General features: G+C 47.5%; 1 protein-coding gene and 2 pseudogenes across 3 annotated transcripts; 2 read left to right on the top strand and 1 right to left on the bottom strand.

The window, feature by feature from the left end:
• Positions 1 to 26888: 26888 nt before the first annotated feature.
• On the top strand, positions 26889 to 28130 carry LOC128930754 (microtubule-associated protein 4-like; the record flags this gene model as incomplete). Its single annotated transcript, XM_078364487.1, is given in 2 exon segments — positions 26889 to 27787; positions 27789 to 28130. Coding segments are annotated over 2 exon segments (1143 nt in total), but the record flags the coding sequence as incomplete, so codon positions are not given.
• A 3260-nt stretch (positions 28131 to 31390) lies between these two features.
• LOC118150875 (uncharacterized) lies at positions 31391 to 138490 on the top strand (annotated as a pseudogene). The gene is made up of 13 exons (XR_013531916.1): positions 31391 to 31436; positions 54378 to 54626; positions 73918 to 73988; positions 77298 to 77559; positions 105784 to 105816; positions 108703 to 108747; positions 110714 to 110756; positions 112336 to 112404; positions 114340 to 114387; positions 115089 to 115139; positions 118487 to 118600; positions 132263 to 132319; positions 135134 to 138490. The product of XR_013531916.1 is annotated as an uncharacterized LOC118150875 (transcript).
• On the bottom strand, positions 122442 to 123771 carry LOC144581311 (heterogeneous nuclear ribonucleoproteins C1/C2 pseudogene; annotated as a pseudogene). The gene has a single exon (XR_013531922.1). The product of XR_013531922.1 is annotated as a heterogeneous nuclear ribonucleoproteins C1/C2 pseudogene (transcript).
• Positions 138491 to 144179: the final 5689 nt, after the last annotated feature.

Below are 144179 nucleotides of genomic sequence, written 5' to 3'. Positions count from 1 at the left end.
CACCACAAACACAGCATACCACAAACATACACACCACAAACACACACACCACAAACACACCCACCACAAACACAAACACACCACAGACACACACACACCACAGACACACCATACCACAAACACACACACCACAAACACACCATACCACAAACACACCCACCACAAAAACACCCACCACAAGCACACACACACCACACACACACCACAGCACACACACCACAAACACACCATGCCACAAACACACCCACCACAAACACACTCACCACAAACACACCCACCACACACACACACCACAAACACACACACCACAAATACACCACACCACAAATGCACACACACCACAAACACACACCACACACACACACCACAAACACACACGCCACAAGCACACCATGCCAGAAACACACACACGCCACAAACACACACACACACACCACAGACACACATGTTTGCTACAGATTCATGAGTAAAAGCTTGGTGGCCGATGAGTTTTTTCTTTTATTCTTGGGGAAGTTACATCACGTTTTTTTTCCAGCCTTATTTTTCTGCTCTGTGTAATTGGGGTACTAATTATATTCCTCTTGCTGTCAGAGGGTAAAATACAATGTACATAATATTATTGTAACTTCACGTTGGTGCCGAGTCAAACACTCAGCAACTATTCGGTCTAATGGTTATTTGTAGGAAAGCACAGGTGTTTTGACAGTACTCTATCCACCCCTGCATCCGTGGGTTGTCCACAGAAAATTAAGATAATAGCTCAGAGGTTTCTGTCTTGTCGGACTCTTCCCGGCTTTATTGAGTGTCCTTCTGCTCAGTTAGGTTTTATGCTTCTAGGTTCCAGCAAAGCATCCTGAGTGGCCATGCGGCTGTTGTAAAACTCACACACTCTCTCTCTTCTTTAGGTGTGAAATATGCAAATGGACTGGGCCACATGGCTCACGCCTGTAATCCCAGCACTTTGGAAGGCTGAGGCAGGTGGATCACTAGGTCAGGAGTTCGAGACCAGCCTGGCCAACATGGTGAAACCCCGTATCTACTAAAAATACAAAACTTAGCCAGGCGTGGTGGCACGTGCCTATAATCCCAGGTCCTCGGGAGGCTGAGGCAGGAGAGTTGCTTGAACCTAGGAGGCAGAGGTTGCTGTGAGCTGAGATTGCACCAGTGCACTCCAGCCTGGGTAACACAGCAAAGAAAAGAAATACCAAAATGGTCACGATGATCTAAGGACTCCCTTGGTAAACGGATGGATCTCAGTGTGAACTGGTGGATATAAAAGAGGATCCCAGAGAAGAGCCACAAGGGGAGAAAGAAACCCAATCTCTAGCCAAAAGCTCCAAGTGTGAGTCTGTGTCACTTCCAGTGACAGCTCTGCACTGACCCGCTGGGTGACCTTGACTTCTACCTGCTTTGGTTTCTGTACCTGAAACAGGAGTGTTAGCGGCAACCTGGCATCTTCCCAGGCCGGTGGCGTAGATTCGGAGGAACGCCGCAGGGGAAGGTGTTTTGTACATCACGCAGGAGGCTGCACAGGCCCGAGGCCGTGTGATTTCCTTCTGTGTAAAGGCTTCCGGTTCTACCCTTGTGTACTTGGGGGAAGAAGAGTATCTGCCAGGGGTGTTAGTGTTCTTCTTCCACAAGAGTGTTAATTAGCTGTGCGCCTTGTGACTTGCTGCACGCCCTGCCCTTTGAATTCTGAAGCCCTGCGTTTTGTTCTGATGATATGACGAGGCTTTCAGCGGGCACGGTAGTGACTACTAAGTAGGAAATTTAGTGTACTCGTTCATAGAAAATCAATATGTAGATGGCTAGTTCCTAATTCATGACAGGACATTCTCTGGGAAACTGAATAAACATTGCTCTGTTGAAATTGAAATTTTATGTAAGAAGACTAATCCAAGACAGGCTGAGAATGTATACGCTCTAAGAAATCACCAGATGGGACTGGGACCCAGCTGTCATGTTTAGGGCGAGGATGATTAGTGGCTGAAATCTGGTTTCGGTGGTAACTGCGTTTTCATACCTTTCCTACACAAGCACCACTAATGATGGATGCCCACAGCCCTGTTTCCTCCCAGACCCTCACCTGAGAAACAGGCTTCTTGGGTTGAATCTTCCTTCTTCTATTGGAGTAGGCCCTTGGGTATGTGTTTGGCTTAATTTTGGATTCCCTGGGTGGGATGTCCTAGGTGAAGCTCAGTAGCCTTTTCCTCCATTGGGGAATAAATAATCTGCAAAGCATCCCATTTTCGATTTTCATAATCAAGCGTCTACCCTGTTTCTTTCCAGTTAATTTCATACCTGCGGCACAGGCAGTGCTTCAAACACACCAGTCTGTTCTGCTGTCAGAGAGTCTTTGTGAACTGAGCTGTAAAAATCATAGATTTGGGTAAGTGATCTGGGAGTGGGGGGTGGGGTGGGGACAAGTTGAGGACAGGCCTTTCTTGTCCGGAGGTGAACCTGACAGCTGCCCCCAACCGCGCTGTGCAGACGCCGGCTTCTGTGGCTCAGGTGCTGCAGAATCACTCACTGCCTCGGCTCCAATTTTAACTACAGAAAACAAACGCGCGCGCGTGCGCGCGCGCGCACACACACACACACACACACACACACCCTAACCATCCCAAATCACACATTTGCAGTCCCATTGAATTTCCAAAGACTCTCAGGACAAGCAATCTATACATTATCCTAGGATCAAAAGTCCCAGGATTTTTTTTGTCTCCTTAACCCTTAAGTGTCTGGAAATTGAATCACGGAGGAATCCACAAACCTAAACAACGCGCAGAAAAGCTCAGTAAGATCCGAGGTGAGCCCCCAAACAGCTGCTGTCTGCCCTGATTACCAGAGGGAGACATCCCAGCAGGTTGCCCGTGCATAAATTGGCACTCTGTTTAAATTGGGTGTTTTTCCTCACAGGGTTCCCCCCCGCCAGAGAAATATTCAAAGGGAGGCATTTTTCTGTCTCAGAAGGTGTTTATTTAGTCAAAGATTGCTTCACCTTCCCAAACTTGCCCGTCACAATTGGTGTGGGACAAAGCCTCATCATTGTCACGTCCGTCACTCTCCCTTCTGGAGCAGGGGCCAGAGGACTTTAAGGGACAGCTCCTACCCCCGCTGCACCCCAGGCTTCCCTGGGGGCACCTGGAGGTGTGGAAAAGGCAAAAAGGCTTCCGAACTGGTTTAAATTCTGTTTTCCATTCGTCCCTAGAGGTGTGCCTTGGCGGTGGATGACGCTCGCTCGGTTCCCAGCACTGCGCTCAGCGGGGTTTTTTTTTTTTTTTTTTTTTTTTTTTTTGTCAGTAGAGGTGACAGAGCACCTGAGTGCGGGGTCCCCACCGCTGGGGCAGAGGACTGGGGACCCGATAGCGCGTGGTGTGCAATAGCGCACGGACCCACCCGAGAGCCCGCGCGTCCTGCTCCCCGGGTGGCGGCCACAGGCGGGAGCGCGTCTGGTCCTCGGACCCAGGGCGCGCAGTGGGTGGGAAGGTGGGACGGACCTGGAGGAGCAGGACGGGCCGGCGCCCACCCCTCTGCACGGCCGCCTGCCGCTTCCCGTGTCCCCAGGGGAACCCCGGGCTCCGCGCATCCTCGGGTTCGGTCTCGCGTCCGGATCTGGCGCCCTCCCCGAAGTTGGGGCTCCCCCGCCCTGGCCCCATGAGCCGCCGCGCGACTGCACTCACCCGCTCTCCCCGGCGCGTCGCTGAAGGTCAAGGCCAGGAGGCGGTGCAGGGCCGGCGGCGGGGCCCGGGGCGGGGGTCTCCAGCGCCAAGCTGGGGGCACCGCGGGACCGCTCAGTCCCCAGGGCCCTCCCGCCGCGGACGCCCCCCGCGTGGCGGCCCGGGGGTCCGGCGGCGCTCAGATGCCGTGGTCGCAGTCCACATCGCGGCAGATGTACCAGAGAATCACGTAGAGGATGAGGAGGATGGCGAAGCTGAACAGGGCCACCAGGATCGCCTTGGTCACCGGCGACATGAGAGACTGCATGGCCCCGGCGGGGCGCGCGGGCCGGTGGGGGGCGTGCGGGGGCGCGGGGCGCGGCGCTCACGACCCCCGAGAGCGCCCGGAGCCCCGCGCCGGCCCCGCGCCGCATCCGCAATGCTCCTGCCCCGGACGGACGCTGCGTGGCTGCTCGGAAGCAGGAGCGCTCGGGTGCGGGCGGCTGCGCGCGGGGCTCCCACCCCCCGAGTCCCCGCTGCTGGCGTTCATCGGGCCCGGCGGCCGCAGGGCTGGGCGGGGGGCGCGGGGGGCCCGGGGAGCTGGCGGGAGGAGGGGGCGGCGGCCATGGGGAAGAGCCTGAGGCACACGACGCGCCAGGTAAGTTCCCTGAAAACTTGGGCGGCGGCGGCGGCGGCGCGGTGACAGGTGGAAACGCCAGCCCCCCGGGGCAGCAGCGCGCAGCGGTCCACGGGCGGAGGAGGCGGCGGGGGGCGCGGGGGCGGCCGGAGGAGCGGGGGCGCGGGAGGGAGGCGCGGGGGCGAGCGCGCGGGGACTGGCTGCGGCGCGGGGCAGGAGCCTCCCCTCGCGGATGCGGAGGTGCGGGGCGAGCACGCGTTTCCACCCGCCCCGCGCGCCTCTCCATCACCCTCCCACCGCCCTGCCTTCCCTCCACCACTCTGTCCCGCGCAGCGCTGAGTGGTGGATGTCGCCCTCCTCTTGGTCTTGCATGTCACCCCTTCTTTGGGAGTCCCCCTTTCTTCGTCTTTCCCCCACTCACACCCTGCACCCCGGTATTGGTGAGCAGGGATATTCCCGTAAAAGAAACAGGGTGCTAACGGAGAGACTCGGCTGACCCTTCTCTGTCCCTCTCTCTCTCTCTGTGTTGGACACGGAAGGGGCTTTCAAGTTGCGCCCAACTCATGGCTAACCCCAAGCATAACAGCCCAAGAAAGAAAAAAAAAAAAAAGGACAAACGCTTACCCCGAGGCACGGCTTACATAAGGGAAGGGAAGACGCTGGTTCTGTGATGGAGGGTGCTGCGGACGTCTCGGTGTGAGAGTCACAGCCCGTGATGAAGGCTGATGTCCGCACAGCCTTGGTGTAAGAATGCAGCTTCTGCCCTCGCATCACAGAAGGCCCTCTGTCCCACGTTTGTCTCTTACTCTTTGGGGTGTACCCCGGGGAATGGAAAGACAGGTACCCCGGTATGCACATTTTCCCTGATGGCTGAGCTATATTTAGGGCTGATCTCTGGTGGAGACTTGAGCAGGTCAGAGCAGAACACAGAAGGCCCAAGGAGCGCAGATTCTTGGGAAAGGACACAGTTCCTCCCGAGCTGCGCATCCCGAATCCACCCTTTTAGGGAGGGAGGAAGCTGGGGGTATTGGAATTGGACAGGGTCGCAGGGCTTGGACCGGGAATCCATGACGTGGAAGAACAGGGACCACCCAGTGCCCAGCAAAGACACAGTTCAGGCCAGTCGTGCCCTCATGTCTGTCTGCACTACCTGTGGCCCTGACACCGGTGAGCAGGAGCCGGTCGACTCCGCCTGGAAGCAGCCCTCACTTGCCTGCAGTGATGCACTGCTGAGGGCCGATGACACACCTGCCTGCAGTGACCCCAGCACAGACGCCCCACGCTTCTGGGAGACAGAAGGAGCTTCGGGATTGGAGAGCCTTTGTCTGAGATCCTGGCTTCCGAGGGTACAGGCATTCCTGACCTTCAGAAACAGGAACAAAGGAGAAGCTATGACCTGATCCAGGTAAAAATAGCATCCACTGCTGTGGTCTGGGATGGATCTGCAGCTGAGTGACGCCGCCAGGGAAATGGGTGCCACGATATTACAGGGCTGTGTGGGTCTGGTACAAAGGAATCGGTCAGGCACTGAAGTGGTGATGCGTCTCTACTCCGCACCCTTCTACCCAACGCTTCCATTCTAGAGGCCGCTCTTCCCCCAGGATGACACAGGTAGGAGGGGGAGACTCTCTTCTTGCGGAGGGCCAAGGGGGAGCCCACCTCAGCGGCTCCCACAGATATGGGGGTGGCTGGCGTGGCTGTTCCTTGAGTCTGCAGTCTGAGAAAGGTGTTTTGAGCAAAAGTGGGGAGGGAGGAGAGAGTTTTGTAGATGGCTTGACCCATTCGGGCAGGACTTGCAGCCGGAGGCCTGCTTCTCGCCACTGTAGAGAGGATGTCAAGTGTGTGCACATGCACGTGTGCGTGTGTGCGTGTGCGCACGCGTGCATGCATGTGCTCACATAGCAAACTGTCAATGTCCTGCCCAATGTTTTCATCCTAGAGGCAGCTCTTCCTCCAGGATGAAGCAGGTGGGAGGGAGGAGACCCTCTTCCTGCTGAGATCAAAGAGGGCAGTCCACATCAAGGGCTTCCATAGATATGGGGGTGACTGGCGTGGCTGTTCCTTGAATCTGCAGTCTGAGAAAGGTGTTTTGAGCAAAAGTCAGGAGGGAGGGGAGAGTTTTGTAGATGGCTTGACCCATTCAGGCAGAACTTGCAGCCGGGGGCCTGCTTCTCGCCACAGTAGAGAGGAAGTCAAGTGTGTGTGCGTGTGTGTGTGTGTGTGTGTATGTGCGCACATGTGCTCACACTGACCTGTCAGTGTCCTGCGTGAAGCCCCCCTCAGCAGCGATACTGTGCACATTTCCAGGGCTGCTGCTTCCAACTTTCAATTGAACCTGTATTTCCAGCGTCTAGCTGTTCATGAACTGAAAGAAGAGGGATAATTGAATTTCTAGACTTCCAATTCTCTGCACATGAAGAGCTGGTATTCCTCAGGGGAATTCCTCAGGGGAAGAAACACCAAAGTTTCAGACAGTTTGTTAAACTTCATTTTGTCTGTACAATTTGCTGCCCACCCACAGTGAAGCCAAGAGCGAAAAGAACATCCAGGTGGGAAGGTTGAAGGCGGGTGTCAGGCAATACACCGAGATTCCTTCTCACAAAGAGAATGTAAATTTTTTTTTTTTTTTTGAAATGCAGTCTCGCTGTCACCCAGGCTGCTGTGCAGTGCTGCGATCTCAGCTCACTGGAACCTCCACCTCCCAGGTTCAAGCAATTCTCCTGCCTCAGCCTCTCAAGTAGCTGGGATTACAGGTGCCCACCACCAGCCTAATTTATTGTGTTTCTATTACAGATGGGTTTTCAACATGTTGATCAGGCTGGTCTCGAACTCCTCAGGTGATCCACCCACCTTGGCTTCCCAGCGTGCTGAGATTACAGGTGTGAGGCACGGTGCCCACCCTAAAATGTGATTTTTTCATGTAGGAAGACAGAACAGAATAGACACTCCAGGAAAAAACTCGTGTATTTACACCCAACTGACTTTTGACAAAAGCACCAAGAACTAGCACAGGGGAAAGAACCCTTAGTTCACTAAATGGTGCTAGAAAAACAGGATAATGTGCTCAGAAGAATAAAACTAGCTCCCCTCACTCATCATATACAGTAACAAACTCAACACTAATTAGACACTTCAATACAGGACCCCAAGTGATGAAATCCCTAAAATAAACAGTAGAGGAAATGCTTCAGGACCTTTGTGTGGGCCAAGATTTTCTGGGCAACATCTCAAAAACAGATCAATGGGCCTACAGGAAACCAGAAAAGCTTCTGCACAGCAAAGAAAACAAGCGACCGAGTGAAGACACAACCTGGAGAATGGGAGAATATATCTACACATATTCGAGAGACAATATTTACTCATCTGACAGGGGACAGAGCTCTAAAAATACAAGGATCTCAAACAAACAACAGTAGAAAAACAATAATCCAATTAAAAATTACCAAAGGGGCCAGGTGCAGTGGCTCCTCCCTCTAATCCCAGCACTTTGGGAGGCCAAGGCAGGTGGATCACCTGAGGTCAGGAGTTCGAGACCAGCCTGGCCAACATGGTGAAACCTTGTCTCTACTAAAAATACAAAAAGTTAGCCAGGTATCTGGTGGCAGGTGCATGTCATCCCAGCTACTTGGTGGCTGAGGCAGGAGAATCGCTTGAACCCAGGAGGCGGAGGTTGCAGTGAGCTGAGATTGCACCACTGCACTCCATCCTGGGTGACAGAGCAAGATTTTGTCTCAAAAGAAAAAAAGATTATTAAAGGATCTGAAAGGATCTGTCTTTTCCCCAAAAAAGACAGACTCATGGCCAAGGAGAGGATGAAAAAAATGCCCAAGAACACTAATCATCAGGTAAATGCAAATCCAAACCACAAGGAGATGCTGTCTTAACTCAGTAGATTCGCTAGCATCAAAAAGACAGAAGGTAAAACATGCTGGTGAGGACTGGGACAGAAGGAAGGTCAGGGCCTGTTGGTGGGAATGTAAATTAGCACAGCTGTGATGGAAAACAGCATGGGACTTTCTCAGAAAACTAAAACTAGAATTGCCATGTGATTCCATAATCTTACTACCTTTTCTATGTAACACATGACTAGATTTTTAAAATGTGATATCTATACATCATGGAATACTATACAGCCATAAAAAAAATGAAATTCTGCCATTGACAACAACACAGATAAACTTGGGAGACATTATCCTCTGTGAGAAAAGTCAGGCATGAAAAGATCCATGCCCATGTTGATACGCTGAGCTCATAGAAGTAGAGAGTAGAATTGTTATCAGAAGCTAGTGGCTGTGCATGGTGGCTTGAGCCTGTAATCCCAGCACTTTGGGAGGCTGAGGCGGGTGAATCATTTCAGGTCAGGGTTTGAAACCAGCCTGGCCAACACCGTGAACCCAGGAGGTGGAGGTTGCAGTGAGCCAAGATCGTGCCACTGCTCTCCAGCCTGGGCTGCAGAGAAAGAGACTGTCTAAAAATAAAAATAAAATGCTGTTTCTGCTGCTTAACCCTGCAGCCAGGTACATGTACTTCATTTTCCTCATCCCCGAGTTACTTCTTGAACTAAATACAGTGGAGAGCCCATGTTTCAATGCAGCCACTCTCCCTAGAGCTAATTATTTTAGAATCAGTTAGTGTGTGAACTACTAAATGCCCTTTCCATATGTGGCTTGTAGTTATTTGGTCCCAAGATGCAGAGCTTCTAATGGGGACGGTAATTATTGATTTTCTTTGAGCAATTAGGGCTTCTCCTTTTTAATCCGTGTATCTGTTTGTGTTTTTGAGAAAGAGAGTCCCTCTGTCGCCCAGGTTGGAGTGCAGTGGCGTAATCTCAGGTCACTGCAACCTGTCTCCTGGGTTTAAGCCATTCTCCTGCCTCAGCCTCCCGAGTAGCTGGGACTACAGGCATGTACCATCACACTCAACTAATTTTTGTATTTTTAGTAGAGATGAGGTTTCTCCAGGTTGCCCAGGCTGGTCTCGAACTCTTGACCTCAAGTGATCTTCCTGCCTCGGCCTCCCAAAGTGCTGGGATAACAGGCTCGAGCCACCATACCTGGCAGTTCTGTTCTCATTTTAGTTCATACTTGCATGTAGAAACTCATGAACGAGAGGAGCCATGAGCCCTGGGACAGGCAGGTGAGGACAAGAAGAGTCACCTCTTGACCAACTCATTCCTGGGTGAAGATGGGAAGTATTAGAAGGATTTCCTCGTTTCTGATTGGCTCAGTATCTGTGTGAGCAGTTGCTGCTCGTGGGCTGGACAGAACGCGCCACAGGTGCACAGCAATCTCTAGGTCCGCTGGTTGAAGAAATGTGAGCACTTTCTGGAATGTGTAACAAGTCTTCAGGGCATCCCTGGAGAACACTGGGATAGGTCCAGTATTCTATGTAGAAAATGGAACATCTTCCCAAGAGTTTTTGGACAGCGTGTATCCCTGGCTTGACTCAATTGCCTAAAGTAATTGAATAATAAGTGCTTTTTGAAACTCCGTTTTACTTTGAATGTGAAACATGCATTTCGTTTTTCAACCCAAGGAAACTTGCCCAAACTCTTTACAACGCTGGGCTCCTTTGGAGAACTGAAAATCTTGGGTCCTGGCTCTGTCTCCAGGATCTTCACGTTGGGTCATCCGTTGTTAAAGTAATTCAAACTTGCGTGATCTCATGAACAATTTTCACAGTTTGCTATATGAAGCTGATTTGGCCTGGTGTGCTGTGTCACGCCTATGATCCCAGTGCTAAAGCAGGTGGATTGACTGAGGTCAGAAGTTTGAGACCAGCCTGGCCAACATGGTGAAACCCCGGCTCTACTAAAAAAAATACAGAAATTAGCTGGGTGTGGTGGCGTGTGCCTGTAGTCCCAGCTACTTGGGAGGCTGAGGCAGGAGAATTGCTTGAACCCGGGAGGCAGAGGTTGCAATGAGCTGAGATTGTGCCACTGCACTCCAGCCTGGTGCCTGGTGACAGAGTGAGACTCTGCCTCAAAAAAAAAAAATGGATTTGGTTTACAGATCAAGGTCAAAAAATCAAGATTTGGGGAAAACCTTGGTAAAAAATAAGATTTTGATTGCTGTATCTCCTTGCCCTTTGTCACATGTGAAACCTTCTCTCCCTCCAAAGGTCTTCCACTGTAAGCATTTCTCCTTCCCAAATCAGGGTCAAAATCAAGATTTAGGTTACAGCCAGGCTTGGTGGCTCAAACCTGTAATGCCAGCACTTTGGGAGGTTGAGGTGGGTGGATCGCCTTTGGTCAGGAGTTCAAGACCATCCTGGCCAACATGGTGAAACCCGGTCTCTACTAAAAATGCAAAAATTAGCCAGGCGTGGTGGAATGCACCTGTGGTCCCAGAGACTCTGGAGGCTGAGGCAGGAAAACTTCTTTAACCCGGAAGGCAGAGGTTGCAGTGAGCTGAGAGCACAGCACTACATTCCAGCCTGGGCAACAGATTGAGGCTTTGTCTCAAAAACAAAAAGATTTGGGTTACAAAATCAAGTGTGTGAACAAGACCAAGTTTGCCATATGAATTTGTGTCCCGTTTCTCTTTATGTGTGCCTTTGTGTTAGGGTGGAGGTGTGCACATGTGTCAAAATAACAGTTATCATTACTTCAGATAGTTTTTCCTAATGTGCTATTTTCAGTGAGCTTACGTCCGCAGGTGCATTGAGGCATAAACAAAAAATAAAAACTAGACTTGCTGATTTCGTAATTTAGGCAAAACACAAAGCCAGTGATAAAAACTGATAAAAATGGATGTTTCTGTAGTAGCAGGAGTCGCCAAGAGGTTCTCAAAGCATTTTACCTTCTTAGTTCATGGCGTCTGCTTTTCTTTCCTTTCCTTTTCTTTTTGAGATGGAGCCTTGCTCTGTCACCAGACTGGAGTGCAGTGGCATGATCCTGGCTCACTGCAACCTCCGACTTCTAGGTACAAGCAATTCCTGTGGCTCAGCCTCCCAAGTAGCTGGGACTACAGGTGCGCGCCACCACGCCTGGCTATTTTTTTATGTTTCAGTAGAGACGGGTTTCACCCATGTTGGCCAGGATGGTCTCGATCTCCTGACCTCATGATCCACCCAACTCAGCCTCCCAAAGGGCTGGGATTACAGGCTTGAGTCACCGCGCCCAGCACTCTGCTTTTCTCTCCTGTGCCAGTGTTGCATGTCTTTTTACTATTTGCTCAAATTGTTTCAAAGATGAGGTGGGGCAGTGTTGTGTAGAATGGCTAAGATTTTGTGTAGATGCTATTAATACATTTAAACTAACATTGTAGGTGTCCAACATTTTTTATTTATCCACAGAGGAGCCAACACTAGAAAGACTTCTCTACAGGCAAGCAAGGAGATGTAATCCACCTGCTTTTTAGAGTTGGGGAGGTTTAACAAGGAAACAGCTCTCAAGTTCCTGAGACAGCTGCTTTGTTCCAAAACACAGATTTGTTAAACTCAGTGTGTGTGAAAACTAGTAATAAGTTAGCAGAGCCGATGGGGACTTCAGACTTCAGTGTATGCTTTTTCTACCTCATTCCAGCAAAAATGGGCGAGTGACGAGACCATAGAGACTACAGGAGAAGGGACATTTTATTTTCAAAATAGCAGAGTGGGAGCCAGGCAACCATATATTCAGATGACGAAAACTCCCAGAGAAATATGCACACACTCCCATGCTGTTATTTCAACAGTGAGTAGATTTTCCCAGACGGTCTAAAAGAGTATACTTTTAACTGTAAGCTTTGCCTTCATTTTTTCTTGGTGTGTGGGAGAAAACATTATAACCGGAAAAGCTGGGGAAGATGAAGTTGGCCATGCATTCTAGTTAACTTTTTTTTTTTTTTGAGATGGAGTCTTACTTTGTTGCCCAGGCTGGAGTGCAGTGGCACAATCTTGGCTCACTGCAACCTCTGCCTCCCAGGTTCAAGGCATTCTCCCACCTCAGCCCCCTGAGTAGCTGGGATTACAGACGCTACCACGCCCAGGTAACGTTCGCATTTTTGGTGGAGAAGGAGTTCACCATATCGGCCAGGCTGGTCTCGAACTGCTGACCTCAGGTGATCTATCCGCCTCGGCCTCTCAACGTGCTGGGATGACAGGCCTGAGCCACCGTGCTCTGCAACGTTTAAAAACATTGAAATTAAGTTGAATCAAATTTAGTTTCTTTGTCAAGCAGCGGTTTCTCATTAAGGGCAGTAGCTGGCGTTTTGATGTAGCGGGCTCTTTAAACTGACAGCTCAAATAAGTTCAGATTCCTTCTTGCCTCCGTGTCTTGGGAGTGAAAGGCCTTTTCACTTGAAAAAGTTGAATTACTGTCACACACGTTGTTTGCCTGTGTTTTGAGATGGGGTCTCACTGTGTCACCTGCGCTGGAGTGTGTGTCACCGTCATGCTTTCTGGCAGACTTGACCTCACAGGATCAAGCCACGCTCTGACCTCAGCCTCCCAGGTAGCTGGCACTACAGGTGTGCAGCACTATGCCTGGCTATTTTTTGAATTTTTTGTAGAGATGGGGGTCTCGCTGCTTTGCAGCGCTGATCTGGAACTCCTGGGTTCAAGTGATTCTCCTGCGTTGCCCTCCCCGAATATTGGGATTAGTGGCATGAGCCACCAGGCCCGGTGACGAACCTCTTTATGCAGCATTTTGAAGCTGTAAAACGCTGAGTGCTGGTTGAGTTTATTGTCTGGATTTGAATTTTTTAATACATTATCTGTAATAATGACATTTTATTTCTCAGGCAGCTTTGTGCACAGTATGGGATTTGTTATGGGTTCAGGCAGATCTGTGGCTTCTCAATTAACATGAGAAATGATCCTTAATTGTGAGGTGTTGACAACCAACTTCTGTCTGTGTTTTGTACCTTTGCCCTTTCTGTAGATAGGAACCCTTCCTTCCCTCAGAGCAGCTCCCTGATAGAAACAGATGATCCACGTCCGAATCATGACAACGGGGTGACATCTCTAAGTCCAGGAGAGTTTACATTGCTTTCTCATTTTTTCTTTGTCCGTTCATTTGTTTTTTGAGACGGGGCTTCCCTCTTTTACCCAGGCTGGAATGCAATGGCACAGTCTCAGCTCACTGCAACCTCCAACCCCTGGGTTCAAGTGATCCTCTGGCTTCAGCCTCCCAAGTAGCTGGGATTACCAGCACCCACCACCACGCTCAGCTAATTTTTGTATTTTTAGTAGAGACGGGGTTTTGACACGTTGACCAGGCTGGTCTTGAACTCCTGACCTTGGGTGATCCACCCTCCTCGGCCTCCCAAAGTGCCAGGATTACAGGTGTGAGCCACCACGCCCAGCTAGTTTGTGTTACTTTCTATAATCATTATTCAGGATGGCCATCCAACATACTGAAAAGCAGAGAATATCCTGGGGGTGGGGGGCTTGGGGGAGCAGAGGCAGATTATTGTCACGTATTTGCCCTGAGACAGCTTGTATAAAAATGCTGAGTTGGAGAAGGAAAGTTCAGACAAACGTAACTCTTAGTGGCTCACACCTGTAATCCCAGTACTTTGGGAGGCTGACGTGGGTGGACAACAAGGTCAGGAGTTTAAGACCAGCCTGGCCAATATAGCAAAACCACGTCTCTACTAAAAATGCAAAAACTAACCAGGCGTGGTGGTGGGCACCACCTGTAGTCCCAGCTACTTGGGAGGCTGAGGCAGGAGAATGGCTTGAACCTGGGAGGCGGAGGTTGCAGTGAGCCGAGATTGCGCCATTGCACTCCAGCTTGGGTGACAGAGCGAGATTGTCTCAAAATTTAAAAACTCATACAATGTCCTTCCATCTCAACACCATGACTTCTCAAAAGACAGATATACCAAGAAGATCCCATGGTTTTATCAACTGGACATTTGACAACAATTTTTCTTTTTTTTTTTGAGATGGAGTCTTGCTGTGTCTCCCAGGCTGGAGTGCAGTGGCATGATCTCGGCTCACCGAAACCTCTGCCTCCTGGGTTCAAGTGATTCTTCTGACAGCCTCCCCAGTAGCTAGAATTACAGGCACCCACCACCATGCCCAGCTGATTTTTGTAGTTTTAATAGAGACAGTGTTTCACCACGTTGGCCGGGCTGGGCTCGAACTCCTGACCTCACAATCTGCCCATGTTAGCGTCTATTCTTATAACAATCATGTGCCTTGATTTAAGAATTCCCATGTGGTCAGCCTTCCTGACCATCAGAGCGATTATAAGATCAGGTAAGCAAGCACGGGACACCATGAGGTCTCACTGGGGCCAGGGGGGATGTTTGGGAAAAACCAAAATCAAAAATAGGCCTTGTGGGTTGGTCACCGACCCTTTCCTGGTATTTCCTGAGTGTTAGAATGTTTTGCACAGAGCCACTGTCTCTCAGCTAGGTATGACTATGTCCCATTTACAGATGAAACAGTGAGGCCAGGAAGGTCAAATCACCCGTGTGAGGGAGCAGTGTTGGCATAATTTAGTGTCAATAGAGGAAGGAACACGTTCTGTCTCTAGAAGGGTATAAAGATACTGGCCTGGCGCGGCAGCTCACGCCGGTAATCTCAGCACTTTTTGGGGCCGAGGCAGGTGGATCACCTGAGGCCAGGGATTCGAGACCAGCCTGGCCAACATGGTGAAAGCCCATCTCTACTAAAAATACAAAAATTAGCTGGGCACGGTGGCGGGGGCCTATAATCCCAGCTACTTGGGAGGCTGAGGCCGGAGAATCGCTAGAACCCAGGGGGTGGAGGTTGCAGTGAGCCGTGATTGCACCACAACACTCCAGCCTGGGGGACAGTGGGAGACTCTGTCTCAAGTATATATATATATATATATATGTATGTGTGTGTGTGTATATATATATATATATGTGTGTGTGTGTATATATGTATGTATATATGTACATATATGTATGTGTATATATATGTGTATATATGTATGCATCTGTGTATGTATGTGTATATGTGTATGTATATGTGTGTATATATGTATGCATATGTATATGTATGCATATGTGTGTATGTATATGTGTATATATGAATGTGTATATGTATAGGTATGTGTGTATATGTATGTATCTGTATGTGTGTATGTGTGTGAATGCATGTATGCATGTAAGTGTATGTATATGCATGTGTATACGTGTATGCATATGCGTGTATATGTATGTGTGTATATATGAATGTATATGTATGTGTATGTGTGTGCATATATGTATGCATGTAAGTGTATATATGCATGTATATGTATGTATATATGTGTATGTGTATGTGTATGTATGCATGCACACATGCATGTATATGTGTGTGCATATGTATGTATATGCATGTGTGTTTATGTGTGTATATACATGTGTATCTATGTATGTGTATTATATATGTATGTGTATCATATACGTATGTATATGTATTTGGGTCAGACATAAACGCGGTTTGTGATGTCCTCTTTCTTTAACACGAATCTTAATTTCTCAAGTGTAACTCCAGATGTTGATGCTCATTCGCAGTGTCCAAGCCCTCATTATTCCAAAGTGCTTCATAGTGCTGCCTGCAGAAATGTAAATATTTATTCTGTAATCATCCTTTAATTTTTTTCCTGCCTCACAGAGTTTTTGACTGGCTGTTTTGGAAGACTATGTCTTAGTGTCCCTTAACAGTGGGGGAACCTGTGTGTGTGTGTGCAGACCTGACAAAATTCTCAGGCTTGGGGTTATCTTCTAGGTGAAGCTACTGACGGGGAGAGGGAGCTTTGATTTAGTTAAGGCTTGTCTGACTGCGCCACCTACCGGCTATGAAGGCAATATGCTACCCGCCTTTGAGGTTTTCAGCGTGGCTGGCTGCAAACACCCAATAAAAATTGGGCATGGCGCATACCTGTCATAGGAGCACTTTGGGAGGCTGAGGCGGGCGGATCACCTGAGGTCAGGGGTTCGAGACCAGCCTGGCTTACATGGTGAAACTCAGTCTCTACTAAAAATACAAAAATTAGGTCTGGTGCGATGGCTCACGCCTGTAATCCCAACACTTTGGGAGGCCGAGGCTGGCAGATCACCTGAGGTCACGAGTTCGAGACCAACCTGGCCAACATGGTGAAACCCCGTCTCTGCGAAAAACGCAAAAATTAGCCGGGCGTAGTGGCGGGCACCTGTAATCCCACCTAAGTGGGGGGCTGAGGCAGGAGAATCGCTTGAACCCGGGAGGCTCAGGTTGCAGAGAGCCGAGATCATGCTGTTGCACTCTAGACTGGGCAACAATAGCGAAACGCCATCTCAAAGAACAAAAAAGTGTGTGTGCTCCTGGGTCCCTCTACATGGACGTTATGTGAGACGTGGGTTACCACCTGCCGAAGTCCGCCCTGCAGACCCCAAGTCAGCGACAGACCAACCAATGCACTCACATCATTCAGTGAATCAAGTGGGCTGGGGCTGGCCTTGGAGATCTCAGAGGCCAAATGCAGCCCATCCACCAAGACTCTCTGTGCATCCAGACTTTTATTCATACAGAGTTCTAAGTCAACACACTTGTGGATAATTAACATGGTGAAAAGAATGGTTCTCTAAATATTTTCCATAATAGTTTGCCAACCACCCCACATGAATTCCAAGAGCTATCCACCATGGACACTTGTCATAGTTTTCAAATCTTAGTAGAGTACCCCCCCTCCCTAAAAATGCTCTGTGTTCAGATGGATTTTAGAGTTTTCAAGCCGGCTTGCTGTGGGAGACTTTTCAGCATTCAAACTTTTATATTTAAGTACCTTTTTTTCTTTTTTCGGAAGGAATCTCACTCTGTCACCCAGGATGGAGTGCAGTGGCTCAATTTCAGCTCACTGCAACCTCCACCTCCCAGGTTCAAGCGATTCTCCTGCCTCAACCTCCCAGGTAGGTGGGACTATAGGTGTGCACCACCATGCCTGCTAATTTTTTGTATTCTTAGTAAAGATTTGGTTTCACCATGTTGGCCAGGCTGGTCTCAAACTCCTGACCTCATAATCTGCCCCACATCGGCGTCCGAAAGTGCTGGGATTACAGGGGTGAGCCGCCCTGCCCAGCCCTTTAGTACAATTTTTGATGATGTTATGTCTTTTTTTTTTTTTTTTTTAAGATGCTGGGTCTTGCCCTGTCACCCAGGCTAGAATGAAATGGTATTATCATGGATCACTGCAGCCTTGACTTTCTGGGTTCAAGCACTTCTCCTACCTCAGCCTCCAGATCAGCTCAAATCACAGGCCTGTGCCACCACACCCAGCTAATATTTTCATTTGTATGTTTTGTAGAGATGAGGTATCACTATGTTATCCAGGGTGGTCTTGAACTCTTGAACTCAAGAAATCCTTGGGCATTAGTCTCCCAAAGTGCTAACGCAGCATGTTACTGGGTGCAAGATGATATTTTACCTTAGAAGAGTAGGGAGGGGAGAGAAGAGTCAGGAAGGGGGAAATGGGGACACAAAGGAAAGGAATGCAGAGAGAAAGAGACAAAAGAGAAGAGAAGAGAACAGAGAGAGAGAGAGAGAGAGAGAGAGAGAGAGAGAGAGAGAGAGACAGAGAGAGACAGAGACCCCCATGCACACAGAAAGAAAGAGACTGATGGAAATTCTTTTTCCACCAGCCAAGAAGAGAACCAGCATCCCAGCAGAGGGGGTTGATGGAAGCCATTGACTGTATTACATCACTGGCTGTCACACATATGCCCTTAAATATCTGTGGCTTAACAATTAAATAATTATTTCCCAGTTATCCATTTGTCCAGTGCAGTATCCAGGGAATCCCGAGCAGACCACCAGCTCTCAGCACAGACAGCACAATACCAGGGACGGGTGGCAGACCTTTTGGTGCTTGACCAGCTGGTTTCCCTGCATCTGCTCAGGGATGCTGCTCTCCAGGCTACTGGTTTCCCAGCCTCAGCACAGATGCCTTCATCCCCAGAATTTTAAGGGAGGGGATGCTGGAAGCTGGGGCAGGAGATTGGGGTGAGAATGAAGGTTTTCAGAGCAGAGACCATGACGGACCAATTTTCAGACTGCCTGAAAATGCAGCGTAACCCAAATTCTTAGGAGACTCTAGGGAAGAGTCAGAACCATGGCAATAGCCGAGATTGCATTTCCCGGGGCAGGAGTCTAAGAGTCAGAGTTAGATCTGTTTAGACTGAAACTTGAAAAATACAGGGATGGGAAAGTCTGATCTTTCCTCAAAGGGTGAACCGAAGACCATATGTATTAGTCTGTTTTCACACTGCTGATAGAAACATATCCAAACGGGGCGAATTACAGAGGAAAGAGAGATTTAACAGACTCACAGTTCCACATGCCTGGGGAGGCCTCAGAATCATGGCAGAAGGCAGGAAGGTGCAAGTCACATCTTACATGGGTGGCAGCAGGCAAAGAGAGAGAGCCGTGCAGCGGAACTCTCCTTCTTTAAAAAGATTGTATTTATTCATTATTATACTTTAGGTTCTGGGCTATATATGCAGATTGTGCAGGATTGTTTCATAGGTCAATACATGCCATGGTGGTTTCCTGCATGCATCCCCCCATTGTCTACATTAGGTAATTATATACATAATATTATATCATAATGATTATATGTAATATATTATAATTATATATAATATTATATTATAATAATTATATTATATACTTCTATAACATTCATATATAATTATATAATACAAGTACCCTGTCCCTCAGGCTGGAATGCAGTGGTGTGATCCCAGCTCAGTGCAGCCTCCACTTCCCAGGTTCAAGCCATCCTCCTGGCTCAGCCTCCTGAGTAGCTGTGATTACAGGCTCCCGCCATGGCATGCAGCGAATCCTTGGATTTTTGTAGAGACAAGGATTTTCCAGGTTGGCCAGGCTGGTCTGGAATGTCTGACTCAAGGGATCCACCTGCCTCAGCCTCCCAAATATTTTTATATTTTTTAATTATGATTTTTTTTTATTTCCATAGGTTATTGGGAACAGGTGGTGTCTGGTTGAAGGAGCGAGCTCATTGGTGATGATTTGTGAGATTTTGGTGCACCCATCACCTTAGAAGTATACACTGCGCCCTGCTTGTAGTCTTTCATCCCTCAGCCACTCCCACCCTGTCTCTGCCATTCCCCAAGTCCATTGTGTCATCCTTATGCCTTTGTATCCTCATAGCTTAGCTCCCACTTGTAAGTGGGAACACACGATGTTTGTTTTTTTCATTTCTATTTACTTCTCTTAGCATAATAGTCTCCAATCCCATCCAGGTTGCTAAGAATGCCATTAATTCATTCCTTTTCATGGCTGAGTAGTATTCTTTCATATATATATATATACGTATATATATATCCACAGTTTCTTTTTCTTTCTTTCTTTTTTTTTTTTTTTTTTGAGACGGAGTTTCGCTCTTGTTACCCAGGCTGGAGCGCAATGGCGCGATCTCGGCTCACCACAATCTCCGCCTCCTGGGTTCAGGCAATTCTCCTGCCTCAGCCTCCTGAGTAGCTGGGATTAAAGGCACGTGCCACCGTGCCCAGCTAATTTTTTGTAATTTTTAGTAGAGACAGGGTTTCACCATGTTGACCAGGACGGTCTCGATCTGTTGACCTCGTGATCCACCCACCTCAGCCACCCAAAGTGCTAGGATTACAGGCTTGAGGAACCGCGCCCAGCCTCTTTCTTTTTTTTAAGACAGTCATGCTCTGTCACCCAGGCTGGAGTGCAGTTACATGATCCTGGCTCACTGCACCCTCTGCCCACTGGGTTCAAGTGATTCTCCTGCTTCAGCCTCCAGACTAGCTGGGATTACAGGTGCTCACCACCATGCCTGGCTATTTTTTGTATTTTTTAGTAGAGACGGGGTTTCACCATGTTGGTCAGGCTGGTCTCAAACTCTTGACCTTGTGATCCGCTGCTGTCGGCCTCCCAAAGTGCTGGGAAGTCATGAGGTTGTTAAGTGGAATTCATGCCTCCTGCAGGAAGGGGTTCCTAGCTATTGTGGGAGTGTGGCCTCCTTATTTCTCTTGGGCATGTACCTTCTCACCTCTTGCACTTTCTCTCCATGATATGAACTACACTGAGGCCCTCACCAGATCAGCTGGGCATCTTGGGCTTCCCAGCCTCCACAACTGCAAGGTAAAAATACTCTCTTTCAATTTTTATTTATTTATTTAGAGATAGAATCTGGCCCTGTTGCCCATGCTGGATTTCAGTGGCGTGATCTCGGCTCACTGCAACCTCTTCCTCCTGGGTTCAAGCAATTCTCTGCCTCAGCCTCCTGAGTAGCTGGAATTACAGGTGCTTCCCACCATGCCAGGCTAATTTTTGTGTGTGTGTTTTTAGTAGAGATGGGGGTTTCACCATCTTGCCAGGCTGGTCTTGAACTCGTGACCTTGCGATCCACCCACCTTGGCCTACCAAAGTGCTGGGATTACAAGCATAAGCCACCACACCCAGCCATCAACCTAAATTTTTTTTTTTAATTTTTAAATCTAAAGACAGAGTTTCACCATGAGGGCCAGGCTGGTCTTGAACTCATTACCTCAGGTGATCCTCCCACCTCGGCCTCCGAAAGTGCTAGGCTTACAAGTGTGAGCCACCGCACCCGGCCTTCAACCTCTGTTTTTAATAAGTGACTCAGTGTGTGGTATTCTGTATTAGCAACAGAAAACAGACTAAAACACACCCTTTCTGTTCCCGGTGCTAACCTACACTGTCCCCTTCTCACAAAGGCCTCATCTAATGCCCTCAGGAAGGGAGTGGTCTCCTCTTTGTTAAAAATGGTTTTGATCAGGCCAGACGCTGAGACTCATGTCTGTAATCCCAGCACTTTAGGAGGCCAAAGCAGGTGGATCACTTGAGACCAGAGATCAAGACCAGCCTGGCCAACATGGTGAAACCTCGTCTCCACTAAAAGTACAGAAATTAGATGGGCATGGTGGTGCATGCCTATAATCCCAGCTACTCAGAAGGTGGAGGCAGGAGAATAGTTTGAATCCGAGAGGTGGAGGTTGCAGTGAGCCTAGATCGCACCACTGCACTGCAGCCTGGCAACAGCAAGACTCTGTCAAAAGAAAGAAAAATAAAAAAGACAGAACTGATAGTAGAACTGCCATTTGATCCAGCAATCCCACTACTGGGTGTTTTCTCTTTTCTTCCTAAGTGTTTTTCCTTCTTGCCAGCAGGCCGCCACTGCGGACAGCATGTCTGTAGGGTTTGATCAGCTGCATTTGCTCCCAAGGCACCTGATGAAAGGGTTTTTCCTCATGTCTCTTCTAATACATTTCTTCATCCTTCACGCATTCCTTCCATCCTTTGCACCTACTGTGTTCTTGGGGTCAGGGAAGTATGTGCAAGGGAGTCCTGGTGGCCGAAGCATTCCGGTTCCTGGAGAAGAGAGGCATCGAAACAGGCAGACAGCATGAAAGGCACCGCCATGCTTGCATCAGGAGAGACGGTTTGCAGGAGTGCTGGTTTCTATGGCACCCCTCAGATTTCTTTCATTGAAGCCTCCTTGTTCGGCCTTTCCAATTGAAAAGTGCCTCAAATGTAGCTGGGGTTTGAAAAGCTTGAAACCAGAAGGCACCTCTGACATAATGGTGAATCGTCAGGTCAGTGTATGGGGCATATGTGGGCTAGGAAAGCCACGCCTTAGACACCCTCTAGCCCACATCTGCTCACAGTAATCTGTTTGCACATCTTAGGGTCTCCCTCACAACAGCTGTTGGGAACATAGGAGGAGAGGATGGTGGGTGAGGGTTCGGCAGGAGACACTTGCCAGCAGGTAGAGCTGGCATTCCAGCCTGGGACTGGTGGCACCATTGATTTGTAAATTATTTTTTTCCTGTCTCTCTCCTTGCTCTCTGTACCCCCCTTCCATCTCTGTCCTCTCTCTCTATCTCCTCTCTTTCTCTCCTTTCTCTCCTTCTCAGTCTCCTCTCTCTCTCTCTCCTGTCTCTATCTCTCTCCTCTCTCTGTCCCTCTCTCTTTCTCTGTCTCTCTTACCCCTGCAACATGTTCATCTTTTACAGTTGTCACCCGAGGGAAGAGTGATGTGAAACTAGGAATTCACTTTTTCTGGGGAATTTAGGAATGTGGGGCCGTGGGGTTTTCTCCACCTGTTTTGGGTCATTGCTTCCTGATTTTTCAGAGCTTTGCTATTAACAGCTCATTTCCCTCCCTTAGGGGCTGACTTTGACTTTTCTGGTGGAGAAAACAGTGAGTAACTTTTCAAAGTCTCCTGTGTTGCTGACCTGGTTATTGTCATCGAATTCTTATCATTTCTGAGACATCTCTTTGGCATGGTAAGCGGATTGAGTTTGGACAGTGGGAACATAGGAAGTATAGGTATTGTTTATTTTTGTTATTGTTCAACTTTTGACTTTTTCTTTGAGACCGAGTTTCACTCTTGTTGCCCAGGCTGGAGTGCAGTGGTGCCATCTCAGCTCACTGCAACCTCCAGCTCCAGGATTCAAGTAATTCTCCTGCCTCAGCCTCCTGAGTAGCTGGGATTACAGGCATGCACCCGCACGTCTAGCTAATTTTTGTATTTTTAATAGAGACGGGGTTTCTCGATGTTGGTCAGGCTGGTATTGAACTCCTGACTTTGTGATCTGCCTGCCTCGGCCTCCCATGGGGGACATTGTAGTATTTCCTGGTCATACGTATAATAGTAGCACTTCCTGGTTCACAGGGACTTTGCAACACTTCCTGGTTCATTCGGATAATTATAGGACTTTTTCGTTTGCAGGGACATTGTCATATTTTCCAGTTCATATGGATAATTATAGAACTTCCTGGTTCATAAAGATATTTGCAACCCTCTGATTCATAGTGGTAATTGTAGCACTTCCTGTTTCATAAGGATATGGTAGTACTTCCTGGTTCATAGAGACATTGTGGTACTTCCTGGTTCATACAGATAATGGTAGTACTTCCTGGTTCATATGGACATTGTAATACTTCCTGGTTCAGAGGGACATTATAGTACTTCCTGGTTCATATGGATACTTGCTGCACTTCCTGGTTCATCTGGACATGGTAATACTTCTTGGTTCAGAGGGACATTTCAGTACTTCCTGGTTCATACGGATAATGGTAGTACTTCCCGGTTCACAGGGACATTGCAACAATTTCTAGTTCATTCAGTTACTTATAAACTTCCTGGTTCGCAGGGATATTGTCACACTTTCTGGTTCATATTGATAATTGTAGAACTTCCCGGTTCATAAAGACATTTGCAACCCTCGGTTTACTAGGGATAATTGTAGCACTTCCTGTTTCCTAGGGACATTGTAATACTTCCTGGTTCATATGGATAATTGTAGCACTTCCTGGTTCATAAAGACATTTGCAACCCTCGGTTTCCTAGGGATAATTGTAGCACTTCCTGTTTCCTAGGGACATTGTAATACTTCCTGGTTCATATGGATAATTGTAGCACTTCCTGGTTCATACGAATAATAGTAGCACTTCGTGGTTCCCAGGGACATTGCATCACTTCTGGTTCATACAGATAATTGTAGCACTTCCTGCTTTGCAGGGACATGGCAGTACTTTTTGGTTCATAGGAAATATTGTGACAGTTCCTGTTTCTTATGGATACTGTAATACTTCCTGCTTCATAGAGACATTGTAGTACTTCCTGGTTCATACAGATAATGGTAGTACTTCCTGGTTCATACGGACATTGTAATACTTTCTGGTTCAGAGGGACATTTCAGTACTTCCTGATTCATACGGATAACGGTAGTACTTCCTGGTTCACAGGGACATTGCAACAGTTCCTACTTCATTCAGATAATTGTAGACTTCCTGGTTTGCAGGAATATTGTCACACTTTCTGGTTCATAAAGACATTTGTAACCCTCTGGCTCCTGGGGGCAATTGTAACACTTCCTGTTTTCTAGGGACATTGTAGTACTTCCTGGTTCATATGGATAATAATAGCACTTCGCGGTTCCCAGGGACATTGCAATGCTTCCGGTTCATACAGATAATTGTAGCACTTCCTGGTTTGCAGGGACATGGCAATACTTTTTGGTTCATAGGGAATATTGTAACACTTCCTGTTTCTTATGGATACTGTAATACTTCCTGGTTCATAGAGGCATTGTAGTACTTCCTGGTTCATACAGACATTGTAATACTTCCTGGTTCAGAGGGACATTGTAGTACTTCCTGGTTCATACAGATACTTGTTGCACTTCCTGGATCATATGGACATGATAATACTTCCTGGTTCATAGGGACATTTCAGTACTTCCTGGTTCATATGGATAATGGTAGTACTTCCTGGTTCATAGGGACATTGTAGTACTTCCTAGTTCATACAGATACTTCTTGTACTTCCTCGTTCATATGGACATGGTAATACTTCTTGGTTCATACAGATAACGGTAGTACTTCCTGGTTCATATGGATAATGGTAGTACTTTCTGGTTCACAGGGACATTGCAACAATTCCTAGTTCATTCAGATAATTGTAGAACTTCCTGGTTTGCAGGGATATTGTCACACTTTCTGGTTCATGTCGATAATTGTAGAACTTTCTGGTTCATAAAGACATTTGTAACTCTCTGGTTCCTGGGGGTAATTGTAACACTTCCTGTTTCCTAGGGACATTGTAATACTTCCTGGTTCATACAGATAATTGTAGCACTACCTGGTTCATGTGGATAATAGTAGCACTTTGTGGTTCCCAGGGACATTGCAACACTTACAGTTCATACCGATTATTGTAGCAGTTCCTGCTTTGCAGGGACATGGCAATACTTTTTGGTTCATAGGAAATATTGTAACACTTCCTGTTTTATACGGATACTGTAATACTTCCTGATTCTTAGGGACATTGTAGTACTTCCTGGTTCATACAGATAATGGTAGTACTTCCTGGTTCACAGGGACATTGCAACAATTCCTAGTTCATTCAGATAATTGTAGATTTCCTGGTTTGCAGGGATATTGTCACACTTTCTGGTTCATAAAGACATTTGCAATCCTCTGGTTCCTGTGGGTAATTGTAGCACTTCATGTTTCATAGGGACATTGTAATACTTCCTGGTTCATATGGATAATTGTAGCACTTCCTGGTTCACATGGATAATTATAGCACTTCCTTGTTCACAGGGACATTGCAACACCTCCTGGTTCCTATGGATAACTGTAGAATGTTTGGTTCATAGGAATAATTGTAGCACTTCCTGGCACATAGGGGAATTGCGACACTTACTGGTTCATAGTGACAGTGCAACACTTCCTGGTTTATATGGATAATTGTGTCACTTCCTGGTTCATGAGGACATTGCAACACTTCTTGGTTCATCCTGATAATGGTAGCACCTTCATGTTTCATAGGGATATTGCAACACTTTCTGGTTCACGTGGATAATAGTAGTCCTCTTTGTTTCATAGGAACATTGCAACACTTCCTGTTTCATCATCCCCTATTCTGCCATTTGCCTCAGACCTAGGAAGTTACTCACAAATCTACTTCCTATCCCATGGATTTGACTATTAGGGGCACTTCAAAGAAATGGTATCCCACACCATGCAGTTTTGTGCTTGGCTTCTCTCACTCAGCATCACATTTTTGAGGTCCGTCGATGTACTATGCATCTGAATTCCATTCCTTTTGATGGCTGAATGACATTCCATTGTATGAGGAGACCACATTTTGTTTATCTGCACCTGTTGATGGGCAGTGAGTTCTTTCCACTGTGCAACTACCATAAATAATGTTTAGCACTTAGTGTACAGTTAGGACGTCTATGTATGTACTTGTTGGAGTACATGTCTTCAATTTTTTGAGTAAATACCCAGCAGGGGAATGGCTGGGTCGTAAGAAAACTCTGTGTTTAACCACTGAAGGATCCACCAGGCTGCTTTTCAAAGCAGCTGCACCATTGCACCATCCCACAAACAATACGACAGAGTTCCAGTTTCTGCACATCTGAGCCCACAGTTGTCCCTGTCCATCTTTGTCATTAGAGCCATCCTAGTGTGTAAAACGGGCTATCTCATTGTGGTTTCGATGTGCATTTCCCTGATGACCAAATAGGTTGGTTTTCAAGTTTTCTTGGTCTTTCTTTTTCTTTATCAAGGAGATGACTAATGAGTAATACATAAATAAATGTTTCTTACCCACTGTTTTGATGAATTTTATTCATTGTCGTATTAATGCTTGACCTTATTTGCTTCTCTGTCAGCTATGGGTATCTAAATGTTAGTTTTAGGAATGAACTGTGCTTTTTCTAACCCCACAATCCCCAGATCTATCCAGGACACTGCCTAAAACACAGAAAGCATTAAACAAATACAGATTAAATATAATAGCAAACGCATGTTTTATTTTAAAATATCAACAGTTGCTCCATTTGCAGTGGCTCACACCTGTAATTCCAGCACCTTAGGAGGCTGAGGTGTGCAGATCACCTGAGGTCAGGAGTGTAAGACCAGCCTGGCCAACCTGGAGGAGCCCCATCAGTACTAAATATACAAAAATTAGCCTAGTGTCGTGGCAGGCACCTGTAGTCCTAGCTGTGCAGAAAGCTGAGGCAGGAGAATTGCTTGAACTCTGGAGGCAGAGGTTGCAGTGAGCTGAGATCCCACCATTGCACTCCAGCCTGGGTGACAGAGTGAGACTCTGTCTCAAAAAAAAAACACACACACACACAAAAACAAAGCCCATTGCAGAAGCAAAGGCTCCTGAGAAGTGGGCCTCAGCATCCCAGCCAGCTTCTGCCCCAGCCTCCAGATCTGGAGCCAAGAGCACTTAAACTGTTCCAAAAGCCACAACAGCTGCCGCTGTTGCCTTAACTGGGCCAAGTAGTAGGAGCCCCTCCACGCTAGTACCCAAGAAGCCCACTACCATTAAGACTGAGGGAAAACCTGCAGAAGTCAAGAAGATGACTGCAAAGTCTCTTCCAGCTGACTTGAGTTGCCCCAAGAGCACCTCCACCAGTTCCATGCAGAAAACCACCACTCTTGGTGGGACAGCCCCTGCTGCAGAGGTGGCTCCCACCCAAGTAAAGCCCACACCTATGCCATCTCGGCCCTCCACCACTCCTTCCATAGACAAGAAGCTCACCTCGACCAAGCCCAGCTCCACCACCCTGAGACTCAGCCGCCTGGCCACCAATGCTTCTGCTCCTGATCTGAAGAATGTCCGCTCCAAGGCTGGCTCCACGGAAAACATCAAGCATCAGCCTGGAGGAGGCCGGGCCAAAGTAGAGAAAAAAACAGAGGCAGCTGATACAACTTGAAAGCCTGAATCTAATGCAGTCACTAAAACAGCCAGCCCAATTGCAAGTGCACAGAAACCACCTGCGGGGAAAGTCCAGATGGTCTCCAAAAAAGTGAGCTACAGCCATATTCAGTCCAAGTGTGGTTCCAAGGACAATATTAAGCATGTCCCTGGAGGTGGTAATGTTCAGATTCTGAACAAGAAAGTGGACATCTCTAAGTTCTCCTCCAAGTGTGGGTCTAAGGCTAACATCAAGCACAAGCCTGGTGGAGGAGATGTCAAGATTGAAAGTCAGAAATTGAACTTCAAGGAGAAGGCCCAGGCCAAGGTGATCCCTCAATAATGTGGGCCACCTACCTGCCGGAGGTACCGTGAAGACTGAGGGTGGTGGCAGCGAGGCTCTTCTGTGTCTGGGCCCCCCCACTGGGGAGGAGCCAGCCATCTCTGGGGCAGCACCTGAAACTGGCGCCCCCACTTCAGCCAGTGGCCCCAGTGGCCACCCCAACCTGTCAGGAGGTGGTGACCAAAGGGAGGCCCAGACCTTGGACAGCCAGATCCAGGAGACAAGCATCTAATGATGACATTCTGGTCTCGTGTTCTGTTTCCCCCATTCCCCTCTTGTCTCCCTCGTTCCCCTCTCCCTTCCCTCCTCCCATGTCACTGCAGATTGAGACCTACAGGCTGTGTTCCGGGCAAATGCCAGGGCCTGCACTGACCATGGCACCAACATTGTCTCCCGCCCCCCACACTTCCCTGGTGGCCCCAACTCAGGCTCTCGGGTCCTTGGCCCCCCTTCTCAGGCTGTCCACTAGACCAGTGAGCGCTTAGGCGCCGGCAGCCTGCTAGGCTCGCCTTCCCTCCTGCTTCTCGCCCTGGGGCAGCAGCAGCCCCACCCACACCTCTCACTCCTGGCTGGGCCCAGCTTCCTGCTTTGGTCCTGACCCATCACTGCGCCACTACTCCGTGGAGAGGTTGGGAGGGGATTGGAGTGGCTGAGGCTAAATTGGGATCTAGGAGGGCAGAACAAGATTCTGCCCTCATCTTTGGTTCTTTTGGTCCAAACCCAAAAGAAACACGCCCTCCCTCCCTGGATGTACCTGGAGGGAAGAGTGGAGGTGAATTCCAAGTGGTGACAGGACGCTGACCCAGGACAGGACTGCCTCTCCCTTTGGCCTCACAAAGGTGCCCCCCCCACAGGTGGCATCAGGTGCTTTTTGCTGCCCTGCCCCAAGTTAGGGGCCAGTGCTGTCCCCATGCTTAACATACCCGCCTAGCTGCTGTCACATTTTTTCTTGTTTTGTCCTTTTATTTTTTTTCTAATAACCTAAAAACTGGCAAAATAGTTCTGCAGGTTGAAGCCATCTCTACATGAAAATCCTCAGTTACTCTTCAAGGATGAAAAGGTGTAGAGGACACTGGGCTACAGATAAGGCACTCATTTAAATGATTTAAAAGTTCCCATTTGGCTGGACACAGTGGCTCACCCCCTGTCATCCCAGCACTGTGGAGGCAGACCCGGGATGATCACTTGAGGTCAGGAGTTCAAGACCAGCCTGACCACCATGGTGAAACTCCATCTTGCCTAAAAATACAAAAATTATTTTTATATTTTTGAATATAAAAATATTTATATTAAATTTCAAGGTGTAAGTAGCAGGGATTTCAGGCATGGTGGTGAGCCACCCATCATCCCCGCTACTTGGGAGGCTGAGGTAGGAGCATCACTTGAATCCGGGAGGCAGAGTTTACAGTGAGCCAAGATCATGCCTCTTCACCACAGCCTGGATCACACAGTGAGACTCCATCTCAAAAAAAAAAAAAAAAAGAAAGACAGAAAGGTAAAAAAAAAAAGGAAGGAAGGAAGGATGGAAGGAAGGAAGGAAGGAAGGAAGGAAGGAAGGAAGGAAGGAAGGGAAGGACGGAAGGAAGGAAGGAAGGAAGGAAGGAAGGAAGGAAGGAAGGAAAAGAAAGAAAAGTTTCCATCTTAGCGAGCTCTGCTGGTTCTCCCCACCTGTGACCTTAGCCTCCGAAGTCAGCCTGGTTTCGCCCCTTGGTGCTGCTTTGCAGCCCTACTGTTGGGTAAACGTCTCTATGAGACCCGTGGCGAGTCACTACTAAATCAGAGTCTGCGAGGTGGTTCACACCTGTCACCCGAGCACTTTGGGAGGCTGAGGCCAGCAGATCACGAGGTCAAGAGATCAAGACCAGTCTGGCCAACATAGTGAAACCCTGGATGTTGTTACTGGTCAGGGACGGCTTTTTCATGAGTCAGGTTCATGAGTCAGGACCTGTCAAGCCCTTTACTGCCCGGGTCCAGGAGAGGGACCGAATGTCTCTGTCCCGGCATCCTCTAATTTACTTGACATGTATGCACTTTCTCCAGTGTCAGGGTTATTATTTTTTGTTTTTTGGGGGGTTTTCATTGTTGTTTGGTATTTTATTTTATTTTATTTTTTTGAGATGGAGTCTCACTCTGAAGCCCAGGCTGGGGTGCAGTGGCACGATCTCAGCTCACTGCAACCTCCTTCTCCTGGGTTCAAGTGACTCTCCTGCCTCAGCTTCCCAAGTACCTGGGATTACAGGCGTTCACCATCATGACTGGCTAATTTTTGTATTTTTGTAGAGATGGGGTTTCACCATGTTGGCCAGGCTGGTCTTGAACTCCCGACCTCAGGTGATCTGCCTGCCTCAGCCTCTCAAATTGCTGGGATTACAAGCATGAGCCACCATGCCCAGCCAGGTATATATTTTTTTTCTCAGCTCAAGAATGAACTTTTTCTTAGAATCCTAAAGCTAAAATGGTGTTTCTCCACTTTTATTTATTAAAAATACCTAATTCTAGTGATCACACTTTTGGGCTCAAACATCCTAGTTATGGAAAGAGGAGATGCCACAATGGATGCCACGCTAAAAAGGTGCCCTGGAGAGTTTCACAAGGGAAGAAAGTGTCATCTCAGGGAGGGCAAACTAGACATGCTTTTCACACACTGGTCATTCATGGCTATGATTAGAAGAAATTCCACACGGTGAATTAATGTGCCTTTCCCTGATGATTCATGATGTTCACACACACATAAAAGAGGAAGTCCCACACAGACCTCAGAATAGACCCAGATGGGGTCACTCGAATACTCTAATGCCAGTATTAGACTCTAATACTCTAATGCCATCTGACGTAAGAATTTATCACATTACCCTAAGAATTTTACACATTACAAAGGAAATTTGTGTTGTCACAGTTCCAGACCCCAGAAGTCTGAGATCTAACTGAGCAGGACCGTGCTCCCTCACGAGGGTCCTTCCTGCCTCTCTCAGCTCCTGGGGACTCCAGGTGTCCTGGGCTTGTAGCCACATCACTCCATTCCCTGCCTCATCTCCACAAGACCTTCTCCTCTGTGCCTACAAATCTCTCTCTCCTTATAAGGACACTAGTTATTGGATTTAGAGCCCCCCTCCACCTCTAAGATGATCTCATCTCAAGAACCTTCACTTAAATATGTCTGCCAGGACCCTTCTTCTAAATAAGATCCTTTTGCTAGATTTTCAGGGTGAGGGCATGCACATCGCTTTTTATGACTCACAAAGATATGCAGCCCTGTCATGCAGTCATGCAAGTGGAATACTTAGGCGGACTCTCCAGGCCTGCGTGGGAAGGGAGTGTGTGGTGGGGGGATCATACCACAGCAAAGAGGAGAAAGGAAAACCCCTGTCCTCCTCCAGCTTTTTGAGGTCCCAGGAAAGAGCAAACCCAGCAATTCAAGGGCAATGGTCAAAGTTTGTAGGTATAGACCATGAGAAGCCATGAGCACAGAAGCTGGTGCTGAAGGGGGGCACAGACGTGGTAACGGACACTGGGGATATTAGGGAATCGCCTGAGGTGGGGCCGACCATCATGGGGGGAATGGTAGAAAGTAAAGGTGATTGAAAGGGAGGATGGTCACCTGTAACATCAGCTCCAAGAGCTCAGAAAAGTCGAGACGTGGGTCCCAGCACCTGAGGAAGTCTGCCCTGCAGACCCTGAGTCAAGGACATGATTGAACACATTCTCACACCGTTACAGTGATACAAGTGAGCTGGGGATGGCCAATGGCTGCTTTCAGAGGGCAAAATGCAACCATAGACCCAGACCCTCTGTCCATCCACACGTTTATTTATAACAGAGGCTCTAAGTCAATACACTTGTGGATAATTCACGTGGTTAAAAGAGTGAGTTTTTTTAAATTGCATTTTAGGTTTTGGGATACATGTGAAGAACATGCAAGATAGTTGCATAGGTACACACGCGGCAGTGTGATTTGCTGCCTTCCTCCCCTTCACCTATATCTGGCATTTCTCCCCATGCTATCTCTCCCCTGCTCCCCACCCCGCACTGTCCGTCCCCCATTTCCCCCCAACAGACCGCAGTGTGTAGTGCTCCCCTCCCTGTGTCCATGTGTTCTCATTATTCAACACCCGTCTATGACTGAGAACATGCGGTGTTTGATTTTCTGCTCTTGTGTCAGTTTGCTGAGAATGATGGTTTCCAGGTTCATCCATGTCCCTACAAAGGACATGAACTCATTGTTTTTCATGTCTGCATAATATTCCATGGTGTATATGTGCCACATTTTCCCTGTCCAGTCTATCATCGATGGGCATTTGGGTTTGTTCCAGGTCTTTGCTATTGTAAACAGTGCTGCAATGAACATTCGTGTGCATGTGTCCTTAGAGTAGAACAATTTGTAATCCTTTGGATATATACCCAGCTCATCATTTTTGATGGCTGCATAGTATTCCATGGTGTATATGTGTCACATTTTCCCTGTCCAGTCTATCATCGATGGGCATTTGGGTTGGTTTCAGGTCTTTGCTATTGTAAACAGTGCTGCAATGAACATTTGTGTGCATGTGTCCTTAGAGTAGAACGATTTATAATCCTTTGGATATATACCCAGCACATCATTTTTGATGGCTGCATAGTATTCCATGGTGGATATGTGTCACATTTTCCCTGTCCAGTCTATCATCGACGGGCATTTGGGTTGGTTCCAGGTCTTTGCTATTGTAAACAATGCTGCAATGAACATTCATGTGCATGTGTCCTTATAGTAAGTAGAATGATTTATAAGCCTTTGGATATATACCCAGTAATGATTTTACAAGCAATAGAAGCTTTAGGTTCTGGGGCTCAGAGTAAACACTATTAACAGGTAATTCCCCTTTGACCTTCCCCAGAGGGGAGCACCCAGAACAAAATTCACATGAGTGACCAGTGAGAGTGGAGAGAAATGCGTGTTGGGTGAGGTCTTTGATCGGCTCTCCCTTTTTCCTATGCTAATGTTAATGAGCAGCTGCCTTCAGCCTGCCCCAATAAAACCTTCTCGGCCTTCCAACATGTTTGAGACTATCATCTATAACTTTCCCTAAATATTTTCTGTGACATGCTTGCCCATCCCCCCACCCCGAATGCATAACAACAGAAAGTGTAGATGGGAGCTCCGTTTCCATCCAAGACTGAGCCTCATTCACACTTTGGTGCATGGATGCTGACACTCTCATAGAAAGGGTGAAGCATGGCGGGGGGGTGGAAAAAAAGGAGGAGGAGGAGGAGGATAGAGGCTGTGGGGAAAGGAGTGAGCAGAATCACAGAAACAGACCAATAACTTACTTCTAGGAAGTATTCAAAGGCCAGGTGCAGTGGCTCATGTATGGAACCCCAGCTACTCAAGGGGCTGAGAGAGGAGGATCGCTTGGGACCAGGACTTTGACATTAGCCTGAGCTAACATGGTGAAACCCTGTCTCTACTGAAAATACAAAAATTGGCCGGGTGTGCTGGCGGGCACTTATAATCCAGCTACTTGGGAGGCCGAGGCAGGAAAATTGCTTGAACTCAGAAGGCGGAGGTTGCAGTGAGCTGAAATCATGGCATCGCACTCCAGCCTGGGCGACAGAGTGAGACTGTCTCATAAAAAAAAAAAAAAAAAGACACAGGTTGTCAAAGAAAGAAAAAAAGATATAAAGCGGGGACACTTGCTCATGCCTGTAATTCTAGCACTTTGGGAGGTTAAGGCAGGAGGATTGCTTGAGACCAGGAATTCAAAGCAAGACGGGGCAACATAGTGAGACCCCATCTCTAAAAACAACAGCAACAACAAAAAACCAGAAATATACATGGTGACACCTGTATTCATGCTCGTCACATACTGCAGATACATGCTGTTTAGAAGGGAGGGAGCCTCGTTCCTGAGTGGGCTGTGAGGATGTGTGTGTTGTTGTGGCAACAAATCGCCAACACTGAAAACAACACGTTTATTTTCTTACCTGTATTTCTGTAGGTCAGGAGTCTGAAATGGACTGCACTGTTTTCATAACAAGGTGTTGGGAGGATTGCAGTGTCTGCAAAATCTCTAGCAGAGCATTCATCCTTGCTTTTGAGGTTTTAGAAGGCACCTGCTGTTTTTATCTCATTGGCTGTGACCCCACCATTAAGGCATATCACTCTGAGCTCTGCTTCCAGCCTCACATTCCCTATTTCTGTGGTCAAATATCTCCCTTCTTCTCTTAAAAGCCTGGTGACCCCATTGTGATTCCGTGGAGAATTCAAACAATGTCATTAAGATCCATACCTGGATCCCATCTGCAAGTTGCTCTTTGTCCTAAGAATTAGAACATCTCCAGGGATCAGGATCGTACCTGCCGCATAGGGTTTGGACACTTGATGGGATCAGGGAGCCTGATGAGGGAGGGTGTCATCTCTGAGGGTCTGGGTCAAAGTGAGCCAAGTAGCTGGAACAGGTGGACACAGGACACCATTTTGGCAGAAGTAAGGGAGGCAGCTGGGGACATCTCTACCTCTAGGGTCATAGATTGGGACACAGGCACTGAGAACCTCCCACCAGGAGAGGGAAACATCTACATATAAAGAGAAAGACAGGCAGAGTCCAAGGGGAGCACTTTGGGAGACTGGGGTGGGCAGGTCACATGAGGTCATGAGTTCAAGACCAGCCCGGCCAAACCAGCTTAGAGATGATGAAACCCCATCTCTACTAAGAATAGAAAAATTAGCCAGGCGTGGTGGCACATGCCTATAATCCCAGGTGCTCACGAGGCTGAGGCACGAGAATTGCTTGAAGCTGTAAGGCAGAGGTTGTAGTCAGCTGAGGTTGTGCCATTGCACTTCAACCTGGGCAATAAAGCAAGACTCAGTCTTAAAAATAAAGATACAAAAACTAGCTGGGCATGGTAGCACATGCTTGTGATCCCAGCTACTTGGGAGGCTGAGGCAGGAGAATTGCTTGTACCCAGGAGGTGGAGGAGGTTGCAGTGAGCCGAGATCGCATCGCTACACTCCAGCCTGGATGACAGAGCAAGGCTCGGTCTTAAAAAAAAAATACAAAAATTAGCCGGGAGTGGTGGCACACACCTGTAATCCCAGCTACTTGGGAGGCTGAGGCATGAGGTCAGGAGTTTGAGACCAGTCTGGCCAACACAGGGAAAACCCATTTTCACTAAAAATACAAAAATTAGCTGGGCGTGGTGGTGTGCACCTGTAATCCCAGCTATGCAGGAGGCTGAGGCAGGAGAATCATTTGAACCTGGGAGGTGGAGGTTGTAGTGAGCCGACATTACACCATTGCACTCCCGCCTGGGCGATAAAGTGAGACTCAGTCTTAAAAAAATTTAGCCAAGTGTGGTAGCACATGCCTGTAATCCCAGCTACTTGGGAGGCTGAGGCACAGAATTGCTTGAACTCGGGAGGCAGAAGTTGCAGTGAGTTGAGATGGAGCCACTGCACTGCAGCCTGGATGACGGAAGGAGACTCCATCTCAAAAAAAGAAAAAGAAAAGAGAAAGATACACATTGTGTATGCAGCAGGACCATGCCTACAAGCAGCTAAGACTAACAGAGAAGCTATCCAACCTCAGAGAGGTGGACCCAGGTCGTGTCACTGGATTCTTTTCAAGGAAAGATTTGGTTTTTAGTTCCTTTAGCTACCCTCTTTGGGGCAACCCAGCAGACTCTTATGAGCTCAGATGGAATGAACGTTGCAATTAATCACTCCGAGAAACAATTCCATTAGCAATGGGTATGTAAGTGGAAGCAACAGCACTGTGGGATCAGAGCCAGGATCTGTGAGATGCAGAGCAAGCAGAGGCACCCAGTACAATGCACATGGCAAGCAAGGCTGGCTCCTGGGGATGGTCAAAGGGACCTTTTCTTTTCTTTTTTGAGACGGAGTTTCGCTCTCGTTACCCAGGCTGGAGTGCTATGGCGCGATCTCGGCTCACCGCCACCTCCGCCTCCCGGGTTCAGGCAATTCTTTTGCCTCAGCCTCCTGAGTAGCTGGGATTACAGGCACGTGCCACCGTGCCCAGCTAATTTTTTGCATTTTTAGTACAGATGGGGTTCCACCATGTTGACCAAGATGGTCTCGATCTCTTGACCTCATGATCCACCCACCTCAGCCTCCCAAAGTGCTGGGATTACAGGTGTGAGCCACCAAAAGGGCCCTTTTCAAGGTTGAGGATTGACTGTTTCCTCACTTCATTCCCCTCCATGCCACACTGGGCCTGATTTTCTCTTTCCCTCCTCACTGGGCCCTCTGGGATGCTCAGTTCCATTGACCACAGGCCCTTTGCATGTGCCACACTTGCCACACAAACCTCCTTCTGCCTGCACTTTGTGCTGCTGTCATTATTCTTCAGCTGCCAGCTCACCTGTCACTTCACCTTAAGGATTCACATCTGTGTCCCTGCCTGATGCAAGCTGATCACATTCTAAGCCTCTAGAAGCCTTACCTGCTCACCACTGCTCTGACCACAGCACTGCTTTTAGGTCACAGTTTTGTTTAAATTTCTGCTTTCCCTGTTAGATGCTAAGTAACATGAGAGTGAGTGTCTGGCCATGGTTTGCCCATCTGTGCATCTCCAGGACTGGATGGGTTCCAGGACATGCAATAGTGTTCAAAGCTGGGTGACCTGGCTTTGAAGAAGGAGAGCTTCACACATATGGGTGAATGTGTGCTTATTCTCACCACTACACTGCTTAGCTTTCTTTTATTTATTTATTTATTTAGACAATCTCACTCTGTCCCCCAGGCTGGAGTGCAATGGTGTGATCTTGGCTCACCTCAACCTCACCTCCTGAGTTAAGCAATTTTCCTGCTTCCGCTTCCCGAGTAGCTGAGATTACAGGCACATGCCACCATGCCTGGCTAATTTTTGTATTTTCAGTAGAGATGGGGTTTCACCATGTTGTTCAGGCTGGTGTAGAACTATTGGCCTTGTGATCCATCTGCCTCAGTCTGCCAAAGCGCTGGGATGACAGGCATAAGCCACCACAGTTGGCCTTGTTTCCTTCCTCTCACCTGGAATGCTTACTGTGTACTTCTCTGCAGTGCTTACCGTGTTCTTCTCTGCAGTGCTTACCGTGTGCTTCTCTGCAGTGCTAACCATGTGCTTCTCTGCAGTGCTTACCGTGTTCTTCTCTGCAGTGCTTACCGTGTGCTTCTCTGCAGTGCTTACCATGTTCTTCTCTGCAGTGTTTGCTGAGTACTTCTCTGCAGTGCTTACTGAGTACTTCTCTGCAGTGCCAGCACCATCATTCACCACCTGTTCAGCTCCAAGGCATCCTGGAAACGTTTCCCACCCACAGGAACAGTTTTGCTGTGTGGGCACTCTCACTTGCTACCATGACTTTGCCATTAGGATATTGAAAAAAGACAGCCCAGTGCAGTGGCTCACACCTGTCATCCCAGCACTTTGGGAGTCTGAGGCGGTTTAGCTCACCTGAGGTCAGGAGTTCAAGACCAGCCTGATCAACATGGAGAAACCCCGTCTCTACTAAAAACACAAAGTTGGCCCAGCATGGTGGCCCACACCTGTAATGCCAGCTACTCAGGAGGCTGAGGCAGGAGAATCGCTTGAACCCAGAATGCGGAGGTTGCGGTGAGCCGAGATCGCACCATTGCACTCCAGCATGGGCAACAAGAGCGAAACTCCATCTCAAAAAAAGCAACAAAAAAAGATATTGAAAAAGACATGAAAACACCCACAGCTTCCTATCATTCAATTATTCAGTTGCAGGCACATCACCCGATGCTAAGAATGTGCTGTGTTTTAAATCAACACCTGCTGACTCTTCAGCCTCTGGGCAGGGTTTCTTACGTTCCCTTTCAGCTCTGAATCATGTTCCTCCTAATCTTGGTAACTCTTGTGCCTTTTGCACCAGCCAAAATCAGGTCCTGGGTCTTGAGCAAAACCAAGAGCACGGGAAAAAAATCCCCCATGAGAATCTGAGACATCACTCAGTAATGGGATCGCTGGGTCAAATGGAATTTCTATTTCTAGGGACCTTGAGGAATCACCACACTGTCTTCCACAATGGCTGAACTAATTTACACTCCCACCAGCAGTGTCAAATTGTTGCTGTTTCTCCACATCCTCTCCAGCATCTGTTGTCTCTAGACCTTTTTTTTTTTTTTAATTCTTGCATAGGTTCAGAATTTAGTTCCAGGTACATGAGAGGTCTTTGTAGATCTTTTTCCTGGTGAGTCAGCTGGCTTAGTAGACCTCATCTGGCTTCTCTGGCTTTATCTCCCCAACAGCTCAGCACCTTGGTGCAGTGCAGGGTCCCAGTGGCGGGTCTTATTTCCCACCACTTACTGGACATTGGCAGGCTCAGTGCACCAGTCAGGGAATGGGGTGTCTTGCCAAGAATTCCCTCTTTAGGGGCAGGAATGAAATTTACATTTGTGGAGCCCTTTCCACGTGGAAGGTGCTTTGCAGGCACTTTAAAAAAATCTGCGCCAGCCAGCCGCAGTGACTCACGCCTGTAATCTCAGGACTTTGGGAGGCCAAGGAAGGCGGATCGCCTGAGATCAGGAGTAGAAGACCAGCCTGGCCAACATGGCGAAATCTGTCTCTACTGAAAATACAAAAATAAGCCAGGCGTGGTGGTGGGTGGCTACTATTATCCCAGCTACGCAGGAGGCTGAGGCAGGAGAATTAATTGCTTGAACACAGGAGGCAGAGGTTTCAGGGACTGAGATCAAGCCTCTGTGCTCCAGCCAGGAAGAAAGAGACAGAGCAAGACTGTCTCAAAACCAAATCTGTCCCCAACCTCATAGTAAGAATGAGTGCTGTCATTGTACAAGAAACTGTCAATCAGATTGGTGACATGTTCACCAATGCACTGCTAATAAACAGCAGAAGTAAAATTCAGATATCAAGACATTCATCCTCAAAGTCTATGCTTGCAACTAGATTACGGCCCTGATATTCTAGGGATGAATCAGCTTCGGTTTCCCCTCCTGGACCCCCAGCAAGTAGCACATTGGAATTATTCTAGTCTGGCATAGTGGGGAGCAGTGTGAATAGATAAGGTCTGGGGTCCCGGTTTGGGCACATAAATCTGCATCATTATCTGGCTTCTTCAAGCAGACCTCAGACTTGGTCTTGCTTTCTAGATTTTATTCTGCCCAATGGAAAATAGTGTTTGTATCTTTAGAAAACATAATGTGCAATTTTCACCTCTCAATATGTTGCAGAGCAGAGATATTGCTTTGATCTATTTTCACATAATAGTTATTATTTAAGGTCTCAATTAAGACCAGTGTCTTAATCTGTGTGTGGCTCTGAGTTAAAGGCTTTCCACAGACTCACTGCTGAAGTTTATCCTAACTCCCTTGAGCAGAGGCCAGCATCAGAGAGACTTGATAAATAATGCAGGTGCTGCAATCCCTGAGTCCTCTAAGAAATGAAACACAAAGGAAGGACTCCAGGGACATTCCCACAAATGTGCCCAATTCCAGTGGGTCTAGGTTTCCCACCCTGCTGTAGGTACTCTGCCACCCATTCATGATTATCTGGCTACAAAACAGCAAGCTGTGCATGACTGATATGGGCTCATGGCCCCACGGACGTCTAGAGATGGCTAGGTGTCCATCTGCAGGAACTGAGGGAAAGTGAGAAGGAGGGAGGGAGGGGCGGGTGAATAGATGGATAGATAAATGGATGGAAAAATGGACAAATGGATAGATGCATGGATGGATGGTGAATTGGTAGATGAAAGGGAGGGATAGATGGGTGTTTGGATGGATATTTGCGTGGATTGGTAGATGGATAGATGGATGGATAGGTGGATGCGTGGATGGATGGATGAGTGAATGGCTGAGTAGATGGGTACTCAGGTGCATGGATGGAGAGATGGATGAGTAGATGCATACATGGATGCACAGGTGTTTGGGTGGATGTATAGGTGGAAAGGTAGATAGATAGACAGATTGATGGATAGATAGGGAGATGGACAGATGAACCAGTGAATAGATGTGTTGATGAATAGGTGGGTGGATAGATGGAAGGATGGATGAGTGGCTTGGTGGATGAGTAGATGAATGGATGAATGGAGGGATGAGTGGGTGTTTGAATGGGTATGTGGATGGTTAGCTGGATGGGTAGGTGGGTGGATGGAAGGATCAGTGAATAGATGTGTTGATGAATAGCTGGGTATGTAGATGGGAGGGTGGATGAATGGTTTGGTGGATGAGTGAATGGATGGCTGGATAGATGGATGGATGGATGGATGGATGGATGGATGGATGGATGGATGGATGGATGATGGAATGAATGGATGGCTGGATGGGTGGATGAATTGTTTGGTGGATGAGTGAATGGATGGCCAGATAGATGGATGGATAGATGCTTGAATAGATGGATGGATGGTTACGTGGATAAGTATGTGAGTAGGTGGATGGATGGATTGATGGATGGATAGATGGAGGGATAAGTGGATGATTGAATGGCTGGCTGACTGGCTGGCTGGATGGATGGATGGATGGATGGATGCTTGAATAGATGGATGGATGGTTATGTGGATGAGTACATGAGTAGGTGGATGGATGGATTGATGAATGGATAGATGGATGGTTAAGTAGATGATTGAATGGATGGATGGAAGAATGCTTGAATGGATGAATGGAAGAATCCTTGAAGGGTTGGATCGATGGTTAGGTAGATGAGTAGGTGAGTAGGTGGATGGATGGATAGATGGATAAGTGGATAAGTGGATACTTGAATTGATGGATGCATGCATGCATAAATACCTTCATGGATGGGTGGATAAGTGCATAGATGGATAGATGGGTGGATGGATGTGGTTAGATATATAGATAAATGCAAAGGTGAATGCAAAGAGAAGTGTAGATATATGAAACCCTGCCTGCTTCCTGTCCTGTGTGACCACCAAATCTGCAACCTTGTTTTTCAAACTGTGGCTTCAAGGCTTTTCCTTGTCTCTGTGTGTGTTTCTCTGTCATCCACCAAGCCTCCCAGGGAACCTCTTCCTGCCTCCCCTCTGCCCCTTTGACCTGCACTCCAGACCCAAGATTGGCCTCAGGGTTCATCTGTGGAAGTCATTTATGGGAGCCCACACTGGAAATGCCTTCACTCTTTATTCCACCCTCTCATCTCTGCCAAGTGAGCTGCCCCTGCCGGCGGCAGTGACCTCCTGACATGGGGATGGCTGTTCTGGGCATACTGAGTACGCACTGTCTCCTGAGTGGGAATCGGCTTTGCAGAGGTGACCGCATGCCATTTTTTCAAAAGTCATTCAAATTCTTTGTCTTTTACATCCTGTCTACAAACACATTTATACATTCCCTCCTCCTGCCACCTCCTGCCACTGGGCAGGCTCTTACCCTTGTCCTGCAGTTCTGGTGCTAGGAGCTGTCTGTGCTGTCCACTGGGTGGACTGAAATGTCTCCCCCATGAAAAGGGGAATCCGGGTCTTCATAGATCTCTGAGGAGCCAGGCATTTGGCACTGGGGATCATGACCAGCTGATTTCCGAAGGGTTCCCAGGAGAAGCTAAGTTGGTTACTGATAAGAAGATGGTCTGGGATAAGAAGAATTGGGATAGTGAGGCATCATTTTCCTTGCCCAGAAGATCCAACCCCTGGATCTCCTGAGGCCCTGGGGCCTCTTTTTCCTCTTTCTTATTTATTATTTATTTATTTATTTATTTATTTATTTATTTATTTATTTGAGACAGAGTCTTTTTTTTTTTTTTTGAGACGGAGTTTCGCTCTTGTTACCCAGGCTAAAGTGCAATGGCGCGATCTTGGCTCACCGCAACCTCCGCCTCCCGAGTTCAGGCAATTCTCCTGCCTCAGCCTCCCGAGTAGCTGGGATTACAGACACGCGCTACCATGCCCAGCTAATTTTTTGTATCTTCAGTAGAGACGGGGTTTCACCATGTTGACCTGCATGGTCTCCATCTCTTAACCTTGTGATCCACCCGCCTCGGCCTCCCAAAGTGCTGGGATTACAGGTTTTAGCCACCGGGCCCGGCCCCTTTTTTCTTTATATATTATCCACTCCTAGTTATTTCTTTATAGCAATGTAAGAACTAACTAGTGATACTGGTTTCCTCAAGGAAACCCCCACTCCCATCTCCCCACCGCCCCCCTCTTTCTCTCTCTCTCATCTTTTTGAGACAGAGTCTTGCTCTGTCACCCAGGCTGGAGTGTGGTGGCACGATCTTGGCTCACTGCAATCTCCACCTCCAGGGTTCAAGCGATTCTCCTGCCTCAGTCTCCTGAGTAACTGGGATTTCAGGCACTTGTCACTATCTCAGGTTATTTGCCTGCCTTGACATCCCAAAGTGCTGGGATTATAGGAATGAGCCACCACACCTGGCTTTTATCTCTGGTGGACAACAAAGTGTATTTTCCTTTTGCTGGTCCATGGGGATGTCATTTAACTATGCACAGAGAGTGTAATGGCACGATCTCAGCTGACTACAACCTCTGCCTCCCAGGTTCAAGCAATTCTCCTGCCTCAGCCTCCCGAGTAGCTGGGATTATAGGTGCCTGCCACCAAACCCAGCCAAGTTTTGTATTTTTGGTCAAGAAGGGCTTTCACCATGTTGGCCAGGCTAGTCTTGAACTCCTGACCTCAAGAGATCCACCTGCCTTGACTTCCCAAAGTGCTGGGATTATAGGCACGAGCCACCGCACCTGACTGGGGATTCTTTTTTTATCTCTGGTGGACAATGAGGTGTTTTTTCCTCTTGCCAGTTCAGGAAAATGCCACTCAAGTGCGATAGGGCAGCAGATGGACAAGGAGACTCAAGTGCTTGGGGGACTTCATGTGTTTTCTTCCCCACCCGCCATGGTGCCTGCTGTGGGAGCTCACATAATACAGATGGATAATGATGGCACAGAGCACATCCTGGCTGGTGGACTCTCCTACTTCATACTTCAGTAGTGATGGATGCACTGCCCATTAAAATGATTATAACAGGCTCTGGCTGGGCACGGTGGCTCACGTTTGTAATCCAGCACTTTGGGAGGCTGAGGCGGGCTGATCATGAGGTCAGGAGTTCGAGACCAGCCTGACCAACATGGTGAAACCCCGTCTCTACTAAAAATACCAAAATATGCCAGGCGTGGTGGCACATACCCGTAATCCCAGCTACTGAGGAAGCTGAGGCAGGAGAAACGCTTGAACCTGGGAGGCAGAGGTTGCGGTGAACCAGATCGCACCACTGCACTCCAGCCTGAGTGACACAGCGAGACTCGGTCTCAAAACAAATGAACAACCAAAAAACGATGAGTATGTAGCTAATATGTTACTTGTAGTTAGCCATCCCACAATGGCTACATATTTCAAACGTGATGTATTGACGAAAAGAAAAGCTTCGTCAACACTGACTGGCTTAGGCTACACACAGATACACTAAACACACACACAGCCTACTTTTATTTCTGCAGTTACTCTTTTGTGCTATGTCTTAAAATGATCCATTGCAATGGCATGTAACTTTGAAGATACAAACTCGCCAGCTGATCTAAGAATTTCCAGCTCTGGAAGAATCGCAGATGTAAAGAGAGAGAGAGAGAGGGAAAGAGAGAGAAAGAGAGAGAGAGAGAGAGAGAGAGAGAGAGAGAGAGAGAGAGAGAGAGAGAGAGAGACAGAGGGAGAGAGAGAGAGAGAGTTGATCATGTTTGCTTGCTTTTGCATATTATGTCTGGTCATCACAATAAGTGAATAAAGTCTGAAATGGCCCTCCGATTTTGCAAGTGTTTTCTTCCAAGGATAGTTTTTAAAACAGCCACAAGACAACAGCCTCAACTTCACTCCCTCATCCTTGGTCTAAGGCAAGTTTAGAGAACAGCAGAAGGAAACATCAGCCAAGAAGCCAAAAACAAAAGCAACTGGCAAATGCAAAAACCCACTGGAAAATGCCTGAACCCAGTGACCTGCAGAGTCAGCTCTGCTCCCAAAGCAGGCAGTTGGAAGGGGACAGGGCTGGGAGACAGCGTGGGTGTGTTTTATCTGCTTCTTTTGTAAATTCACTGCAGGATGTGTTTGCTTCTTAGAGGTCCCAAAGCAAAGAAACAAAGTCCCACAGAGTTCACCCAGGAGGAGAGCCTTCATTGGGTCAGGCTGTAAGACAAGGATTCTCCCCTGAGAAAGATAAATACATATTTCAGCGCCCATGTTTAGAGAAGAAGGAAGAACTAAGCCTTTCCTGTAGAAACACTTACTTATTTCATGATTTGAAAATGGACTTTTATGTCTTAGGAATTATGTGGATGGGATGTTTTCTTGGGTGATAGGATTTGAAAAAACAGAAAGGACCAGGTGCCCTGTGCTGGCAATAGTTTTCTTTTTTTCTTCCTTCCTCTCTGCCTTCTCTCTCTTTCTTTCTCTCTCTCTTTCTTTCTTTCTTTCTTTCTTTCTTTCTTTCTTTCTTTCTTTCTTTCTTCTTTCCTTCCTTCTTTCTCATTCTTTCATTTCCTTCCTTCTTTTTTTCTTCCTTATTCTTCCTTCCTTTCTTTTTTCTTTCTTTCTCTCTTTTTTCTCTCTCTCTCTTTCTACTTTGCTAACTTGTGTGTATTTTGTTTGCTTTCTTGTGTGAGAGGAAAGAGGAGGAGAAACACAGTTTTAGGTTTTTTTTGTGCCTTTATTATAAGGAGAGAGTGAGAATATCGTGATAGGCAGATGCAGGGTTCTGAGCAGACAGCCGCACCCTGCTTAGTTCTAAAGGCATCTAGACTTTATCCTGAGCATCTAGATTTTATCCTGAAAGCCACAGAGATGCCCACATCTTGAAATAGCCTCTCAGAAGAGGATAGAATGGGTTGCCACTGTAGGAGGGAGAGACATCTAACTTAGCTGACTCCATCTTGCTTCTGACTCCTCAAGCTAACTGCCCTCAGGCACTTCTGTACACCCTCCACGTTAGTCATGGAAAGAACTTAGATTTCAGTTTAACTGGAAAGCAAGGATGATAGTTCCTTTCCTAAACTAACCCCCGAGGCAATAAGAAGGGTCCGCACACAACTAACAGTGTTATGTTGAAGATTGGTAGAGCACTGTGACCTGACCAAGGACAGAGAAGTTTTGCAATCTCCTTGGGCCCCTGCTGATACCCGAGTGTCTGCGGTCACCAGTCATCCCTCCCCTCATTCTCCTCCCTCGTACCCCTTCTCAATGTTAAAAACAAAAGCTTGAGATTCCTGACTTTAAAGATGGTTCCTTAGCACATGGGCCTGCTATCTTCTTGGCTTGCTGGCTCTCCAAGTAAACATGTTTTTCTTTTCTTTTCTTTTTTTCTTTTTGACACAGCCTCTCACTCTGTCACCTCAGGTTGGAGTGCAGTGGCATGATCTGTGCTCATTGCAACCTCTGTCCCCTGGGTTCAAGCGATTCTCCTGCCTCAGTCTCCCGAGTAGCTGGGATTACAGGCACCTGCCACTATGCCCAGCTAATTTTGTATTTTTAGTAGAGATGGGGTTTCTCCATGTTAGCCAGGCTGGTCTCAAACTCCTGACCTCAGATGATCCACCTGCCTCGGCCTCCCAGAGTGGTGGAATTACAGGCGTGAGCCACTGCACCCGGCCATAAAGATGCTTTTCTTGGTCCAACTTCTTGTCTCTTGAGTGATTGGCTGTTACTCAGTGAGCGTCAGGAACTTTGGACTCCACAGCAGCAGGATGACTCTCAGGATTCCTAGTCTATTCTGGGTGCAGGAATCACTGGGGAATCTGGCTGAAATACAGACTCTGATGGAATAGGCCTGGGGCACGCAGCCTGAGATTCTGCGTCTCCAGTCAGCACCCAGAGGTGCTGATGCTGCTGATCAAGAATGCATACCTTGGAGAGCAGTGCTGAGAAGATGGTGGAAGAGCCCAGGCTGATGAGGATCTGAATAGGGTCCATAGCAGGGAGGTTAGGAAAATGAGATAAAATATTAAAAATGGCAGAGCCGGCTGGGCACAGTGGATCACGCCTGTGATCCCAGCACTTTGGGAGGCCAAGGAGGGAGGATCACCTGAGATCAGGAGTTCAAGACCAGCCTGGCCAATGTGGAGAAACCCTGTCTCTACTAAAAATACAAAAAAAATTAGTTATACATGGTGGCAGGCACCTGCAATCCCAGCTACTCAGGAGGCTGAGGCAGGAGAATCGCTTGAACCTGGGAGGCAGAGTTTGCGGTGAGCTGAGATTCCACCATTTCACTGCAGCCTGGGCAACAAGAGCGGAACTCCGTCTCAAAAAAAAAAAAAAACATACATAAATAAAATAAAATGGCAGAGTTACCTTCCTTGGGGACAAACAAATGGCTTTTCCATTCCTTGTTACTCTCATTTCCTTGGGCGCTACCCCCGGTGTTCTCCTTTCTGTTATATGTTCTCTACCTGCGGTTTCCATGTTCTCATGAAGGAAGAATTTCAAATATCAAAAAACAGAGAGAGAGGAAGAGAAATTTGAGCATGTTTCATTGCTTTTGCTCATGTTCGTTCATCACAAGAAGTAAATAAAATCTGAAATTTCCCCCGACTTTGCAAGTGTTTTCTTCCAAGGAGAGCAATAGGCAGACATGTGCCCACTTTGCGGGATTTCTTTGGTTCCCAAATGCCTCCCATGAGGTATGAAGGACACATGATGTATTATGTAATGGATGAGAACCAAAGTCTTCCAGATGTTGGGTGTCTCATCCCAGTGTGAGCAGTGTGAGGATATGCTTTTAAAACTTAATGTCCCTTTAGAAAAGAGAAGTTAACATACATGTTAGATATTTTAATTCACCTTGAGTAAAAGTTATCTTTTCTAATATGAATTTATAAAGTTATTAATTGGTTCAAACATTTTTGTGTGATACACCTCTAAATGTTTTCAGCAGAGGGGGAAGCAAGAAAGAAAAGGCCATTTTAAAGGCAAATGAGAGAGATGACTTGAGTCACGGTATTTATTCTCCATGCATGGTTATTAACCAATGTTTCCTGACTTCTTACCTGTCAAAACACTGGAAAGGAAGAATGTGTGGTCCCAGGAGGTGACAAAATTCCTATTTTACTTTTTTCCCCTTTCTAATCATACTTTAAGTTCTGGGGTATGGGTGCAGGACGTGCAGGTGTGTTACATAGGTATACACATGCCATGGTGGTTGCTGCACCCATCAACCCATCAGCCACATTAGGTATAATCCTATTGGTGGGGGATTCCTCCCCTATCCCGCCACCAAAACCCCCGACAGGCCCCAGTGTGATGTTCCCTCCCTATGTCCATGTGTTTTCATTGTTCAACACCCACTTATGACTGAAAACATGCAAATCTCTTTCTTATTTTAAAGGAAATATTAGAAAACAGGTTACATGCCCAGGTCAAAGGGCTGACAAAGAATTTCATAGGAGTTCAGCGATCTTTTTCTTCCCTCAAATATAGTGATTGTAAGGCTTTTACGAAGTAGCATGTAAAGTCCACTGAGCTCTCAATGTTTGTATCTCCCAAAAATTTCTGTTTTGATGTCCTCACCTCCCAGGTGATGGTGTTCAGAGGTGGGAGCTGTGGGAGGTGATGAGGTCACAAGTGTGGGGCCTCACGAATGAGATTAGTGCCCTTATAAAAGGGGCCCCAGAGAGCTCCCGCACCCCTTCCACCATGTGAAGTCACAGCCAGAAGGAATTGTGTATGAACCAGGAGGTGGGTCTCCACCAGACACTGTCTTGAGCTTCCAGCCTCCAGGACCATGAGCAATAAATCCCCAATGTTGTTAAAGGGCTTTCTCCTTGATCACAATAAGCCGAGTGTTTGTTTCCCCTAAATTTCTGTGTGGAAACCCTAACCTGCAAAGTGAGGGTGCTAGGAGGTGGGGCCTTTGGAAGGTGCGTGATCATGAGGGTGGAGCCTCATGAATGGGATCAGTGCTCTTCTCAAAGGGGCCCCAGCAAGCTAGTCCCTCACCCCTTCCTCCTCATAAGGACTCAGCCAGAAGGCACCATTTACGCAGCAGGAAATCCTCAGCAGACACTGAATCCACCACACCTTGACCTTGAACGTGAGAAACACATTTCTGCTGTACGCAGGGTGCACTTTTCATAGTGTTTTGCTACGGCAGTTTGAATGGACTTACAAAGCCACCCTCTCAGGTTGAGTTACAGAGGATCTGAACAATCTTTCCCTGTAGGGGACATCCTATGCTCTAGAGACCCAGGTGCAGAAACAACATCATGTATTTGAGAGTCAGATTCCCTAGTAGCCAGGGGGAAGCCCAGACATCAGACATTGGTACCCAGATGTTCTTCCCCCAGGCTTTCCATGGGGAGGTCAGGCCATAGTTGAGTAGTGACTGGGAGAAGTCTCTCTGGAGACGGAGGCAGCACAGTAGCACTGAGTTCCTGGGGTACTAAGTAGTGACTGGGAGAAGTCTCTCTGGAGGTGGAGATGGTGCAACACTGAGTTCCTGGGGTACAGAGTAGTGATGACTGGGAGAAGTCTCTCTGTAGGTGGAGATGTCACAGCAGCGCTGAGTTCCCAGGGTACTGAGTAGTGACTGGGAGAAGTCTCTCTGGAGATGGAGACAGCACAGCAGCACTGAGTTCCCAGGGTACTGAGTGGAGCTGGTGTGTGAGGAACACATGATCGTGCTTAGCAGTCACCAGACAGGTGTTCTTGCAGATGATTCTTATTATTCTCTAAAATCAGGTTTGATTTTAGAGCTTGGCCACAAAATCCCAAGCCTGGTCCTTCAGCTGTGTTATTTTTCTGTTGATGCGTAGTGCATTGCAACAAACATAGCATCTTGAAAATGTTGTGCATTGACTGACTGATGGATTGACTGATGGATTGCTGTCTCTGTGGGCCAACAGCCCAAGCATGGCTTATCTGGGTGCTCTGTGTCAGGGTCTCAGTTGCAATCTCATCAGAGGCTCAACTCGGGTGAGACCCATTTCCAAACTTCTTGAGGTTGTTGAAGGAAATTTTGTATTTTTAGTTGTGTGTGTGTGTTTTGTTTTGTTTGTTTGTTTTTTGCAACTTCAGGAGTGAGGCTTTAGGGTTTTTTTCCAGATGAGGTGTGAGGCTTTAGGGTTTTTTTTTTGCAGATGGAGGAGTGAGGCTTTAGGGTTTTTTTTCCAGATGAGGAGTGAGGCTTTAGGGGTTTTTTTTTTGCAGATGCAGGAGTGAGGCTTTAGGGTTTTTTTGCAGATGCAGGAGTGAGGCTTCAGTGTTTTTTGCAGATGAGGAGTGAGGCTTTAGGGTTTTTTTGCAGATGCAGGAGTGAGGCTTTAGGGTTTTTTCCAGATGAGGAGTAAGGCTTTAGGGCTTTTTTGCAGATGCAGGAGTAAGGCTTTAGGGTTTTTTTGCAGATGCAGGAGTGAGGCTTCAGTGTTTTTTGCAGATGAGGAGTGAGGCTTTAGGGTTTTTTTGCAGATGCAGGAGTGAGGCTTTAGGGTTTTTTCCAGATGAGGAGTAAGGATTTAGGGCTTTTTTGCAGATGCAGGAGTAAGGCTTTAGGGTTTTTCTGCAGATGCAGGAGTGAGCCTTTAGGGTTTTTTTGCAAATGAAGAGTGAGGCTTTAGGGTTTTTTGCAAATGCAGGAGTGAGGCTTTAGGGTTTTTTTGCAGATGCAGGAGTGAGCCTTTAGGGTTTTTTTAGCAGATGAGGTGTGAGGCTTTAGGGTTTTTTGCAGATGCAGGAGTGAGGCTTTAGTGTTTTTTGCAGATGCAGGAGTGAGGCTTTAGGGTTTGTTGCAGATGAGGAGTGAGGCTTCAGGGTTTTTAGCAGATGCAGGAGTGAGGCTTTAGTTTCTTGCTGGAGACAGTCCTCAGCTTCAGAGTTTTTGTGTGAACTTCTACAAGCTGATCACTTATTCATGGAAGGTTGTTTCTTCAGTGCTAGCAAGAGAGAGGGGAGCAGGGTGGAAGAGAAAGAGACTAGGGTGTTTTTGCTAACAAAACTATGTTTTCTCAAATCAGTTCAGGCTGCTATAGCAGAACGCCATAGTCTTGGAAGCTTATAAAAAGCAGACACTTACTCCTCACAGTGCAAGAGGCTGGAAGTTCAAGGTCAAGGTGGGGCAGATTTGGTGTCTGGTGAGGGCTTCCTGGTTTGTAGTCAGTGCCTTCTGCCTGTGTCCTCACTTGGTTGAAGGGGAGAGGGAGCTCTCTGGGGTCCCTATTATGATGGCACTGATCCCATTCATGAGGCTTCACCTCACGACCTCATCTCTTCCCAAAAACTCCACCTCCTGACACCATCACTTTGGGAGTGATAGATAATTCCTCTCTCTCTGTCAGATAAATCATTCCTATGTATGCAAATAGCAGTTTTGAGGGTACACATTCATTGATGGTGCATCATATTACATCATGTTCTGTAATCACAGGCGTGATAGCCATTCTCCTTTTCTGTAGCCTCAGGGCTAGAAACAAGTCACTCCGAAGAGAGGGTATAAATGACTCAGGGTCTGTGCTCCAGACCAGCAGTCCTAGAAATCCTGCCTGTGCCCAAATGTCCTTTCAATAAATTCTCCTTCTTTTTTTCATTTAAAATTATTTAGAACCATATTGTGCTGCTTACACTTAGGAAATGTGATTAAGAAAGAGGGCAGTTCCACCCTGAGCTGGAAACCATCATTCTCAGCAAACTAACACAAGAACAGAAAACTTGCAAGTGTGAGTTGAACAATGAGAACACATGGACACAGGAAGGGGAACATCACACACTGCAGCCTGTTGTGGAGTGGGGGATTGGGGAGGGAGAGAAGGGGGTGGAGGATTGGGGAGGGATAGCAGAGGGTGGGGGATTGGGAGGGAGAGTGGGGTGGTGGGGGATTGGGATGAAGAGCAGGGGGTGGGGGATTGGGAGGGAGAGCAGGGGGTGAGGGATTGGAGAGGGAGAGCAGGGGGTAGGGGATTGGGGAGGGAGAACAGGGCGTGGGGATTGGGGAGGGAGAGCAGGGGGTGGGGATTGGGAAGGGAGAGCAAGGGGTGGGGGATTGGGGAGTGAGAGCGGGGGGTGGGGAATTGAGGAGGGATAATAGGGCATTGGGGGATGGGGAGGGAGAGAAGGGGGTGGGGATTGGGGATGGAGAGTAGGGGGTGGGGATTGGGGAGGGAGAGAAGGGGGTGGAAGATTGGGGAGGGAGAGCAGAGGGTGGGAAATTGGGATGGAGAGCAGGGGTTGGAGGATTGGGATGGAGAGCAGGGGATGGGGGATTGGGATGGAGAGCAGGGGGTGGGGGATTGGGAGGGAAAGCAGGGGGTGAGGGATTGGGGAGGGAGAGCAGGGGGTGGGGGATTGGGGAGAGAGAGCCAGGGGTTAAGGATTAGAGAGGGAGAGCATGGGGTGGGGCATTGGGGAGGGAGAGCAGAGGGTGGGGGATTGGGGACAGAGCAGGGGGTGGGGATTGGGGAGGGATAGCAGGGGGTGGGAATTGGGGAGGAATAGCAGGGGTTAGGGGATTGAGAAGTGAGAACAGGGGATGTGGGATTGGAGATAGATAGCAGGAGGTAGGGGATTGGGGAGGGAGAGCAGGGGGTGGGGGATTGGGGAGGGAGAGTAGGCGGTGGGGGATTGGGGAGGGATAATAGGGCATTGGGGGATTGTGGAGGGAGAGCATGGGGAGAAATACCTTACATAAATGATGGAGGATGTGTGCAGCAAACCACCACCCTGGTGCATGTATTCCTATGTAACACACCTGCACAAGCCACACATGTACCCTAGAACTTAAAAGTATAATAATAATGATAATAATAATAATAATAAGAAGAAGAAGAAGAAGAAGAAGAAGAAGAAGAAGAAGAAGAAGAAGAAGGTGGCTGCAGGCAGCACGTCATCAAGAACAGCACTCAGACTGGCTTTGCTGGAAAGCACATTCGAACGAGTTGCACCCGCCTGTCTCTGTTTCCTGGGGATGCTGTAGGTGGCTTAAAAGTGGGATTCCTGCTGTGGCAGTTTTGGAAGCAGAAGTCTGAGATCAAGGTGTGGGCAGGGTGGGCTCCTCCTAGAGGCTCTAGTGGCGGATCTGTTACTGACTGCAGCCCTGAGCATATTCCCATGGCCTCAAAGGCCTCCCAGGCAGTGCCCAGGATGGCCTCACCTCAGAGAATGATTCAGACTCAAATGTCCACAAGGCCGAGGCCACGAAATCCTGTCTTAGCTTCAAACACGCACACCCTCTCTCTGTCTTTGTGTCACCCCCACCCCCTCACTGGCTTTCTGTCCCATCTTTTTTTTTCTCTTTTTTTTAGACAGACTCTCTCTCTGTTGCCAGGCACCAGGCTGGAGTCTCTCACGGCAGCCTCCACCTCCCAGGTTCAAGCTATTCTCCTGCCTCAGCCTCCCGAATAGTAGTGACCATAGGTGTACACCACCATGTCCTGTTGGTTTTTAAATTTTTTGTAGAGATAGGATCTTGCTATGTTGCCCAGGCTAGTTTCAAATTCCTGGGCTCAAGCAATTCATTTGCCTTGGCCTCCCAATATGCTGGGATTACAGGACTGAGCCATAGCACTTGTATTGCCATGTACTTGTGTCTCTGTCTGATCTCTGTATCTATCTACTCACCCATCTATTTTATTTATCTATATCTATATCTGTAATCCAACCACCTACCTATCCATTTGTCTACTCTCTCTCTCTCAATCTATGTACCTTTCTGTGTATCTGTCGGTCTATCTCCATCCATCCATCTACCGACCTACCTATCTGTCTGCCTATTCATCCATGTATCTACCTCTATCCATGATTTATTTAGCAATGAATCCACTTCTATCTATGTATCTATATTTCTATCTATATATTGATACATGTATCTATATCTATTTATGTATAAACCATATACCCATGTATCTACTTGGATCTCTTTATCACTCCATTTATCTATATTATGTGTCTATGCATTCATGTACCTATGTCTATATCCACTTATTCGTGTATCTAGCTCTATGTGTCTCTGCATTTAACATGAATGTGCACTTCTTATATATGCTATGTCTCAAACATGTGCACACTCACACATGCAGTCTGGATGTATACACATACACACATATATATAGTCATGGTATATACACATATATATTTAGCGATGCAATGCACTGCACACACATGCAATCTGGATGCATACATACACACTTGTATATATAGTGATGGCATACGCACACATATATTTAGTGATGTATATACACAGACACACATATGTAATCTGGCTGTATACACATGTGTATATATATAGTGATGGTATACACACATATATTTAGTGATGTATATACACTGCACACACATGCAATCTGGATGCATACATACACACTTGTATATATAGTGATGGTATACACACATATATTTAGTGATGTATATACACTGCACACACATGCAATCTGGATGCATACATACACACTTGTATATATAGTGATGGCATACACACATATATTTAGTGATGTATATACACTGCACACACATACAATCTGGATGCATACATACACACTTGTATATATAGTGATGGTATACACACATATATTTAGTGGTGTATATACACAGACACACACATATGTAATCTGGATGTATACACATGTGTAAATATATAGTGATGGTATACACACATATATTTAGTGGTGATATACACTGCGCACACATGTAATCTGGATGTATACACACAGGTATATATAGTGATGGTATACACACATATATTTAGTGGTGATATACACTGCGCACACATGTAATCTAGATGTATACACACAGGTATATATAGTGATGGTAAACACACATATATTTAGTGATGTATATACACTGCACACACATATGCAATCTGGATGTATACACACAGACACGTATATATAGTGATGGTATACATACACACACACATATATATACTGATGATATACACACACATATTTAGTGATGTATATAGACACACACTCATACAGTCCCGATATATACTCACACACAGGTATATATAGTGATGGTAGACACACATATATTTAGTGATGTATATACACAGACACACACATATGTAATCTGGATGTATACACTCGTGTATATATATAGTGATGGTATACACACATATATTTAGTGGTGTATATACACTGTGCACACATGTAATCTGGATGTATACACACACAGGTATATATAGTGATGGTATACACACATATATTTAGTGGTGTATATACACTGTGCACACATGTAATCTGGATGTATACACACACAGGTATATATAGTGATGGTATACACACATATATTTAGTGGTGTATATACACTGCACACACATGTAATCTGGATGTATACACATGTGTATATATATAGTGATGGTATACACACATATATTTAGTGGTGTATATACACTGTGCACACATGTAATCTGGATGTATACACACACAGGTGTATATAGTGATGGTATACACACATATATTTAGTGGTGTATATACACTGTGCACACATGTAATCTGGATGTATACACACACAGGTATATATAGTGATGGTACACACATATATTTAGTGATGTATATACACAGATACACACATGCAGTCTGGATGTACACACACAGGTATATATAGTGATGGTAAACACACACACATATATTTAGTGATGTACACACACACACACGCACACACTTCGTGAAGGGGCATCCTGACTTGATTCGTACATATCTCAGCGCTGACACTCATCAGCAAGAAGCGTCCCCGAACCCGGGCTGACCGCGTGCTTCCCAGGCCCCAGCCCGAGTCCCAGCCATTGCTGCGGAGGCTCACAGAGGAGTCGGCCCAGCCAAGGCCGCCCCCAAGACTCTCCTCACTGAAGGCGCCTCCTTCCTTTGGCTTCCGTTTCTGTCCAAACGTCACAGTAAACAACCACACTCCTGACGTGGCCTCGGAACATAAAATCAACCACGGCGGCTGGCCCTGTGGGTACCACGAGAAATGAGGCAGTTTCTACTTCCCGTCATTTCCACGCAGTGGCATCTGAAATGGAAATGGTTTCCATCGCTAAACATTTTCTGTGACTTTTGGCTGCAATATCTTGCTTCTTACGCTCTTTTTCCCCCTCATATTTCTCCTCCCCTGCTTACATTTCTTTACACTAAAATTTTTCTGTACATTAAAAGTGTCCTTTATATGCCAAGTATAAAGAATATTTCAAACACCCTTCTATAAATTAAACAAAAAATAAGCTGAATTTTCCAATAGAAACCTGCACTACAACAGCATCACCGCAGACAGACGAGAAAAAAGTTATTTCTCCCGACAGAAAATGCCGACGGTAAGAAAGTACGCCCGTGTTTTTATGTGAAAACTCCCAGTTCAAAACCGCACACATGAAACCTCGTGTGAGGAGAACTGTCCACCAAGTTCATCTCTCTATTGTATTTGCCCTTCTGGAGGATAATGTGGAATACAATCTGCCCTCTGCCAGGATAATGTTTTATTTATTTCTGTATTTATCTATTCTCACTCTATTTATTCCAAAGCATGTGAGAAGCCTTCAGATGAGACGGCTTTAATTTGACCTTTAAAGCAGAAGAGCAACATTCTAGGATTCAGGGCCAAAAATCAGTGCCTTTTATAGCTATCTGTTTTCAAGGGTTGAATTTTCCCGGCCCAACACGTCTGGAGGATAGAACCCCCAATGAAGGGGCTTTTCATTCTTAGTCCCGTGACCTTCAAGCAGGGACAGCCCTTGCCATGTGGCCTGGCATATTTAATTTTTGTGCTGAATCTGCATCCCTGGATGGTGGTTCTGTTTTCACCCTTCCACGTCCTCTTTCCACCCTGGGAGTTGATTTTTTGAGACTGTTTTCGAGGGGCTCATGCCTGCGAGTTTCTAAGCAATGTTGGCCAATCCGGGGGACTGAAGTTTGACAGTAAAACCTGAGATGGAGCGAGACTCCATCTCGAAACAACAACAACAACAACAAGAATGGTGCATAGGGTGAAACCTACATTCAGTGACAGGTGCCTTCTTAGGAGACAGAAGAAGACACACAGGTGCAGAGAAGAAAGCCACATGGAGTTGGTGGCAGAGGCTGGAGTGATGCAGCCGCAAGCCATGGGATGCTGGAGCCCCCAGCAGCTGGGAGAGGCAAAAAGAAACCAGCCTGGCCAACATGGTGAAACCCAGTCTCTGCTAAAAATACAAAAATGAGTCAGGTGTGGTGGCAGTCACCTGTAGTCCCAGCTACTTGGGAGGCTAAAGTAGGAGAATTGCTTGAACCCAGAGGTGGAGGTTGCTTTGAGGTGAGATCGTGTCACTGAACTTCAGCCTGGGCAACAGAGCAAGACTCCATCTTAATGCAGGTGAAGAGGGGATGGATGTGGCAAACTACCTTGGCATGTGTATACCCATGTAAAAGTCCTGCACGATCTGCACATGTGCCCCAGAACTTACGGCATAAAAAAAAAATCAAGATGGAATCATAATGGCATAACCCAAACTCTACATTCAATGACAGGTATCTTTCTAAGAGACACAGATGCAGAGGAGAAGCCCATGTGCAGACAAAGGCAGAGACTGCAGGGATGCAGCCACACGCCCAGGGATGCCGGAGCCCCCAGGAGCTGGGAAGGGCAGAGGGAGTTTCCCCGGAGGGAGCTCCAGTCTGCGTCTCAATGTCTTCTTCTGAAAAGGACACTAATCATATCAGATTAGGGTGCACCGTAATGACCTCATTTTACATGAATCACCTCTTTAAAGATCTTATCTCCAATGGCACCTATACACCATGGAATACTATGCAGCCATGAAAAACGATGAGTTCATGTCCTTTGTAGGGATATGGATGAACCTGGAAACCATCATTCTCAGCAAGTGACTCTAGAACAGAAAATCAAACACCACATGTTCTCACTCATTGGTGGGTGTTGAAAAATGAGAACACATGGATACAGGGAGGGGAGCATCACACGCTGAGGTCCGAGAGTGGGAACTAGGGGAGGGACAGTGCGGGGTGGGGAGAGAGAACATGGGGAGAAATGCCAGATATAGGTGATTGGGAGGAAGGCAGCAAACCACATTGCCATGTAGGTACCTATGCAGCAATACTGCATGTTCTTCACATGTATCCCAAAACCTAAAATGCAATTATATATATATATATATTTGTAAAATATATATATAAAATAAAAAAGATTTTATCTCCAAACACATTCATACCCTGAAGTCCTGGGAGTTAGGGCTTCAACTGATAAGAGTTGGATAGAATTCGGCTCACAGGTCTTTGCAGTTGAGGTCACTAAGGTGGGTCCTGATTTAGTGACTCCTGTATTTATAACAAGAGGAGATGAAGACACAGACACAGAAGAGAAGGTCAGGTGGAGATGGAGGCAGACATTGGAGTAATGGGGCCACAAGCCCAGGGATACTGGAGCCCCCAGGAGCTGGGAGGAGCAGGAAGGGTCCTCCTCTAGACCCTCCTGAGGGAGCACAGCCCTGCTCACATCTTGATCTCAGCCTGCTGCTCTCCAGAAGTGGGACAGAATAAATTTCTGGTTTTGTTTTGTTGAGACAGAGTCTTGCTCTGTCACTCAGGCTGGCGTACAGTGGCACAGTATCAGCTCACAGCAACCTCTGCCTCCTGGATTCAAGTGATTCTGCTGCCTCAGTCTCCCAAGTAGCTGGGATTACAAAAGTGCACCACCCCAGGTTAATTTTTGTATTTTTAGTAGAGACGGGTTTCATCGTGTTGGCCAGGGTGGTCTCGAACTCCTGACCTCGTGATCCACCCACCTCAGCCTCCCAAAGTACTGGGATTACTAGAGTGAGACACTGTGCCCAGCCCCCAAATTCCATAATATTATCCTTATGCCTTTGCATTCTCATAGCACAGGTTCCTACTTAGAGATGAGAAAATACTGTATTTGGCTCTCCATCCCCCGAGTTACTTCACTTTGAATAATGGCCTCCAGCACCATCCAACTAGCCGCAAAAGACACTGCTTCATTTCTCTCTATGGCTGAACAGTATTCCATGGTGTATATGCCGCATTTGTTTATACACTTATTGGTTGCTGGTCACTTAGACTGGTTTCTTATCATTGCAGTTGTGAATTGTGCTGCTATAAATGTGTGCACAAAAGGTGTCTTCTTCCTAAAGTGACTTTTTTGTTTTATTTTGAGGTGGAGTTTTGCTCTTGTCACCCAGGCTGGAGTGCAGTGGTGTGATCTCAGCTCACTGCAACCTCCGCCTCCTGGGTTCAAGTGATTGTCCTGCCTCAGCCTCCTGAGTAGGTGGGATTACAGGCATGTGCCACCACTCCCGGCTAATTTTGAATTTTTTAGTAGAGACTAGATTTTATCATGTTGGCTAGGCTGGTCTCAAACTCTTGGCCTCAGGTGATCCACCGCCTCAGCCTTCCAAAGTGCTGGGATTACAGGTGTGAGCTGCTGTGCCCAGCCCCAGCACAGCTTTTTAATATTACTCATGCATGGAGCAACAAGACTCTTCAGCATTGGCCTACAAAAACTCCTTCGGCCCTCAAGATGGAAGACGTTGCAACACGACCCTATAAAACAATTTCTGGGTATGTCAGAACCCAATAGAGCACTGGCCGGTCCATAAATAGTTCTGGGTTGGTTGATAAATAATCCTCTGTAATGCTTTGTGTATACTGGAGTTGATGAAGATGTGTTGATTTAAAGCAGATTACACTTGTGACAACTGATGGATGTCCGTAGCCTTGTTATCAGAAATGCACCTGTGTTTTTTTCTTGTAAATCTGCTTTAGTTCTTTGTAGATTCTGGATAGTAACCCTTTGTCAGATGGGTGAAGGATATGAACAGACACTTTTCAAAAGAAGACATTTATGTGGCCAAAAAACATATGAAAAAATACTCATCATCACTGGTCATTAGAGAAATGCAAATCAAGTCCACATTGAGATACCATCTCATGGCAGTAAGAATGGTGAGCATTAAAAAATCTGGAGACAACAGATGCTGGAGAGGATGTGGAGACATAGGAACAGTTTTACGCTGCTGGTGGGAGTGTAAATTAGTTCAACCATTGTGGAAGACAGTGTGGCCATTCCTCAAGGACCTAGAAATAGAAATTCCATTTGACCCAGCAATCCCATTACTGGGTATATATCCAAAGGACTATAAATCGTTCTACTATAAGGACACATGCACACGAATGCTCATTGCAGCACTGTTTACAATAGCAAAGACCTGGAACCAACCCAAATGCCCATCCATGATAGACTGGACAAGGAAAACGTGGCACATATACACTATGAAATACTATACAGTCATAAAAACAAGAAGTTTGTTTCCTTTGTAGGGACATGGATGCATCTGGAAACCATCATTCTCAGCAAACTGACACAAGAGCATAAAACCAAACACCGCATGTTCTGACTCATAGGTGGGTATTGAACAATGAGAACACATGGACACAGGGAGGGGAGCATCACATACTGGGGTAGGTTGAGGGTTGTGGGAGCTAGGGGAGGGACATTGCAGGGGCAGGGAGGCTGGGAAGGGAAAACGCTGGGAGCAATGCCTGATGTAGGCGACAGCGGGACGTAGACTACAAACCACCATGGCATGTGTGTACCTGAGTAACAACCCTGTGGAATGTGCACGTGTACCCCAGGGCTTAAAGTACGGTAAAAATGAAATAAGCACGTGCACCTGCGTCGGTGATCTGGCTTGGACATTGCACTCCAGGCATGATAGAACATGAAGTTGGGTTAAGGGCAAATGAAACTCTCATGAAGTTGGGTTAAGGGCAAACGAAACTCTGCGTGTGGGTCCTATGTCCTTAGACTCTTAGCATCTTCCTTAGACTCTTTAATCATTTCAAAAGGAAATTTAAAAAAATATATAAAATTATAATTTATAGAAATTATACAGAAAACTAATTTGGAAAAGTGGTACATTTGACCATTTCTTGTTATATTTCAAAATCTAAATTTCCTTGGGTGTCATGAAATTATCCTGTCTGGAACCAAAAGCTTTCCCACCTTTATTATTTATTTATTTATTTTTGTGATGTAGTCCCATTCTATCGGCTGAGATGGAGTGCAGTGGTGCTATCTCTGCTCACTGCAACCTCTGCCTCCCGGGGTAAAGCGATTCTCCTGCCTCAACCTCTCAAATAACTGGTATGACAGGCACCTGCCACCACGTCCATCTAATTTTTGTGTTTTTAGTACAGATGGGGGTTTTACCATGTTGACCAAGCTGGTCTTGAACTCGTGACCTCAAATGATCCACCTGTCTGTTTCTGCCTCCCAAAGTCCTGGGATTATAGGCGTGAGCCACCACGCCCAGCCCCATTTTTACCTTTGAAGTTGACTTAACATTTCCTGTGAGAAGAGGTAGTTTTTTTTTTTTACATTGAGTAACAAATCCGTTAACTTTTTTGAAATCAGGGTTCAGTATTACCTAGAACCCATGACCGAGTTAAAGTGCTGGATGCATAAACACACACACACATACAGACATGCGTGTACACCTGCAGCCACACACGTCAACTGAAACTCCATTTATTTATTTGCTGATGAAGAGAACCTGCAAATAGAATGTGCAGGTGTCCTTATCTGACCCTGGAAGGGAGAAAAACGTTCAAAGATGAGCTCTTTTAATTTCAAGTTATGTGTCAACTGCCTTGGATTCACTTTCTTGCTTTTTCTTTCTTTCTTTTTTTTTAAGTATTAAGGCTGTCAGTGACTTCCTCGTAAGTTGGTGAGCAGAGGTAGATGGTTTGAAGTGTATTGTCAGTGTGGTATTAAAATGTGTATTATACATTTGAACTCCTGGGCTCAAACGATCATCCCGCCTCATTCTCCCAGGCAGCTGAGACTACAGGCGTGCACCCCTACGTCCTGCTATTTTTGAAAATAGAAATACAGTGTATTTCTTACTGCTCATTTAAGGTTCTAGGGAAACAGAAATAAACAATACATGGCTTATAATTCAAGCAGCTGTACGTGTGATCCTGTTGGGTGTCTGCCTGCACATACATGGCCAACCAGGACTGAATAAGATGTTCCTATAATGTTGGGAGAATCTGCGGACCACAGCCAGTTTGGCCTTAGGCTCCAGAAGATGATTAAACATGGAAATGAAAGCCAGATAAACAGTTGATGATAATGAAGTGAACATGTGTGTGTGTACCTCCTTTTCTCCAACCCCCCAAAAGACTGTAAAGCCCTTGAGGATGCTTTATTTTGTGTCCCCCAAGGTGCCTTGAAGAGTGTTGAAAATTTGGCAAATTCTCAATAACGTCTGGAATGGGGAAGCAGGGGCCTTGGGAAAGTCATTAGATACACAGCGATTAGCTTTTGCAGCTAATCCACCCCAAAACGTGGTGGTTTAAAACAAAACACAGAGCTGGGCATGGTGCCTCATGACTATTATCCCAGCGCTTTGGGAGGCCAAGGTGTGTGGATCACCTGAGGTCGGGACTTCGAGACCAACCTCACCAACATGGAGAAACCCAGTCTCTACTAAAAATACAAAATTAGCCAGGCATGGTGGCCCATGCCTGTAGTCCCAGCTACTCGGGATGCTGAGGCAGGGGCATTGCTTGAACCCACTAGGAGGAGGTTGCACTGAGCAGAGACCGCTCCATTGCACTCCAGTCTGGACAACAAGAGCGAAACTCTGTCTAAAAAAAAAATACCCATTTCATTAATCACGAGTCTGTGCCTCCGCTATTTGGGTTTGGCTCAGTGAGGCAGCTCTGGTGTCAGCTGGATTTACTTGTGAGTCCGTGCTCAGCTGCCAGGAGGCCAGGAGTGGACTGCTTTGGATGACTCAGCTGGGGTGGCTCGGTATAGCTCCAAATGGTCTCTCAGCCTTTATGGAGGCAGCTCAGGCTTATGCATATGCAGCCAGGAAGGTTTCCAAGCCACAGAGCTAAGGGGTGAACAGCCTCTAAAAGCTCCAGTGCAGAATTAAAAATATATATATGTGGGCTAGGCCCAATGGCTCATGCCTGTAATATCAGCACTTTGGGAGACCAAGGTGGGAGAATCATGAGGTCTGAAGTTCAAGATCCATCCTGGACAACATGGTGAAACCCTGTCTCTACTAAAAATACCAAAAATTAGACAGCCGTGCTGGCAGGTTTCTGTAATCCAGGCTTTTTGAGCGTCTGAGGCAAGGAATTGCTTGAACCCGGGAGGCGGAGGTTGCAGTGAGCCGAGATTGCGCCACTGCACTTCAGCCTGGGTGACTGAGAGGGACTCTGTCTCAAAAAAAAAAAAAAAAAAACTCATTTGTTTTTAGCAACAAGATCTCACTCTGTCACCCAGGCTGGAGTGCAGTGACACAATCACAGCTCACTGGAACTTTGAACTCCTGGACTGAAGTGATCTTTTCACGTCAGCCTCCCAAGTAGCAGAGACTACAGTGTGCACCACTATGTCCTGCTAATTTTTTTTTTTTTTTTGAAATGGAGTCTTGCTCTGTTGCCCAGGCTGGAGTGCAATGGCATGATCTGAGATCACCACATCCTCTACCTCCCCGGTTTTAAGCAATTCTCTGCCTCAGCCTCCCGAGTAGCTCAGATTACAGGTGCCCGCCACCACGCCTGGCTAATTTTTGTATTATTACTAATGACGGGGTTTCACCAACTTGGCCAGGCTGGTCTTGAACTCCTGACCTCATGATCCACCCACGTCGGCCTCCCAAAGTGTTGGGATGACAGGCATGAGCCACTGCACCCAGCCTGTCCAGCTAATTTTTAAAAAATAGACATAGGGTGTCATGTTGCCCAGGGTGGTCTCAAACTTCTGGCCACAAGAGATCCTCCCCCTTAGACTTCACAAGTGCTGGATTTATAGGAGTGAACCACGGAAAGCACAATCATGTTGACCTATTTTCACTGCATTCCTCTGGCCAGAGCAAGAGGTGACATCAGTGCAGATACAAGGGTCCCACATATGGCTGAACCTCTTCAGCAGAGCTGATTCACAGAAAGAACTAACAGTCTTCATAACACCCAAGAGAGCTGCAGAGCACCCTGTGCTTCTGAAGGGCAGACCTGGTTGATGGCATTCAACCTCGGTTAGAGCTCAAGTTTCTGCAATGACATTAGCCTTATCTAGGGCAAACTTTACCTTTATGAGTGTAGGAGTTTGGGAGAATGAGGCAGGTGGATCACCTGAGGTTGGGAGTTCAAGATCAGCCTGACCAACATGGAGAAACCCTGTCTCTGCTAAAATACAAAATCAGCAGGGCGTGGTGGTGCAGGCCTGTATTCCCATCTTCTCAGGAGGCTGGGGCAGGAGAATCGCTTGAACCTGGGACGCAGAGGTTGTGGTGAGCTGAGCTCATGCCACTGCACTCCAGCCTGGGCAACAAGAGTGAAACTCCATCTCAAAAGGAAAAGAAAAGAAAAGAGTATCGGAGTGGGATGGAGTGTGACAGTTTAATCAACAAATCCTCCTGAGTTGACTCTCCACTATAATGAATTTGGTCTTGCTTCAAGCTCCTCTGGTGAGGTCTGGCAGACGTGAATGAGAAGGGGCTGCAAAGGTATCCAGGGTCCTTGGTTCTGGTGATGCGGCTGCAAGCACAGATGCTGCAGAGAGGGGCTGTCAAATCCCTGAACTAGGAGGCTCTCTGAAGGGGGCCGTTACAGGGGTGGGAGCTGTCTTTCCTGAGGACTCCTGCAAAAATCTTTCAGGTCACAAGGCACATCCCATGGAACCACCCACCTTTGAAAATGGCTTATGGCCACCGTCTTGGGTAGAGCTATTCTCTCTGCAGCACCATTCTCCCAGCTCTCACCAGCCGGTATTCCAAGTGGGGCATAGTCAGGAATAGGCTCACTACTCTGGCAAGTTCCGGAAAACCCAGAAGAACTGGCAGGACCAAGTGGGAATTTCACTTTCTGCAGAAAGAAGAAAAAGTTCTACAAAGTCAAAGAGACAGAGAAAAGACCTCCTGGCTTGTTAGGGTGTCTGCTTTGTCCATAAACAACTAGGATCCGAATAATCATGATAATAATAATAGTACATCGTCTTCTTCCAGAAGTCCCTGGCATTGGTCTTCTCCTGCTCCTGACCCCTACACCTTTGCCTAACACTCAGAGAATCTCTCTCCGGATAGAAACAGGGACAGACACTTCCTAGATTTTCCCCTTTCCTCTTTCCCTCCATAAAGCCACGGATATTACTTAGGACTTTCTGGAGAAAGAGAACCAGTAAACTTTGGGACAGCTAGTTATACAGAATAACTCAAACAATCGGGCATTTTAGAACACATATGTAAAAGCTAACTTTTGCTGTGTAGCATTTTCACTCATATCCCTGTAAAATGTGTGTGTTTGTGGTGTGTGTGTGTATTTGTGTTTGTGTGTTTGTGTTTGTGTGTGTGTGTTTGTGGTGTGTGTGTATTTGTATTTCTGTGTTTGTGTGTGTGTATTTGTGTTTCTGTTTGTGTGTGTTTGTGTGTATTTGTTTCTTTGTGTGTGTTTGTGTTTGTGTGTGTATTTGTGTTTCTGTGTTTGTGTGTGTTTGTGGTGTGTGTATTTATGTTTCTGTGTTTGTGTCTGTGTGTGTGTGTGTGTTTTTTTTTTGTGTGTGTGTGTGTGTGCGCGCACACAGGCAAAAGAAAAGAGAGGAGCTTCCTTACTGCATAGTCTTTTGTGGTCAGCTCACTTTTGCGTTGCCGGCACTCGGCAGAGGAATTAAGCACTTAAAGTTCCCAGACTGTACATGGGGCTGTCTGCCAGGTACCACGTTAAAACGCAAAGCTGAGCCTACTCCAAGCTTGTTGCAAAGCTCAGATAAACACAAATAAACAGCCGCAAATTCGGACAGCTCTCCTGTCACAGTCTGTGTTTAGGGACACCCTAGGATGCCTTTCCCAGATTCAGCACTATGACCCACACAGTCATCGTTCGTCATAATCAAGACTCAACCTCGGGTCTTGGATATGGTCCTAAGGTGCCACTGGTTCTAACTCAAAAGGTTGATTATCTATCTAAGCAGACTTAGGGGTAAGCAGGATTCCTGTTTCAAATACAGGATTCTGGGAAGTTGATGCTTTCTTGACTCGGAGCCAAACTAAACGCCAGCATAGGCTTCATCACCAGAGCAGCTGTTTGTATATTATGCAATTTCCTTAATGCCTTTTAATTCCTGCTGGAGACTCAACCAATGCTACAGATAAGAAAAGTTAAAAGACACACAGACATAGCATCACACATCGAGATTTTGCCAAATTAAATTACTGTTTTAAAAATGATTTTCACCACTGATGGGCGCAAACCATAAAATTTCCAGTATATGAACTCGGGGCTACAAGACACTGTTTATCTTTGGCTGCTGTGAACACTGAGGGAAATTCCAGTGGTTTGGAAGCAGTCACAAGGCAATGTTCTGCAAATGGCCTGGACTCAGAGTCAAAGGGCTCTTGCTTTTAATCCCAGCCCTCTGCCAACCAGCTCAGTGGCCCCAGGATGGTTCTTCATCTGCAGAGGTGGGTTAATGAATCCAGAATCCCTGTTTCACAGTTGTACCTCCATAAATGAACACCTAGAAAGTTATACAACAATACAAAAATATCAGGTAAAAATTTACTTGTTTGTAAATCTATCAGTCCATCCAACCACTCACCCATCGATCTGTTCATCCATCTATTTTCCTAGCCACCCATCCATGTATCCATGCACCTATTTATCCATCCATCCAATTATCCATTCATCTATCCACATATCCATCCACTCACCCACCACCCATCTACCCATCCATCCATTCATCGATACATTCATTCATCCACACATCCACCCACCAATTCACCAAACTCTTCATCCATCCATCCATCCATCTCTGAATATGTCCACTCACTTGTCCATGCATTCACCCACCCATCTACCCATCTGTCCATCCATCCATCCATCCATCCAGCCATCCATCCATCCATCCACACATCCATCTGTCCATCTACCCACCCACCTATTGCCCCATTCATCCATCCATTTATTCATCCATCCACACATTCAGGCACCCATTTACCAAAGCACTTAACTATCCATCCATCCATCCATCCATCCATCCCTTTATACACCCACCCACTCATCCATCCATGCAGCCACCTACCCATGTTTTTATCCATCCATTCGTCCATCCATCCACACATCCACCCACCCATTCATCCAAGCCTCCATCTGTCCACTCCTCCATCCACCCACCCATCCCTCAATTCATCCACCCACACATCTACCCATCTACCCATCCATTCATCATCCATCTATCCACTTACCCACCCATTTGTCCGCACATTCATTCATCCAGCCATTTATTCATTCATCTACCCATTTATATCTCAATCAATCCATGCGTCGAGCTGTCTGTCCATTTATTTATATATCCACAACCCCCAAGCATCCACCCATCTGTACATCCATCCTCCCACTGACTCAGGAAACTAAACTTGAGCATCTGTATGGCAGACATCGAATGTGGCTCAGACACCTCTTAACTGCCTTGGCTGCCTACAGGAGCTCACAGGAGGTCTCTACTGTACACTGAGCTCAGCCCCTGGCAATGGAGACCAGAAATGAAAAGTGATTAAAGTGAAACTGAAACAAACCTGACTTTTTAAACCGTAAGATTAAACACGTACTCCTCTGTCCTGTAGTGAGATCAGGAGTGTTGGTCTGGGCCTGGCATGGCTGTCTTGCAGTGTCACCAGTCACCCTGGCACCTTTGCTCCATATATTCTTAGAGTAGGATTTCTACCCTCTAGAGGACTTCCTGTTCTAAGCTAGCTGCTGGTGCTCCAGACATCATGTCATTATTCCAGGCAGGCCCAGTATGATGCAGAGAAAGCGAAAAGTGGGCTTGGTCATCATCAGTCCCCCTCTTAAGGGACTCCTCAAAAGTTTCGCCCAATAACTTTGGTTCACATTGATTTTATTTATTTACTTATATTTATTTATTTTTTTTTGAGATGAAGTCTCACTCTTGTTGCCCAGGTTGGAGTGCAATGGTGCAACCTCGGCTCATTACAACCTCTGCCTCCCAGGTTCAACAGATTCTCCTGCCTCAGCCTCCCAAGCAGCTGGGACTACAGTCACCCACCACCAGGCCCAGCTAATTTTGTAACTTTAGTAGAGATGGGGTTCCTCCATGTTGGTCTGGCTTGTCTCAAACTGTCAGGTGATCCGCCCACCTCAGCCTCCCAAAGTGCTGGGATTACAGGTGTGGGCCACTGTGCCTGGTCCACACTGATTCTATTAGCCAGAACATAGATTTTTGTTACCCCTGACTGCAAAGGAGAATGAGGACATCGCATTTCAGCTGTCACATGGCCTACCTGAGTAACTTCAAGGTTCCTTGATATAAAGGAAGAAGGAAAAGATACAGGATAGGCAGCTGTAGTCTCACAGGTGCATGAGAAATGGATGGATGGGCAGATGGTGGACAGGGGTGTGTATGTAAATACTGTATTATTCTTCCCAGGCTGCCATAATAAAGTAGCATAGACTGGTGCTTAACACAGATTTATTTTCTCACAGTTCTGGAGACTGGCACGTCCAATATCAAGGGGCTGGCTGGTTCAGTTGCTGGTGAGGGCTCTCTTCTGGGTTTGCTGTGTTCTCACATTGGGGAAAGAGCAAGCAAACTCTCTGGCATCTCTTCCTATAAAGGCACTAACTTGGCTGGGTGCGGTGGCTTACGTCTGTAATCCCAGCACTTTGGGAGGCTGATGAGGGCGGATCATCAGAGGTTGGGAGTTCGAGACCAGCCTGACCAACATGGTGAAACCTCGTCTCTACTAAAAATACAAAATTAGCTGGGCATGGTGGTGTGTATGTGTAATCCCAGCTACTTGGGAGTGTGAGGCAGGAGAATCCCTTGAATCTAGGAGGCAGAAGTTGCGGTGAGCCGAGATCGTGTCATTGCACACCAGCATGGGCAAGAAGAGCGAAATTCCACCCCCCCCAAAAAAATGGCACTAACTTTATTGCATAGGTCCTAACTTTATGATTTCATTTAACCTTAATTATTTTCTTGCTGCAAATACAGACACATGGCAGGCAGAGCTTCAACACAGCTCTGCCTGTGTTGGGGAGGAGACACAACTCTGCTCACAGCACACATGCATGCATGCTACATGGATGTGTGTGCACGCATGCTACATGGATGTGTGTGCTTTCTGTGAATGTGAACGCAGGAACGCATGCTACATGTATGTGTGTGATTTCTGTGAATGTGAACACAGGAACGCATGCACGTATGCTACATGGATGTGTGTGCTCTCTGTGAATGTGAAGACAGAAACGAATGCACGCATGCTCCATGGATGTGTGTGCTTTCTGTGAATGTGAACGCAGGAACGCATGCACACATGCTACATGGATGTGTGTGCTTTCTGTGAATGTGAACGCGGGAACCCATGCACGCATGCTACATGGATGTGTGTGCTTTCTGTGAATGTGAACGCGGGAACCCATGCACGCATGCTACATGGATGTGTGTGCTTCCCGTGAATGTGAAGATAGGAAGGCTCATTAATAGCACATATACACACACATACTATAAGTGTGTGTGCCTGTGTGTATGGGAAGAGAGGAAGCCTATTATCTAAATGCCTGGCCTTTGGGGTGAGCTAATTTTGTTGTGTATGCATTCAATTGAGCAATAAGCTTCTCAAAGGCTGCGTTTCTTTGTTGAGCTTTTTGCCAGGTGCCAAGGTACAAACAGAGATGCCACTGCTCTACAACTTCTTAGGAGGCTCAGATAAACAGGAGTAAGTCTAAATAAATACACATAAATTAAGGGCTATTATAATAAACACTTTCTGCTCTCAGAAGCAGAGCCACGGCTGTTTGATTTCACTGCCATATCTCACAGAGCAGATGCTCAAAGAGCTTTGCTGTAGCCGGGCATGGGGGCATATCCCCATGATCCTAGGATTTGGGGAGGACTGAGACTAGAGAATCACTTGAAGCCACGGGTTTGAGACCAGCCTGGGCAACATAGTGAGGCCCCATCTCTAAAATTATAAAATAAGCTGAACATGGTGGTGCAGCCCTCTGGTCCCAGCTACTAGAGAGGCTGAGGTCAGAGGATCACTTGAAACCAGGAGTTTGAGACCAGCCTGGGCAACATAGAGAGACCCATGTCCAAAATTGTAAAATAAGCTGGACATGGTGGCACATTCCTGTGGTCCCAGCTACTCGGGAGCCTGAGATGGTAGCATCTCCTGAGTCCAGAAGTTTGAGACCAGCCTGAGCAACATAGAGAGAGCTCGTCTCTACAAAAAAATTAAAATAAGCAAAAATAAAATGTTAAAAACATGAAAAAGCTTTGTTGAATAACTGGACATGTTGAGAAATCACCAAGAATGGAGCACCGTAGTAATCTGGGAATAAAAAACGGAGTTGGCTGTGTAGAAGCCAAGCAGCTGGGGGCATGTGGAAGAAAGTCTGTGGTGAGCTGTGCCCTGAAGAACGCACCTGCACAAAAGATCTCATGCTACTCATTCTGAAGGTCACACACACACACACACATATATATATATATATATATCATACTACAAAGGTAACAGTTTTCAATCTGTCTCTCTAAGAATAATGCAGACATCGGGGGAACATCTGCTGCTCACAATTTGGGAGAATGGGAAGATAAGAACATCCAGCCAGCCATCCATGTATTCATCCATCTATCAATCCAAGCACCCACCCATCCATCCATCCATCCATCTGCATCCATCCATCCATCCATCCATCCAACCATCCATCCATCCATCCATGCATACATACATACATCCACCCACTCATTTATCCAACCCTCCATCTATCCACCCATTCATTCATCCATTCATCCACCCACAATCCACTCCTCCATCCACCCACCCATCCCTCAATCCATCCTCCCACACATTCACCCACTCATGTACCCATCCATCCATCCATCCATCCACCCACCCATGCACCCATCCATCCACTCACCCACCCATGCATCCATCCATCCACTCACCCACCCATTCACCCACGCATTCTATCTGAATTGTGTCTGTGAGATTCCTCCGTGGTGAAATTACTCTTTTCCTAACGTTTCCAGGTTGTACACTTTGGAAGAAGTGGGGATCTGTGTTCCCCTCCTTGATGGTTAGAGCAGCAGTCCCCAACCTTTCTGGTACCAGGGACCGGTTTCATGGAAGAAAATTTTTCCATGGAGCCGAGGATGGGAGGGATGGTTTCAGGATGATTCAAACTTTATTTTTATTGTGATTGCATTGTAATGTATAACGAAATAATTCTACAACTCACCATAATGTAGAATCAATGGGAGCCTGTATTAGCCCATTTGCACACCGCTATAAAGAACTAAGACTGGGTAATTTATGAAGGAAAGAGATTTAATTGACACATGACTCCAGAGGCCATATAGAAAGCTGGGAGGCCTCAGGAAACTTACAATCACAGCTGAAGGTGGAGAATAAGGAGGCACGTCTCACATGGCTGTAGTAGGAGAGAGATGCTGAAGGGGGGAGGTGATACACACTTTTAAACAACCAGATCTCTTGACAACTCACTATCATGAGAACAGCAAGGGGGAAGACCATCCCCATGATCCAATCATGTCTCACCAGGCCCGTCCTCTGACACTAGGGATTAGAATTTGCACAGGAGATTCAGGGGGGATAAAAATCCAAACCATATCAGAGCCCTGAGCTTGTTTTCCCGCAACTAGACAGTCTCATCTGGGGGTGTTGGGAGACAGGGACAGATCATCAGACTTTGGATTCTCATAAGGAGCGCACAACCTAGATCCCTGGCATGTGCAGTTCACAGTAGGGTTTGTGCTCCTGTGAGAATCTAATGCTGCTGCTGATCTGACAGGAGGCAGAGCTCAGGCATTCACGCAAGTGATGGGGAGCAGGTGTCAACACAGATGAAGCTTCTCTCACTTGCCCACTGCTCACCTCCAGCTGTGTGCCCTGCTTTCTCTAGGGCCATCGACAAATACTGGTCCATGGCCAGGGGTCTGGGGACCTCTGGGTTCGAGTGGTTCATCAATTATTTGGGATCATTCTTCACGGCGGGGAGGTTGTCTCTTCTTATTTACGTATCTATTCAAACAATGCTCTTGATGTGTGGAAGTTGTCGGGCAGTCAGATCCCCAATCCCTTATTGAAGAGCTGTCCACCTGCAGCCCTTGTTTGCAGAAGCTGGGTTTCATCTCTGTCCACACTTTGTGCCCTTGTCATCTGCGTGTTTTTCTAGAATATACAGACAGCATATCCTGGAATGCCAGTGGCTCCAAGGATGCATCTCCTGTGGATGGTCATTCTCAGATTCCTTGTCCTGTATATATAGAAACAGATATACACACACGTATATATGTATATATACAAACATTATATTTAACATATTGTTATACTTAATAAATCAAACAAACATATTTAATTTAGTAAATATCAACACATTAAATATAATAAATATATTTATTAAATATAATAAATTATAGTTATATAATTTAATATTGTGTGTGTGTGTGTATATATGTATATTTGAACGTTATTGGATTCTTTCTCACCTTCTCCATTCAAGATCATGTGAAATTCTTTCTTCCTGCCTCAGAGCTGTCTCTGGGCTTGACGTGGTTGAATGGATGAACTTGATAATAACCATGGCATCTCTTTATTTACTGAGGGTGTTTGGTATGCTTGCCTTGAGATTAAAATATGAAATTATTTTGGTGGGAAAGTTATCTTTGAGAAATGAAAATTTACGTTACTTGTACTATCAGGACTCGAATTAAGACAATTATTGGATAAACATTAATAGGAATCCTTGAATTGACATATTAGAATCTGCTTAAATAGGCTGGGTGCGGTGGCTCACACTTGGAATCCCAACATTTTGGGAGGCCAAGGTGGGTGGTTCACCTGAGGTCAGGACTTCGAGACCACCCTCGCCAACATTGTGAAATGCTGTCTCTACTAAAAACACAAAAATTAGCTGGGTGTGGTGGTGTGTGCCTGTAATCCCAGCTGTTTGGGAGGCAGAGGCAAGAGAATCGCTTGAACCCGGAAGGCAGAGGTTGCAGTGAGCCAAGATTGTACCATGGCACTCCAGCCTGAGTGACAGAGCAAGACTCTGTCAAAAAAAAAAAAAAAAAAAAAAGAAGAATCTGCTTAAATGAAAGGAAACCTGATCGTGTGCTTTCTGGGAAGTGTGAAATCTGCAGAGGCATTTGATGAATGAAATACTCCTGTGCCCATCGGCCAGCTTCCCACCTGCAGAGGAGGGTGTGTTCACATTCAAACTTTGCCGGGCACGCGTAGACATCTTATAACTCCAGCTGCAGACCTAACCCCTGTGTCTTGCGGGGTTCCTCAACTCAAAATTCCCAGGTGACAGTTCCAACTCCCAGGACCTCAGAATAAGACTGTATTTGGAGATGGGGGTCTTTAAAGAGGGGACCAGGGTAAAATGAAGTCACTAGGGTGGGTCCTGATCTAATAGGACTGGTGTCCTATAAGAATAGGAGATGAGGACACAGACACACACAGAGGGAGGACCCTGTGAGGACACAGGGAGAAGACAGTATCTGTGAGCCCAGGAGAGAGGCCTCAGGAGGAGCCAGCCCTGCCCACACCTGGATCTTGGACCTCCAGCCTCCAGGATCGTGATGGGATAAATGTCGGCTGTTTTAGCGGCCCCGAGCCTGGGATTTGGTTTAGGCAGTCTGATCAGGTGATCGCACTGTGAAATCTATGATGACAGGAAATGATGGCTGTCCCGGCCTGTCCGAAGCTGACCACTGGCCAGGGGTCTTTGGGAGGTATCGGCAACCTGGGCAGAGACTCGGTGCCAACCGCAAGCTGTTGTTCTCCAGACGCCCTCCCTTCCGTCACACCAACCTCTTCTTTTGACTTCTGAAGACAAGTCTGCCTTTGTTGTAGATGAAGTCTCCCCAGTACTCCCCAGAAAGTCTCCCTGGCTCCCCCAAACTGAAGAGAACAGTAGGGTTCCAGGTGCACAGAAGAAAGTAATGTCAAAACTCACCAAAGGTAACCCAGAGGGAAAACTAGTATTTCATCGCTGATGGAACCAGAACACAACCGCACCCGCCTCCTGCAAATCTTGAGAAGAACAGCAACAGGAAATATGGACAATCTGAACCAAAAACAAGAGGAAGCTGAGGGAAGACCCTCCTCCTGGGACCCGGAAACGATTTCTCAAAAATCATTATTCAGAAAGAAAGAAAGGGGTGGGTGCAGTGGCTCACATTTGCGATCCCAGGCAGGTGGATTACTAGGTCAGGAGTTTGAGGCCAGCCTGACCAACATGGAGAAACCCCATCTCTACTATAAATACAAAAATCAGTGGGGTGTGGTGGCAGGTGCCTGTAATCCCAGCTACTCAGGAGGCTGAGACACGAGAATTGCTTGAGCTGAGGTGGAGGTTGTAGTGAGCCGAGATCTTGCTGTCACACTCCAGCCTCAGCAACAGAGCAAGACTGTCTCGAAAATAAAAATGGGCCAGGTGCAGTGGCTCACATCTATAATCCCAGCACTTTGGAAGGCCAAGGCGGGTGGATCACGAGGTCAAGAGATCGAGACCATCCTGGTCAACATGGTGAAACCCCGTCTCTACTAAAAATACAAAAATTAGCTGGGCATGAGGCAGGAGAATTGCCTGAACCCAGGAGGCGGAGGTTGCGGTGAGCCAAGATTGTGCCACTGCACTCCAGCCTGGGTAACAAGAGTGAAACTCCGTCTAAAAAAAAAGTGCGCAAAGTGGCCACTTGGGTCCCTTGGAAATGGTCAGAACTTCTTTATTTCCTGAGCTTCCCCTGGTGAAAAAAACAGAACACATGGAGGCTGCCCCCGCAGGGAGCTCCCCATCACTCGCCTAGCCTGGCTCGGGCCTTCAAGAGATGCTTCTCATGGCGTCTGGATACATTCAGAATTCAGAAGCCCTTTTCAATTAATTTAATTCTTCCGGATACAATTCAGAAGGCCTTTTCACTTAACTTAATTTTCATTCTGCAGGTGAGAGTCTCTTGGGGCCAGCTGCAGAGTGTCTGCAGAATATTACGGAAATTCGCATTTTGAGCCAAGGAAAGGTAGCATTAAAAACAAGACAGAAAGCACAGAAGGCCAAAGGCATCTGACTAAATGAATCACAAACAGACGCGTCCCTGTGCTTATCTGTGTGACCATAAATACAAAGCCTCAAAGCCTGGCCTTCAGAAGCCTCTGTTGTGTCTTTATTATAGCGGATGACAGCGACCTGTGGCCCTCCCTGAAAGGCAGCCAGATTTCAGGCTCTGCTGGAACAGGACAGACGGTCAGAGAGAGGCTTCTGCTGCAGAGCCATCCAAATATCAGAGGCTGGAGGCGGTCCAGGCTAGGGCGTTTCTTTTGGAGGTGACTAGGGAGAAAGAAGCAGCAAGCTCTTGGTGGGGGGGCGGTGTTTGGCGTTTGAGACAGCACGGAGACCCGGGTTTCTCTTGCTTCATGATGCCAAAATCCCTAGCGAGCTGAAGCATCCCCCTGCTTCTCTGAGAGAGCCCCAAGGTCCTCCTGCTTGCCTTGACCTAGGGTCCATTCCCTCCCTCGACCCCAGCCCAGGACTACAGCCATGGAAAAAGAAAGTGCTGACTGGGAGACAGTCAGTGGCACATGGGGGTTGGGGGACAGGTGTGGGAGAAAGTGTCAGGGAAGGGTCCCTGGGTGGGTAGTTCATGCAGAGGCATGAACTTTGAAGCTCATATGAAGTGTTGCAGAGGCAACACTTTGAAGGTGATGCTTCCATGGAGAATGGTTGCATTTTTCCTCATGCTTCTACAGTGCAATTACATCGCTGGGGTTTTGCTGGCTGAAAAGAAAACAAAAAAGAAAAAATTTATCCTCCTTATATGCAGGTGTGCAAGGTCAGACTGTCAGTTTTGAAGACACGCATCACTCACACAGCTGAGCCGGTCCCTGGGGTGCAGGTTTCTGACCTAGGGGCAAAGGTGGCCTAGGAAGGGGTGGGCATGGCGGCAGGCAGGGGACAGCTCAGAGCCCCAGGCTCAGCTGGCTGCACAGCAGGTGTGCCGGGCCAGGAATGGGCCAGTAGATGGCACAGGGTTTTGTAAACCAAAAATATAAGTTTTCGGGAGGCCGGGATGGACGGATCACTTGAGGTTAGGAGTTCAAGACCAGACTGGCCAACATGATGAAACCCCATCTCAACTAAAAATACAAAAATTTGCCAGGCTTGGTGGCGGCACCTGTAGTCTTGGCTACTCAGGAGGGTGAGGCAGGAGGATCCCTTGAACCCGGGAGGTGGAGGTAGCAGTGAGCTGCGATCATGCCCCTACACTCCAGCCTGGGTGATAGAGTAAGACTCCACCTCAATAATTAAGTAAACAAATAATAAAATTCTAAGCCCACCCTCCCCGTCAGTCCCACCTTCAAAACCATCTGAGTGGACTTTCTCCTCAGCCACACAGCTTTTAAAGTTTAACCAGAGAGACCGTTTGAGGCGGTGATAGGAAGTGAGGTGGAACATGCCTCATGACACCTCTGTGGTGAAAGAAACCGCTTTACAGCCTCTTCTCTCTGACGCCTGGCAGCTGAAGGCTGCCTGCTGGAATAAGAACTTGGGTCTCCACAATCGTTTCCCTTCACTCATTCCTTTCCATTGATCCCAGGTCTTCAGAGAAACGCGAGCAATTGTCAATCAGAAAGTTCTACAGTCTATCTACAAGCCAGAAGCCCCGCTGCTTCCAGTCGCCCTGCTTTTCTGGATAAACCAACATGCATGTTAAATGTATTCGATTGCTGTCCCATGCCTCCCTAAAATGTGTAAAACCAAGCTGCGACCCGACCACCTTGGCACATGTTCTCAGGACCTCCTGAGGGCTGTGTCACAGGTCGTGGTCACTCCTATTTGGCTCAGAATAGATCTTTTCAAATATTTTATTTTGAGATGGAGTCTCACTCTGACACCCAGGCTGGGTGCAATGGCCTGATCTCTGCTCACTGCAACCTCCACCTCCCCGGTTCAAGCTTTTCTCCTGCCTCGACTTCCTGAGTAGCTAGGACTACCGGTGCAAGCCACCACACGCAAGATGGGGTTTCACCACGTTGGCCAGGCTGGTCTCGAACTCCTGACCTCAGGTGATCCGCCTGCCTTGGTCTCCCAAAGTGCTGGGATTACAGGCCTGAGCCACTGCGCCGGGCCTAGCTGGACTCCTTTCGCGGGCAGTTTGAAGGGTGGAATGCAAGGGAGGGATGCTTCTCAGTCTGCAAAGTTGTTCCGCTGCCCCTCAGGAAAATGGCTAGCATTGTATAGGCTTAGGTGTTCACAGAAAGCAGATTGTTAGTGTGGGGAGGCCTGCAGTGCAGCTGTGGCCGGCGGCGCGACTGGGGATCTCCAGACTCAAAGGCCATTGGAAGGCGAGTCGCCAACGCCCAGGGCTAGGGCCCAGGTGCCCCAGAGACTGAGACGGCCGATGGAGTTCCCTGTTGTACCCCACTAATCCCCATGACCAGGAGTCCTCACTCCCAACTTTGTCCTGGGTTTTTTTTGGGGGGGTGGTTAAACTGCCTGAGCGCAGAGGCACCTCCAAGGATCCTGTTGGTCTTGTGCAAAGGGGGTGTCCGCCCCCGCCCCCGCCAACCCTCCTGGGTTCCGCCCCAGCTCGGATGCGCCAGAAAGTACATGGGGTGGGAGTTGCCTGTGGAGGCAGCGGGGGCCCACGCCTTCCTGAGCAGGGAGGGAATTGCTCTTTGCTCCTCTTGGGGACCCCACCCATCCTCCCGAGCAGCTGGGAGGGGACCCCATACTTTTCCCAGCAGGGGAGCCTGGAGAGTGTCCTTTGCAGAGCAGGGGAAGGTCTCTGTTAGGGGCGGAGAAGGGGCTGCAGGGGCGAGTGTGGAGGGCCAAGTGTTTCCAAGAAGCGCTGTAGTTTCGCTTCGCTGCAGTTAGAGGCGTGCATTTTAGGGGGTGTAGACAGGGAGGGACCCGCACTTTCCCAAGCTGGGGGCAAAGTTTCTTTTGCTGCCACTAGAGACAAGGGTGTGGGGGTGCGAGTGTGGGGTTGGGATGGGGGTAGGTGAGGGGTCCTTGTGAAAGGGGCGGAGAAGGGGCTGCAGGGGCAAGTAGGGGGAGTTACAGGTTTTCAAGAAGGGCGGCAGTTTTGTGTTGCTCTAGTTAGAAGCGTGCATTGAGGGAGTGTAGGGAGGGAGGGGCCCGCACTTTGCTGAGCAGGAGACTTGGGAGCTTCTTTTGCCCCCACCACTGACCAGGGGGCGAGGGAGTCCTCGTGCAAGGGGCGGAGAATAAGCTGCAGGGGCGAGTCGGGAGGGGATTTGGGGGCTACAGGTTTTCAAGAAGCGCGGCAGTTTTGTGCCACTATAGTTAGGGGCCTCCCTGGGGCGTGCAATTTACGGGGATGCAGACAGGTGGGGGACCCTCACTTTCCTGAGAATGTTAGATTTCTCTTTGCTCCGGGTCGGCGCCCCCTGAGGGTCCTGGAGACTGGCTCGCGGATGTGTGGACTCCACGGTTTGCTGGGAAGGGAGCGGGGTGTCCCGTGCTCCCCTCGGCCCCGCCCGCCTCCTTCTCGGTCCCCTCCCCCGGCCCGGCGTTCCGGCCCCTCCTAAGCGCGCCGAGGCCGGGGTGGGGCGGGGCCGGGCGGGCGCGGCCCGGGCTGAGCCTGCGGGGCGGCTCCCCTCACCCGCCCCCTTCGGGTCCTTCCGAGCTCCGCCCTACACGGCCCAGGGGTGCCAGTCTCGCTGCCGCCGCTACCGCCCGCGCGCTGCACTCGGGAGCGTCCCTGCGCGCACTGGGCGCACCATGGCCCGCGGGTCCGCGCTGGCGCTGCTGCTGCTCCTCGGCCTGCTCGGCGCTTTGGTGGCCGCCCCGGGTGAGCCAGCGGCGGGATTCGGGTGCGGGGGGGACTCGTGGGGCGCGGGCCGGGCCTGGGGATCCGCTTGCGGGTGCGGAATTGCTAACCGCGGCGGGACGCGCTGTGGCCAGCGGGGCCCAGGCATGGAGGGGGCGCCCACTTTCTCCCCAGTTCTCTCCTGGGGCCGGGTGGGAGTCGCATTCCAGAGGGAGAAGGTCAGCGTTTGTTGTCGGAGGCGCAAACTCTTAATTTTGGGGGTGACCTTGGGAGAGGTGGCATTTCATTCTTCCTAATCCCGGCGACTTTCTAACGGATCTCTCTGCCCGTTGGCATCAGCCCCTGACCCCACCCCGCTCTCTCCCCTCGGGGTCTGGGACTTGCGTCTTTAGGCCGCGCGCGGAGGCCGCCCCGGACTCGCCTCTCGCAGCCACGCCCTGCGTCCCGGGCCTAAATTTGGAATCGGTGGGAGCCCGGAGGATGCGGGGGAGGGGAAGGAACAGTTGGAAACAAACTTTGAGCCCTGAAACCGTTCAAAACTCCGGTGTGGATGCAGGCCCCGGGAATTTCTGAAAGAAACGCGTGGTTACCAGATTGTCCATGTGTAGCGCTGGAGAGTTGGGAAAACAGAAAAAGTATCCAGAGACGGGGGAGCCACGGTCACCCTCCCGCGCCCTAAACCGGGCCTCGTTCTGGTTATTATTTTCTGGTGTTTTTCTGTTTCCCTCGCGTCGAAAGGAAAACGGGGACCCCGCTGGGTGTGATGTGCTATCAATTCCACTAGACGGTGCGTTTCTGCCCCTTCCTGTGGGCAGGCTTTTAAGAAGAGCGGCTTGCAGGCAGTGTAGACTTGACCAGCCTTATCAGGGCTGGACAAACTGAGGAATGAGAGGCGGGAACGCCCAGCTCTGGGAGGGCAGAGGAGGCCCGGTTTGTGCCGCGAAATTTCCTGCTGGTGTTCATAGGGTCGAGCTCAGCCCGGAGCTGCGGTGAAGAGGCCTGGTCTCTGTTTGTAGGGAGGAGCTGCTAAGGGGTTTACACGCTCTTTATTTTATTGTATGTTTTTTGAGACGGAGTTTCGCTCTTGTTACCCATGCTGGAGTGCAATGGCGCGATCTCGGCTCACCGCAACCTCCGCCTCCCGGGTTCAGGCAATTCTCCTTCCTCAGCCTCCCGAGTAGCTGGGACTACAGGCACGCACCACCATGCCCAGCTAATTTTTGTATTTTTAGTAGAGACGGGGTTTCACCATGTTGACCAGGATGGTCTCGATCTCTTGACCTCGTGATCCACCCGCCTCGGCCTCCCAAAGTGCTGGGATTACAGGCTTGAGCCACCGCGCCCGGCCCGCGCGTCCCGGGTATCCTGGAAATTGCGCTTTCCCTTGGTAGAGCTGACAGTGTGGCTGGCTCCGTTTTGTAAAACTTGGAGGCGTGTACAGCCCGCAGGGAGGTTCCAAACGCGGCTTCCTGTTTCTCTTTTTTCCTTAGCAGGGAGGGCTCTGCAGGGTTTGATCAGCTGCATCTGCTCCCAAGGCACCTGCAGAAGGGCGTTTTCACTTGTCTCGCTAACGCATGTCCTTCATGCATTCATTCATTCCCTCCTTTGCAGCTGCCGTGTGCTTGGGGCAGGAAAATATATCCCAAAGAGTTCTGGTGTCTGAAGAATTTAGTTTCCAGGAGAAGAGAGGCATCCAAACAGGCGGACAGGACACACAGGGCGACAAGGACCGCTATGGTTCCATCACTAAATAACTCAGGCGTTCCAAGTGGTGGAGCTTGATGAGGGGCTTGGCTGGGTTTTGGAGACCTGGGGACAGAATTGCCAGCTGGTCCGGCTTTACAGGTCAATGGAGGAGAGAGGGGGCAAAAGCCTTATCTTCTCTGAGCTCACAACAAGGCGTTGCACACTTTTTAATCCCGCAGTAGTGTTCATCTGGAGCTCCCTAGTTTTGGAAGCAGACTGGGCTTAGGAGCCCTGAGACGGCGGAGACTTCGCGTCCAGGGAAGGGTGGCTGCACAGGGGTTGGGTGGGTGGTGAGGGCGGCAGACAGGCAGATAGCAGGGGCCAGTCTGTCCTTCCAATCGCAGAGGAAAGCCGGGCCCTCAGCACTGCTGGGTGTCCTTGGGGGACCCTTGTCACCCCCGCTTTCCAGTGCCACCCTACTAGAGATGGAGATGGAAACCCCCTGTCCCGGTCATATTAATACACGTGTTGTTTCATCAGGAAACTTCAACTTTGAGTTGGTGATGCTCAGAACGCACTTTTCCTGCAGCAGTATGCATCGGGCTGCAAAACCCCACGGAGCCTAGGGGGAGGGTCTCTCACAGAGGCCGACAGCCCTGCCTGATCTCAGCGTTTCGGGGAACCAGGCCCGTGTTCCTTGGTGTCTTCATAAATACTCAGGGGCATAGATGGGATGGATGGAGCTGGGGGAAGGCTGCAGAGGAAACAAGGAGGCACCAGCTTTGTAGAGAGCAGGACTTCCCAGGGTGACGTTGGCCCTCAGGAGACCCTTTGCCAAGGTTGCAGACAGTTTTTGGTGGCCACCCTGGGGTGGGACCTGCCACCATCCTGCTGTGGAAAAGGCTGCTCAGGGAAGCCTCTCAGAATCCTTTGAGGCCCAGGACAGGCCCCAGCACAAGGAACTCATCTGGTGCCAAGTGCCAATTGTGTTGAGGGAAGAAAACCGGGAGGAGGGCTTGGGAGTTATGCCTAGGCACAGATTTAGGGCTGGCTCTGCGGTTGGGAGTGTCCCATCCCTGACAGTAGCGTAGAACACACCCGATGCATCCCTGCTTTCCAGAAAAGGCTGTTTTGACCCCAGCAGGCACAGCGGCCTGGGCAGTTTGAAAAATTCCAAACCCCTACATGGGCCCACATCTGTGGAACAATACCAGGTCTCTTCGGGATTCCCTCACCGCAGCAGAGGAAGCCTGCGCTTCGCTTTCTCAGCCTCTCCGGAGCTCTGTCTCCTGCCCCTGGGTGTGTATGCAGAAGTTATTAGGGGAACGTTGCTGTCTTCTGGGCAGAGGAAGTGGGTTTTATCCTTCAGCGAGTTTGCCTTGATTTTCTGCCAGCTTTTGGCTGTGGTAAAAGTTGATTGTTTTGTATTTAACCTCCTGCTTTAGGTCGGGTGAGGTGGCTCACGCCTGTAATCCCAGCACTTTGGGAGGCCAGGGCCAGTGGGATCACACGAGGCCAAGAGTTCAAGACCGGCCCGGCCAACGTGGGAAACCCAGAGTCTACTAAAATGACAAAAATTAGCCGGGCGTGGCGGTGCACGCCTATAATCCCAGTTACTTGGGAGGCTGAGTCACGAGACTTGCCTGAGCTCGGGAAGCAGAGGTTGCAGTCAGCCGAGATCGTGTCCCTGAACTCCAGCCTGGGCGACACGGAGAGACTCAGTCTCAAAAACAAACAAACAAAAAACCTCCCTGCATTCACTCTTTCTCCTTTCTCTGTCTGTGAGACACAGTTTTCATGTGAGGACAAATACGTGCCTTTACACTTTGGAGGTATTCAAGAACGTGATTTTACATTTGTTTGTTTGTAAGTCACTTTTCTTCTGGAAGGCCCTACGCTGGTTACATGCTGTCATTTAGAAAGAAATGCAGCTCATACGACACTTTCACCAATTGGGCACTTAGGAAGATCCTGGCAGGATTTCATGGATACGGTCTGGAATGCTTTCTAACTTAGGTGTCTTTTCCCCAAGGGAGGTGGACTTCTCACTAGCTACATGGAGCTTGTGGTGCTTTTCAGTCGGGCTGAACGTTTTCAGATCACTCTCCTTACTTTAGGGGAAAAGAATCGTGTCCTTTGTGATTCACAGACATGGTAAGAAATAAGACCTACGTGTCTTTAGGGGTGCAAAGGAAGAAAAGTTCTGTTTTGTTTTTTTATAGACGGAATCTCTGTTGCCCAGGCTGTAGTGCAGTGGCACCATCTCGGCTCACAGTTCAAGCAGTTCTCCTGCCTCAGCCTCCTGGTTAGCTGGGATTACAGGCATGCAATGCCATGTCTGGCTATTTTTTGTATATTTAGTAGAGATGAGGTTTCGCTGTGTTGGCCAGGCTGAAAAGTAATTTTGTGAGGTGGAGGTCTCGCTCTGTTGCTCAGACTGGAGAGCAGGGGTTTGACCAGAGCTCACTGCAGCCTCCACCTCCTGGGCTCAAACAGTCCTCCCACCTCAGCTTTTGCAGTAGCTGGGACTACAGACACACACCACCATGCCTGGCCAGTTTTACATTTCTTTGTAGAGACAGGGTCTTGCTATGTTGCCCAGACTGGAAAAAACAATGTTTTTTGGAGACAAGAGCCTGGCTGTGTCACCCAGGCTGGCGTGCAATGAATGGCAGGATCTCCGCTCACTGCAACATCTGCCTCCTGGATTCAGGTGGCTCTCCTGCCTCAGCCAGCCAAATAGCTGGGATTTCAGGTGTGCATCAGCACACCTGGCTAATTTTTGTATTTTTAGTAGAGACGGAGTTTCACCCTGTTGGCCAGCCTGGCCACGAGTTCCTGGCCTCAAGTGATCTGCCCACCTCAGCCTCCCAAAGTTCTGGGATTACACGTGTGAGCCACCTGAAAAATCATTTTTAAAATCAACTGTCCTACATTCTTACTGGGAAGGGACTCCTGTAACCAAAGACAGCTTAACAAGGGGAAAACAAAGCAAACTGTATTGTCATGCGCTTTTCACTGATACATGGCAGGGACCCAGGCATGGGTGGTTTTCAAGGAGGGGGGTTGGAATTCTAGCTGCTCTAGCGTCCTCAGCAAAGAACAGTCCGTTTTTAGAGCATTGGCAAGAGAAAGACAAAGGACTTTTGAGTCTTCGCGGGAGAGAATGAGATGGCAGGGAAGCTTCTTCATTCCGAGTCCTGAGGTTCAGCATCCAGGCTCGTGAGGTTTTATTTTCACCTGTCGTCAGTGGTTCCCCTGCGTTCTCCCTGCTGGAAACGTGGGGTGGGGATTGCTTGTGAACGTGGTCTCCTGGTGCTGCTGTAGCTGCAGGCTGCACACTGTCCAGGGCTTGAGGCTTTGCTGCTGCTGTTTTTTGATTGAATCCTGTCTCTTGGCTGAAACACAGTTATCCACCACCATTTCTAGATACTGTTTGTCCAACAGGTATCTTTCACATCTCTAGAGACCAGAAGGACTTCCTCTTCTTGCATTTTCTGTTGGGTATTCTTTCTTGGTGTGGTTCCTTGGCGAGTTTTGGGGAGATGGCCATGGGCGTGTTTTCGGGTTTGTTTTTAGAATGACTCAGGGTTGCCACCACACCTCGCCTCATACGGTCTCCTAGTCATCACAAGAACATTTCCCCCAGCAGGAAGCCAGAAACTTTCTTTCTTCTCCCCGGCGAGTCAGATTCAGACCAGCACTTTTCAAGTGGGCTGTGAAAGGACCATGCAGCCACCCGGCTTTGCAAAGAAAGTTCATCCGAGGAGAGGAGAAAATCCGCGTGGGCTGCGTGGAAAGCCTTGCTGAAGAAGCAGGATGGGCAAAGCTTGCTTTCGCGCTCTCTGTCTGGGTGGGCTGGGCTGAGATCGAAACCCTGTTTGTCGCCACAGGCGGCAGCTGGATGAGTTTGAAAGCGGTCGCACACCCCTTTAAAGCACTTTGCTTTCTCAACTTTTAGAGGTGTTCTAGGCTGGGGCGGGTCCTCTGCTTTTGAGAAGCACCTGTAGGAGTGCTGTGCTGCCGCTTCTCAGGGAGCCAAGCAAAGCGTTTCTCCGAGGGCGCTGTTTAAAAGCTGTTAACAATGTAACTAGGGCCAGGCGAGGTGGCTCACGCCTGTCATCCCAGCACCTTGTGAGGCCGAGGCAGGCAGAGGACGAGGTAAAGGGATCGAGACCAGCCTGGCCAACATGGTGAAACCCCATCTCTACTAAAAATACAAAAATTAGCCAGACATGGTGGCAGGTGCCTGTACTTCCAGCTACTCTGAAGGCTGAGGCAGGAGAATCACTTGAACCCGGGAGGCAGAGGTTGCAGTGAGCCAAGATGGCGCCACTGCACTCCAGCCTGGTGACAGAGTGAGCCTCCGTCTCAATAATGATAATAATAATAATAATGTAATTGGTTATTACACCGCCTTCCTGAGGAGGTGGCAGACCAGCCAGAGCCGTTACATTGCAGAGACTCTGCAGACATTACTCATGGGACACAGGGCAGCCAGACAAGCCTCTTGTTTGTGTCTGCTTTGCCTGACCCTGCAAAATTATTGTCTAAATACGCCTTGGCAAGCATTGATCCACGAGGGGATGCTGACCAGAAGGAGCCTTCGTATCTGCAGGAAGACGATGGACGGGAATGCTGACAAGAATAAACAGACTGCATTGTCCTTAAGGGCCAAGGGACTTGTGGAGGCATAGAGATTTTGTAACTACTGCTGGGTCTCAAAGATTGCCAGTCCGCCTCTCCTGCGGCGGCTGCTAGTTTTCTTTTTCTGCGGGGAGCAGGTTTGCTTCTAAATGTGAATTAACACGGGACTGTCTTCGATGAATTCAGCACAAAACGTTCTCAGCAGTTGAAGGGACACACACAGAGAGGAAAGTGTCAGGCATTTTATGCAGAGATTCATACCTAGAATAGCAGGACGGGGAAGTTTTGGATGTGGCAAGCAGGAGACAGATATGAACACGTGACTTCTGTGGACCCTGCAGAGACCATCATGAAGGTAGCGGCCCCACCCTGTGTTGAGGTCTTTACTCAAGAGGCTGTGGTTGTGGTCTAACACAGCATCCAGCAGACACACAACACGGACAGCCACAGCTGTCCACAAGCTCCTTACACACTCTTCATATCATGAATGTATTACTTGGTGGTGGCTTGTAATCTTTTTTTAAATTTTATTTTAAACGTTCCCAGGCTGGAGTGCAGTGGCATGATGGTAGCTCACTGCAAACTTGACCTCCTGGGCTCAGGGGTATCTCTCACCTCAGCCTTTTGAGGAGCTGGGACCACAGGCATGTGCCACACTCAGCTAATTTTTTAAATCTTTTTGTAGAATAGGGGTCTCACTATGTAGTCCAAGCTGGTCTCGAACCCCTGGGCTCAAGCAAATCTCCCACCTCCACCTCCCAAAATGCTGGGGTTGCAGGCGTGAGCCACCATGCTCAGACCACAAAATTATTATTATTTTTTGAGCCAGGATCTTACTCTGTTGCCCAGGCTGGAGTGCAGTGGTATGATCTCAGCTCATAGCAGCCTTGAACCCCTGGTCTCTGAGCCTCTTGTGTGTAGTTAGAGACAGAGTTTCACTCTGTTGTCCAGGCTAGTGGGCATATTTTAATATTTTAATCCTACAGAGTGCAGGCTAAGAATACACCGGCATCTGTGGTGCCCATCCCTCCTGCATTCCTGATTTCTGGGTGACGGTTTCAGATGCAGACCTGCTTGACCCCCATCCATTGGCTCTTGCTGACCTAGACCCGAGGTTCTCAGCTTTGGCCGCGTTGCAGGAAGCTTGGAAAAGTCACTCTTGCCCAGGACTCTCTGGGTAGCCTGCTTTATAGACATGTTATGTGTTTTTATTTTTAATTTTTTGAGGCAAAATTTTGCTCTGTCACTCAGACTGGAGTGCAGCGGTGTAGTCATGGCTCACCGCAGCCTCAACCTCCTGGGCTCAAGCAGTCCACACACCTCAGCCTCGCAAGTAGCTTGGACCAGAGGCATGCCTCACCATACTAGCTAGTTTTTTTTTTTTTTTTTTTTTTTTTTTTTGTAGAGACAGGGTGTTTCTCTGTTGCCCAGGCTAGTCTTGAACTACTGGACTCAAGCCTTCCACCTGCCTTGGCCTTGCAAAGTGTTGGGTTTATAGGCGGGAGCCACTGCACCCTGCTATTAGGAATTTTAAAAGCCCTGCAGAGGTTCTGCGTGGCTGAGTTGTCAAACACCGCTGAATTGTTATTCTACCGGATGTTCTGCTCATCCCCTCCTACGTGTGACTTCCCATGACTGGTTCTCGAATGTGAATGTCCGTGCTGTGGACTACATTTTTCAAAGAGCATTCAGTTTGTTCTCTTCAGCAAGCCCTTAAGATGTATCTCATGGGCTTTTTGTAGATAAAGATGCTGGTGTTAGAGAGTTCAGGAGCTTACTGGTGATCACGTGATCAGCGTGGGGAAAAATGCTCATGGACATGAGTCCATCCATCCACCCACTCATCCACCCACCAACTCACCCACCCAGCCATCTACCCACCCATTTATCTATCCATCCATCCATCCATCCATCCGTCCGTCCGTCCGTCCGTCCATCCATCCATCAACCCACCTGGGCATAGGGGCTGCTGGGCTTGGGAGTTGGTAGCTTCATTTGCAGGGTAAACAGACCTGCCTTCACCACTTGTGTGACTTGAAAGGGAGGAGAATGTCCTGAATCACCAATGGGCATTTTTATATGGAAGAAAACTCCCTTGAGTCTTGTCTCAGACCAGTCACTAAGGCCTCTCCGGCTCCTCAGGGTCTCTGCGTTCTAGGTGTCCATATGTCCTTCCAACCATTTACCCATTCGTTCATGCATGCATGCATGCATGTATGCATCCATCCATCCATTTATCTATTCACCCATCAATCCATCCTGCCACTCACTTACTCATCAATTCATTTATCGATGCATGCATCCATCCAACCTCCATTCATTTATGTATCCATTCATGCACCTGTCCATCCATCCATCCTCCCATTGATTTATCCATCCATTCATGCATTTGTTCGTCAGTCCATCCATTCATCTACCTATCTTTCCATCCACACATACATCCATCTATTCATCCATCCTTTTAGTTCATCCAGCCACTCATCAATTGATAGTCATCTATCCATCACTCATCTATCCATCCATTAATCCATTCATCCATTCATCCATCCACCCATCCACCTATCCATCCATCCATCCATCCATCCATCCATCCATCCATCCACCTATCCATCTATTTATCCATCTACCCATCTATCCACCTATCTATCCATCCATCCATCCATTCACCTACATACTCACCCACCCATTCATTAGTCCACCCAACCATCCATCCACCTATCCACCATCCATCCCATCACTGCCCATCCTTCCACTCATCCAGCCAAGCCGTCCATCCACCCAGCTATCCACCCAACTATTCACCTACTCACTAATTTATCCACTCACCCACCCATGCAGCCATGCATTCGTGCATCCATGCATCCATCCATCCATGCATCCATCCACAACCCACCCACCCACCCACCCATGCATCCACACACCCACCGCCACACCCATGTATGCACCCTCCCACCCATCCATCCACGCACCCTCCCACCCATCCATCCATGCACCCTCCCACCCACCCTTCCATCCATGCACCCACCCATCCATCCACGTACCTGCCATTCATGCTCCCTCCCAGTCCTTGGCTCTCTTGTGTATTCCTTTAGCCAACATAGGCTGAAGTTAAATGCTACCTGTGTTCTTGGTGCTGTTTGCTGTGGGCACAGAGAAGACATACCTGGTCCCTGTTCTGTGTTCTCTGCCTGGGCAGTAACGACCAGGGTATCAATTTGGGCATGGAAGCCCTGGAGGTCTGGAAGCACAGAGCAGGGACCACACTCGCTCAGGGCATCAGAGAGAGTTCTCCCAGGAGGGGCCCCCCCTGGACGCTAAGCTTCCAAGAATGAGCAGAGGAAGACAGACGTAAGGAAGAGGAAGACTGTCTCACCCTGTAGAGAAGCAGTAAGTGAGGGTGGGGAGGCTGCAGTTCATCTCAGACTATAGGAGCTGCAGAGCCGTATCATGGCTGCCTCTGTTGCCGTTGCCAAGGAGTGCAGATGTAAGTTCCCCTGAAGGGTTTGATGCAGACAGCTCTGCAGGGACACTTAACCTGCTGAAGGCCCCTCTTTGGGTAATAGCATGGAGAACAGGTTGGAGGGGCCGGCGCTATTTTTAGCAGAGCGTGGGTAAGTCAGCAGAGGTAGAAGAGAAGTTACAAGCCCTCTTAAGACATACTAAGGAGGTAAGAATCTGTAACAGGTGCCTCCTGCAGAGTCGATCACATGTTTGCATCACATGGGTAGGCTTTAACATATAGACACCTGCGTCTCACCTCGGAAAGTTTCTGATTTAATTGGCTCGGGCATCAGGACTTAGGAAAACCCCTCAGATGTGTGTCATTTGCTGCTGGAGTTGAGAACTGGAGACTGCAGCTGTGCTCCTTAAACTGCAAAGCCCTTACAAATCGCCTCTTACAAATGCTTGTGAGAAAGAATGTGGGTTGGCCAGGGAAGAGGATCACAGAGGACTTCCTGGAGAAGGTGACATTCTGCCACAGCCTTGAGGGGTGAATAGAAGTTTTCCCCGTTCAGAAAGAAGGGATACACTTTCATGGCCTGATAGAGGATGCAATGAGGCAGATGAGGGGCCCAAATTCTGTGACCCTTCCCTCCCCCGACTAGGACACCCCTGTATCAGTCCCATTGTGTAACAACCTAATTCACAGGATATTGCAAGGGTGAGGGCTTTTAAATTTTCTGAGAAAGGCAATGATATATTTTGGAAACCATGACAAACACCCTAATTGTTTTAATCTGTGTACACACAACCTTCATCATTCAAGGATTCTGTATTTGTGAACTTGCTAAAATGCATGTGTAATCCTCTGATCAATATTCCCGGCATGTAATTTTTTTTTTTTTATTTGGAACTTTCATTTTTGATTCGGGGATACACGTGAGAGTTTCTTCCATAGGTAGACACATGTCACGAGGGTTTGCTGTGCAGATTATTTCATCACCGTGGTATAGAGCCCAGATCCAGTCGTTACCTTTCTGTTCCTCTCCTTACACCCGGCATGTTTTCTACATACACAGAACAGCAGAAAAACTGAAGTTCTTTTTTGTTTCTTTTTCTGAGACGGAGTCTTACTCTGTCAGCCAGGACAGAGCTGGAATGCAGTGGCATGATCTCAGCTCACTGTAACCTCCACCTCCCGGGTTCAAGTGATTCTCCTGCCTCAGCTTCCCAAGTAGCTGGGATGACAGGTGCCTGGGTAATTGTTTGTGTTTTTAGAAGGGACAGAGTTTCGTCATGTTGGCCAGGGTAATCTCGAACTCCCGGCCTTAGGGGATCCACCTGCCTCGGCTTCCCAAAGTGCTGGGATTACAGGCGTGAGCCGCCACGCCTGGCCAGAATTGAGCTTCTCAATACCCCGTGTTCTCAGTTGAAGTTCAACAAAGCAAAACACTCACTGCCTTCTTGTGCCACCGCATACGGTCAACAGGGTTCTCTTCAAGGTCTACTCGAGTGCTGGGTTTTGTGTTTTCCCACTTTTTGTCAGTGAATTTGCTCTTTCAAATATCCCCAGGTCTTTGCTGAGGTGGTACCTCACGTCCCTAAGTATGGGGAAGCTAGGATGCTCTCCTGCGGAAATACACACCTGATGAGCTTCATTTAGGCACAAGTTTCAGTGCTATCAGCTTCAAGACCAATGTGAGTGACTCCACGATGTGTATTCACTACCGTGTCTTCAAACAGAAACCCACGCAAGACGGGCTTAGGTGTTGATGGGTTGATGACCTCTGGGAAGCTAGCCCGGTCTTTCCCTAGGAGCAATGGTTCGCTGTGTGCTAATTCAGTGTTCGCCGAGACTTCGTGAAATGTCACTGCTTTGAATAACAAAGCCGTAATGAACAATCTGAGCTGCTTTGTGTGTGTCTGTGTGTCTCTGTGTGTGCCTGTGTGTCTGTGTCTCTGTGAGTACGTGTGTCTGTATGTGTCTGTGTGTGTCTGTGTGTCTGTGTTTCTGTGTGTGTATGCCTGTCTGTGTATCTGTATATATGCCTGTGTGTGTATGTGTGTGTGCCTGTGTGTGTCTGTGTATGTCTGTGAGTGTGCCTCTGTGTCTGTGTGTGTTTCTGTGTGTGTTTGTGTCAGTATGTGTCTGTGTGTGTCTCTGTGCGTGTGTGTCTGTATGTGTGACTGTGTGTGTGTGCCTGTGTGTCTCTGTCTGTGTGTGTGTATGTGTGTGCCTGTGTCTCTGTGTATGTGTCTGTGTGTCTGCCTGTGTGTCTGTGTTTGTGTCTGTGACTCTGTGTGTGTGTATGTGTGTCAGTATGTCTCTGTGTGTTACTGTGTATATCTCTGTGTGTCTGTGTTTCTATGTATGTGTCTGTATATGTATGTGTGTGTTTGTATATGTGCCTGTGTGTCTGTGTCTGTATGTCTGTGTGTGTCTGTTTCTGTGTGTGTGCCTGTATGTTTGTGTCTGTGTTTCTGCATGTATGTGCCTGTTTATCTGTATGTGTGCCTGTGTGTCCGTGTGTGTGTGTGTGCCTGTGTCTCTGTATGTGTCCTGTGTGTCTCTGCATGTGTCTGTGTATGTCTGTGTCTGTGAGTGTGCCTGTGTCTCTGTGTGTGTGTCAGTATGTGTCTCTGTGTGTGTTACTGTGTGCGTGTGTCTTTCTGTGTGTGTTTGTCTATGTGTGTGTCTGTATGTGTGACTGTGTGTTTGTGTGCCTGTGTGTCTGTTTCTGTGTATCTGTGCCTCTGCCTGTGTATGTGTGTGCCTGTGTGTCTGTGTGTGCCTGTGTGTGTGTCTCTGTGTGTGTCTGTCTCTGTATGTGTCTCTGTGTTACTGAGTGTGTGTGTCTGTGTGTGTTTGTGTGTGCCTGTGTCTATGTCTGTTTCTGGTGTGTGCCTGTGTGTCTGTGTTTCTCTGTGTGTGTGCCTATGTGTGTATCTTTGTGTGTGCCTGTGTGTCTGTGTATGTGTGTTTGTGTGTGTGTGTCTGTGTATGTCTGTGAGTGTGCCTCTGTGTCTGTGTGTGTGTCTATGTATCGTGTGTGTGTGTGTGTGTGTGTGTGTTGGCCTTGCATCATTTTACAGAGACACCAAGGGCTCTGCAAAGGGCTAACAGTTGGGACCGGGACTGGTGGAGGAGGGGTTATTTGGAGCTATTCCCAACCAACAGGGCAGAGACCAGTGTGAGACACCAGCTGGGAAGTGGCTGGGGATGAGGCTGGAAAAAGTCCTGAGGACTCTAAGTCAGTTTCCCGTTTCCACATTAGCCTTGGGAGGTAATGACTCAGTTTCCTGTAGGGACATGACCTGGAGCTAGCATCTGCCTGCGGAAGGGGTGATAGGGACAGAGAGTGGGGAACCCCGGGTAGCCCTGCCTTGCTGTCCTCTGAGCCCCAAAACTCCTGAAGGTAGAGTCCTTCAGCATCACCCTGAAGTTTGTTAAAAATGCAGGTTTGGCCGGGCACAGTGACTCATGCTGGTAATCCTGGCACTTTGGGAGGCAGAGGTGGGTGGATCATGAGGTCAGGAGATCGAGACCATCCTGGCCAACATGGTGAAACCCCGTGTCTACTAAAATACACACACACACAGAAGTCAGCTGGGTGTGCTGGAGTTGCCTGTACTCTCAGTTACTCAGGAGGCTGAGGCAGGGGAATACCTTGAACCCGGGAGACAGAAGTTTCAGTGAGCAGAGATCGTGCCAGTATACTCCAGCCTGGGGACAGAGCAAGACTCTGTCTCAAAAAAGAAAAAATATGCAGATTCATGAGCCTCACCCCAGACCACAAAATCAAAATGTCTGGGGCTGAGACCCGGGGTTTCTTATCTCCCCAAGCCCCTCGCTGGGAGATTCTGAGAGCCGCTGGTGTGAGACGTGCTGAGCCCAGACCCAACCTTCATACCATTCTCTGGCTTTATGTAAAACTTGGCACAGCTCAGGGGACGGTCCCAGAGTGATGGCAGGAGAACAAAAGAAAGCTTCCCACTTCTTACCTAACGTATAGTAAAATTACAGAAAAGAGCTTAGCTTGTTACATCACCTCTGCACCCTCGTGCTGTCATCACAGGATGAAGCCAAGATGTCACCTTGGGCCACCTCAGACAAGGAATTATAATCAATTTAACCATGTGCACACACACACACACATGCACACACAGAAATATATACATATAAAAGGCATGCTCAGCCCAGCCCAAACAAAACTCCTACCTGGAGGAGTTTTGAGGCTCTCTCTCTATATATGTTTTTGAAACACACACACACACACACACACACACACACACACACACACAGAAATATATACATATAAAAGGCATGCTCAGCCCAGCCCAAACAAAACTCCTACCTGGAGGAGTTTTGAGGCTCTCTCTCTATATATGTTTTTGAAACACACACACACACACACACACACACAGAAATAAATTCATGTAAAAGGCATGCTCAGCCCAGCCCAAACAAAACTCTTTCCTTCAGGAGTTTTGAGGCTCAAAATATATATGTTTTTGAAATACACACACACACACACACACACACACACACACACACACAGACACATGCAGGTGGTTAAACTGCATATAATTCCACATATAAATCTGTAATGTTTATATATTTCTGAATATATGTATGTTTCCAATTATATATATATATTTCAGAATGTATATCTACACATACACACACACACACACACACTTTTCTTTTGAGACAGTCTTGTTCTGTCACCCAGGCTGGAGTGCTGTGGTGCAATGTCAGCTCACTGCAACCTCCACCTGCCGAGTTCAAGAGATTCTCCTGCCTCAGGCTCCTGAGTGGCTGGGACTACAGGCACACGCCACCATGCTCAGCTAATTTAGTAGAGAAGGGGTTTTGCCATGTTGGCCAGGCTGGTCTCCAACTCCTGACCTCAATGATCTGCCTGCCTCAATCTCCCAAAGCGCTGGGATTACAGGCGTGAGCCACCACATTCTGCCTATTTTTTTGAGGCAGGGTCTCTCTCTGTTTTACAGGCTGGAGCACTGTGGCACAATCTCAGCTCCCTGCAACCTTAACCTCCCCAGACTCAGGCCATCCTCCCACCTCAGCCTCCCAAGTAGCCGGGACCATGGTGTGCACCACCACACCTGTCTAATTTTTGCATTATTTTTTTTTTGTAAAGACGGGGTTTCATCCTGTCGCCCAGGCTGATCTTGAACTCCTAGGCTCAAGCGATCCTCCCTCCTTGGCCTTTCAAAGTGTTGGGATTATAAGTGTGAGCCATGGTGCCTGGGCACCTGTATATAGTTTTCAAGCTTGTAAGACAGAGAGGCGAGTTTAACTATGGCTAGAGACACAAAGCCCATTCCTATGTGTAGTTCACAGGCAGAGAAAGTTTCCAGAGCCCAGGGGCCACTGCCAGCCCCTGCTTTCATGCCTTTCCCTGGCGTGAACAGTCTGTGTGTGACTCAGCGGCCACATCTAAAGTGTAGGCTGTCGGGTGCACGTGGAATTCCTTGCTCTCGTCCGTGATCTGTTGCAGCGATTACGTCGTGTTTTCTATACTCAGTTATTCAGTTGCTGGCACAAGTCCACTTACTGACAGGATGCTGGAGGCAGCCCTGGGGTAGTTCTGCAACTATGGTGCTCTGGTGTATTTCAGAAACTATTTATGACACCAAAGATCTAGGAGCCAGATTTATTTTAATGATGTGTTTATTTCTTTTAATTGACAAATACACATTGTATCTATGCAGTGGCAAGTGGTGTCTTGATGTACATGCATTCATGGTGGAATAGTTTTAAATATGCATGACCTCACAGACTTTGCAGGATTTTGTGTGTGTGTGTGTGTGTGTGTGTGTGTGGTGAGAACACTCACGAATGGACTCCTGGTCATTTGCAAATACTCCAGGTGCTGGTGATAACTGCAGTCACCATGGTGTGTCTGAGTTGCCCTGAAGTTACTTTTGTCTCCTGGAAACCGTATCCTGTGACCAGTCATCTCCCCGGTGACACATCTTGAAAAAGAGGACAGCACTTCCAGAGCAATTCCGTTTTTAGCAACAGAAAAATAAGGGTGTTTCAACCATTTGAATAAAATAGTAAGAAATGTATCAACTGCCTGCTGCTATTCCCACATGAAATTTCTGCTGCTCCATCCGGTGTTCAGGCATTTTCTTTTTTCTTTTCTTTTTTGCTTTTGAGACGGAGTCTCACTCTGCCGCCCAGGCCGGAGTGCAGCGGCTCAACCTCGGCTCACTACAACCTTCGCCTCCCGGGTTCCAGCTATTCCCCTGCCTCAGTCTCCGGAGTAGCTGGGTCTGCAGGCGCTCACCACCATGTCCAGCTGATTTTTTCTTTGAGACAGAGTCTTGCTCTGTTGCCCAGGCTGGAGTGCAGGGGCACGATCTCGGCTCACTACAGCCTCCGCCTTCTGGGTTCAAGCTGATTTTCCTGCCTCAGCCTCCTGAGTAGCTTAGACTACAGGTGCCTGTCACTATGCTCAGCTGATTTTTGTTTTTTTGTTTATTTTAGTATAGGTGGGGTTTATCCATGTTGGCCGGGATGGTCATGAATTCCTGACCTCAGGGGACCCAACCACCTCGGCCTCCTGAAGTGCTGGGATTATAGGCAGGAGCCACTGTGCCTAGTGCCCCTTTTCCCCTTTTTTGTATTTTTTAGTAGAAATGGGGTTTCACCACATTGTCCAGGCTGGTCTGGAACTCTTGACCTTGTGATCTGCCTGCTTCAGCCTCCCAAAGTGCTGAGATAACAGTCATGAGTGACTGTGCCTGGCATGTAGAGGCATTTTCTCTTTCACTGTTCTGAGCTTTCTTTTCACCACGATTATCTCTAGGTTGGGGACCCTTCCAGAGGCCCCCCAAACCTAGAATGAAAAGGGCAGACTATGTGACTGGTTCCACCCCACCTCCAAAAAAAAAAAAAAAAAACACCACCAAGAAAAACCCTTTGCCTGGCATCAAAGCACACCGCAGTGAGGGAAGAGCACAGACATGCCCTCTGCACCTCCTCCTCCTCCTCCTTTCCAGAACGTTCAGAAAGTTTCCGTGTTTAGTGGGCTTTGGCAAAGGGTGTGAAAAACCAGCAGGGGCAGGTGAGGACGGAAGTGGTCATCAGCAGGTGCGGGCATCCGGAGTGATGCTGGGACTGAGCGAACTGGACGCTGGCCAGTGTCGGGGAGTGAATAGGACATTTCCGTCAGGGGCACGCAGGCCAGTGGCGGGGTGTACATCCTCCCACCATTAATGCAGAATGAATGTTACTACGGAGAAGCCTGCAGGCACCCAGAGAGCACTGGTAAATGACGTCCTTGGCTACTGCTATTCCTGTGTAATGATTATGTTCTTATGAAAACCCAAAAGTGGGAGGAATCTTGGAACCACCTTATTTTTATTTTTATGTGGAACACGTGAATGGTATCACGATAGGGTTTAAGAGAACACAAGTGTCCGGCGCAGTGACTCACGCCTGGAATCGCAACACTTTGGGGGGCCGAGGTGGACAGATCACTTGAGGTCAGGAGTTTGAGACCAGCCTGGCCAACATGATGAAACCCCGTCTCTGCTAAAAAAAACAAAAATTAGCCGGGCATGGTGGTGGTGCCTGCCTGTAGTCTCAGCTACTCGGGAGACTGAGGCAGAAGAATCCCTTGAACCCCAGGGGCAGAGGTTGCAGTGAGTTGAGATTGTGCCACTGCACTCTAGCCCTGGGCAACAGAACAAGACTCTGTCTCTAAAGGGGAGGGGAGGGGAGAGGAGGGGGAGAAAGGAGAGGAGGGGGAGAGAGAAGGGGAGGAGAGGGGAGAGAAGAGGAGGGGAGAGGTGAGGAGAGGGGAGAGGGGAGGGTAAAGAGGAGGAAGGAAGGGGAGGGGAGAGGGAGAGGAGGAGAAGAGGGGAGGGGAGGGGAAGAGAGAAAGTGAGGGGAGGACGAGAGAAGGGAGAGGGGAAGGTAGGGGAGGGGAATCCAGGTACTGGTGGGGAGGAGAGGGGAGGTGAGGGGAGGGAGAAAGGAGAGGAGGGGGAGAGAGAAGGGGAGAGGAGGGGAGGAGAGGGGAGAGGTGAGGAGAGATGGAGAGGGGAGGGTAAAGAGGAATAATGGAGGGGAGGAGAGAGGGAGAGGAGGAGTAGAGGGGAAGAGAGAAGGTGAGGGGAGTATGAGAGAAGGGAGAGGGGAAGGTAGGGGAGGGGAATCCAGGTACTGGAGGGGAGGAGAAGAGAGGGGAGTGGAGGGGAGAAGGAGAGAGGAGGAGGGGAGGGGGAGAAAAGAGGGAAGGGGAGGGAGACGGGGAGAGAAGAGGGGAGAAAGGAAGGGAGGGGAGGGAGAGAGAAGAGGAAAGGAAGGGAGTGAAAGGGAGGGGAGAGGGAGAGAGATAGGGGGAGTCCAGGTAGTAGAGGGGAGGGGAGGGGAGGGGAGGGGGAGAAAGAAGGAGGGGAGGGGGAGAAAAGAGGGAAGGGGATGGAGATAGGGAGAGGGGAGGGGAGAAAAGAGATGAGGGGAGGGGGAGAGAACGGAGAGGGGAAGGTAGGGGAGTGGAGGAGAGAGCGGAGGAGAGGAGGGGAGTGGAAGAAAGGGGAGAGGGAGAGAGGGAGAGAGGGGAGTCCAGGTAGTAGAGGGGAGGGGAGGGGAGGGGATGGATGGGATGGGATCGAATCCAGGTAAGGACTCTCTGAGTTTGCCCAGGTGGAGCGCATTCCTGCCATTGCCAGGGTGGAGGGCATTCGTACTTTGTACAAGCCCTGCTCACCTTCCGCAGGAGCTCAAATGTGCCACATGGCCTTGGGGATGTCACTGTGGGTCCCTCCTGCATTTCGAGTTGCCTGGCTGATGTGAAGCGAAAAACACGGTTTGAGTCAGTAGAAAGTGTGTTCTGGCCGGGCACAGTGGCTCACGCCTGTAATCCCAGCACTTTGGGAGGCCGAGTCAGGTGGATCACGAGGTCAAGAGATCGAGACCATCTTGGTCAACATGGTGAAACCCTGTCTTTACTAAAAATAGAAAAAAATTAGCTGGGCATGGTGTCGCATGCCTGTAATCCCAGCTACTCAGGAGGCTGAGGTGGGAGAATTGCCTGAACCCAGGAGGCGGAGGTTGCAGTGAGCCGAGATCGCGCCATTGCACTCCAGTCTGGGTAACGAGAGTGAAACTTCGTATTAAAAAAAAAAAGAAAGTGTGTTCTCAGGGTGACTCATAACATCTGTGGTCCATTCCCCCTTGTCCTGGTGAGTTTCCTGGCCTTGTACCAGAAACATCTGGAGCTTCGAGTGGGCCTGTTAGAAACTGCAGTGGAGGTCGGGGGTTCTGCTGATTGTGTGGTCTCCTTGCAAGTTTGCAGAGAAGCTGAACATTCCACACCGGGCACCTGCGTTCTCTCCCAGGCTCCCTCTTCTGAGGGCCTGCTTGCAGCTCCTGCTGGGTGGGTTTTGCTGGAGGTCAGTTTCAGGAGCAAAAAGGGAAGTAGGGGTGTCTGTGGGGAGCCCACAATTTCCTGCCCACCACCTGAAAAAGCCCAGGGAATGTGATGAATTGGAAGACGAGGCCTTGGAAATGAAGAGAGCCGTGGACTTTGATGAGATGGAAGATTCATTAGAGAGATTCGTTTACTCACTGTTGGGATTGTTGACTGGGTTTGCTTCCCCATGAGGCTTCAAGCCCATAGCACATGCATCTGTATCCATTTATACATACCTGGGAGACTGCATCCCTCACACACCTGGGGGAGTCCATCCTACTCACACCTGGGGGACTCCATCCCTCACACACCTGGGGGACTCCATCCCTCACACACACCTGGGGGACTCCATCCCTCACACACTGGGGGACTCCATCCCTCACACACACCTGGGGGAGTCCATCCCTCACACACCTGGGCGCATCCATCCCTCACACACCTGGGGGTGTCCATCCCTCACACCTGGGGGACTCCATCCCTCACACACCTTGGGGACTACATCCCTCACACACCCTGGGGGCATCCATCCCTCACACACCTGGGGGAGTCCATCCCTCACACACCTGGGGGACTGCATCCCTCACACACACCTGGGGGACTCCATCCCTCACATACCTGGGGGACTCCATCCCTCACACACCTGGGGGACTCCATACCTCACACACCTGGGGGCGTCCATCCCTCACACACATACCTGGAAGATTAGCCTCAGAGGTGTGTGCAGCACCAGAGTCCAGCAGGGAGTGTGACTGCCTTAGTATGAGTGATGAAGGCCGCTATGTGAAACCGAGAGCTTCTGCCCTCCCTTTCTCCCCTACTCTCTATCGTGTGGCGTTTGTGGAGCTGTCTTAAGTGTTTCTCAGTCCAGGAGAAAACGGTGAGGGTGGAACTCTGGGGAAAGGAGGCGTTGCAAGCAGCGGAGGGCCTGCCCCAGCTGTGGGAGATGGAGTCTGAGGTCAAGGGCCCGAGGTTCCTGATAGAGTGCTTGGGCTTGTCTCTCCTGTGGTGACCTTGTCCTTCAGCCATCCTGGAGTGACGCCAGCCCACAGATAAGACTGGGAGACAAGCTCCTGCTGCGGGACTCGGGGAGTTCTTCAGGGACAGGGGCTGAGGGCAGATGGCAGGAGAAGGGGTGGAGGCTGGGAGGGCACACTGTGTCCTTTGCCATGCACTACCAGACTTGTCTTGGACCCTGTTGGCTGAGCATAGGGTCCAGGGAGCAGTGGGTTTGGGCACGCGGTGGTGACATCAGCCGTAGTCCTGAAGCACTGGGAAAGCTGGCAGTGCAGACTTGTGCGGGGGTGATGCTGGTGCTGGCAGGGCCTGTACCCTCCCCTGCTAGTGGGTTTGTGTGACAGCCATGGAGGAGGGGTTGGGGTCAGTGGAAGGAACACTAAGTGGGCCTGGGAGTCCTCACTGTGGGTGCAGCCTCACTGTGGGAGGGAAGGTGGAGCAGGGAAAGAAGGGAGCTTCCCAGTGATACCGGGTTCCAGGTCAGTGGCTATGAGCAGGATGGGAAGTCATGTGGAGGACGAGGCCGGTGGATTCGGGTGATGATGGAGGAGGATGGGAGGGGCAAGCTGGGCCAGGGAGGTCGCGGGCCATGGAGACAGTGTCATCAAGCAGACGGACAGACACAGGCGTGCATGCACACATACACAGGCACGCACATAGATGCACACACATGGGTGCACACACAGAAACCACATGAACACACAAGCATGCATCTATGAAATACACATGCACATAATAGCACATCCTCATGATGTGTGGACACACATGCAATGCACATACAGACACATAGGTATGCACACGTGTGTGCTCACACCACACACTCATGCATACACACATGGCCACACACATTCCTGCACATAAACCACATGAATGCATAAACATGCATCTGTGAAATACACATGCACACACAATCACATCCACCCGTGCACATGCACGTACACAGACATGCACACATACACCCAGGGTCTTCGTTAGAAAAATCCAAAATGTGGCTTGGTTGCAAAGAGCACATGAGGAGCCGGTGAAGCCAGAGGCTGGCCAGCAAGAAGCATGGACGGAAAGCCCAAGGTGGTTGGGGGAGAATTGGAAACATCTGGGTGGGCAAAACCTGCCCCCTTCCCCCAGCACACCCCCCTCTGTCCCATTCCAAGGCCCAGGGACAGATGCAAAGACTCAGCAAACCAGGAGCCCTTTCCTGCCCGAGGGAAGCATCGAGATCATGCTTCGTTTCCCTGGTGCCCTGCAATTTTGTACCTGACACACCCTTTCGGTGGAAATGTGTAGCCATCCTCAGGCTTGGACTGCGTATTCTGTGTCAGGCAGCTGGGCATGGATGGCAGTGAAGGGGGTGGGAGGGAGCCTGAGAGGAGAGGTCCTGCTTTGACCACCGTCTTCCAGCCATGGGGCATCCTGGGGAATGAAGGCCGCCTCCTGATACCTGAGTTTCTTGCGTTCTGCTGTGAGTGAGAGAAGAAGACAGAACCATGGTATTCTTTTTTACCTTTTTTTTTTTTTTTTTTTTAAGACAGAGTCTCACTCTGTCGCCCAGGCTGGAGTGCAGTGGTGGCGTGATCTCGGCTCACTGCAATTTCCATCCCTTGGGTTCAAGTGATTCTCCTGCCTCAACCTCCTGAGTAGCTGGGATTACAGGCGCCTACCACTGTGCCTGGCTAATTTTTGTATTTTTAGTAAAGACGGGGTTTCAACATCTTGGCCAGGCTGGTCTTGAACACCTGGCCTCATGATCTGCCTGCCTTGGCCTCCCAAAGAGCTGGGATTACATCCATGAGCCACTGCACCTGGCCTCTTTTTTTAAAATTATACTTTAAATTCTGGGGTACATGTGCATAGTGTGCAGGATTGTTACATAGGTATACATGTGCCGTGGTGGTTTGCTGCCTCCATCGTCCCATCATCTACGTTAGACATTTCTCCTAATACTCTCCCTCACCAATTCCCCCATTCCTGCTATCCCTCCCCAGCCCCCCACCCCCTGCTATCCCTCCCCTAGCCCCCCACTCCCAACAGGCCCCGGTGTGTGATGTTTCCCCTTCCTGTGTCAGTGTATTCTCACTGTTCAACACCCACTTATGAGTGAGAACATGAGGCATTTGGTTTTCTGTTCTTGTGTCCCTTTGCAGAGAATGATGGTTTCCAGCTTCATCCATGTCCCTGCAAAGGACATGAACTCATCCTTTTTTATGGCTGCATAGTATTCCATGGTGTCTGTGTGCCACATTTTCTTTATCCGTGGTCTTAGAAACCTTCCGAGGAATTAGTCTCCTTTCCCCTTGACTGCTGTTTTCTGAGTATTTCCTGAAGTTTTCGAGGATGAGTCACTTGAAGGGGATTGTCCTATTTTGCTTTGTTTTGTTTCCTTGGTGATGGTGTCTGTGATCTTCTCTTTATGAGGGTGAAATTATTGAAGTAAGAAGGATGACACATAAAAATAATACCCGTATTTCACTTTCATAAGTGTGGGTTTTTTGTTTGTTTGTTTTTGTCATTGCTGCTGCTGTTTTTTTTTAAGCATTCTGAGGATTCTCTCTGTTTATTACTAAGTCCTCCTACCTTTCTAAAGAGCTCATCTTTCTAAAGAATATGTTATCTACTCTTGGAATCTCTTTGTTGGGGTGGAGAGGGTGGGGACCGGCTGTCACTTGCTGGGAATACCCATGAGGTTTAGAAGTCATGCCTACTACTGAGGCAGTAACAGAGGTAGGCCTTAAGGAAGCTCAAAGTTCTGTCATTTCTGGGGAAGAGAGTTTCAAGGAAATAGAAACAGGAATTGATCTAGCAGTCTCTCTGTTACAAAAATACATATATAGACATGTAGAGGTGACTTCTAAGCCTTCGGGCATTCCCAGCAAGTCAGGGCAAGTCCCCATATATAGATAGTTGAGATAAGAAAAGGAAAGGAATTCAGTATGTCAGAGAGACACTGCCTTTCCACATCTATCGCATGCCATTCACAGCAGCCAAGACACGCAGTCCACAGAACAGCCTGTCGGGCAGAACGCATGAAGGAAACGGGGCCATCAACTCTGCCCATTCTCTAAAAGTCAGGAATTTACACACCTAGAACGAGTGCATTTAATGGTAGGTAAACTGTGCCCCATAAAGCTATTAAATGAAGAAAGAAAACGGGGTATAGGCACAGTGGAATAGTATTCAGCCTTGAAAAAGAAGGAGGTCCTACCATTTGCAACAATGTAGATAGAACCAGAGGTGATGCTGTTTAGTGAAGTAAGCCAGGCGCAGAAACGCTAACACCCTACCACCGAAACACACTCACATGTAATCTAAAAACGCCCAACTCATAGGAGCAGAGTGGCATGGTGGTTACCAAGGGGCTGGGGGAGAAGCGGGGAAGTGATGTTTAATTAAAGGATACAGTGTTTCCAACAGAGAGGAAGAGACCAGTTCAAGGAATCTATTGTACTCACAGAGACTGTGGTTAGTAAGAATGCACCGTATGCTTTATAGTCCTTTGGGTATATACCCAGTCATGGGATTGCTGGGTCAAATGGAATTTCTATTTCCAGGTCCTTGAGGAAGCGTCACACTGTCTTCCACAAAGGTTGAACTAATTTACACTCCCACCAGCAGTGTAAAAGTGTTTCTGTTTCTCCACATCCTCTCCAGCATCGGTTGTCCCCAGATTTTGTAATGATCGCCATTCTAACTGGCGTGAGATGGTATCTCACTGTGGTTTTGATTTGCATTTCTCTGATGACCAGTGATGATGACCTCTCTTTCTTATGTTTGTTGGCCTCACATATGTCTTCCTTTGAGAAGTGTCTGTTCATACACTTTGCCCACTTTTTGATGGAGTTGTTTGTTATCTAACATTCAACTGTAAAGACACATGCACACGTACGTTCATTGCGGCACGGTTCACAATAGCAAAGACCTGGAACCAGTTCAAATGCCCATCAATGATACACCGGAGGAAGAAATTCCATGGAAGACACCATGGAATACTATGCAGCCATAAAAATGGATGAGTTTGTGTCCTTTGCAAGGAGATGGATGAAGCTGGAAACCATCATTCTCAGCAACTGACACAAGAACAGAAAACCAAATACTGCATGTCCTCACTCATAAGTGGCTGTAAAACAATACTTGGACACAGGGAGGGGAACATCACACACCAGGGCCTGTTGTGGGGTGGGGGGCTAGGGGAGGGCCAGCAGGGGGTGGAGGGATTAGGGAGGGCTAACATTAGGAGAAATACCTAATGTAGATGAAGGGGTGATGGATGCAGCAAACCACTGTGGCACATGTATACCTGTGTAACAAACCCACACTTTCTACACGCATACCCCAGAACTGTATAATAATAAAGAAAGAATGCGTAGTATGCTTGAAAATGGCTAAGACAGTAGATTTGAAGTGCTTGTACCACGAATAAATACGTGAGGTAAGATATAAATAAAGAAAAAGATAATACATCTTTGAAAAGGACAGTTAAAGATTTCTGTGTAAACATATGAACATGAATGGATGTATATACGTGTCTGTGTGCCTGCCTTACATTTTACTGAGGATCAGTGGGATCCCCCCTTGCTGCTGTCTAAAGACCTGCCATGAGCTGGCAGAGGAGCTGTATTTGTGTTTGTTGTGTCTGGCAAGCATTCTGTGGTAGAAACAGCTGTTTGGAAGCTCTGGGGTTGTGGAAAGGACTCCTCTCTGATAGCTGGCTTGGGGCCACGGGCTGATCTGAGGGTTTCCTCTACTTTCTATTCATGTTGATACACATGGAAGCACACACGCAGCCATGAGTACACACAGACACACACACAAGCATGCAAGGACACATGGACACAGCTACACATACGCACATATTCAAAACACACCTATCCATGCACATACAAACCCATACACACACAACTACACATGTGCACACACACAAAACATGCACCTACACACATGCACAGAAAGAAACACAACTGCACTCTATACACAACTACACATGCACACACAAACCCAAACGTGCACACACAGTGACGCATGTGCACACACTGATGCATGTGCACACACAAAATGCACACATGCACCTACACATGTGCACAGATGGAAACATCTGCACACTATACACATTTACACATGCACACACCCACAATACACACACCTACACATGCACAAACAAACACACCCAAACCTATACACACAGTGACACATGCACATACACATACATGCCACTGCATACCTGCACATGAAAAACACATATACACACTATGCACACACACATACACACACACAAACCCACGCATACATGCATCTACACATAGGCACACATAACACCTACACCTAGGCAATACACAACCACACATACATGCGTCTATCCATAGGAACATAGAAACACACCTACACACTATGCACACCTACATATGCACACACAAACCCACATGAACATGCACTGACACCTATGCACACAAACACACCAATATACTACACACATATGCACACAGAAACCCACAAAATACACCTGTACATGTACACAAAACACATCTGCACATGTGCACATACACAAACCCACACATACATGCACCGCATATATGCACACACAAAACCACATAAACATATACATACACAGGACCCACCTACACTCCCGTGCATGCACACAAAACTCACAAATGCGTGCACTGCAGATGCCCAAATATACATGCGTGCACACACACACACACATACACAAAGACGCACACCCCTCTGACTATACAGGCACACTCCATTTATGCACACAGAAGCTTAGACTGCTCATGTGCACCTGCTGTGGAACTGGACACAACCTGGTGTTCATGGGACCCCCCGGGGGTGGTTTGTGGAGCCCTCACCACCCACTACCTGCTACTTCCTGACACTTGACAGATGTTGTCTGCCTTTGGTGCTGAGGAGTGGGATGGTGGATGGATGTTGACGATTGTCCTAACTCTTCCTCCAGTTGACTGAACAGTCAGAGTCGACTTTTCCAAAATTTCCCAAATTTGGCTTTTCTTCACATGTCGAAGACAGCCACGTTGAAGTAGTGTTGAAATTGTTTTAATAAAATATAGAAACGGGAGCTTACATCCATGATTGCATCCATCCATCCATCCATCCATCCATCCATCCATCCATCCACCTATCTATCCATCCACCCATCCACCCATCCACCCATCCATCCATCCATCCATCCTCCCATCCATCCACCTATCTATCCACCAATCTACCTGTCTCCATCCATCTATCTACCTATCCACCCACCCATCTACCTATCTATCCATCCATCCATCCATTCACCTACCTACTTACCTACTCATCCATCCTCCTATCCACCCGTACCTCCATCCACCCCCTCACTGTATATCCTCCCACTCATCCATCTGTCCATCCACCCAGCTATCCACTTAACCATCCACCTACTCATTATTCTATCCACTCACCCACCCATGCATCCATGCATCCATCCACCCATCCACCTCTTTATCCATCCATCCATCCATCCATCCATCCATCCATCCATCCCTCCATCCATCCACCTATCTAGCCATCTATCCATCCACCTACTTATCCATCTACCCATCTACCTGTCTCCATCCATCTATCTACCTATCCACCCACCCATCTACCTATCTGTCCATCCATCCATCTATCCATCCATCCACCTACCTACTTACTCACCTACTCATCCATCCTCCTATCCACCCGTACCTCCATCCATCCCCTCACTGTACATCCTCCCACTCATCCATCTAACTACCCGTCCATCCACCGAGCTATCCACCCAACCATCCACCTACTCATTAAATCCATCTACTCACCCACTCATGCATCCATTCATCCGTTCATCCATCCATCCACCCATCTGTCTATCCATACATCCATCCACCTATCTATCCATCTATCCATTTATTCATGCATCTGTCCATCCATTCATTCATTCATCCATCCATCCATCCATCCACCTATTTATCCATTTATCCATCCATCCATCCATCCATGTATTCATCCATCCATTCATCCATCCATCCATCCATCCACCCATCCATCCACCTATCTATCCATCCATCCATACATCCATCTGCCTGTCTATCCATCCATCCATCCACCTAGCTATCTATTAATCCACCTATCTATCCATCCATCCACCTGTTCATCCATATCCATCCACCTATCTGCCTGTCCATCCATCCATTCATCTATCCATCGTATCCACCCACCCATCTACCTGTCTATCCATTCATCATCTATCCATCCACCTATCTGTCTATCCACCTATCCATCCATCCACCTATCTATCCATCCACCTACCTGCTTACTCACGTACTCATGCATCCACCTATCCACCCGTACCTCCATCCATCCCCTCACTGTACATCCTCTCACTCATCCACCTAAGTACCTGTCCATCCACCCCACTATCCACCCAACCATCCACTTATTAATCTATCCACTCAGCCACCCATGCATCCATCCATGCATTCATCCATCCACCCAACCACCCACCCATCCATCCACTTAGCTGCCAGTCCACCCACCCTCCCAGTTCTCATTCTGAGGGATTCCATGAGATTTTGTTTAATGCATAATGGTGCGTCTTTCTGGGTTGTCTGGTGTTTCTACTATATTTTGGTTTGTAATGGCAGGAAAATTGTCAACTAAAAAGGGAGAATTTTGTTCCCCATGTTCTTTTCAGTACACATTCAAAATTGTTATTCGTCTATTTCAGAGGCGCTGCCTTTCCGGAATACTACTCACACCAAATGATCACGTTTTCCACTGTTTTAATTTCCGCTGAGCCCGAAGGTCGTAATTTCTTTAAAACCTGGGCTAACATATTCTTACCTTTAGGTGTGAACGTGAATGTTTAGAATGAGAAGAGAAATCATAGCACATTGTAAATTTTTAAAGTTGCTGCTTTACATATCACAAAAAGTCACAAAATCATATATCATTTCTTATCACTCTAATTTTCGAATGCACTTTCATCTTCCTTGTATCTGACTCGTTTTTTCTCTTTCAGATTATGATTTTGATTCATCTGATGCCCTCAGTGGTGAGTAACATCATTTTTTAAAATCCCATCATTATTTGATATTAACGTTGTAAATACAGGCACACCCCATATGTTCCTGGCTCAGTCCCAGACCTCCACAGTAACGGAATCATAGCAATTTTTCTCTTCCCAGTTCATATGTTATGCTTACTCTCAACTGCACTCTATTAAGTATGAAGCAGCATTATATCTTTTTGTTTGTTTTTTTTTTTTTTTTTTTTGAGACACAGCCTTGCTCTGTCACCCAGGCTAGAGTGCAGTGGTGCTATCTGAGGCTCACTGCAACCTCTGCCTCCTGGTGTCAAGTGATTCTCCTGCCTCAGCCTCCCGAGTAACTGGGATTACAGGTGCGCCACCACGCCCCGCTGATTTTTGTACTTTTAGTAGAGATGGGGTTTCACCATGTTGGCCAGGCTGGTCTCGAGCTCCTGACCTTGTTATCCACCTGCCTCAACCTCCCAAAGTGCTGTGATGACAGGCGTGAGCCTCCACACCTGGCCAGCATTACTTCTAAGTCAGTATATTTTAATTGAAAATACCTCATTAAGCCAGGCGCGGTGGCTCACACCTGTCATCCCAGCACTTTGGGAGGCTGAGGCAGAGAGTTGCTCGAACCCAGGAGACGGAGGTTGCAGTGAGCTGAGATCATGCCACTACACTCCAGCATGGGCTACAGAGTGAGACTCTGTCTAAAAAAAAAAGAAAAGATAAAGAAATACCTTATTTTTAAAAACTGCAGATATAGAGACGAAGTGGGCGCCTGTCGTTGGATGCCGTGGGTCTGGCTTGATGCAGGATGGCTGCAAAGCTTCCGTTTGTAAAACACACACTCTCTGTGAAGCACCATAGGACAGAGTGTGGGGAAGGAGACCCGCCTGTGTGTGTCAACCTGCCATAGGATAAAAACTATCGTCTTATATGAGGAAGAAAAGCAAGACGCCCTCGTTAACATCTGTGGACCACCCTGGTGGAATAATTCATAGTCCTGAGGTGGTCAAATGCTGAGCAGACTTGCCAGTCACCTGGGGAAGGGGCTAGAGGAGGTAAGCAGGGGGAGGTCCCCAGGAGAGAGAGGGGCGTCCAGTCTTGTATTCCTCTCTCTCGAAATCAGTATTTGCTCTCTTCATGGGTCTACGCCTTCCTTTTTTTTTTTTTTGGCTGAGATGGAGTTTCACTCTTGTCGCCCAGGCTGGAGTGCAGTGGGGCCATCTCAGCTCACTGCAACCTCCTCCTCCCAGGTTGAAGCGATTCTCCTGCCTCAATGCTCCCTAGTAGCTGGCATTACAGGCATGCACAACCATGCCTGGCTAATTTTTGTATTTTTAGTAGAGACAGTTTCTCCATGTTGGTCAGGGTGGTCTCGAATTCCTGACCGCAGGTGATCCGCCCTCCTGGGCCTCCCAAAGTGCTGAGATGACAGACGTGAGCCACCGCACCCGACTCAAATTTCCTTCTTCTTAGGACATCAGTCACTAGGACCTGTCCTAATCTCCTATAACCATCTTAACTAATCACAACTGCAAGCACCCTCTTTCCAAGTAAGATCACATATGGAGCTTTAGGGTGAATGTGGATTAGGGAGGAATGAGCTTCAACCCAGGACCGCGCCCTCTTTACTTTTTCACGTTTTACTTTTTTTTTTTTCCTTTTCTTTTTTTGGGGGGACAGGTTCTCGCTGTGTTGCTCAGGTTGGAGCGCAGTGGTGGGATCTTGGCTCCCTACAGCCTCCACCATCTGTGCTCCAGCAGTCCTCCCCCCTCAGCCTCCCAAAGTGCCGAGGCGTGAGAGGATGGCAGACATGAGCCAGCGCGCCTGGCCGGCTTTTTAATCTTAGATCCTGCGGTGCAATGCAGATGGTTTGAGCAGAAACCATGCTGATGGGGATCATCTTTCCTGACCGCCTACCCTTTCTTGGCCACTGGGACACCTGGAGGCGCCCTTGCTCTTTTGACCTCCTCCTGACTGACTTGCATTCTCAGAGGGGGACGCCTGGGCTGAGGTCTGACGGAGCCAACAGTGTGTGTCTTCTATAAGAAATGTGTTGGAAATAGATGCTCGGTGCTGCAAAATAAAATCAGCACTGACACAAAGGATCTCTCAGAAATGCAGTTTTCAATTCCCGGGCTGCAGGGAGGGGACGCTCACTAGCCATCGTGCCATGAGAGTACAATGAACAAAGGAAAACACACACATTTATCCCTGATGCATGTGGGGTCGTCCTTCCTGCTGTGTCTGATCTCCGTGGGCCAGAGCCAGACCTCACCATCTAAAGTAAAACTGGCTGACAACTTAAAATCTTCTAAACAGGTGAAAGCCACGGAGAGCTGGGACCCGGCTGTGAGCACGTCCAGCACTGATATCTTGGTGAAAGTACAAGGACATAGAATGTACTACGTGCCTGTGAGCACGGTGTGTCTAACAGCCACATAGGATGGGGCTTCACAGAGAGTTATTAGCACAGTTATTCTTTAATAAGAAAGGAAACTTTAAAAAGGAACTTTTCTGCTTCCCACAAATGTGAACAGGCTTTCCGCTGTGAATCCAGTGTCTCCTTCTTATGTGCACATCTCGGGGTCTGAAAGGGCAGTTTTTCTGCAAAGTTCTTCATTCTTCTGCCTTCGTGGCTTACATCTCACTCACACTCCCATTCACCGTTGAGGCTCCTTGTCTCTCTGGAAGCCATGGCCGGCGGCAGCCTCTGTGCCTGTCTTCTGGTCTCAATAGTCCTCCTGTAAACCTCAGCCCAGCGGGGGCTGGTGAGAAAAAACAACCCTAAACACATTCTCCAGCTATTTCCAAGAAAATGAAACATCCTTCACCACAGAAGAGCTGGCGCTCGTTTTCCCATCTGCAACTTTTACTGACCGAAATGTCTTCTCTCTTTAGACAATGAAGACAAGAAAGCCACACCTACCCCCAAGCCCAGTGCTGGTAAGAAAGCTGTGCTCCTAGTGTGCAAAGAAAAAGAACACACCGTTTTCTCTGACAGTAGGGCGGGACTTAGGCAACCAGAAAGGCATGACTGATTGGAGTGGTCCGGATGCCGCCTGGTTAAGATTGGAATTGTGTTGTGGTGGCATTTCATGCAGTGATTCCAGTAAGAGAATGGTTGCTGATGCAAAATGTTTTTGGGGTCATTTGGGCACCATCTCTGGGTGCTTTTATTCGAAGGGTGTCAGTGACTCTGTCTTTAGTTTTGTTTTTTTTTATTTTTGAGACGGAGTCTCACTCTTGTCTCCTAGGCCTGAGTGCAATGATGCCATCTTGGCTCACTGCAACCACCCCCTGCCCGGTTCAAGCGACTGATTCTCCTGCCTCAGCCGCTGAGTAGCTGGGACTACACACACCAGCCACCACGCCCAGCTGATCATTGTATTTTTAGTTGAGACGAGGTTTCACTATGTTAGTCAGGCTGGTCTCAAACTCCTGTGTTCAGGTGATCCAGCCGCCTCAGCCTCCCAAAGTGCTGCAATTATAGGCGTGACACACTGCAGCTAGCCTCTGTCTTCAGATTCCACTTCTTGGGAGATGAAGAATTTGGTGCTGAGACCCCCACATAATGACCAAGAAGTGGACTCATCTCTCAACCTGTGGGCACACACCTAACTTGTTCTTAAGGCTGTTCTTTCAAACTAAACTCAGAAACAAGGGACAAATGATGGAATTGCCCAAGGCTAAAGCCCATTGGGAAAAACAGAGTAACAGTTGGCCAGGCGCGGTGCCTTATGCCTGTAATCGCAGCGCTTTGGGAGGCCGAGGTGGGCAGATCACGAGATCAGGAGTTCAAGACCAGCCTGACCAACATAGTGAAACCCTGTCTGTACTAAAAATACAAAAATTAGCTGGGCATGGTGGCACACACCTGTGATCCCAGCTGCTCAGGAGGCTGAGGCAGGAGAATCACTTCAACCTGGGAGGCAGAGGTTGCAGTGAGCCGAGATTGCACCACTGCACTCCAGCCTGGGCGACAGAGCGAAACTCTATCTCAAAACAAAGAAAAAAAAAAAAAACAGAGTAAAATGATGCCAAAACCTATGGCATCACTGTCTTGTCTTAGCACTTCTGATTTCTCACATAAAATATTAATAGTGCCAGTGGATCATTGGACTTTCTGTCTAGAGTGTCAACTCGTGAGCAAAGGGCCCCCAGGCCTCCAGATCCTTGAAGTATGCAATAATCCAGACAACACGGTATAAGGAGTTTTGAGCGTCTGAATTTGCATGATCATGGTTTCCTTGAGGAAGGGAGCATACATTCCCATATGTGCCTCAGCATGGCTCAGTACATGCCGTTAGGTGGATTGCCAGCAAGCATTCTCAATCTCGGTTGGGTTTTCAAAATCGTTCTTCATACGAGCAGACAAGATCTGAAGCCATGGCAAATTCTCATGTCTGTTGTGGTGCCCACGTGGGTTGCTAGAGGCACATTCCAGACACCGTCTAGCCTAAATCTGATCACAGTCATGTTGTCCCCATCTCTTAGGGTCTGTCTTTCGAAAGGTGTTCGGGACCTGGGAGGAGAGGATGGTAGGTTGGGGAGTCAACAGGAGAAAATCATGTGCAGGCAGAGCTGGAGTTTCAACCCCGTCCAGATGACATAATTGCTTTATAAATTATTCTCTCTCTCTCTCTCTCTCTCTCTCTCTCTCTCTCTCTCTCTCTCTCTCTCTCTCTCTCCCCCCCTTTCTCCCTTGCCCCTCTTCTGAGAGCGGCTCTCCTAGCTCTTTCTCTGTCTTTATTTTTTACCCTTTTCATCTGAGACACTAGTGATGCAAAAAGGGTCAGGAATTCACTTTTTCTGATGAGATCCTGGCTGAGCTGTGGTGTCTGTGTACGAGGTGGTTCCTTCCTGGTTTCTCTCCGAAATTTAGTGTTAACACCTCTTTTTGGTCTTTTAGGGGAAGACTTCGACTTGTGATGCTCTTGGTGGTGGAGGACACAGTGAGTATCTCCTTTAATCTACTTGGTTGCTGACCTGCTTATTGTCACCAAATTATGATCATTTCACAGAGAATTATCCCATTTAGATTATAGCGGGAACCGGTTTTCACAGTGGAAACCTAGGGAATAGCTGTGTCGCTTTGTTCCTGCTGTTGCCATTGGGATTTTGCTGACAACCCGTACGTGTGCATGTATTTTAAGACTCCTACACTCTTTAGAAGGACATGAGACAAATGTGCTGTGGGAAGTAGAAAAGTGCCCTTTTAAAGTTCCCTTTCTTGTTAAAGAATAAGTGTGCTCATAACTCTCTGTGAAGCCGCATCCTGTGTGGCTGTTAGACACACCGAGCTCACAGGCACGTAGGACATTCTACGTCCTTGTACTTTCACCAAGATATCAGTGATGGACGTGCTCACAGGCAGGTCCCAGCTCTCTGTGGCTGTCACCTGTTTAGAAAAGTTTTAAGTTGTCAGCCAGTCGAGTTTTTGATGGTGAGGCCTGGGTCCAGCCCATGGAGCTCAGACATGGCAGGACGGACGACCCCACATGCGTCAGGGATACATGTGTGTGTTTTCCTTGGTTCATTGTACTCTCGTGGCAAGATAGGGGTCCCCTTCCTGCAGTTGAGTAAGTAAAACTTGCGTTGCTGAAAGACCCTTTGTCTCAGTGCTCATTTTTCTTTCCAGCACTGAGCATCTATTTCCAACATGTTCCTACCCTGGCCACGCTGGCTTCACGAGCATGTGTTGTGCCATATCGGTTTTGCGTGGGCGCCATATTGGTTCACTGCTCTGTGACCGCCATCTTGGAATACTTCACAGAACTTGAAAAATGAGTCCTGCATTTTTATTTTGGCCCCAGAAATTCTGTAGCTGGTGCGGACACCCCTTTCATTTGTTTTCTTAATTATACTTTAAGTTCTGGGGTACATGTGCAGATCATGCAGGATTGTTACACAGGTACACACGTGCCGTGATGGTTTGCTGCATCCATCCACTGTCAGCTACATTAGGTATTTCTCCTAACACTCTCTCTCCCGGATTCACCCACCCCCTGCTCTCCCTCCAAAATCCACCCACACACTGCTATTCCTCCCCTACCCCCCCACCCCCCAACAGGCCCCAGTGTGTGATGATCCCCTCCTGTGTCCATGTGTTCTCATTGATCAACTCCCACCTATGAGTGCAAACATGCCGTGTTTGATTTTCTGTTTTTGTGTCAGTTTGCTGAGGATGATGGTATCCAGATTCATCCATGTCCCTGCAAAGGACATGAACTCATCCTTTTTGATGGCTGCATAGTATTCCACAGAGTTTATGTGCCACATTGTCTTTATCCAGTCTGTCATTGATGGGCATTTGAGTTGGTTTCAAGTCTTTGCTACTTTCAATTCAGAACTGTAGCTCAAAGTTGAGAGGAGGACATTGGTAGGAGGCTCTCAGTGTATGGGTATCCCCACCGGGACAAAGAACAAGGTCCCGTTTCCGTGCAGGGAACCATCTCTGCATAAACTGATTTTCTTTTTCTTTTTCTTTACTGCAAGGCACTTAGAATTGCAACTCTCATCTCTCACAAACAGATGGCCCAGCACCACCGAACCCACCCAAACCGAGGCCAAATCCAAACCCCAACCAGCCTGCTTCCACTGGTAAGTGCTTCTGGCCCTGTGGGATGTCTCCATATTCTTCAGAATTCCGTGATATTTATGTTAGCTGAGAGGAGGTGATTTCAGATGAGTGCGTGCTGATCACTGACTGCCTGTACAGCATAAGGCCCCTGTTCACATAGTAGAAAACGTACTTTTCAAAAACATATGTTCGGTTTGGATTTTACTTTTAGTTTGCTCGTTTTTTTTTTTTTTTTTTTTTTTTTTGAGGCAGAGTCTTGCTCTGGCACCCAGGCTGGAGTGCAGTGGCACCATCTTGTCTCACTGCAACCTCCACCTACTGGTTTCAAGTGATTTTCCTGAGTCAGCCTCCAGAGTACCTGGAATGACAGGTGCACGCTACCACACCCAGCTAATTTTTGTATTTTTAGTAGAGAAGGATTTTGCCATGTTGGGCAGTCTGGTCTCAAACTCCTGACCTCAAGTGATCCGCCCACCTTGGCCTCCCAAAAGTGCTGGGATTACAGGTATGAGCCACTGCGCCTGGCCTAGTTAGTTTGCTACTGTTACCATCTTATGGAACTTCTAAACATTGAATCCAACGGTTTAAATATAGACTAGATATAGAAAAAAGTATTGGCATATACATTCCTTATGGAGAAGCTAGTGTGTTTTAAATCTTTTGGCTTTTAAATATTTCAGTCAGTTTTTCTAACATATCACAGCATTTTCAGAGTAGCTTATTTGAATAACTCTGGGTTTTTTTTTTAGCTGAATAGTTATTGAAAGTTTACTTTTTTTTGTTTTTTTTTTCTTTATTTAATTTTTAATGATGTCCATATCTTATTGACATTTTGATGGCTATTTTATATATCTTGTGTGTGTGTGTGTGTGTGTGTGTGTGTGTGTGTGTGTGTGTGTGTGTAGAGACAGAGAGAGAGCAGAGAGAGATGGGGTCTCGCTCTGTTATCCAGGCTAGAGTACAGTGCTGTGATCATATTAAATATAATAGTGTACCACAGCCTCAAAGTCCTGGGCTAAAAGATCCCCCTGCCTCAGCCTTTCAGTTACCTGGAGCCACAAGCACACAGCACTGTGATCAGTTAGGTTTTTGTTTTTTGTAGAGATGGGGGTCTCTGTAGGTTACCCAGGCTGGTCTGAACTCCTGGCCTCCAGTGATCCTTCCACGTCAGCCTCCCAAAGCGCTGAGATTACAGGCATGAGCCGCCGCACCCGGCCATGTGTGAGTATTTTTAGAGCTTCTGACCTGGTTGTTAGTTGGCTGCAGACTTTTACCAGTTCATTCTGATGCCAGGGGTGTGTGCAAATGTGCCTGTCTTCACACCGTCTCCAGTATTAGTTATGACCTAGGGAAGCTTTGCAAACTCTGTGAAATGTGATAGCAACTTTGTCCTAGTTTTATGACTTTACTTCTAAAATTAAAAAAAAAATGCATCAGTTGGCTGTGGATCCTTCTTTTGTGCACTGTGTCCTTTGCCTTCTATTCTTATATTCTGACATGGCATTATTGTATAAGCCTTCTTCATTTATTTATGGATGTTAAATATTGCAGCATGCAATATTATGCTCATGTTTCTCCACTTTATCTATGTTTTATTTTGTTCTGAGACTGAATTTCACTCTTGTTGCCCAGGCTGGAGTGCAATGGCACAATCTCTGCTCACCGAAATCTCCATCTCTCGGGTTCAAGTGATTCTCCTGCCTCAGCCTCCTGAGTACCCGGGATTACATGTGCCCACCACAACACCTAATTTTTTTATTCTTAGTAGCTAAAAATGAGTGGCTAATTTTTGTATTTTTAGTAGAGACAGGTTTTCACCATGTTGCTGAACAGGCTGGTGTTGATGAGTTTTTCCTTTATTCTGACATGTGAATCACCATGGAGGAGTTCGGGGTTGACAGATGATTTTTGGAAGAGTTCTGGGTTCACAGATGATTCTTTACTTTCCTTCCTAGGAAGCTTTTCAGATGCCGATCTTGCGGATGGCGTTCCTGCTGGAGAAGGTAGAATTTCCTTGTTTTCTGTGTCTTTTCTCTCTCCATCCCATGATGCCCACCTTCTCTGCAGAATCACTGCAGGGTCTAAACTCTCAGCCCTCCGTGAACTCACAGTGGAATGTTTGGCCGTCTCTGAGGGAACTCTGCATGTTTGCTGTGGCTTCAAGGCTGTGGGAAGTAAACGCTGCCCTATAGAGGTTCGGCAGCTTGGAGAAGAGTTCCGGGCCCTGACAGCTGCCCCACTTTCCTGAGGGACAGGGCCTGTAGAATGGACCCTTCTCACCACTCCTCACCCATCTCTTCACCTCTGTGTTCTTGCAAACAGCTAGGGTGCTTTCAGCTTTGTTTCATTAGGTTGTTTTCTGTAATTTAAGGAATATGAATACTAAAGCCCTGAAAATAAAGTGATAATGCCTGGGAACTCAAGTTCTCACTGACCCCTAGCGTGTAACAGGCGGGACCCAGCTCTGCAGCTGTGTAACATGCATGCCCCTAGATTGTAATAGGCAGCACCCCCACTCTATACCTGTGTAACACACACTTTCATAGAGTGTAACAGGAACCCCTACTCTGTAGCTGTGTAACATACACCACATGGAATATAAGAAGCAGGACCCCAGCTTCTTCCCAACCCTGGTTGTGCATTTCTGTTTAACCCCACGTCTTCCCGGTGCAGATTGTCAGCAGATGTTGCTTTTGTCTTGCAGGAACAGGAGGTCGTCATGGTGGAGGAAGCCAGGGGAACGAAGGGGAACAGGGTAGGTGCCCCTGGTTTCTGTCTTCTTTCTTCTTGTGTCTCCCACATGGTTTTGAGAAGGGGAAGCAGAATGCCTGAGAGCTGACAGGCTGCATGGGTATGAGCCTCCTGACGCTGCTGGTGGGTGGCACGGGTGTTCTGTGCCAAGCGCTCCCCTGACGATGTAGCCACACAGGTCCCCCCAGCAAACCACCCAGCTCCAGGTGCCCAAGTGAACCAGATTTTAGATTCGGTCACCTGCCCCAGGATGCCCTGGCTGGCGATCTGACGCTCAGCCTTGTCCTTGTGATTGGTGAGGCTCCCACACTCATCCTAAGGATCAGAAACTTGAGACGCCCTATCCTGGGTTACACTTGGTCCTAGAGAACGTCAGTGACCAGGTTGGAGGTGGAGATGTGGGTCGCTCCCACCATGGCTGTAAGAGGCGTTGTGTTCCCCATGGCAGTGCCAGAGAGGTATATCCTGCCTCCTTTTTCATGACCTTTTCCCTTAGATGGGACAAGGTCATGACAGAAAGAATTGCATTTGTACCTGTAAAGAAAAAAAATGAAGTCAGAAAGAGACAGAGAAAGAAGTAGGCAGGAAGAATAAAAGGAAGGAAGGAGGGAAGGAAAGATGGAAGGAGAGATGGAGAGAAGGAAGAAGGAAGGGAGGGAGGAAGGAAGGAAGGAAAAGGGAGGGAGGGAAAGAAGGAAGGAAGGCAGGGAGGAAGGAAGGAATGAAAAGGGAGGGAGGGAAAGAAGGAAAAGGGAGGGAGGAAGGAAGGAAAAGGGAGGGAGGGAAAGACGGAAGGAAGGCAGGGAGGAAGGAAGGAAAATGGAGGGAGGGAAAGAAGGAAGGAAGGCAGGGAGGAAGGAAAAGGGAGGGAGGGAAAGAAGGAAGGAAGGAAGGGAGGAAGGAAGGAAGGCAGGGAGAAGGAAGGAAGGAAAAGGGAGGGAGGGAAAGAAGGAAGGGAGGGAGGAAGGAAGGAAAAGGGAGGGAGGGAAAGAAGGAAGGAAGGCAGGGAGGAAGGAAGGAAAAGGGAAGGAGAGGAAGAGAGATGGGGGGTGTGGACAATAGCTTTGTATTTCAGTATCTTGTGTCTACAATTTTCAGGGACTTGCTTCCAGCAAAATCTCTAGTTTTAAGCAACTTCCTGGGCAGAAGAGATACTAATTTGGCCAAAGACGTTAGCACCTGTTTGCCATGTGAGTCAGTGTCAAAATGTGGATTCTTAAAATACCCAACGAATGTTTTTGGAAAAAGAAAAATGCCCAAAGCAAGGTAGTGTACCCTTGCTTTCGGTATTTATTATTTTTCAGATACAGGCCTTGGATTCTAGGCTTTCTTTGAAGAGGTGGTAACCTGTCTGTAGCCCTCACCTAGGACTGCAACGTCACCAAGAAAAGTAGCTAAGAAAACATAGGTCAGGCCTGTTTATTTCAGGCCGTCATTCTTGGCCTTCTAGAGAGTTAACGTTTAATTTGTCACTTCTTCAGGGAAGGGTAGTTGGGTTGGAAAAATCTTTCCATGACTGTTTTCTGCACACATTGAAGACTGGTCGATTGAAGACACCGCCCACAGGCCACATTTAGAGCCAGTGTTTTCCTGGAAGTCAGACAATTCTCCTGCCCCTCGTGGAGGGTGGAGAAGATTCTGTCTGGAGAAGGGGCCTCTAAGGTTCACAATTGGCAATGGAATTAAGAATCTCTTCATTGGCCGCACGCGGTGGCTCACACCTGTCATCCCAGCACTTTGGGAGGCCGAGTCGTGAGGCTCACTTGAGGTCAAGAGTTCGAGACCAGCCTGGCCAACATGGTGAAACCCCGTCACTGTGAAAAATACAAAAATTAGCCAGGGATGGTGGCGCACTTCTGTAATCCCAGCTACTCGGGAGACACGTGGATCGCTTGAACCCAGGAGGCAGAGGCTCCAGTGAGCTGAAATAATGCCACTGCACTGCAGCCTGGGTGACAGATTGGAGTAAGGCTCCATTAAAAAAAAATTGCCAGTCATGGTGGCACACTTGTAATCCCGGCCACTTGGGAAGTTGAGGCAGATGAACAGCTTGAACCTGGGAGGCAGAGGTTGCAGTGAGCCAGGATCAGGCCACTGCACTCCAGCTTGGGTGACAGAGCAAGGCTCGGTCTCCCAAAAACAAAACAAAAAAGAATTATTGCTGGAATGACATTTAAAAAATAGGCTGGGTGTGGTGGCTCATGTGTGTAATCCCAGCATTTTGGGAGGCCTAGGCAGGCAGGTTGCTTTGGGCTGGGAGTTTGAGATCAGACTGGGCAACATAGCAAGACCCCAGTTCTACAAAACCATGATAATTAAGCAGGCATGGTGGTGCACACCTGTAGTCCCAGCTACCTGGAAGGTCAAAGTGGGAGGATCTCAGGAGCCTAGGAGTTTGAGGTTGCGGTGAGCTGTGATTGCACGACTGCACACCAGCCCATGCGACAGAGCGGAACCCATCTCAAAATAATGACAATAATGATAACAAAATAGATACAGGTGTATTTAAAATGTTTGCATGCAAACCCAAAGTCATTTTCGGGGGGGGTGAGAAAGGAGCATTCTGACGACACAAAATGTTCTCGCAGTGCACCAAGCGTTGCAGATCTTTTCTTCATCTCCTGCCCCTACTGGGCTCTCCTCCTGCTTCGATGCCCAGCTGTCTCTCTCTTCCTGTCTGTCTGTCTGTCTGTCTGTCTGTCTGTCTGTCTGTCTTCTTTCTTTATGGTAAATTTCTGTGTCACCCAGGCTCGAGTGCAGTCATGCGATCTAGGCTCACTGCAGCCTCCAGCTCCCAGCTCCTGGGTTCAGCGATTCTCCTGCCTCAGCCTCCCGAGTAGCTGGGACTACAGCCGCCTGCCACCATGCCTGGCTAATTTTTGTATTTTTAGTAGAGACAGTGTTTCTCCATGTTTGCCAGACTGGTCTCCAACTCCTGACCTCAGGTGATCCTCCTGCCTTGGCCTCCCAAAGTGCCGGGATGACAGGTGTGAGCCACCGTGCCTGGCTGCAGCTACCCCATTCCATATGTCTTCGTCTTTCTCTTTCTCTGTCTCTGCCTTGGTCCTGGTGAGCTTCTCCCTGCACCTCGCTGGCGTCTCTTCGTGTCTGTTTTTTCCCCACTGCATCTGCCCAGGTGTGTCCACCACGACTGGTGATCAGAGACTGTGCACTGCTTTGAGTCCCTGTGTGCCGTTCCCAGCGTGCTCCCTTTGCAGATGGGTCAGCTCGGGCATCTCACATGTTTTGAGGTTCTCGGTGCTCTTGGACTGACTGTGCCAGCGAGCACCTGCTGGGATTTTCTCTGTGCCTTGCGTGTCCAATCCTCATGCCATGTGCTTCCTCCTGCAGCCGACACCCCAGGAGTGATCCCCGGGATCGTGGGGGCCATCGTGGTCGCCGTGGCAGGAGCCATCTCCAGCTTCATTGCTTACCAGAAAAAGAAGCTGTGCTTCAAAGAGAACAGTAAGGCTCACTCAGCTGGTGCCTCTCCTTCTTGCCTTGCCAATTTGAAACTGTGCTTTTTTTAAAAGGCAGAAACAAAACTCGGGCTGGCCAGAAACAGATGCACAATGGCTGATGGTTTGTGAAACCGCTGAAACTCTGGAATCGCAACTTCTGGCTTCGATTCCAGGTCTGTCCTGCCTCACGTTGTGTAGTGTGAAAGTCTGCAGGCTCCTGACTGCTGCGGCCCTTGGCTTTTACATGTAGAAAGTGGGAAACAGTTGGTATACATGCCGCAGAACTGTTGCCCTGCAAAGAGGAAACGCGGAAGACATTTAGCTCCCATGGTTCCTGCCGTGTTATGTACAATTGATGTCATCGTTACGAGGAGAACCGTGCCCATGGGGCCTCTGTGGTCCTTTCTCTGCCCAGGAGACTGGAGTTAAAACCCAGCATGGTGGATTTCCTTTCTGTTAGTACTGAAAACCCACAGGCACCTGGGACCTGGGAATGGAGGGCCACTCACGATTGCAATCCTTGGGCCTTTGTATTCAAAAGTCCCTAAATCATTTGGGGTCCGCTGTGAAGTCAGTTAGTAAGCACTAGTTTTTGAACACAGGTAATGTGCATGCATCACTGGGCTTTTGGATTTAGGGTGTGCCTTCTCTCTTGCATGACTAAGCAGTGTGGTTTGCAGGGACCCCCTGGACCAGGATGGTTACTCATAGTTTGTATTTTTTTTTTTTTTTGATGCAGAGTTTCGCTATGTTGCCCAGGCTGGAGTGAAGGGGCGCAGTCTCAGCTCACTGCAACCTCCACCCTCTGGTTCAAGTGATTCTCCTGCCTCAGCCTCCCGAATAGCTGAGATTATAGGTGCCTGATGCCATGCCCAGCTAATGTTTTGTATTTTGAGTAGAGACAGGGGTCTCACCGTGTTGGGCAGGCTGGTCTCAAACTCCTGACCTCAAATGATCCACCCGGCTCAGGCTCCCAAAGTGCCGGGATTACAGGTGTGAGCCCCCGTGCCTGACCCACAGCTATTCTTCTATGGAGGAGCCTCTGGAATCCCTCAAGCCTCTGGGTGTCTGAACTTCTCACCCTATTTGGATCTTAAGTCCTTTTTCATTCTTGCTCAGTGATGACACCCGCCCAAAGCCCTGCTTCTTGAAGATTTTAGGGCGATTCCTCGAAGATTTGAATAGGTGCTGGTGTGGACAAAGTTGGGCCGTAGGGGTGGAGTTTCCCCTTAATCTCTCATCATTCCAGTGTGTGACATCCATGAACATTATTTATGGCGTGAAATCGAGAGTCCTGAACAGCATTTGGCCCGGATCTCAGGACTTTAAATGAGCTGCTTGCTTGCTGTGGGGTTTTAGGCAGTGCATGGGACGTAGGCAGCTGCCTCCCACCTCATGAGCGGACCTGTGGGAAATGGTGGTTTTTTTTTTTTGAGACAGTCTTGCTCTGCCGCCCAGGCTGGAATAGTGCCACGATCTCGGCTCACTGCAACCTCTGCCTCCCGTGTTCTCCTGCCTCAGGCTCCTGAGTAGCTGGGATTACAGACATGCACCACCATGCCAGGCTAATTCTTGTATTTTAGTAGAGATAGAGTTTCACCATCTTAGTCAGGCTGGTCTCAAACTCCTGACCTCAGGTGATCTGCCCGCCTTGGCCTCCCAAAGTGCTGGGGTTACAGGCGTGAGCCACTGCACTGGCTGGTGTTTTGTTCATTGAATGGCAGTGTTGAATGGTGACCAAATGGACAGACGAACACATTGAGGGAGGTGCCTATAACAGACTTACACTTAGAAGCACATTGGAAAAAGCAAACAGCAAACATTCTTCTCCCCTCTCGCCTCTTTTAGATATAGTGGAGGATAATTCTTTTAAAAATATCCCTTTCTTTGAGAAATAGGGATACGATGGAAGGGAGTTGTGTTTGCTTTCCAAGGACACAGGGTTTTGTTTTTTTCCCAAAACTGTGCAAGTCACAGCATGATATTCAGCCAGGAGGGGATGAAGGCCTGTTTACCAGAAACAGGGTGTGTAATATTCTAGATGTTATATCTCAAACTCTCTAGCTATTTTTTTTTTTTTTTGAGATGGAGTCTCCCTCTGTCGCCCAGGCTGGAGTACAGTGGTGCGATCCTGGCTCAGTTCAACCTCCACCTTCTGGGTTCAAGCAATTCTCCTGCCTCCACCTCCTGAGTAGCTGGAATTACAAGTGCACATCACCACACCTGGCTAATTTTTATGTTTTTAGTGGAAACGGGGTTTCAGCATGTTGGCCACGCTGGTTTTGAACTCCTGAACTCAGGTGATCCACCTGCCTTGGATTATAGGCATGAGCCACCGTGCCTGGCCTCTAGCTCTTTTTCAGAATCCCAGACTATTGTTGAACACTTGGCATGAAACTACAAAATGTCTGATGGATGATTCTCTGAAAACCTTAGGCTCAGCCCAAGTTGGATTCACAAGTTGCAAAGGATTTTGATTACCTTGTGCATGGGATTCTTAGGAGCTTTTGAGGTCTTATAATGCTGCTTCATATTCACAGTCTGTATCAGACAGTTTTCATACTGCTATAAAGAAGTGCCTAAGACTGGGTGATTTAAGAAGGCAAGAGGTTCAGCGGACTCACAGCTCAGCATGGCTGGGGAGGCCTCAGGAAACTTACAGTCATAGCGGAAGGGAAAGGGATGGAAGGCACCTTCTTCCCATGGCGGCAGGAAGGAGAAAAACGCAGGAGGAACTACCAAACACAACCGTCAGATCCCCTGTGAACTCACTCATTACCATGAGAACAGCACAGGGGAACCTCCACCACCATTCACTGACCTCGACCTGGTCTCTGCCTTGACATGTGGAGGTTATGAGAGATTTCAATTCAAGATGAGATTTGGGTGGGGACACAGAGCGTCACCATATCACATTCCAGGACACACAAACTTGGGAAAGAATTCAGAAGGCTTGATTTTGAGAAAAATTTAGAAGTGGAGTTGGGAAAAGGAAAACAATTTGTCTTCTACCTTATCCACCCCCACCCGCCATGCCTGGGTGTTGGTCTTGGGTGGAAGCATTACTTTTCTGCATTTGTTGCAGGAGCTGGGGCAGGCACAAAACATGAAAGCTCTCATTGGGTGGGAACAGTTTCCCTAGATTTTTCAAGAACGAAAGCAAATATAATCCCAGCACTTTGGGAGGCCGAGGAAGGAGGATTGCTTGAGCGCCAGGAGTTGGAGATCAGCCTGGGCAACATAGTGAAACCTCATCTCTACGAAAAATGTAAAAAATTAGCTGGGAGTGCTTGTGTGTGCCTGCGGTCCAAACTGCTCAAGAGACCGAGGCGGGAGGATTGCTTGAGCCCAGGCATTGGAGGCTGCACTGATCCATGACGGCGACACTGCACTCCAGCCTGCGTAACAGATGGAGACCCTTTCTCTAGATATGAATTTTTTTTTTTTTTTTAAACCAGGGTGATTTTTCTCCAAATTCCTGGTTTAATAAGGACTTGTTTATTTTGAAGAAAAAAGGTCCCAAACATCAGGCTGTTCACAAAAATAACCCACAGTATCAACTTTAGAAAACAAATATTAAGACTATAACACTATTTTTCTAGAGGATGCATTTGACATGCCAACTCTCATTCACAAAAATACATCGTTACATTTGTGTTGAACTGCCCCACAGAGCACACTAATGTTGGGGTGTAACACACATACTTCTAACTCAAAGCTGCTTTCAGGAGCTACTCAACTAATTGAGATTGCCTTTGCAGTTAGGGAAGCAACTACTGAACATATGTATAAATGAAAAGAACTGTACTCCCTTCATAACAAGAGATTATTTTGGAGACAGTTGATAAAAACCATACATCCTTTTTATTGTTAAGTCATAAAGAGGTATCAAAATTAAAAGCAAAAATTACAGGGTAAGACTTAACAAAACTACTAGGAGCGTCAAAAAGGAAGTGAAAATGGGACTAGGCGCAGGGAAATATGAATTAATGAACATGGGAAAGACAAGGATGGGGAGAACAGTGAGCATGTGCTGAAGATACTAGGGGAGAGGATCTGGTGAAAAATTTGATCTTAGACAAGCGCCTAGGTAAAGAAATAATGGGATAAGATTTCTAAACCCCACTATGTGCTTAAGAGTCATCCTCGCCATTGGCGCTGTCTCTGTCATCCTCTCCTTCCTCAGCCTCTTTTTCATCATCCTTGATCAACTCCAGCTGGTCATCCCCCCGATCTTCATTATCATCATCATCCAGTAGGTCCCCCTCCTCAGCAGAGTCATCTGCACCCCCCTCAGACTCCATCTTCACATTAGTCTCATCTTTCTTCACGGAGCTGCTGCTCTGCTCCTCTTCTGACTTATCATTCTTCATCTCTACTGCTTGTTTGCTCTGTTCCTTTTCAATTTTTTCCAGGTTTTCCAGGAGAGAATCCACTTTTTGTTTTATCTGGGTCAGTTCCTTCTTAATGGCCTGAAGGTCATCTCCTTTCAATTTTCCAGACTTGGAAGATCCCCGCTGTCCACTCTTAGAATTGAAGCCACTTTTGCCCCTTCGTGAGGTGTTTCCTGATACACGCTGACGTTTCGAGGGCACTACAGCCCAAGCAATAGGAGGAGGAGGAGGTACACGTGCTGGGTAACTGTACATCCTATCATAATAATCCCGTTGAAAGTCATAGTCCAAGTCAAAAGAGGAGCCGTACATCTCCGCTGCAGATCGTTTCACACCTGCTTTTCCTCGGTTCACTTTTGGCTCTGCGGCCAGGTTAATATCTAAAACCTGGCCAGCAATCATTCTGCCATCCTCTCCTGCTACAGCAGCCCGGGAATTTCTCTCATTAACATATTGAACGAAGGCAAAACCCTTATGAACAGAGCAGCCCACAATTTTGCCATACTCCGAAAAGATTGCCTCCACATCAGATTTCTTGACCACGAGAGTGTTGAGATTCCCAATGAACACACGGGAGTTCATGGAGCGAGGATCTGTCTTGTTGGTAACGTTGCTGGCCATTGTGTTTGATGATAAGGTTTGTCACACAGCCGAAAATGTAGCTGAAGATCAAAAAAATCTCACAGGAGGGAGGAGGGAGAAGAGATTCGATTCTGAGTCTCCTACTCCCGGGTTCTACGTGCAGAAGCCGACTGCTGCTGGAGGTCGGCAATGCGGAGACAATGGCCCCCGAGTCGAATTTTTTTTTTTTTAAAGCATCTTTTCTGAAGAATTGGCTCAGGGTAGGCCAAGATTCACCTTATGCTCCTGAGACGCCAGGCGAATTTCCTTCTAACATTTTCCCTATGTCTTTTTTTCTGATGCCAAATTAACAGAAGGTCCGACTTTCAGTTCCTGGTTTGCTGTCTAGTTGTCCTGGGATGGATTTTCTTGGCCTTTTGTAAATGTAGAAAACAAAAGGCCAAAAATAAAATCAAAAAGCATAAGAAGAGAAGCAAGTTGGGTGCTTCAGACTAATCAGGCCCTTTGTTCTTTGGTACCATATCATACCCTGTACAATGGGAGATAGGCCTCACGTTATGTCACAAAGAAAACGGTGCCGTTCTGTAAATGCCCGAACCCTACCTCAGAAGAGGACCTTCCCAGCTGCTTCCACTCACATCTTGCTTTTTATACCTAAATTATAAAATGGGTTTAAACTGTGTCATCTCCGTGACACAGTGTCGTTAGCAGACATAGAATTGAGACGTTGGATCACAGTATCCGTAAAACAAAAGGTGTCAGAGTGCTAAGCCTCTGTGGCAGGTTGCTTTACTTTACTTTTTTTTTTTTTTGAGACGGAATTTAGCTCTTGTTACCCAGGCAGGAGTGCAATGGCGCGATCTCGGCTCACCGCAACCTCCACCTCCTGGGTTCAGGCAATTCTCCCACCTCAACCTCCCGAGTAGCTGGGATTACAGGCATGTGCCACCATGCCCAGCTAATTTTTGCATTTTTAGTAGAGATGGGGTTTCACCATATTGACCAGGATAGTCTCCATCTCTTGACCTCGTGATCCACCCACCTTAGCCTCCCAAAGTGCTGGGATTACAGGCGTGAGCCGCCGTGCCCGGCCCACTTTATGAATTTCATTGCTGGGATGGTGATTTTGAGATGTGGCAGCCCCGTAGCTTCAAGGGGAGCTTGGAGATGTCATAAGAATGATGTGAATACAGCATGCCCCGGTCCTTCAAGAAACCAGGCACAGTTTTCGAGATACCCTCATTCTACAAGACAGGCCCATCTTCCCAGACTGTGCCATTGGATTAAAATTTGTGGTGTTTGTTGAATTTCCTTTTTTTCTTTTTTGTTTTTTTTTATTGTGTGAGTGAGATGGAGTTTCGCTCTTGTTACCCAGGCTGGAGTACAATGGCGCGATCTCGGCTCACGGCAACCTCCGCCTCCTGGGTTCAGGCAATTCTCCTGCCTCAGCCTCCCAAGTAGCTGGGATTACAGGCACGCGCCACTGTGCCTAGCTAATTTTTGTATTTTTAGTAGAGACGGGGTTTCACTATGTTGACCAGGATGGTCTCGATGTCTTGACCTCGTGATCCACCCGCCTCAGCCTCCCAAAGTGCTGGGATTACAGGTGTGAGCCACCGTGCCTGGCTGAATTTTCATTAAAATGAGTCTCAGGGAAGCGGGTAAATAACTTGACTCTTCTGTATCTTTCCAAGGAGGAGATGCCTTCACCGAATCTTGTGTCTCAATAATAGATTTATTGAGAAGCTTTGCAGTGTTCAGTTTTGGGGCACACAAATGAGAAACACCCACGCCTTGTGGAATCACATGCCTCTGTCTATTACAGATTGGTAAACAATATATAATAAAGGCGACTGCTGTTTATGACATTAAAAGTAATAGCAATATAGCAAGACATACAAAAAATGTAAAAAAGTTATCTGAATGTGGGGGCTCCCTGCTAATTTTTTTACGTTTTTTTTTTTTTTTTTTTTTTTTGTAGAGACTGAGTCTTGCTATGTTGCCATTACTTTTAGTAGCAAAGACCACAGTTACTTTTGTGCAAATCTCCGTCCCTCCTTTCCTACCGATCTGAATTTGAGGTGCTGGGGCTCCTCCTGGTCCTTGCCCACGTGATGTGGAGGGGCGTATTTAGGCTGCTTCTCCCATGCACTCGGGTTTGCGACTGTGCGTCTGGGTGTGTTAGCTGCGCCCAGGACCTGGCTCAGGCCACTAACCTCATGGAGCCCGACTGCTTCTCACAAAGCCCAGCTTCCCACAGTGGGCACGGAGTGTTGAGGACGCTGTCTTTGAGTGTGCTGGCTGGTTCTCCTGCTCTGTTTACCAGGGTCCCAGGCTCACAATGGATCTTTTCAGGCTTTGGCAAGATGGGCTATTGGCTCTCCGCGCCTTCTCCTTTCCCTTTCTTCTTCCCTGCCTTTCTTCCTTCTTTCTTCTTTCCCTTTCTTCTTCCCTGCCTTTCTTCCTTCCCTCCTTTCTTTCCCCACCTCCTTCATTTCCCTCTTCCTTCCCGGCTTTTCTCTTTCTTCCTTTGCCCTCGTCTCTCCCTCTCTCTTCCTTCCATTCTTTCTGGAGCACCCCTCTTTTTCCTCCCTCCCTCCCTTTCCTTCATCCATCCTTCTTTTCCTCCGTTTTCCCTTCTTCGTCTCTTTCTTTTCTCCATCTTGTCCTTTCTTCTGTTTTCTTCTTACATACCTCTTTCTCTCTCTCTCTTCCTTTCCTTCCATCCCTCCCTACCTCCATTTTTCCTCCCTCCATCCTTCCTTTTTATCTCTCCATCCCTTCCTTCTTTCCTACCTTCCTTCCTGTTTTCGCTCTATCCTTCCTATTTCTCTGCATCCATCTCTCCTTTTCTCACATCCCCCTTTCCTTCCTTCTTTCCTCTGTCCGTCCTTCCCTCTTTCTTTTCTTCCTTCCTTTCCTTCCTCCCTCCTTCCTTTGTGACTTCCTTCCGTCTCCTCCTTCATCCATCTCTTCCTTCCCTCCCATCTTTGTTAATTTCTTATTTTCTTTCATTCTTTCTCCTCCCTCCTTTTCTCCCTCTTTCACTTCTTCCTCCATCCCTTTCTTCCTTCCGCCTTCCTTCTTGTCTTTGTTAATTTCTTTTCTTTCATTTTTTTTTTTTTAAGATGGGGTTTCACCATGTTGGCCATGCTAGTCTTGAACTCCTGACCTCAGGTGATCCACCCACCTCGGCCTCCCAAAGGGCTAGGATTACAGGCATGAGCCAGAGCGCCCGGCCTTCTTTCATTCTTTACCCTTCCTCCCTCTCTCCCTCTCTTTCCGTTTCTCCCCCCGTGTCTTCCTTCCTTCTTTCCTTCCTTCCCATCTTTGTTAATTTCTTTTTTGTCCTTCCTTCCTCTTTCCCTCCCTCTCTTCCTTCCTTCCCATCTTCGTTAATTTCTTTTCTTTCATTCTTTCTCCTTCCTCCTTCAGTTCTTTCTCCCTTCCTTCCTCCCTCCTTTCATAGCTCCCATTTCCTTTTTTCTGACCTCCTGACCGCCTCCTTCCCTTCCTCTCTTTCTGCCTCCGTCCCTTCCTTCGTCCCTCCTTCCTTCCTCCCTCCCGCCCTGCCTGTTCCCTGCCTCCGTCCCTGCCTTCCTCTGCCTCTCCCTCTACTCCCGAATGTCCATCCCCACTTGCCACTGTCCCACTTTGAGCCTCTATCCCGTTGTGTCCTCCCTCAGAGCAGCTGTTTCTAACACCTCCCTGCTGCTGCTGTGGTGGGGGTGACCCCCAGTGCCACTTTACTTTTTTTTATTATTTTTTGTCTCTTTGAACCTCCCATTTCAGATGAGCTGAAGACCTAGGGGCAAGCAGAGAACACAGCCCAGGCCTGCAGAGCGTCCTGACCGCACTCGTTTATCTGCTAAGACACAGCCTTAAAGCAAACCCCTCCATCGACCGCTCCCCTCACCCTGCTGATGAATGACCACCATGTTGGGATTGTCGCCCCCGTGGCAGATTGCCTGCCTGCAGTTTCATGTGCTTTTCCTTTCTGGATGCATAGAGTCTCACTACATCAGATCTTATTATAGTTCTGCACAGAAGCTTCAGAAAATGAAGAGAAACTCAGATGTTTTCTTTTAAACTTAAAACCTAATAGAAACAGGGCAGTGACTTCCATGTTTTATGAGTTCTGTCCCCAAGTCCATCCCTGCCGAAGGAACAAGCTGGGGGCCGGGGTGGGCACCCTCTTCCCCGAAATGTCCTATGTGAAGCTCACTCACCTCATAAGGGTTGGACCTTCCAGGCCACGCGTGGCTTTGTAAATCTTCCACCTTTTCAGCCCTCGCCTTTTTAGGCTGCGTGCTCGCTCTGTCTCCCGTGGAGTCATTCTTAACTCTTTCTGTGGTCAGTGCTCCAAACAGCTGTACATCTCGATTCCTAGAAACACAAAATTGTTATGTTTAGGAATGGCCTAAAAGTCTCAGAGTCTTCACACTCCAAGGCCTATTGGGAATTGGTGGGTGGTCAGGTCCCTGTTCTCACATCTGCGCAGGCAGCCTCTGCGGCCTTTTCCTCGGATCCTCTGGTATCCCTGAAACATGCTCATTGAACCTGGAATTTCCTCCCATCTGCAAACTCCACCAACTTGTTTTTCCATGTAATTGATTTTAACTTTTCTTTCTCTTCTTTTACTTTTCTTATTTTTTTCTTCTATTTTTTTTAAGTTATTTTGTTCTATGTTACTTTTTCTTCTTACTTTGCTTCGTTTTTTTTTTTTTTCTTTTTTTCTTTTCTTTTTTGAGATGGAGTCTCACTTTGTTGCCCAGGCTGGAGTGCGGTGGCACGGTCTTGGCTCGCTGCAGCCTCTGCCTCCTGGGTTCAAGCGATTGTCCTGCCTCAGCCTCCTGACTTGCTGGGACTATAGGCGTGTGCCATCATGCCCGGCTGATTTTTGTATTTTTAGTACAGACAAGTTTTCACCATGTTGGCCAGGCTGGTCTTGAGCTCCTGACCTCAGATGATCTGCCTGCCTCAGCCTCTCAAACTGCTGGGATTACAGGTGTGAGCCACCACACCTGGCCTTTTTCTTTTTATTTCTTTTACTTTTCTTGTTTCTTATTTTTTTCTTTTTCTTTTATTTTTTCTGGTTTTCCTTTTATTTTCTTTTACTTACTTTTCTTTTTTACTTTTATTTCTTCTCCGGTTTTCATTTTTTCTTTTTCTATTTCTTTGACTTTTTTCTTTTTCTTTTTTTTTTCATAATCCTTTTACTTCTTTCTTATGTCTTTTACTTTTCATATTTGCCCTCCTGTGGAAATGAGGCACAGCCACCCTTATGGGTGAGCAGTAGTTGCAGCTATGCATGGATAGTTTGATCCTCCTGTGCTCACTGCTGTGTGGTGTGGGGGCACAGAACCCTGACCCATATGCGTGTGGTCATCTTCGCACAGTGGTCACCTCTACGGCCCCTACTCTTGAAAGGATGTCTCCCAAGGTGTCTCAGCTCTTACACAGTGAAAGCTGCCTCCCAGTGACAGCAGTACGGATTCCAGAATGTCCTGTGTTTCCCAGAGTGTCTGACCTAACACAGCTTAAACATTAGCCACTGCTGGACAGTGATTGTCAGGGATATGGTCTCAGGATTGACCCCAATGCATGGTGTCTGTGTATAAATACATATTCACAAAGCATAGGGACCCGTTGAAGCCATATTACTTTGCTTAACGGTTCTAATAGCTACAGAGGGTTTCTAGCCTGAAAGAAAAGCACCGCAAATTGTTTGAAGTTGACTTGTCAAATGTGGCATGCTTCGTCTAACTTTTGATGGGAAGGGTGTGTGGGTGGAGGTGTATGGAGCATCTCATGAGACCGTTTCTCCTCCTGAGAGGTCCATGATGTTGGAACATTTGCACAGATGGACTTTGCCCTTGTGAGACTTTATGCTTTTCCCCTTCCTTCCTCCCTCCCTCCTTCCTTCCTTCCGAAAGAGTTTTGCTCTGTCGCCCAGGCTGGAGTACAGTGGTGCGATCTCACCTCACTGCAACCTCAGCCTCCCGAGTTCAAGCAGTTCTCCTGACTCAGCCTCCCCAGTAGCTGGGACTACAGGCACGTACCACCATGCGCAGCTAATTTTATGTATATTTAGTAGAGATGAGTTTCACCATGTTGGCCAGGACGGTCTCCATCTCTTGACTTGTGACCCGCCCACCTCGGCCTCCCAAAGTGCTGGGATTACAGGCGTGAGCCACCGCACCTGGCCTGAGACTTTATACTTCTCAAAGGACTTTTTCCCTGTTTAGAAGTTGCCAGCTTTTATGTAGTGTTTTATAATATCACAAGAATAAAAAGAATATCTTTTTGCTTTTTAACCAGTGAGGAGGGAGGGAGAAATTCTTTGTCCTCTGAAATGAATGCAGGTTTTCCATTTCTAGCCAGGACAGTTTGCTCCCAAGTGCATCCATGTTGACAACTTGGCACCTGCAGAACGAACAACGTTCAGGGTGAACATTTTCAGGTCGTGTGGAATGTTCTCCTCTTTGGGGTTTTTCCTCTCTCTTTTTTTCTTAAATCTTAGAACTTTGGCCGCTTTATGTGGGCAGCATTTAGTGATGAGGAGAGAAGGGCTGTGTACCCCCACGTTCATGTCGTATAAATGCAGGGCACCCCCTGCTGCTGTCGTTATAAGTTACGCTGCTGTGCCGTGCGGCCATGTTCATTTACGAAGGCATTTGAACCACAGACGGGGCTGTTTTACACATATAACCTTCTTGGCAAGGGGGATGCTCATGGCCACGGATTCCATGAGCTCCTGCTGTTTCCCTTCATGCTGAAAGTGTGAGTGTTCCTTCACATCAGCTCTGGAAAAAGATAAATGTCTATAGATCTGTGCCTCTCTTGCACATTTCTAAGACTGTTGGCTTATCCTGTGCGTCGGAAGGGAAGCTGTGCCAACGGTGTGTGGGGAGACCAGACTGTGCTGCGGCATGTCTGAAACACGTTTACAAAGAAATGTGGAAATAGAAGCAGTACTGGGGAAACATGCTGGAGGAGGAAGAAAACCAGGTACATGCGACCCCTTGGCTCTCTTGACCTCTGATGGCCGGAGCAGCTATTAGTGGTCTGAGGCCTCAGCTCCCATCACTCTGCGTTCTGGGGAAGGTGGAAGGGAGGCTAGGAGAGCTGATTCAACCTCAGAAGGATGATCTGGGCGCAAAGAAAAAACGTCCTTTTCCCAGGTACCAAAAAGATCCAATCTGCTGAGATTCTCTGCATTTATTTTTATTTATTTATTTAAATTTTTATTTTTAAAATAAATAAATTTGTTTTAAAATAAATATATTGATTTATTATTTTAAAAATAAATAAATTTATTTATTGTTATCTAATAATAAATAAATTTATTTATTGTTATCTAATAATAAATAACAGATAACTCCAGAATATAACTGGAATAATAAATAACTCCAGCCTGTCACCCAGGCTGGAGTACAGTGGTGTGATCTTAGCTCACTGCAGCCTCTGCCTCCCAGGTTCAAACGACTCTCCTGCCTCAGCCTCTCTAGTAGCTGGGATTACACATGTCTGACACCACACCCAGTTAACTTTTGTATTTTTAGTAGAGATGGGGTTTCACCATTTTGGCCAGGCTGATCTCGAACTCCTGACCTCAAGTGATCCACCTGCCTCAACCTCTCGAAGTGCTGGGATTACAGGTGTGAGCCTCTACACCCAGCCAACTGCATTTGTTTGATGAGTCGGGAGGCAGTTATAAGTAGGAATCATACTTTCATAGATGCATGCTCTTGTTTTTTTTTTTTTTTTTTTTTTTGACAATGATGGCTTCCATGTGCCATTTTCTCAGAGCTTAGAGAGAGGAAAGAAACCCTGAAAATAGAGGAAAATAAAACTGCTTGTATTACTCTAGTGAGGTTCATCTGTGCCTGTACCGTCCATGATAAGATACTGTTGACCCAGCAATCCCATTACTGAGTATATATACCCAGAGGATTGTAACTGATTCTACTATAAAGACACATGCACATGTATGTTCATTAAGGCACTGTTCACAATAGTAAAAACTTGGAACCAACTCAAATGCCCATCACTGATAGACTGGATAAAGAAAATGTGGCACATGGAATACTATGCAGCCATAAAAAAGGATGAGTTGGTGTCCTTTGCAGGAACATGGATGAAGCTGGAAACCATCATTCTCAGCAAACTGACACAAGAACAGAAGACCAAAAACTGCATGTTCTCACTCATAAGTGGAAGTTGAACAATGAGAACACACCGACACAGGGAGGGGAGCATCACACACCGGGGCCTATTGGGGGGTGGGGGGCTAGGGGAGGGATAGCAGGGGGTTGGGGGGATTGGGGAGGGAGAGCATTAGGAGAAATACCTAATGTAGATGACGGGTTGATGGGTGCAGCAAACCAGCATGGCACGTGTATACCTGTGTAACACACACCTGCACGTTATGCACATGTATTCAAGTAAAATAAATAAATAAAAAGTAAAAACACATATGCAGTGAGACAAAAACAAAATACTGGCAAAGTCATCACTTAGGTGAGCGTTAGACTCAATGTTTCCAGTGGGTTTGGGGTTTAGGACTGACCACTCCGGCCCAAGCTATAGGAGCGCCAATCTCAGGAAAGCCTGGGTGTCTGGTGTGCATGCTGAGTGGGTGCTCTGTTGCACTGAGCCTCTCTGCGTGTTTTTTTTCTTGTTTTCAGCAGAACAAGGGGAGGTGGACATGGAGAATCACTGGAACTCCAGCGCAGAGCCAGCTGGTAAGGAGGACGGGGGAGCGGCGGTTCGCACATGCGGCCAGGGTTCCTATTGTGTTTTCTCTACCTGCTCCCATCTTGCCGTTCTGCTCACGTTCAAAGTTGGTTGCTTGGCTTTGAATGTGTTCCTTCATGTCTTGTTGCTTTTGAGGGATTCTTTCAAAAGACGATGAATGTATCAACTGCCTAGGGCCTGGGGCTCCAGAGAAGATGTATATGTGCCTAAGTCTCTTTTTAACAAAAGATTGAGGAAGTTTTCCCAGGAGTTCGAGACCAGACTGGCCAACATGGTGAAACCTCATCTCTACTGAAAACACAAAATTAGCTGGGTGTAGTGGCAGGTACCTGTAATCCCAGCTACTCGGGAGGCTCAGGCAGGACAGTCACGTGAACACAGGAGGCACAGGTTGCAGGGAGCCAAGACCGTTGCCATTGCACTCCTGCACCGGTGACACAGTGATACTGTAGCACACCATTGGTGCATCATCAGGAAGTCCACAGCTGGCTCCTGTGCACCGGAATTAAAAGTCGATCTCCTGAAATATTGCTTGTCAAGTTTCACTGTAAACTGTTGTTTCGTTGGCAGAGACGGGGTCTCACTGTCACCCAGGTCCAAGTGCAGTGGCATGACCATAACCCACCACAGCCTCAGCCTCCTGAGCTGATTAGCTGAGACCACAGGCGTGCAGCACCATGCCTGGCAGATTTGTTTTTTTTTATTCTGTAGAGACAAGATCTCACCAGGTTGCCCAGACAGGGTCTCACTATGTTGGCCATCTTGAGTTCAACCGATCCTCCCACCTCAGCCTCCCAAAGTGCTGGGATTCCAGGCATAAACTAGCACACCCAGCCTGCTGTCACTTTCTAAAAATCCTCCCAACCAGGTGGCAAACGTGGTCAAGAGGAGTCTCTTTAATTCGTGAGAAGCTAGCTTCTCAGGGTGAAAGGCAGGCATTTTGCCATCAGAACCACTTTTGAAAATGACAAGAAAGAAACGTGTGTGTGTGTGTGTGTATATATATATGCATGCTTTCTTTCTCTTATTTGGGCATAAGCTGGAACCTTTTGCCTGAGAGATGCAGCATTTGTTTTTAATAAGAGCCATCAAATTGAGATGTATTTTCAATAAAATGATCTAAAGTATTCTAATTTGTGTGTGTGTGTGTGTGTGTGTGTGTGTGTGTGTGTGTGTGTGTGGAGATGGAGTCTCTCTCTGTCACCCAGGCTGGAGTGTAGTGGTGCGGTTTCGACTCACTGCAACCTCCGCCTCCCAGGTTCAAACGATTCTCCTGCCTCAGCCTCCTGAGTAGCTGGGACTACAGGCACATGCCACCATACCCCACTAATTTTCATGGTATTTTTAATAGAGACGGGGCTTTCACCATGTTGGCCAGAGTGGTCTGTAACTCCTGACCTCAAGTGATCTGCCCACCTTGGCCTCACAAAGTGTCAGGATGACAGGCGTGAGCCAAGGCACTTGGCCTTGAATTTTAAAGATAGAGACTTTTAGAAAGTTAGTGTCTCGCCAGGTGCGGCATTTCACACATGTCATCCCAGCACTTCAGGAGGCCAAGGAGGGAGATCACCTGAGGTTGAGAGTTTGAGACTAGCCTGACCAACATGGAGAAAACAAGTCCTTACTTTAAAAACAAAAAAAAACTTAGCTGGGCATGGTGGTGCATGCCTGCAATTCCAGCTACTCAGGAGGCTGAGTCAGGAGAACTGCTTGAATCCAGGACGCAGATGTTGCAGTGAGCCAAGATCAAGCCATTGCACTCCATCCTGGGCAGCAAGAGTGAAACTCCATCTCAAAAAAAAAAAAAAAAGTGGATTTGTCGCTGACTGCTCTTTCAACTCGGGGAAAGATGTTTAGAACAAGCTATTATCTTTTTTTTTTTGAGAGAGAGTTTCAAAAAAACACTGTTACCCAGGTTGCAGTGCAATGGCGCGATCTCAGCTCACCGCAACCTCCGCCTCCTGGGTTCAGGCAATTCTCCTGCCTCAGCCTCCTGAGTAGCTGGGATTATAGGTGCATGCCACCGTGCCCAGCTGATTTTTTGAATTTTTAGTAGAGAAGGGATTTCACCATGTTGACGAGGATGGTCTCGATCTCTTGACCTCGTGATCCACCCGCCTTGGCCTCCCAAAGTGCTGGGATTACAGGCTTGAGCCACCGCACCAGGCCCAAGCTATTATCTTATGGAAGGAAGATTTCTTCTGCCCGTTGTAAGGACATTGTCTAGCTTCCTTAGCAAGAACATTGATGTGTATGTGTGGGGCTCTTGTTACCCGAAGGGCTTTGCATCCCACTGTTTCCTGCCAGCCTATTTGGAAGAAAAATGCCGTTGTCTTTAATTCCTTCTTCCAAATCCCAGCTTCTCCCTCCAAAATAGTTTTAAGACTGACATGTAAAATAAAATTTCCAAAACTTAAATGAACAGACCAGAAAATCTCAGCCCTGTGTCTTTCAGATAGTAAAAAGTACACTCTCTCACTGAGAACATGTATTCTGCCATTCGGTAACTGACAGGCATTTGTTACTGTCTCTGTGACATCGTTAGTGGAAAATGTCTTCCCTGGTTTTCCTTCTGCTTCTTCTGCAGTATCCATTTTTTTGTTGTTGTTGTAGGCATGGCATCGTTCAGTGAAATTGATCGAATTGGTTGAGATTTACAGTTTTGCTTTTTTTGTGATGATCTTTGGACCCATTTTTCTGATGCGGAAATAAAATCGCTAGCTCCTGAAAGTTTTAGGAAGTTATGTTCACCTGAGTACTCAGGGAACTGGGAATGACTCTTTTCTCCCTGCTTCCCACAGTTCAGCATACTCTTTTGGAGAAATAGAAGATTGTCAGTGGAAACAGCCCAGCTGGTGTCAGCAGGGTTAGGACACCTGCTGGAGGCTCCTCCCCAAAGAACAGCTGTGTGAGAGCAGAGACGGAGGCCTTCTGTTCACGGCGGATTCTTTGTTTTAATCTTGAGATGTTCTTTGCTTGTTGTCGCTGGGTGAATGTTGTTTACTAACGATGAATTTTACATCCAAACGGGGACAGGGACTTGGACCCCCATTCTCCAAGACCCAGGGGGGTTTCCCATGGGATGTGAAAGGCTTGCCATTATTATGTCCCTATAAGTCAAATATCAGCTGCACCGAGGCACCCTTAGTTGGAATCTCGCTTGTTTACAAATCAGGTGTGCATTGAGCACGTCTGAAACTCCCACGGTAGCCTTGACATTTTTTTTTTTTAATTAAAATAAGGTAAGCCCTTCAATTTGTTTCTTCAGTATTTCTTTTATTGGAGGACGTTTCTTTTTCATGTTAGACTAATAAAAAGAAATTAGAAACCAAGTACTTTCTCTTACCTAAATGTTTTGCCGAGGACAGATGTTAAAGAAGGCTGTAGGCATTTAATGGAATGGGGGTTCCAAGTTCTCCTTTTCTGGGACTTTAAGGCAGAATTTCAGCCTAACTGCCAGCTCTTTATTTCAAAAATTTCCTCTTAGGCCTCTTTTCCTTTTCCTGTCCTGCCACATCGGGACCAGTGCTCTTCTTCACCCAGATACTACAGCCAGATACTGTCCTCCATTCAGATACTTCCTGTTTCCAGATACTCTCCCGGCAGCTAGGTTACCCCCATGTCCAGTACTTCCTGCTTCCAGATACTCCTCTGAATCCAGGTAGTCCCTACAGCCAGATACTGTCCTCCATCCAGATGCTCTCCCTGCATGCAGGTGCACCCCTGAGAGTCCAGTTGCTCCCTGCTTCCAGATACTCCGCTATATCCTTGTGCTCCCTGCATCCAGATATGCTCCTCCATTCAGATTCTGGTTTGTAGCCATGTGCTCCCTGCATCCAGATTTCCCCTACATTCTGGTGCTCACCCCAAGTCCAGATACTCCCTGCTTCCAGTTATTCCCCTGAATCCACATACTCTCCGAAGCTAGGTAATCCCTGCATGCAGATACTCCTTGTGTCCAGGTACTCTCCTCCCTTCAGATGCTCCATTTCATCCAAATACTCTCCTCCATCCAGATACTCCCTCCCATCCAGATACTCTTCCTCCAACCAGATGCTCCCTTCTATTCAGTTACTCTCCTCTAGCCACATACTCCCTTCCTTCTAGATAGTTTCCTCCATCCAGATCTTCCCTTTAATCTAGTTACTCCCTTCCATCCAGATACTCTCCTCAATCCAGATACTCAAATCCAGATACTCCCTTATATCCATATACTCCCTTCCATCCAGTTACTCTCCTCCATCCAGATACTCCCTGCATCTAGATTCTCCCTGTATTCAGCTACCTTCTGTATCCAGGGTACCCCCTGAGTCCCTGCTTCCAGATAGTCCCCTGCATCCAGGTACTCCCTGCATCCTGATACTCACCTGCACCCAGATACTCCCTGTGTTCTCTTGAGTTTATATGACTTAAATATCACAAATTTGCTAAGAGTCTGTCCAGTCTTCACACAGTGTTGAACTACATTGATGTAAAAGGTGGGTTGAATGTGGGGGTCACACAGCTTTGTGTCCAAGAAGACCCTCATACCCTTTCTAATAAGTTGGGATTAACTGAAAGCCTGTTCTCTTCTCTGTAACACGTGACAACTTTTCCACATTGAGAACTGGTTCCCCACTGAGGGCAATGCACACATTGCAATGTGTGTCTATAAAAGCTTGGAGAGAGCTCCACTTGCCTTTTGTGCTAATCTCGTAAAGATCTAAAGTCCTGATATTTGGGATGGGATTGACTTCATCCATAGACTTCCCTCCACCACAAAATTAGGGTATCTTCAGTTGTCTGTAGTGGCACAGGCAGGTTAACGTGAAGCTGTTACAACAGGCATCCAGAGAAAGACAGTTTCAAGGCAACGTTTCATCTTGTCACTGATGATGGTGTCGAGAGCTGCTGCATGTCACAGAGGCTAGGTTTCCCGTGAATCTCTCTGCACAAAGGTATGGTGTTGCCATACCCATGTCAAAAGTCGTCTGATCTGGGGAAAGAGGTTGGATGAAGGAGTCAGTTATAAATGCTGGGCCTTTCCCATTTCCAAACTCAGAAATGCTGCCTTCCATTTCAGTTCTGGGGGTGGAGGTCATCCAAGCAGTCTGCCTGCTGTTGAGAATTCGACACCTTTTCACATCCCGTCATTCTCAGGATATTGATGGGCACACTCAGCTGGCTCTTTCTGGCACTGGAGTTACCGCTTCTAATTTTGACATTCCTGATAACTTGGAGTGCATAAAACTGGGTGAGAACAATGACAGGAACTCCTTGTCTATTTTTGTCACCCTTTCATTGCTTCCTTGAACAAATACCTATAGGATGTTACCTGTGGTTCAGGTGTGTGGAGATGACATTGTCGATTCTCTAGAATGTATTGACACATCACAAATGACTTACCCGCTCCACCCTTTGAGAGGGTCAACCAGGGATGTACATGTTTAATTGTTTATGGACACCAGACCATTCCCCATAGAAGGTTTGTAATGTAAATGCCCAAGACTTAAATGATGGCTCACATCTGTCTCCGGAGAGTACAAACTTTCTGATTATTGCCAACATCTTAGTTGAAAAATGATACCACATGGACTATCTTACATTGTAGTTCTCTTATCTTGAGTGAGAATCCATGTGTTGAAAATTATCTGTGTTCCATTTCTGGAAAACATTTGAATTTCTCTTTGTTTTTATATGCGTGACGGGTCCTTTTCTTATTGGTCTACAGGGACCGCTTACATATGTAAGGTAGGTAGTGCCCTTAGTGACATAGGTGGCACAGAGGCTTTTACACTTAATTCTTGGTCTGTTGAATCTTTGACAGCTGAAGGGTGGGTGGACCAGCATGCCTGAACACTTTGCTGAATGACCAACCACTTGTTATAAAGCTAGAGGGTGGTATTTCTAGGTCTCCCCAATAAATCATCGAGAACTGTCTTTGAGGTCAGATTTTTCACACTGACCAGCTTTATAATAATATAAAGAAAAAATACCTTAAATTTGTTGTCATTCTGTGAATAACATTGGCATTTTTGTAAGTATTGTAATCATACTATCCACAGAAATAATTCATTAAACAAGAAGCAGAACAGTAAAAAGAATAGTTAAAAAAAGAAGTATTTTTTATATATGTCAAATTAGGGCTTATTTACAAATAAATCTATACTTCCAAGAAATGTGTCAACGACTTACTTTTTAATGGAGCGGGGGGATGTCTGTCTTTGTAGATGATTCATTTTCATTCCTCATGGACATAAAAATAAACAGAATTTTATTGAACGTGGGTTATTGGAAAAATAGAGTTTAAATTATGTGGCTTGTTAGATCATTAAATACTGGGTAGAACAACTGCTTGTTTCATTGTTTTGGAACTTCCATGTAAAGAAAGTCCAGTGATTTTGAGAATGTTAGGTGAGGGCTGGTCTGGGCTCGATGGCTCACACCTGTAATCCCAGCATTTTGGGAGGCCTTGGCAGGCAGATGACTTGAGGCCAGGAGTCAGAGACTAGCCTGGCCAACATGGTAAAACCCCAGCTCTACTGCAAATACAAAAATTAGCCGGGCGTGGTGGAACGCACCTGTAGTCCCAGCTATTTGGGAGGCTGAGGCAGGAGAATCTCATAAAACCAGGAGGCGGAGGTTGCAGTGAACTGGGATTGCCCCACTGCACACTCAGCCTGGGTGACAGAGCAAGATTGTCTCAAAAAAAAAAAAAAAAAAAAAGCATTTAAGGCCTAACAGAACATAGAATAAAATACTTTATAAATTTCCCCAATAATAGTATTTGGAATAGTATGGTACTTGGTATCAGAGCCAATCTCTAACTTCTTACAGAGAGAAATTTTTCTGTGTTTATTCTGCAAGTGTTTACTGAGCCTCTGTACAGGCTGGGCAGTGTCAGTCAACAAAAAGACCCTTGGCTCATTCATTCTTTTTAACAAGGCAGAGGATGCATTGCAATCCGGGCCACGTAAGCTGTGGTCAGGTGTTTACTGTCGGGGAAATGCTGCCATGACCACTGTAGGCAGTACATGATTGTGAGCTCAGGTAAGTGAATTGGTTGTAATAAATGTCTAAAGGTAGCTTTATGTAGATATATATATCGTAATATAGGTTCTGCGGTACACATGTAGATCATGCAGGATTGTTGCATAGATACATGTGTGGCAAAGTGGTTTGCTGCCTCCATCCCCCCCGTCACCTTTATCTGGCATTTCTCCCCATGTTATCCCTCCGCAACCTCCCTATCCCCCACTCTTCCTCCTCTATTTCCCCCCAACAGACCCCAGTGTGTGATACTCCTCTCCCTGTACCCATGTGTTCTCACTGTTAAACACCCGCCTAAGAGTGAGAACATACAGTGTTTAATATTCTGTTCTTGTGTCAGTTTGCTGAGAATGATGGTTTCCAGCTTCATCTGTGTCCCAACAAAGGACACGAACTCATCATTTTTGATGGCTGCATAGTATTCCATGTGTATATGTGTCACATTTTCCCTGTCCAGTCTATCATTGATGGGCATTTGAGTTGGTTCCCGATCTTTGCTATTGTAAGCAGGTGCTGCAATGAACATACGTGTGCTGTGTCTTTATAAAAGAATGATTTATCATCCTTTGGATATATACCCAGTAATGGGATTGCTGGGTCAAATGGAATTTCTATTTCCAGGTCCTTGAGGAATCACCACACTGTCTTGCACAGTGGTTGAACTAATTTAGCTTTCTTAGGTAGAAAAGTGTTGCATGTTTGATTGTTCATGGACACTGTCAAACCACTCCCCCTAGACATTGTGCAAATTCACAGGACTTGAATGATGCCTCATATCTGTTTCCTAGGAGCACAGAAAACTTTCTGATCATGGCCAATCTCTCAGTTGAAAAATGATATCCAGTCAACTCTGTTAACACTGCATTTCTCTTATCTTGAGTGAGGTTGAGAATCCATGTGTTCAGAAGCCATTTGCATTCGGTTTCCAGAAACCAGTTGAACTGTACTTTGTTCATTTTTTTATGTTGTCAGTCCAATTCTTATTGATCTATAGGAACTCTTTACATATGAAAGATTGTGCCTTTAGTGAAGTCGAGAGCAAATTCGCTTTTTCACTCTATCCTTACCTTTTGAATATTTAAGTGGCATTTTATTTTTTATTCTAGTGTTACTATTTTTATGTGTTAAATTAACGGTTTCTGGTCTTCTGTAATATTTAGAGCAGCTTTGTCCACACAACTTTATTGAAAAAAAGGAACACGCATATTTTTCTAACACTTTTGTGGGAATTTTTTTTCTTTATTAAGTTAAAATATTTGGGTTCTCAGGGATGCACTTTTTGTTTAGGAAGTGAGGAAAAGAGTCCAGAATTTTTCCCACCATGTGATAGTCTCATTATTCTCAAACTGTTTATTGAATAATCCATGTTTTCGCCACTGATCTAAAATGCAGTTTACATCATGTGTGAAATTCATGTATGTCCCAAGGTCGGTGGGCAGACTTTCTGTCCTCTCCTGTCTCTCATTGATCACTCTGTTTGCAAATGAGGTAATGCCAGCTGATTTTAATGACTGTCGCTTGAGAATTACAGTTTTTCATATGTGACAAGACTCACTGCCTTTCCCATTCATCTTGTCAGGATGTTTTTGGTCATTTTTGCTGTTTAGTTTTTCATTTATGTTTTTGAATTAGCTTGTCCATTCTAAGAAAAATCCTAATATTTGTATAAAGATTACATTAAATTTACAGAATAATTTAGGAATGTTTGTAATCTCGAATCAGTATAAGATACATCTCGTTTTTGAGTTGACTTTTTTTGTATTTCTTCATTAGCATTTTCATGATTTTTCCTCATTTTTTTTCTTTTGAGCAATGTGATGGTTAAGATTGAGCATTTTCATATTTTTATATTGATTTGTAGCTTTCATATTTTATAAATGTAAACTACTTCTGTTAATTCTGTGCTATACTAACTCCTTAATTCATGACTCACATGGGCACACATACAGTCATGGATACAACAGGTTTTCATATATAAAATTATGAAAAAACTGTACCTATTCTTTTAACATTTTTGTGGGGATACAACAGCTTTTTATATATAAAATGAAAACACTGTATCTTTTTTTTTTTGAGACAGAGTTTTGTTCTTGTTACCCAGGCTGGAGTGCCATGGCACGATCTAGGCTCAACGCAACCTCCGCCTCCTGGGTTCAGGCAATTCTCCTGCCTCAGCCTCCCGAGTAGCTGCGATTACAGGCACGCGCCACCATGCCCAGCTAATTTTTTTTTGTATTTTTAGTAGAGACGGGGTTTCACCATGTTGACCAGAATGGTCTCGATCTCTTGACCTCGTGATCCACCCACCTCGGCCTCCCAAAGTGCTGGGATTACAGTCGTGAGCCACCTCACCTGGCCCAAAAACATATCTCTTCTAACACTTCATGGGGATACAACAGGTCTTCATGTATAAAATCATGAAAAATGTTTCTATTCCTTTGTTAAGAACGTTTGTCGGGAATGGGTATTAAATTCAATCGAGTGCTTTTGCGGGGGCATCATGACGATTGTATGGTTTTCTAGCCTGGCCCATTAATCCGGTGAATTAAATAAAATCACATAATGCATCACCTTACGTTAGCCATCTTTCTGTTCTTCAGTCTTATCTGGTGCTATGCTTTAGTTTTGTTATTTTCTTTAGGATTGTTGTGTCACTATTCGCAAGTCAAGTTCCTGTGTGTTATACGTTTGCATGTAGCATATTTCAGTATTGTGCTTCATACATAGATTTTGATAGACTTTCTTATTTCTGTTGTGCAAAATCTGATTGGCTAAAGTTGTCTTGCCATGGTGTGTGTGTGTGTGTGTGTGTGTCTGTATGTGTGTGTTTTACAGGGGGCAAAGGTTTTTTGTTTCTCTCTGATGGAGAGTTATTTATTTATTTGTTTGTTTTGAGACGGAGTCCCACTCTGTCACCCAGGCTGGAGTCCAGTGGTGCTATCTTGGCTTACTGCAACCTCCCACGTTCAAGCAATGCTCTTGCCTCAACTTCCTGAGCATCTGGGATTACAAGCATACACCACCACACCCGGCTATTTTTGCATTTCTAGTAGAGACAGGGTTTCACCATGTTGGCCAGGTTGGTCTCAAACTCCTGACCTCAAGTGATCTCCCAATTTGGCCTCCCAAAGTGCTGAGATTACAGGCGTGAGTCACTGTGCCTGGCTGGGACATGAATTTTTTAAAAACAGCTTTCTGTATTTCTACGCTTCATTGGAAAGTCATCTATAGTTACGTAAGTTTTCAAATACCACACCCAGCTAATTTTTGTGTTTTTAGTAGAGACAGGGCTTCACCCCACGTTGGCCAGGTTGTTCTCAAACTCCTGACCCCAGGTGACCCATCTGCTTCTGCCTCCCCAAGTGCTGGCATTGCATACGTGAGCCAGGGTGCCCAGCCAGAAATGGTTTTTATGTGTCTGAATAATTTTTAAAACTTGAAAGAACAGCAATATTTTGTAATGCATGAAAACTATGTGGCACTCAACTTTCAATGTCCATAAATAAAGTCCATTTGGCACAGACATTGGTTACATATTGCTGCAGAATCCGTGCAGTTTGCAAAGATAAACACCTTTACTGTCTGACCTTATACAGAAAAGCCTATCTACTCCTACCTGAAGCATGTAGAATACTACGACACTGTCCAGCACATGTTAGGGTGGTGGAAATCGTAGCAATTATTTGACACCTCCATTTCATCTGAGAGACTTGAACCTAATTACTCACTTTTTTTGAGAAACATCTTTTTTTATTAAGGCGAAATTCACAAATCATAGAAATAACCGGTTTTATTTCTTTTTCTTTTTTGACACTGAGTCTCTATCTATCTGTCACCCAGGCTGGAGTGCAGTGGTGTGATCTCATGTCACTGCAACCTCCGCTTCCCGGGTTCAAGCAATTCTCATGCCTCAGCCTGCCAAGTAGTTGGGATTACAGGCACGCACCACCACACCTGGCTAATTTTTATATTTTTAATAGAGATGGGGTTTCACCATGTTGGCCAGGCTGGTCTCGAACCCCTGACCTCAGTGATCCACCTACCTCGGCCTCCCACAGTGCCTGGATGACAGGAGAATTCACCATTTTAAAGTGAACAATTCAGGGCACTTGCTGCTTTCACAGTCTTCTGAGACCACCACTTCTGCCTACGTCCAAGACGTTTTCACGGCCACAAAAGAAGTCCCCTTAGCAGTTGTTTCCTATATTGCCTTCCTGGGGCTCTCATAAAAACATGCTTCAGGCCAGGCGAGGTGGCTCACGCCTGTAATCCCAGCACTTTGGGAGGCCGAGGCGGGTGGATCACCTGAAGTCAGGAGTTCAAGACCAGCCTGACCACGTAGTAAAACCCCATCTCTACTAAAAATACAAAAATTAGCTGGACATGGTGGTACATGCCTGTAATCCCAGCTTCTTGGGAGTCTGAGGCAGGAGAATCACTTGAATCTGGGAGGTAGAGGTTTCAGTGAGCTGAGATCATGCCCCTGCACTACAGCCTAAGTGACAGTAAGACTGTGTCAAAAAAAAAAGGTGCTGGGCATGGTGGGTCATGCCTGTCATCCCAGCACTTTGGGAAACCAAAGTGGGTAGATCACCTGAGGTCAGGAGTTCAAGACCAGCCTGGCCAACATGGAGAAACATCATCTCTACTACAAATACAAAATTAGGCCAGGTGTGGTGGCTCAAGCCTGTAATTCCAGCACTTTGGGAGGCCGAGGTGGGTGGATCACGAGGTCAAGAGATTGAGACCATCCTGGTCAACATGGTGAAACCCAGTGTCTACTAAAAATACAAAAAATTAGCTGGGCATGGTGGTGCG

The sequence above is a fragment of the Callithrix jacchus genome, chromosome Y, assembly GCF_049354715.1.
Source record: "Callithrix jacchus isolate 240 chromosome Y, calJac240_pri, whole genome shotgun sequence".
Classification (NCBI taxonomy): domain Eukaryota; kingdom Metazoa; phylum Chordata; class Mammalia; order Primates; family Cebidae; genus Callithrix; species Callithrix jacchus.
The sequence above is the reverse complement of the archived record's forward strand: the minus strand, read 5'-3'. Positions and strand labels throughout refer to the sequence as shown.